Source organism: Trachinotus anak, unplaced genomic scaffold (assembly GCF_046630095.1).
Source record: "Trachinotus anak isolate AG129_WGS33_773 ecotype Australia unplaced genomic scaffold, CSIRO_AGI_Tana_v1 ptg000001l, whole genome shotgun sequence".
Classification (NCBI taxonomy): domain Eukaryota; kingdom Metazoa; phylum Chordata; class Actinopteri; order Carangiformes; family Carangidae; genus Trachinotus; species Trachinotus anak.
The window spans coordinates 21,784,078-21,928,256 of NW_027273852.1; the positions used below are offsets into that span (position 1 = coordinate 21,784,078).

The 144,179-nt window shown below is 41.6% G+C and overlaps 1 protein-coding gene across 1 annotated transcript; it reads right to left on the minus strand.

Annotated features, from left to right (window-relative positions):
• Window positions 1–16,229: 16,229 nt before the first annotated feature.
• On the minus strand, window positions 16,230–106,037 carry gli2a (GLI family zinc finger 2a). The gene is made up of 14 exons (XM_071484420.1): window positions 105,487–106,037; window positions 86,883–87,022; window positions 56,773–56,878; window positions 45,862–46,055; window positions 41,945–42,154; window positions 32,241–32,442; window positions 31,168–31,366; window positions 29,074–29,184; window positions 28,512–28,652; window positions 25,554–25,703; window positions 23,671–23,835; window positions 22,484–22,765; window positions 21,000–21,366; window positions 16,230–20,303 (listed from the first exon to the last, which is right to left on the minus strand). Exons 2-14 carry the CDS (start codon window positions 86,995–86,997, stop codon window positions 18,013–18,015), a joined length of 4,533 nt encoding a protein of 1,510 aa, XP_071340521.1. The 5' UTR covers window positions 86,998–87,022; window positions 105,487–106,037; the 3' UTR covers window positions 16,230–18,012.
• Window positions 106,038–144,179: the final 38,142 nt, after the last annotated feature.

Consider the following 144,179-nt stretch of genomic DNA (forward strand, 5'->3'; position numbering starts at 1 on the left):
CTAATTAAATCAAATAGCATTTTTTTTGCATTCCATGAAAAACAGAGATGAACACTGAGTGTTGCCATGCCATGGACTGAAAACAGCATTCTGTAAGCATGTACAGTTGAAAGCAGAAGTTTACATACACTATATAAAAAGGCACATAACCTTTTTTTTCTCACCATCTAACATTAAATCAGATTAAACCTTTCCTGTTTTTGGTCAATTACGATTACCAAAATATTTGCTAAATGCCAGAATAATGAGAAAAGGATTTTTTTAATACAATTTTTATTACTTTCTTCAAAGTCAGAAGTTTACATACACTAAGATTACTATGCCTTTAAACAATTTGGGAAAGCCCAGATGATGATGTCATGTCTTTGGAAGCCTCTGATAGGTTTATTGACAACATTTCAGTTAATTAGAGGCACACCTGTGGCTGTATTTTAAGGCACACCTGAAACACACTGCTTCTTTGTGTAACATCATGGAAAAATCAAAAGAAATCAGCCAAGATATCAGGAAGAGAATTGTGGACTTGCACAAGTCTGGTTCATCCTTGGGTGCAATATCCAGATGCCTGAAGGTGCCATGTTCATCTGTTCAAACAATTATACGTAAGTATAAACACCATGGGAATGTCCAGTGATCATACCGCTCAGGAAGGAGACGGGTTCTGTGTCCCAGAGATGAACGTGCTTTGGTCCGAAATGTGCATATCAAACCAAGAACAAAAGCAAAAGACCTTGTGAAGATGCTGGCTGAAGCTGGTAAGAGTGTGTCATTATCAACAGTGAAACGAGTCCTGTACCGACATGGGCTGAAAGGCCACTCTCCCAGGAAGAAGCCATTACTCCAAAAGACACATAAAAAAGCCAGATTACAGTTTGCAAATGCACACAGGGACAAAGACCTTAATTTTTGGAGACATGTCCTGTGGTCTAAAGAAACTAAAATTGAACTTTTTGGCCATAATGACCATCGTAACATTTGGAGGAAAAAGGGGAAAGCTTGCAAGCCTGAGAACACCATCCCAACTGTGAAATATGGGGGTGGCAGCATCATGTTGAGGGGTTGTTTTGCTGCAGGAGGGACTGGTGCACTTCACAAAATAGATGGCATCATGAGAAAAGAACATTATGTGGAAATACTGAAGCAACATCTCAAGACATCAACCAGGAAGTTAAAGATTGTCGCAAATGGGTTTTCCAAATGGACAATGACCCTAAGCATACTGCCAAACTGGTTACAAAGTGGCTTAAGGATAACAAAGTCAATGTTTTGGAATGGCCATCACAAAGCCCTGATCTCAATCCTATTGAAAATTTATGGGCAGAGCTGAAAAGGCATGTGCAAGCAAGGCGGCCTACAAACTTGGCTCAGTTACACCAGTTCTGTCAGGAGGAATGGCCTAAAATTCCTGCAAACTATTGTGAGAAGCTTGTGGAAGCATATCCAAAACGTTTGACCCAAGTCATACAGTTTAAAGGCAATGCTACCAAATACTAATGAAATGTATGTAAACTTCTGACTCTCAAGAAAGTAATAAAAAAACATCTCTCTCATTATTCTGGCATTTAGCAAATAGAAATAATTTTGGTAATCCTAATTGACCAAAAACAGGAAAAGTTTAATCGGATTTAATGTTAGACAGTGAGAAAAAAAAGGTTATGTGCCTTTTTATATAGTGTATGTAAACTTCTGCTTTCAACTGTATCTGAAATTGCACAAAGTTTTAACTATCCAGTCCAAAGTACTATGACTCCTACAATACTCCACCCGCCCACCAGGTGTCGCTAGATCATCTGTCTCATATCCATGTGCTCACCTGTTTCGCATATTCATTAACCATGGCACTATCCTCAAAAATCACTATCCAAAGCGCTATGTACTGAGTTTATTCATTTTGAGGTACTACACATAATATACACATATATGGAATAAGTGCATTACCTCATTGTGTCATCTATCACACACAAGAGGGCGCCACAAGTTCAGAAATAATATAACCCTTGGGTCATTTGTTCAACAGAGTCTGTGACTGCCTGTAATTCAACTTCAGAAATACAATATCTGGTTGTGTTTTGTCGTCCGGTGTCCAGGACTCACCAACAAGATAATAATGAAAATGGTTACATTTCAGAAAAATCATGTTAAAGCAAACCTGAATTCATGTCAGAAACCCATCCACCAATCATACAAAATGAAACCCTTCATCAAAAGTGCATAAAATAGGAAAAATTGAGTTTATATATATTTAAATATATGTCACATAATTGTTCTATGAGTATTATAGGTTCATTTCCTGAAAATCAAAATGTATGTCCACACCTAAGGTTGAAATGTTAAAATACATTCATAGGTTGCTAATACATTTTAAAATCTCTTCATTTAAGGTGCATAAGTGCAAAAGACAGATGGCTGTTAGAGAACCTGAGGGTGATGGTGCCTCCCTGTGGCAGGAAATAAACAGTCACTGGGTCACTACACAGAAAAACTCCGGTCAACATGGTTGGCCAAACCCCTGTAGAGGTGCTTGCAGATACTGTTATTGAATATAAAAGCTACTTCTTGGTTCCTGTGATAGCAGATTCTCATCCTCAGGAGACAGGCCTAGTCTGTGAAAGTCATGATGTGTCCTCTGTGAGGTCCCCACTACATCTTACTTTGATAGGTTCATAAAATGCCAAAAACAATTAGCATGCAGTGTTTCTGTCCTTCTGCCTTGTCAGTCAAGATGGGCTGAGTCAGATGTTAGCCTTAAGTATATGTGGCAGTGCAACATATGGCTGAAAGCAATCTTCAGGAGGTTGTCTTTAGATGGTCAAAAGGTCATTCTGGTGGTAAGTGTGTCCTTACTATAGCATATTGCAGTGAAAGGGAGATGTGTCAACCAAACATAGGTGTCAAATCAGTAGAAGACATGTCCCTTTCACTACTCAATTGTTACTTTAAATTACTGTTATACATTTATTGTCCTTGGTCAGTGAGGAATGAAACAGAGGTAAATTATGATGACTGTGAACTGTGTGACTGTGATTTGCTCCCACCCACACAAAAGTGAAACCTGTTCCAAAGACGTCAACAAGGTCCAAGTGACTGAGTGAGACATTTTGCGCCTGCTTATCCCTGTCAGAGATATGTGTACGGTACTGTGTGTTTCTGTGTCAACCTGCTGCATTCCTCCAAAAGGTTCATTTCATTGGAAAATATGTGAAAGAAAAAAAGTTAAAGGTGCAGTTAAAATCCAGTCAATTTGGAAATTACACTGGAGTCATAAAATGATACATTTTTCAATGTAATTCACTAGTGATAATTTAAGAAATTAGGCTGGTGATAATCTGTATTTTCTCATTGTGAACAAATGAGAAAAATAATTTAAAAAGAATATAGACTATACAATAAAATAAATGACAAACAAGTGATCCAAGGCCTGATATATCTTATTCCTGTGTCATAGAAAGTCCAAAAACATGCTATCTTTATTTATTTATTTTTATTTTAAATGAATCCCACACACACACACCGAGTGCCTGCTAGTACTAGTGCATGTATGTGTGTGTTAATCCACAGCTGAAAATAGTCCCCAGCAAATGCATCGTTGCACCAGCTAAAAGGTATTGAGAAACAGACTAAAACATTTTGGTTATTTAATGGGATTTGTTGACAATAACTAAAGTATTGTTAGCTTTATATTTACATGAAACAATGGTCACATAGTCAGCAATTATAATATAATGTAGCCATTTTTATGTAAAAGTTTTAATCATAAAACAGTACTCTTCCCTCTTTGGGGTCATTTATTCCATCTTTAAAACAGTTGACAAACCAGACAGTGCTGTCTAATTTTTATTATGATATGGTGAATGTATTTTTAGAAACAGATTTGACATTTAACTATAGAACTAGAGACTTAATTAATTATTAATTTAATTTCTTATACATTTGCATTGTACAAACTTTGGTCTGTGTGTTATTGTGACACTACCTTCCTCCCCTGCAGAGAGCGTATGAGAGCTGTGTGACACTGATGCCAGCTCAGTCCATTCTCACTAAACCCTTTGTTGAGGTTAAAAAAAAAATCATTATTCTATCTTTCTTTGGAAGCCTGATGAAGTTATTATTTCTGATGAAGTGAAAAGCACATGTGTTCCTTCAGTGGTCAGTAGGGATGAAAATGATCCTGATCATCTTGCGCCATTCTACCATAAAGTGCAGCTGTCCATCCGACACGAACACATCTGTGAAAAACTGAGCCGGCTGAAAATTGGAAGAAAAACTCACACTCAGCTGTGCCATCGGAGATTTTGCCTTTACAAAAGCTACTCCCACTGCAATAATGCATCCCATTCATGATACATTAGTGCAGTGATCATAAACTGGATTTAGCAGATTGGCACAAACTGTTTTTGTGACTCATTTTTTTGCGAGCCAAATGACAGCACTTGGTTTTATGAATAATATCAAGTGTTTTCAGCTAAATCATAGATCCCAATATATAGATCTATGGGACAGGTTCCCACAACCCCCGAGCAGCAGTTCTCATTGAGCCTAAAATACACGACCCTGCTGACTTTCCACCCAAACCAATCTCCCATCTCTGTATGCACACTTTGAATTATTACCTTTGCACACTGATGGGAGCACAATGTTACGATTGTGATTGTATTTTAATTCTGATGGCAGAGTGAAAAAAGATAGCTTCCTCTGAGAATGGGCTAGATTTATGGGCCCTGTCCTGGCCCCCGGCCCCACATCCTCTCTGATCTGCTTTTACTCCGACGACCCCTCAACCCTCAGGGGTCATTAGAGAGCCCCCGAATGGTGCGGCTGGCCACCAGCCCATCTCACATGCTTGTTTTCCAATCAAATCACTATATTTAACGGGGACACGAGCCCAGGGCCAAGTCCAAACAGACATCTGTTTGAAATTGTTCCTCGCAATTATTTCACACAGAAGTTCTCCCTCTGCACCCCCTTCCGCATTCCTCGCCCCACTTTGGTCTTTTGTTTGTTGTTATTTGTTTTCAGAAAAGCCTCCCCCTCTGGATTGCTAATGGACAGAAATGAGAGGGGGGAAGTGTTTTTTTTTGTTTTGTTTTTTTTTTCAATTGGGAAGTGCAGTGGCGGCGAGGGTCTGGCTCCTGGAACTGCTGTCACAAAGATACATAGCCAGAGGAGAATAGGACAATCAGCGAGGGCTTTTTGATTGAGCTCAAAGCAGAGTGTTCACTGAGCACAGTGAACAGCTTTTACACTCAGGGGCCCTGCACCGCTGCCAGCTCATATGACGTCTCCATCAAGACTGTCAGTCAGTGGCTTTCATGTCGTGGTGATGGATTTATAAACAAGGCTGATATGACCAAGGAAAATTCACTTATTATTGTTCTGATTACTGGTTAGATTTGTTTTACTTTTTGGTTAAGAATAAGGTAAAGGAAAATAATGCAAGCTCTAAATGTTTTTATTTTGTAGTTTGATCAGTAATTGCAGGGAATGAAGATCCTTGGTGCACTGTATACATCAGATCACATCAGATCTGCTGGTCTTCCACTCAAAACACTGCTGTATGGCTGTGGAACAAGATGCGGCCACACTCAGTTTTGAGGAGGAGTCTACAGCCAAGCTACTGGCTCTGAGGCTGTGCTGAGCACTGGCAGCACCTGGTTAAGGCTGAGGAAAGATTGTTGTTTGATTTAATAGAGTGACCTCAGACACAGCAGGTTCATTAAAGTGATAGTTGGGGTAATTTGACATGGGGTTGTGTGAGGCACTTGCACAGAGTCAGTGTGTTACCTGCAGTAGATTCAGATCAAGTCCCAGTTTAGAGAAGCAGCAGGAAGCTGAGTGATGAGCTGCTGTGGACGGGGACATCCACAAAAACATGTTTTAGCCACATTTTTAAAAAGGCCCATAGAAAAAAGTTAATATGAGTGGAAGTGTAGAATGTATTTTGGATATTTTCACCAAGAATTTTCACACTTAACAGCCCTTTCATTTGGAACTACAGTTTGTGAACCATTGAACTACAGTATTCCTATTCACTCCACAGCTCAGCTGTTTGAGTCAAACAGAGCTAAGCAAAAGTGCATTTGTGCATAGTAGTACAGTAGTAACAGTTGAAAAAATGTAGTAAATATTCAAAATAAAGTGTACACTTAAACTGAGAGTTTTTTTTTGCTGTGGGCATTTGTTGGCTTAAACATGATTTAGCGTCCACAGCTATATCACTGGTGCTCCCTGCTGTTTCACTAAACCGAGAGCATGCTGATTTGAATCTACTGCAGGTGATACACTGACTATAGATAAGAACCTCACACAACCCCACGTGAAATAACCCCAACTCTCACTTTAATAATTTACTGAAACCACAATCGTTCCCTAACCTTAACATAATCCAGCCTGCAATTACCTTTGTCACCACAACCTAATGGGGAAAACAGTTTAGTGTTCAGACACTGTGTTTCCTCTGAGGACCATGACTGTCTGTGCAAAAGTTCTCAGTGATCCATTCAATAGTTGGGATATTTTAGTTATTTCAGCCCGGACCAAAGTGGTGGACTGACTACTTGTCTGACAGACCAGCATTGCCGTCCATAGCTTGAAAGGGCAATCAATTCAGCTTAAAATGGAAACTGTGGCTTCTTAAAGTAGTCTGCTGCCATCTTCTGAAGTTTCATTCATTCATAGCCTGACTCTGTATTTTTAACAAAAGCTTCTTCCTGCCTGGCAAGATGTGAACAGCCTCATACAGTCAGTGTTCACATAACCAGCAGAAAGAAGTTGGTGAGGCCAGCGGAGGAAAATGTGTCAGTCAAAAGAGGTTGAATAGGCCGTCACATTTCTGACACAGAGATTGTTGGTCTACAGAAATGCAATAGTTAAGAGGTCAGAGTGGCAAAAATATAGAGTGTAGTACAGTGTTCCAGACACCTTATACTTCAAGAACTACAGTATTTTGTTCATACATCAGAGTAGTGTCTGGAACCGTGATTACAACAGATTGATATGACTTTGTTTAGTCCATGTCTAACATCCTCAAAAGTCTAGAGAGTCAGGAGGAGCCTGTTTCAAGACCAAAATTGCTTCCAGGGACCTAGATTGTTGCAAAATATTATGGCTGGTTTCCTGGATATACAGGAAAATGATTATACATAAGTGCAGGATGATAACAATGGATTTAGTATGATTGGACAACAAAATTCCTTTGCATTTGATGTTTGGATCCGTGTTCTCTGACACACATTCAAATCTGATGAATGATGGTTGGCTCAGACTGGCTGTGCAGCTGTGAGGTGTATGTTGGATATATGAGCATTTAGCAGGAGTGTCCTGCTCTCAGTCAAAACAATGCTCTTAGTCACCCTTACCCATGTAGCCAGCGATTAGATGTGTGATAATGCTTTGTCACCTAAAATGGGATGTTTTGACACTTCGGAGTGCTAAAAGCCCAGATATCAGTGAGGACTTTAGCACTGTACCTAAGTTACACTAAAAGCCAAGTAGAGAGTGTGTTTTCTTTGGTCTTTTTGTAAAGATGCTACTATGAGCAAAATATATGTTTGGTAGTCATCTGTGAAGGGGTAGAATATTTGATTTAATGAACAGAAACATAGAAACAACTGTGTTCAATGCTGTTTCTTAATTTAGGCTTGGTTCACACCAGAATGTTGGGTTTCCATGTGGCATCATAGGTCAAAATATACATGAATTTTAAAATTTATCAGCACCTAGAATTTAAGAGTGTTTATCAACAAACTGTACAACTCCTAATACCATAACTAGTATTACATAAGGTGGTAACTTATTTAGTGGCCACAACCCTAACCCTAACCCAAGGAGTAAACTAAGAACGCTTGTGGTGATTATTAAAAGAGGTATGTTCAAGGTGCAATATATATACAAGTGAAATGATGTTCCAACAGAGGACGTCCTCTCTAACCAGTCAACAAGTACAATACTGACATCCTGTTGGTCCATATGTCTTAGATTCAGTTCTCTACCACAAACTACTGTATTGGAGTATGGCATTAGAAAATAAATTTAATGTACAAACTACTTTTAAACGTATCACAAAAAAATATAATACAATAAAATACAATTTTATATAGGCATTTTTTCAGATTTGTGTTTACCTTTTTTTTTTTTGTTTGTTTGTTTTTAGGTTTTAGCTGGCAACTTGTGTTAACCAATTCAACAGTTAGCTTATTGCAGCCCTGAAGGAATGTTAAGCTAACGGCGAGGACTGGGGGGCACGGCAGTAGCAGGAAGGCGCCTCAGTCCTCAGCTTCCTCAGCTGTCTGGGCTGGACCCATGGCAGGACTATATTGGCGTGAAGTGGTCCAACCTGCTACTGCATTTCTTTCACCTACGACTGAATCCCACAATGGGCAATGGACTACTCTTCAAGTAAGTCAAGTGAGTGTTACAAGAACCAAAGAAGACAGCTATCACAACCAAGTTTAAAACCTCACTGACCTGACCCAAGTGAAAAAAAAAACAGTTGTCAGAAACAACTCCAAATGGATGATAATGTTGTCCTGTAACTACTGGATGTGTAAATACGCAAGTATTTGCTAACATGTTGACCATATCAATTTAATAAGGTGATACTACTGTGTGTCAATCTTGTGTTTACACTGTGTCACACTGCCCCTAACCGGCAAGATAATTAATTACTGCTGATTTAAAAACAAATAAAAAGGCCACAAATATATAATACATTTTTAAAAAATGCTCAGTGATTTCCCAAAAAAAGCTGGACACAGTAGTTTTCAGCAAATGTTATTCAAACAGCAGTAAATAGAGCATTTGTTGGGGACTATTTTCAGTCATGGATTAATACAAATCTGTTGTGGTAGAGAGTATTTATGGTGGTGGGACAGTGTATGTGAGAGTTCAACAGTGTGGCTCATTGATGTTTGTTTAATAGTTTTTGAAGCAGTGCAGCTATAGATGGACATTTGCATTCAACTGTATATCACCTAGGAAACTTGATCTGATGAAATGAAAAAATTAGGTGTTTTTGGCACTTGTTCATCCCTTTCATGTGCAACAGCATTTCATTGTTTTTACCAACCATGCAAAATTAGATCAGCCCAAACCATCTGCCAGGCAATAGTTTAAGACTTTAGACGGTGGACGCTTACAGACAGTGAAATGTCTTTGCATTTTTAGATGTAGTTTAACCAAATTACAGTGGTTTAAAATGACACAAGAAGATGGCAGAGAATGAAAGAGGGAAGCTACAGTTCCTCAAAATAGACAGCATCCCAGATGCAGGCATTATATCCAGGATGTATGCAACACTTGTTCCTCGCTTTGAAGAGCGCCACAGTGGTTTACCATTCTACACAGACCTGCTGTGTGTGCTAAGAGGAACTTTACTAGGCAAGTGGACTATTATGCATTGTATGGAAGGAAACAATCTGTGTTTTGTCTGGGCAGTTTTTTCTTTGCTACATTGCCCTGGAGAAAAGAAGGGGTGAATATATGATACTTGCGAGATGGCCAGGCCTCATGTTCACAAGCTGGGACTCAAAGGTAACTGACCCTGGAGTCGCATATAGTGCAGTTGGTTTTTCTAAAATGCCTCATGACACCATCATCCCCTTCGTTCCACTGATTTATGATGGTATGAAGGTTATCTCAGTGTTGAGCTCTTTTAAGGGATTCCTGACCTGTGTGATTATGGAAAACAAACACCCTAAAATATCTGTTTGCAAGGTTGTAGGAGTAAATTCACATTCTTACTCGACTTACTCGACTCTTACACACCCGAGGAAGGCCACAATGCTGCCCTTCATCACAGACATCCCCTAGGCACTGTGCGAGTTGATCGTAATTCTTGCACTTCCAGAGTTTAGTGGGGCACGTTCTGCCCTTGGGCTAGCAGCAGCAGGATGGGCCAAAGCTCTGTTGGAGTAGTAGGTAACCCTGACTCAGACGCGGGTCATGTCCCTCTGATCTCAGTAGGAACAGAGCTCAACGCAGGAAGCCTTTGATGAAAACCTGAGCCAAGCCAGGAGAGAGGGGCACAATAGCCCAAGCCAGTGAATCGTTTTATTATGATGACTTGCCCTCAAAGGTCAAAGAGCACACTGTGACACACTCCAATACTTTATTATTCAGTATACATTTCAAATGGGATTTTAGTCGCATTTAATTACAGTTTCACAAAAACAATGTAGATGCATTCATAGCAGCATCAATAAAGTATGATGAGCGATGGATACACAGTTTCAGGGTCAGTTATAGGGTCTGGTGACCTTAGTGTTGATTAACCTATTGTCACATATAGCACAAAATTACATCCTCTAAACTAGGTACTTTCCCATTTAGGGACCACTTCCCCATTCTTAGACTTTTGGGCCCTGCTGTATATTCAAAAAGAACATGAGTGCAGATACAAAAAGAGACAGATGAACTTTCTCTTTAAAGTGTCATAAAATAAAAAAATAAAATACAGTAAGTACTTGTGCAGTAGGCACCTGGAGTAATTGAAATAGTGCACAGTACCAGTGCATGAAAGCAGGGAATGTCATCACCTTACTTCAGTGATGGGACTGTCATTGCTTTTGTATATGTGTTTGTGTGAGTGTGTTTTTTTTAATGCCTCTGTGCCGGCAACAGCCAGAGCCAGAGGCATATTGTTTTTGCGTTGTTCGTCTGTCTGTCCCATTCTCGTGGACACGATATCTCAGTAACACCTTGACGGAACTTTTTCATATTTGGCACAAACATATACTTGGACTCAAGGTTGAACTGATTCAATTTTGGTGGTCAAAGGTCAAAGGCCAAGGTGACCTAACAAAACATTACTCAATTGACACAGCAATGATGAAAAATTTTCACACAAATAGCTAATATTTAATATCACTGGATAAACTGGGATGTAATCTGAAACTAGTCTGAGTTGCAGAGGCGTACAACTGTGAGGTGCTAATTCTAGTTTTAAAGCTACATTTAGTCAGAAACCAGAGCTGAAAGTTTGAGTGTCAACTTTGGTAATGGCGCTAAATGAAATCTCAACTCATCCTATGGTGAACACGAGTGCCTGGCCTAACAGTACTAACAGATTTCACCCTGAACTAAAAATGTCATAAAATATAAAAAATGTGTGTGTGTGTGTGCGTGTGTGTGTGTGTGTGTGTGTGTGTGTGTGTGTGTGTATATATATGTGTGTATATATACATATATATATATATATATATATATATATATATATATATATATATATATATATATATATATATATATATATATATATATATATATATAGTCAGGGGATCACAAAAGTAATAAACATTCATCATCTCGGAAACATAAACGTTTTAACAGAATTATGTGTCCATCCTTTTGGTACATGTCAAAACATCAGACTGGACAGGTGATACCTTTGACATGGTGATGGTGCTACTTGAAAAAGTAAGGGGATAACTGAAGTAATTAGGAGTCATCCTCTAGGAACCTTGAAAATCTCTATCAATTTTAGAGGAAAAGTCGGGTGCCAGCCAACATTACCATAGTGGCTTAATAGAGACAATAAGCTAGGTAATGAAAGAAGAGAACGAACTGTCACAAATGTGTACAATAATGAGGAGGTAATAGATTTCATGATACTGTAATACCTCTGCTTTCTCATGAATTTTCTTGCAGGACCACTAGAAATTTCAATTAAACAACTGCTGTGTCATTGTTTTCAGAGTAGTGCAGATTGTGTTGTGCTGTGGTCCCATGAAAATTATACAACTTACACTTGAAAGCTATGAGTGCTTTACTGTATATAAAAAGTTATTTTCAGACTTTCCACATTGCATTTGTTCCATGAGGGTCAGCTGAGGATAACAATCTTTCATCCACTTGACCCTCTGACCCTCTGCCCCTCTGATGTGTGTTATTTTGTCTGGTAGCGGCCATGGTGCAGGGTGCGAATGTCACCAACTGACAGCTGACTTCCTGCCAAAGCCTTCTACTTAACGGACACCGGCACTTCAGAGCCCCCAAGTGAAATATTGGCCAACCTAGGGACAGCTGAACTGAGAGGAAGTGAATTCCACAGACAGAGAGAGGATGCTTCTCCTTCCCCTCTGCTCCACATCTCTGACTTCTTGGATAACTATGCAACTTCCACGATTGTGCTGTTTTAAATGGGAAGTGCAACCAAAGGGACACTTGCATTTTACATTGTTTAAGGTTAGAACACACTGATAAGGGATGAGCCTAAAACAACAGAGTCGTGCCCTCTCTGTCTTTTGTTTTTTTCAATCTCTAGTAGAATTAATGAGGCCAGTTTATGGTCACCAATTATCAAAGATCAGACTGGGTGATTTATGTTTTTGCTCCTGATATTTTTGTTCAGTGTAGGTAACTTGTATGTATAAATCTTTGTAACAGATTACAGCTCGACCAGATAGCTGAATATATCTTTAAGGCTAAAATAATCACTATTTTCATCAGGTCAATTCACCATGCCAAATGTGAAAGATGACGCTCATGGGGAAAAACCCACAAAGAATAATCATCATACTCCACATTTTAGCTTCTTTTAGGCCATTGTTTTGGTTTTATGGCCTGTAACTTTTGGTTTGGTTCAGTTTTACTGCTCTCTTTACAAGGGAGCATTTTTCAGAGGAAAACCAATCTGCACTGTTTACTGCCTGACTTGCATGGTAGCTACTAGCAAGTAAACATAATTGAGCAGTTAGCTAAAAAAAATAACTGCTCAATTATGTTTAATGTATGTTAGTTTAAAAAAAAAAGACCTAAATGAGAGTGAATTGTGAGCAGGTTGCCAGAAACACAATTCTTCACAATAACTGTTACTCTGCTAGCAAACAGGCAATTGTTTGCTGACTTGTTTAGCCATCTCAACTTTGTAAGGATATTATTGCTAACATGTTAGCCATATCAACTTTGTGAGGACATATTATGTCAAATATGTGACTCAGGAAGAGCAGGCCTCAGCCTGTTCAAATCCTTATTTTAAAAATATTCTGTTGAGAATTGACAAGGAAACAAGTTGATCTCTTCACTTTTTCAACACATGGATGCACTGTACTGAATGTCGGTAAACTCATGTGCTTCAGGGCACACCATTTCTCCTCATTTGTGTGCTTTGTCTAACCATCAATTTCTGCCTCACTAACCTCTTGTTCTCCTCCCTGGTGAGACTCTTTACCCTGAGGCTATTTTTCTCCCACCCTCTCTCTAAGAGAATATGAAATTCCAGTGGCTAAAGCAATGAGTGGGCTTCACTTTTAACCAGACCCCATCTGAATTTGCCGTCAAATTAAAGGTGATTTGTTCTCTTTCTTTTAGCATTCTGCATATTTCATTTTATCTTTTAAAATTTTATCGTTACATATTTTCTTATAACCCCATCTCCTTGCCTTATAGTCTCGTACCTTCTTACGAACTTCATACCAGCTCTTTCTTTCTCTCTAGATTTTTCCTGTCCTCTCATTTTTCTTGCACTACTTTTTCATCTCTCTCATCTTTCCTGTTTTATGTTGCCCTCAGATGCATATCTTCTGGGCTGCCCTGCCACTGTGAATTTCTGCTAACACACCATCTAACTTTAGAAACTGCTTTGTATATGTTTTGTGTATGGCATATCCTTTTTCACCTGGGTTTTCATCTTTTTTTCTTCCTCTGCTCTGACATCTAACAGTGTAAAGAATCCTGGATAAAAAAGTTACTTCTGAACTACTGAAAGTTACACATTGTCTTTTTATTAGCAGAACATCAAAAAAGATACACTGATATATGCAGAAGAAAGATGGGGCTTCAAAGTAAAACAAGTGTCGCTCCTCTTTTATTAATGCATATGCAGTTGCAGCAATCTAAAGAAATCTGACTCTAAGAAAACAGAAAGGAGTATGCAAAAGGTAATAGGCATTTACAGGAATTATTTTTAACTCTTGCTTTCATTCATCCTCAAGTAACATGGTTTGAAAGAGAGGTTTGTTTGCAACCTTTATGCATAGCTTTTCAGCGCTGTTGCCTCACAGCAAGAAGGTTTTGGGTTCGAAACCCGGGCGTGAGGCTTTTCTGTGTCCGCGTGGGTTACCTCCGGGTACTCCGACTCCCTCCCACCGTCCAAAGACATGCACATTAGGTTTATTGGTGACTCTAAATTGCCCGTGGGTGTGAATGTGAGTGTGAGTGGCTGTGGTTTGAATAAGTGTTATAGATAATGGATGGATGAATGGATAATGATGTTGTCCTACTTTGCTCAGTTGAGGATGAGAATTAATATTGCAAATTTATTGTAAAACTTGTATGTTTTAAGGTCATTAAGGTCATATTTTATCAAATCTTTTCCATTTTCAGAGAGTGATAAAAAAGAAAGAATGTAAAGCCAGTCACATACAAAACCCCAAAAGGCTCCTAGGCCTGTGTCATCATAATATGGACAATAAAGTTATAAATGATGATTTTTTGAAAGATTACAATTTATTAAAATGTTTTTTTGTTGTAACTGTTCCACGTTTGCCATAGTCATTAACGTCTTTAAAGGAACGGTCTATAAACATTTTGGAAAATGAGCTTGATCGCATTCTTGTTGAGAGGAAGATCAATACCACTGTCAGACCTTTAAATATGAAGATAAAAGTGTAAAGTTGGCACGTCGTGATTTAATTAGGTGTATGTTTGAATGCACATTGTTCCACTGAGGAACACAGTTTGTTTTTGCACTTTGGTTTTTGTACAAATGAAACAAATGACAGACATGTTAATTAGTGCTAATATGCAGACTTCAGCTGTTTCCAGTCTCAATCCAGCTGGCTGTAGTTAAATTTATTCTACAGATATGAGAGTGGTATTGACCTTTTCATCAAACTTTGACAGAAAGCGAATAAACTTATTCTGAAAAGCTCAAAAAAACTTTTTTTTTTTTGTGAAAGTACTTCTATAGCAAAATAGTAGTAAGTATATGAAAACAATGTCACTGTTTTAAAGAGGTAACTCGTAATCATGAACCTGTGGTGGATTATCACCTGAATCTGCAGCTGTAGCTTCCCTCGGCTTTATGAAACTTTGCAGTGAGTTTCAGCTCACTGTTCAGTGGTCTGGTCTACAACTTGACTGTCACTTTCACTGCTCTCATAGTGTCAGTTTTTGCCACAGGAAGCAGCTATTTTCAGTGATAAAAACTCTAAAAGGCCACTGTGCACTGCCTGCGCAGAATCAAACAGCAGCATAGTTAGCGACCAGCTAGTGAGCACAGTTTAACAGCTCAAAAGTTAGATAACACTGTCAGTAGTTGGTCGAGAGCAAAAATGGAGCTAAAAATAACAATTTTGGAGTGACATTCATTAGGTGACCAGACACCACTCAACACAAATAACTGCTGGATGTGTAAATAAATGTTTGCCATATTAACTTAAAAGGTTATGGGCTCAGGGTATTGCTACTGATTTCCTGAATCAATTAAATTCTGATTCCCCCCTTGTGAATCTGATTTGTTTTGATTCAATATCAATTCTGTTAGAGATATTTCAATTATAATACCAATTTTGATATAAGATTCTCAGAGAACTATTTCTGTAAATTGTACCTCTAACCTGGTGCAATATTAAAAATATTACTATTTACATTACACATGCAACTGTAAATCTGCCTTTAGACCTGTTCCTCCAATGGAGCTGTGTCTGGCATGTTTTATCAGACGTTACCAGATCTTGTTGTGTGAGGAGGGCGGTCATGCGAGACTAACAGGGTTACAGCTACACACAGGACACTGTAAAAAGCATGTATTAAAAGTTTGATCTCAGGATTTTACAAATCAATATCAGATTATTCAATTGAAGATCAATTTAAATTTGAGAATTGATTTTTTTCAACCTAGCTCTATTGATCACACATGAAGAGGGTAGCTTACCAGTAACCAGTTTGGAAAGTGACATAATTTATTTGATGCCATCATTGGTAGTCTGTTTAAAACATGTTTAGGCACATTATTTTTACAATGTTAATTACCAATTAAAAAAAATAAGTTTAAATTAATACAAAACTGGTTCTTAGAATCATCTTTACTGTATGTGTATACAGTATGCACCCTTCATGTGTATGGCCACTGGAGTTACAGTGAGTATATTGGTGCTTGCCCTTAGTGCCATATTCTACAGCAACATGAGAACATGCCAAGCATGATTTCACTCATACAATACTAGTCTTACTTTAATGGGGCCTCTGGGGAACTAAGACCATGTGATTTCAAAGAAGACACAACGAAGGGATTTGAACAGAAAAAAAAGGAGATAGTTTATTTGAAATGTACAAAAGCTATATACACACTCATACAAACCCACACACACTGAGCATAGTAAAAGTGAATGGGAACATACACACAAACATTTGAAAGGCTATTTAGAAATTCAGCAAACATAATAAAACTGAGGAATTTTGAGGGCTAGTTCACCAATCCTGTCAGAAGCAGGATTTCATTATCAAAGTCGAAGTTCCTTCTTGGACTCTGCAGTTCATCCAGAACCCAGGGGAGGTATAGGGCGCAGGGAGGGGAGGTGGTATGAATGCGTTAATTGGGGTTGGATCTCTACTGACAACACACAGAGGTACTTGTATATTCTTTTAGAGAATGCTCTTCATCAGACACAGGGATTCATGTGCCCTGATAGACTAAGAGGCATATCCTTGTCCTTTCCAATTATTTACCCTTGTGAGATGGGACCACGGAGAGTTAATGCCTCTGATCCAGAGGGCAAAGAAGGAAATCTGTTCAGCGTTCATCAGTGCCATCCCCAAGAGCTCAGGCCATGATCAAGAAGCACTTAATATCTGTGGACTATAATTTTGTACAACCATGTGTTTAAACTAGGGCTGTCAAATGCTTTATTTAGTAAGTGTGTGTGTGTGTGTGTGTGTGTGTGTGTGTGTGTGTGTATACACATACATACATTCAGGTTATTAGAACATTTTTTTGCTTAGTTCTTATGTTGAAATATAGTTTAATTAAGTGCATACATACTGTAAACTGCAATGACAATTAAGGTTTTTCTTTTTTTTTAATAATAGGCATGTATATAGATTTCTACATGCATGGTTTGTTGTTTGTGCTTCAAATATGTTCATCAACCTCCATGCTTTAAGCACCAGCAGGATTGTGAAAAGCATACAAAACATTAATTTGCCTGCAAAAGCATTTACACTTCTACATCATGTGATATTTTTAAACCTGGTTCCAAACAAAAAGTTTATCTTTCTTATTTTTTTTTCATACCCTTTTTTTGATATTGTAGCACTGCAAGTTTCTTCACTTATCTCACATACTGAACTGTGCACACAGAAGGTACAGCAAACTGCAGCTTAGCCTTGTGAGAATATGTTTTACAATCTCAAGAAAAAAACCCCATAAATGTTATTGGTGTCATTTTAAAAAATATAATTTAAATTGTTCATTATCCTTTCTGAATGAATAGTAGGTGCTCATATGTTACTGTAACTTTGACAGCCCTAGTTCAAACATCAAAAGTCTATAGCATAACTTAAAGCAAGTACCATACATTAAAATCTATACACATAAACGTCTTCATGAGAAAATATTATCTGATATCTACATATCGAGTCCATTTCCTGGTAACTGTTGTCATGTCACACTCAGACGCTCAACCTTGATGTCCTCAGCAAGGCACTATGTGAACTGCTTTCAGTGCACCACTTTGTAAAGGGCTTTGACACCAGCAAATACTGAATGGCAGTTTTTTGAGATGCATTCATATACCCTGGGCTATCATATATTTGTAGCTAAAAAGTATGGCTTTTTAACAAATGATGATAGAAAATGGTCCTTAACCCTAGCTATACTTACTATTCAATTTTTAATGCAACATATTATAATCTGAAGCAAATATTACAAGATGAGCATATTACTATGGCCAATAAAGAAAAAAAAGTATGAAATTACCAGTTTTGCATTGTTCAATCAGTGCTTTCTCATGTAGTCCATATATTCCTGATGTAGAAATGGTAAGAATGGGTGGGTGATGAGGTGTTTGATTGCTCTCAGCTTATCATATTGAGGAATTTGCTTTCCTCAGCCAAAGCTGTGAGCATGGAGTTCATGTCACCAATGGCCATGTTGCCAATCCCTGCTGGTACAGACGCGAGGGTGACAGAGTTGCGAGGGGTGGTCAGTCGTGAGGAACTCTGGGAGAGACTCTGCAGGAGGCCAGGACTCAGGGTGCCTGACATTAGGCTGGAGTGGTCTCCATCATCTAGCATGGTATCAAAGTCAATCTGGGCATGCTCTGTGCCACCAGATCCACCAGTGGAAGAATCCACTGTACTGCTGGAGACCTGATTGACTCCTGGTGAGGCCATGTTAGCTGCTGCAGTGTTGCTGCTGGCAGGAGCCTGGGTGGCACAGGGGGACATGGGGGTATCAAAGCTGACAGAAGTTGGCTCAAACATATGAATCTGACCTGTGTAGAACACAGCAGAGTTTTGATTTCCAGAGTTGCTGTTGTGGGCCACCAACCCACTTGGCCTCTTTGGGCTTGCCTCTGAGGTGTCATTACCGTGACTGTGGCTCAAATCAGTTGGCTTGGGTATTCGGTTTGGTTGGATCATGCTAGACCCTGTGTGTTGTCTGGTAATAGACCTGGGCTCTGTGGGAGGCCGGGGTTGCAGCATTGCTCTGCCTCCATTATGGATGTTGTGCTGCTGCTGCTGCTGCTGCTGCTGGGAGACAACACTGTAATTTTGCTGCTGAGCCACTTGGTTCACATGAGAATACTCATCAGCTTGTGTCCTTGCTCTGTAACTTTGCAGTTCTGGATCTACCATACTGTTGCGGGTAGGTCTCACACTAGTGCTTCCAGCTATAGAGTTTGGGGTTGCCTCTTGGCCATACCCTTGCTGAGGACTCATGTGCTCACTAAAGTTCACACTGTTGCATTGCCTCTGTTGCTGATTTTGCTGGTGGGAAATGTTCATCAGCCTCTGGTTGTTGTGGTTTACGTACCCCTGCATAGACATATTCTGACTCATAGGCACTACCTCCTGGTTGCTGCCCAGGCTCTGACCTTGTGTCTGAAAGGATCCAAAATTGTGCCTCTGCTGAACAACAGCGAGGTTCCCCCTGAGAGGATGCTGCTGTTGTCTGGAGAGCTTGGTTGTGGTGTCCACAGTCCCTGAGCTCACCTCGTTCCACTGTACCGGCATGTTATTCTTGTTCATGTTGTCTGATGGTGCTGAGAAGGGCAGATCCTGACCAGACTGAGTCATGGTGGCATCCACCATGGCCATCCTCCTCTGCGCATAAAATGATGCTGCTGGGGCCATGCCTGTCTGGTACCCCTGAGTCTGATTGTTGGAATGATAATCCACTTGCCCCAAATTGTGACTAGAAGGGCCAGAATTCTGGGACCTGAGGTACTGGACCACATCATCTGGAAGCACCATATCATCCTCCCCACTTGCCCCCCCCCCATTCATCATCCCATCTACTGCCATGTTCTCCATGGCTACGTTCTCAGAGATGCTAGGTGGTCTGGGGGCAAATGGGTAGCGTTGCAGGCTACCATCAGAGCGAGTGTAGCCATGCGTAGCCAGAGCCTGGTGGTGTTCTGAAGCTGAATGACCATTCATGGGGTTCATGCTATTCATGCTGTTATAGCGCTGGACCCTTGGAAAGGAGACATGGTCAGTGGGACGCCGCACTGGGTCACTGGCACGGCGTGGAAGGTTGGTGGGTACCTCATGGGGCATCATGCTCTGGGTGCCATATCCAGTGTCACTGCAGCGCCGGGGTGCACAGGGTGGCTGATGGAATGGATGAGACGAGCCCTCCTGGGAGTCAGTGTACAAGGCCATGCGGGTCCTCAGGCTCATTCGATCCATATTGGGGAGGGGTGTAGGTGGAGCTCCACCAATGGCAGCAGCATACTTTGCCTTGAGCCGATAATGCTGAGCTGGTGTCAGACTGAGGAGACTCGGGAGACCTCCTGCACCGCCTCCATTGACACTACTGCCTCCACAATGGCTGGCCTCACTGGAGCGGCGAGACAGGTCAGTGGAGATCGGGTCATAGGAGTCAGCTGAACTGATGTTGTTGTGGCGGTTAGCACCGAAATGGGACGCCTCACTGGAGCGCCGACTGGAATAGCAGGGTGAAATACCGGAAGAGCGCCGACTCAAGGTATAAGCTGAGCTCATGGTGCTGGTGGTGCTGTCACGCCGCTCATTCAGCTGGTTCAACAGTGTTATTTCACATGAAGACAGGTCACCTGTGCGTTGGTTTGGGTGCAGGCCACTTAGGTTACTAATCGTGTTGGAGTTCTCCAGCAGGGAACCTGGAAGATACAAGGAACATTATTACACAATGACACCAACTAATGACATATTTACAATTATTTAAATTCATAGGGTGAACATTACTGTGTATGGCTGCTCTGTCTATTGGACTCATACTGATAAGACACAATGCCATTTAACCATCTTGCATCATTTCACATTAAAAGGTCCCAAATTTTACACTTTTCCTGTGTTTTATTTGAAGTGCTGATATCCATGAGAAGATATATTTGTGACTTTAAGTACACAAAACCCATCTCAACGTAGTTTTACATCTCCTCTCTCAGGCTTCTCTCTGGAGCTCTAGTAACAACAGGTCAGTCAGCCAATCAGACTCAATCAGCCTCTTTTCTGATTAGCTGACTGTTTTTTGAGTGATCAAATGATCAAATAAAAATCTAGCAGATTTCAGGTAAACACTCAGAGAAACCAAATCCTGCAAGGCTGGATGGTGGGTCCATCCTTTGTTGTGACATCACAAAGTTACAGAAGTCCTGATGGCTTGTTTTAAGGCTCAGTTTCTGAATACTTGATACTTTCACAGTATTAATATAGAACCTAGACCTGCGTTATACTCTAGAAAGACATGGACTTTCACTTTCTCTTTCACTTTCTCTCACTTAATACAATATTGGACCTTTTAGCACTTTGCCCTAAAAATAACACCACCTGTTTCCTCACCCTCCCACACTTACCGACTGCAGGTATGGGAGGAAGCTTCATGCTGCTGCGTTGGCCCTGTGGCAGCTGTGGTGCGGAGTTGACCCAGGGGCAGGAGTCCCTCACTGTCTTCAGCCTTTCCTTCTTGATGTTTTCCAGCTTGATGGTCACCGCTCCACCATGACCTGCAGCTTTCCTCAACTGAAGCCCCACCCCACCCTGCTGTCCCCCAGCGGGAACAGTGGAGTCAACCATGGGGCACTCATTGTGTGCGCTGAGGTCCCCGAAGCTGCCCCCGCTGTGCATGGCCATCTCTACCCCACTGTCGTTGTTGTTGGCACTGCTGAGAGGCGATGGCTCGCTGCTGCATGACGAGTGGCCGCCAGGACTGGACTGATACGTCTGGAGAAGGACAGCCGGAAGAAATTTGATGTAAGTGCAATGAATCAAACAATAGAAGCTTGATCATAATTGATAGTAAATAAATATTCTGCTGAACCTTGGTAACCCTGATAACAATGTGCTATCTGCATATACGATGTGATGAAACACGAAAAATGAAAAAAACTAAAGTGAAATTTAAAAATAGAAATGAATGAAATAATAATAATAGCTACACCAACATGCCAAGTTCAGAGAAGCCCATTATGTATTCTTCAATATTAAATAATCACCACAGTTAAAAATTCTGATTGTAATGGTGTTTTGTAATAACTAATGTAGGACTATAGTTCCATAATCTCATCAGTTATGGATGGGTTTGATTTATTCACAACATGAAAAACAAGTGGATAATAGATGAGTTCTGTGAGCAACAATCCAGTGGCAACAAATTCAAACTGGCCCAAAATGAACTAAAGTCTTGATCACAGCTTGACGCTGGCACTATTTGTTCAGCGCACACGCAAAAACAGTCCCAGCCTTTGAATATTAATGTAACAATGACTTTTATCATCGGCCGACAGCGGAGGCTACTGCCAATGATCTTGTGGACAGAAAAAAAATCCAGTTTAATGGCAGTGTGTCCACACATGCATGTGTGTCCTACATTCGAAGGAACTCATACACAAGTGAAAATGGATTATAATGCAAAAAGCCATTTTATATCATGCAAATATGCAACAGCGTAACATGAAACATGAGAACACATTTTCTCCCATGCTGACGAGACTGAGAGACAGTTTGAGTGCTCACCTCAGCGAAGTCTGTCCATTAGGAAGGTTATAAGGGAAAGAAAGAAGCAAGTTCAAGCAACAACCAGAGAGGTGAGTTAGGAAGGATGCAGGCGGTGCTGGCAGTAAACATTTAACCTCAGAGGAATGTTAGTAAAGTGGAACAGTGGGAAAATAAGTCTGTGCCTCTCTCTGTTGGTTCCTAAACATACAGAGCCATCAGTTAAACGATCATGTTACTTTAACAGGTGACATAGATTTGCTTTTAAGTGCTTTTTTCCCTCAAGGTGCAGTGAATCAAATCCCAAAGTGCAGCTTCAGTAACAATGATTTTCCTGCATACACACCATGGAGGCCTCCGTCTTGATAGATTTGATTTGTAGGCAGTCCTCCACTCCTCTAGAGGTGCTGTTGGCCTCCATCTTGCCATCTGTGCCTCTTGCACCGTGCTTGGAATTCGCCTCATTCTCGCCGTTGCCTTTGGGCGGCTGCTGTCGTGGCGGAGCATCACTGCGTTGTTTCTTGGTGACGTGGGCCTCTGGTCCGTGGACTGTCTTGACGTGCTTCCTGAGAGAGCTGGGGTCCGTGTAGCGCTTTGTGCACCCAGGGATCTTACACACATATGGTTTCTGCCAAGAGGGATTTAACACGGTTGATATTGCAGAAGGAGGGAAGGAATCGTGACTCAGTCTCAGATGTGGATGGAAAATATTAGCACGCAACACAAAAGCTCATCACAGAAAAGACACAACATATGAAGATTTGACTTTTCAAATTGCATCTTGGCACATGCCCCTCACTCACCCAGTTTTGCCCCCCTCACTATTATGGTTTCATGTCTGTAATGTACATTATCTTCTTACTGTCCTGCCACCATAGTCCAGGTAAGAGAAGATCTGAGTTGATAAAGATCTTGAGCAATGAGCTTAATGAGGAGAAGCAAACTTTTTGCCCTGGTTACCCCACTCAGACAACATACAGGCTGCCCTGCCTTATTAGTGAAGGCCGTAGGGGCTGGATGTAGCCTGAGAGGTATACCTGTGGGTGAGGGTGGAATAACGGTGTGGTACTGCTGCTACATTTTTAGGTTAATATTTTACTTACAGTCAATAAGACTTGACAGGAGAGCACAGGATGCTCATACAACATAATATCACAAAGTATCAGATACATTTTTGTTTGCACAAGAGTGAGCTGCTGCACTGTCACCATCTTGGCAGTGCCTGACTCAGCCTAACGCCCAGCTAAGAGGTGGGGCGAGTGTAGAGCCGAGACGATGCATGCCAGTTTGTGGCAAGCATATGCTCACCCACCTGTCACTCAGAGCGCCCACGCCCACAATTATTCTGAACTTTAAGCCTTAATAAAAGTTGTATAAAATTTCACCCCCTCGGTCAAATTAGCTATATTAACCAAAACCATTTTTGTACCAGGCTGTAAATATGTTTAATTCTTGGTCATTGAAGGAACTGCAGTTTTTAGCACTTGAGTGTTGGCTTTGTTTTTCAGAGGTTGCTGCCCGGTGTGAACATACCTCGTTTGAGTGTGTGCGGTTCTGGTGCTTGGCCCGGTCTGAGGCGTTGGAGAAGGCCTTGTTGCAGCCTTCATGTTCGCACACATACGGCTTCTCTCCGGTGTGGGACCTGAGGTGGGTCTTGAGGTTTTCCAGGCGAGAGTAAGCTTTGGAGCAGCCCTCAAACTGCAGAGAGACAGATGGACAGACAGACGGACAGATAGACAGTGAAGCTGAGTGCTGTAATTTTGTCTGCAGCTGGTTAGAGAAAAGAGCTGGGAAACAACAACAACAAAGCTCTGTGTGTTTCAGTTTTCAAATGTAGTCTCTCTTGGACTCTTGCCCACCTACTGTGGCGTGCCACACAAAAGCAAAGCTCTGCTACACTTTGGTAAAAAGGGCTATTATGTTAAATATCTAAACTAAGTGTGAGGTGTGGCAGAGCTCTTTGTCTGGTGCGCTTTACTGAGACAAAGAAAGGCCTGTGTTTTGCCTTTGTATTCACTTGTACTGTACAAACTATAATTAGGTATTCCTTCTGAGCAGTCATTGTGAATGTAATTGGCTTTGAAATTAAAAGAAAATCAAATTAGACTGGCCCAGGAATGGGATACAACAGTCAGAAGATTCCTGCTCAAAAGACTAGACTAAAGGGGTGTTAGAGTGTTATGAGAAGATGCACGTGGGATTCGTGCAGAGAATGTACAGCGTGGTCTTAATAAGGACTCTCGGCCCCCTGCTTGTCTGCAGATTTTAATTATACACCCACGCTGTCAATCAGCTTTCTGAACTCTCTCCTTTACGAGTCATCTGTTTTAATGCATTCACAAGAGCATGTGAGCGCGCTTTGAAGCCGAGCAAACAGGCCCGCAATTTGATCTTCACACAGTAAATGAAGGCTTCAGTAAAACCCCATTATTTATTGACCAGGAAATATCACTGGTTCCAAGCACAAAGAAAATCAGATGGATTTTTTTTTTTGTTTTTTTTTTATAATTTTTTTCCAGAGGCAAAGGGAACAGCTGTAAGATAGAGACTGTGGGGCTGCTAATGTGGCTAAATAACGTCTAAGATCCATTTTTAGTTAACCAGTTAACTAGTCAGTTTGACGGGCAGGGTAGGGAGGGTCAAACCCGCTAACACTCATAATATCAGGCTTTTGTCGACGATGGAAAAGGTAACAATCAGCATCCACACCCAGGTGAAATTACTCTTTACTACCCTTTTACACCAAAATTAGCAGGTATAAGCACATTTTTTAAACGCAGGTAAACCAGTTAAAAATGGTGACTGACTCCTTTTATGCTGCTGTGTACACAGAACTGCAGGGAGCAATCACGCACATGCACACAAACGCAAGGATAAAGAGTGAGCTGCGAGCTGCCATGCAAACTGGTTAAACAGATTCCCGGGTTGGTGCTCCTGTAAGTGTTGGGGCCTCCATGTGAGACACTTCAATCGGTGATTGTGTGTTTTCAAAAATAATTTTGAGGATTGCAGCTCACAGCACTGGTTTGTGCTGTGTTTGTGCTCTGAAAGATGGAAAAGAGGAGAAATTAGCTTGTTTAGGGTGTTCTGTCTGAGCTGATAAATACCCACATCCCCGTCTTTCAGAGCCCCCACCTACCTAGCACAGTGCTGTTAAACCTTGGTTACACTGCACTCGGAGATGCAAGAGTGCAGTGTAGCCCCAAAAAAAGTTTCAAAAACACACCGTCACCGATCAAAGCGTCTCACACAGAGGCTTGAACATTTACGAGCGTAGCAACCCAGGGATGCGACGTGACGGGGCTGTTTTACCAGTTAGCAGCTCACTCACCCCTATGTCTGTGCTCCGTTAGTTAACCAGCTTGTTACAAACAGCTCACCAACAGTGTGTCATAGTGAAGTGAGGCTGTTCTTACTGTGCATTTATGCGGCTTCTCCCCTGTGTGTCGCCTCATGTGGACCACCAGCATGTACTGAGCCTTGAAGGGCTTCTGTTCCCGCGAGCACTCATCCCAGCGACACACAAACTCCTTCTTCTCACCGTGGATGTGGTCGTTGTTGATGTGCTGAGGAGACAGCAAGTCCAACTTAATTCAAGATGGTTATCACAATATATCTTAACACACTTGTGTGATAAAAGGGTGTAGATGGCAAGTGTGTGAGTCTGTGTCTGAGCATGTGTGAGTGTTTGTTACTACAAATGAGTCAGCAAATTCTTGTCTTTTTCGCACCAGAAGATTGTCTCTCTTTCAGGTGCCAATGCATATGTGCATGCACAAAACACACACACACCCACATGTTGTGAGTGGCAGTGCCATCCATCATGGCTGACAGTTATTATGCATCTGTCAACAGGAGACAATTGCTTTACAAGCGCTGTCTGTTTTTTCAGGCTGTGTGTGTGTGGTAGTTTCTCAACGAAGAGGAACTTCCTCAGATCCCTGTAAAAGTGACCAGGAAGAGGATTTTGTGACCACCTTGTATTTATCTTCTGTTCTCCTCACTTTCAGCAGCAGCAGGGGACACAGAGTTTCCTGCGTGAAGCCTAAACCTACACTTAAATTTTGATTTAGCTGGTTGGGTAATTTATACGGTGGCCCTGAGAGCTCAACACACTTCAACAAAGAAAACATGCAAACAGACAAAACACAAACACATTCAGAAAACATCTTTTTCAATTTGACAACACAAGTGATGCAAATACTCAACAGAAATGTTTCCAAGTGGACACAGAAAAATACATGGATGTATTATAATTCATCCTGGTGCATTTGTTTTTCAACGTGTTTAGCTTAAAAAGTCACAAATCAGTGAACAATAACTGCGTCCCAGCCAGGTTCTTCACTTTTTGTGTCCCCTGCAAACACTTCTGTTATGTTGCGAGTATTTGCAGCACATTTGTGTATTTGGTTGTGCTGTATTTGCAGCACACATGTTGTCAAATTGATGATGTTTTCGGAATGTGTTTATGTTTTGTCTGTTTGCATGTGTTGAGCTCTCAGGTCCACTGCAAACTCCAGAGAAACAAACCTAAATGTGAAATCTCAGAGATTTCTCTTTGTCTCCACAGCTCAGTGATCCATTTTAGTCTAAATCCAGCATGTCCTCCACCTTTCATCATGTTGCTTGTCTTGTTGAAATGATTAATTTGTGTAGACATGCAAGATAGTGACACATTACCCACAGTTATCTTAATTATGCCCTCAGATACAACAGGCTTTATCAAACTCAAAAAACTTACTCTGCAGACAAACACATACTTACTGTAAACACATACACATATACACACACACACACCACACACACACACACACACAATGTTTCTGAACAGACACACACTTTGAAAACTCTCATACTGTGCACCACATGCAAATAATCCACACACCCAAAGGAACCACTTCATTTCCTCAGGACATCCAGGCCCACAGTGCTCCACTTATGTGGCCACTGCTTCACCAGTGAAAAAGCTCAGTGGTCGATGATTCTGCTGAGATCTATTTTGGGTGGAGGAGGAGTGGAAACAAGTGTGTGGCCCAAGCGTAGGCCTCTATTTTCAGGCTACACACTACTGTGAATCCATAATTTGGGGGCTCTTGAAACAGGATTACTTTGGTTAAGCAGAAGTCAGAAAAACCCACAGGTGTTTTTTTTTTTTTTTTGCTGATATTGTGAGAACCTTGTATGAAACCCTGGATGAGCTTAGGGAGATGCTGTCAGGAGTTTTTGAATAACGTTAATGGAAAGCACATTTAAGAATGTGTTGGCCTCATATTGTCCCTCCACATCCGAGGTCTAACCACTGACCCACACTGGAATCACTCAGCCTGGCAAGCTTTCACAGAGTTCGTAGCCGTGGGAGCTGAAGCTGGGGCAAAAGTTCTTAAAGGTAACTCTGGTCCTGACTTGTAGCAGCTCATAGTGACCTGTCCACCACCTCCCATCAGTCTCTGCGCCTGTGGACCTTACACATGCCCCCCTCCCGCCACTGCTCTGACATCCAGTGAGAGCAGAGGAAAGCAAGAGGAGAAGTTGGCCTGGAAAAGGGAGGAGCACAAGGTTCCATAACTCCAGAGCTGCTGGCATGACGATGGATTTATGGCCGGCCCTGTGGGCTTCAGGGGTTGGGGGGGTGTTGCTGGGAGTGAGAGGTTAGGGGTCAGGGGTCACGGGGCAGAGGAGTTGGTGGGGCACAGCTGCAGGGCTTGGGCTTGAATTTGGCGAGAGCCGGCAGGCTCATTAATGTTGCGCGTGTCAACCCAACAGGAAAGGATCAGTTTCTGGAGCTCCGTCTGACTGGACTCAATCAGCGAGGATTTAATGAGCAGCAGAGGAGCCGTTTGAACTTTTCACTTTTCACCAAACAAAATGCAGCAGCTCTGATCATGTTTACTTTCATTAAAGCAAAGGAAAATAATAATACTGACGACACGACTGATGTCCAGAGGAGCAAGATGAAACATTTTCAGTGGAATAAGGCTGTAACTAATTTTTATTTTTATTATTGATTAATCTGTTTTCAAATCTATTTTCTTGATTGATCAAAGCAACTGAAACCAGTGGATGTTTCTTATTTTTGGCTCAATAGCTGTTGACTAATAAACTAATCAACTAATTGTTGCAGCTATAGGTTTCAATTTCCAGCTCTGTGGTCTTCTGTTGGCCTGTGATAAAACAGTGTGACAGTCTTTGTCATTCAGTGAGTCTCTGCTTGCTCGTTGTGGGAACTGTTGGGTTTTTTTCTGTAACAAAGTAAGGTCTTGACCTTACCCTGTAAAGTGCCTTGAGATAATGTATATTATGATTTGGCACAATACAAATAAAATTGAATTGAATTTAATTACAGCAACCAGAATGACACCAAGGCTGATACTCACATGGACGAGTTGGTCCTGGGTGTCATACTCCTTGGTGCAGCCCTCCCAGTGGCAGTTGGTCTCATATATGGCCTCAGGCTCCTGCTTGCACTCGTCCTTATCCAGATCCTCACTCAAGTCCAAGATCCCTCCACCATGGTCCTGGAGAAAGGGGACGACAGATGCATGTGTGTCCATTAGTGCATACAAGTGATTAGAATATAAAAACATGCAAACACTGAGTCTGTGGTCAATATGCTACGGACACATTCTGTCTTATCTTATCTTATCTGGGTCTTAATCCTAAGGGTTGCTGCTTGATCTCAGTGTGTGACAGAACCTCTTGTCATTAATTAAAGCTGCATTTTTATTCATTATCTGCAATCAGTTAGAGCCAAAGTAGCAACCGTAGTTAAAGAGAGAGGACTGTTTCTACTGTAAGAAATTGAAGCTGCGATGGAAATAGATAAGTTGCATTAAAAAAAATCTATACAGTCGGGATTTTTGAAGGTGAATGAACCAAACAATTTCCATTTTTGTATTTTTCTACTAACTTTAGATCTACTTTCTCTGATTGTCTTACCTGAGAGCTTGGGGAGATGGGCAGCGGACCGTCTGCTTCCGTTTTGACCTTTGACCTCTTGGTGGTCAGCGGGTTGACAGTGCTGCTCACTGCTGGGTCTCCACCAGCATTCTGAAAGATAAGACAGGGTTGAGGAGACAGAGCAGATATGGTTTCCTGAAGGCAGGATAAGTAACATTCAGTGAATCACTCCATTAATCCTGACACTCACCAACATACCCACTCATCTGTCCATGCATTCATTAGTCCTCCCACTTAATTTTATCACTCAATCATTTCATATACTACTGCTTTCCACACAGTCATCGCAGAGAGCGGCCGAGGGGAATCAGATAACTACATCACAAAGATACAATGCAACTGTTTTTGGCTCAGCAATAGATGTGAGGAGTCGGGGTTGCGCCAGGCACTGCAGCCCATAAGTCAGACGGGGACCTGCCGCCGAGACTAAACAGTTTAGACTTCTTTATGATCGCCAAAAGCCACAAGAAAATATGAAAGAAGAGGAGTTATTACCCTCGGTACAGAGTGGGGAGGAGGCAGAGTCGGGGGTTGGGGAGGGAAGGGGCTTTGATCTGCCAACAGATTCTGAACAAGACAGAAAGACAAAGACTCAGAAGGCCTGTTGAAGCCTTAATGGAGACGAAAAGAAAGGAAAGATATAAATGAGAGAGAGTGTGTGTATATGTAGGCCCATTGGAGGAGGTCCAACATCGGAGGGGGGTCTCCTAATCCCACCCAGACGCTACAGTGCATTTGAGCACGACGATGATTCATTCAGTGGCTGGAAACCAAAAGGGAAATATGGTTCTGATCACTGTGGAAATGAAGCTGAATGTATGTTTGTGTATGTATATGGATGGGGAGGGTGTGTGTCTTTGTTTGTTATGTGTGTAAGTGTAGACAAAAAGGTCCAAATACAGACTCCTGGATACTTGGATACCGTCGGCATACACTGTGCTGCAACAGAGGTGGAGGCGGCTGACTTCAGTGTGAGCTGGAGCGACTCACTGAGGGGGAAGTTTACTTTACGAGTGGCTGTGGTGTAAACAGAGGACTGATAAAGAGAGACAGAGGAGACAGTAGGAAGTAAGACAGATGGAGCTGGGAGGGAGTCTTCTGCATATTTCTGACCTGAGACACAATTTAACAAAAAAAAAAACAAAAACAAAAACTTAATCCATGACAATTTATAAATGTAAACTACAGTTACCGCACAAGCCTTCACCCTCACCTCTGAGTAAGAGCCAAAACAATTAGTCGATTAACAGATGCACAAAAAAAAAAGATCAAATGAGGAGAAGAACATGAAATTAGGTCAGAGAGTTCATCATTTCTCCTATTGATGTGTATCAATAGAAAACTCAAACTTAGCCCAGACCTTCAAGATTACACCACCCACGCCTCATCATTTTACCAGTGATATGGATTTGCTCCCATTGATGACTGTGTCATGATAAACAAAAGATTGAGTCGATCTGAGCTTTGCAAGTGAAATTGAAGAATGAGGACATAATGTCTCTGTGCCAGACAATAAAGAAATAACCACAATAATGGACACAGCTGTACAGGTTGTTTTGAGCGGCCTCACAAAAATAACAACTCGTAAATCTGCATTATTAATCTATATCTAATCTAATCTATAATAAAAACAAAATAACCTCCTTAACAGTAAAATGTCAGTCTGAATGAAGAAGCTAAATAAAAAAGCAGCTCAGTCTGATTATAAGGAAACTGCATATGGCATATTACGGTTTTCTCTACATATTATCATATCAGTATATCACATGGCTGTTTCTTTCCTCGGGATCAAGTTTTTGGATGTTTTTATGGCTCTGATTAACATTTATACACCATACATCTATTCACACTGATCACAAGGCATCAGATCTATTGATCCATGATCTGTTTGGTAGCAGGAGTTATTTGAGGAAGCCTTGATCTACCCCACAGGTATGCATCCATATAAATAGGTTCTAAGGTTCAGGATTTGAGGACTGAAAGAGAAAGAGAAAGCCTATATGCACTGGAATCTGTGGACATTTTTAGTATACAAGTGACACAGCTGTGTGTGGAAATGCCCCCATTTCCTACCTGGTTTGCCTCAGAGTTTGAGCTGTTGTGGGAGGCAGACATAGGCGAAGCGGTGAGGGGGTGTTGTCGAGCAGAGAAGGAGGATGGCGACGGTTGGATGAGAGGAGGCGTGTGGCCGAAGGCGTTGAGACCCCTCTGCTGGGACAACAGCTGCTGGTACGCCACTGGATTGATGGGATGAGGGAAACTGAATGAGGGGCTGGGCGAGAGGGAAAAGGAAACAGTTATCTTGTGGAAATTATAAGTGAAGGTCTGTCTACTGGATGGTGTTCAACAAAAACCCACAGTAGAAACAGTTACATTTCTATTAACTCAGTTAAGATGTTGATTTAATGTGAACAATGTGATTCGAAAGTATGTGTCATTTATGCTTGTCCTACTTTTGACTGAAAACTGGGGGACAATGACAAACCCCAGAAACATTGACTTTACTAGTTGAACACACTGATTTTCAAAGTTGAGAACCTACAACTATAATTTTTTCAGGGGCTTGTTGTGTAATGGCATTTGTTTCTACAAACTAACTTGTGATTATATAATTCCCACTGTTGGTGGAGTCAGTATTTGTGCAAGATTGTGCAAATGTTCCCATCCCTATAGGCTTGGGCCAATATTCCATGATATTGAATATCGCCCATTCGGTAATATCAAATTTCACTATATTTCCTGCCATGTGAAATTATATCATTATTATATTGAAAAAGACAAGTAGAACATAACATACAACAACATAATTATATTATCAATCTAATATACAATATAATATATATATAATATACTATAATATCAATTCTTGATTATATTTGTCTGGACTGTAATGAGATATTGAACAAATAGAGTGTTACTTTAAAAAGTTGATCAGTGGCAATTCTACATTGTTAGATGTCCTTCAAAGACAGTTACTTACACACCCGAGGTGGTTGTACTTGATAATATTCAAAAATGCGACCTGAAGTTTGGTCACAAATATAATCTATACTGACGCTTTCTTGTATCTATGCAGAAGAGTGTAAATGTGTTTGTACCTGTGTGTCACCATCTGTTAAATATTTAGCAGGGCTCTGTCTACATACCTGATCCCTCCGACTGACAGGTGCCCGTAGGAGCTGCTGGCAGCTGAGCTGGAGCGGGAGTTGTTGATGTACGCCACTAGGGAGTTGGGTGAGGTGCGGATCATGGTCTGCAGGTCAATGCTGGCATCTGACAGCGGAGAAATGGACAGGGCCCTCTTCCTGCTCAGCCGGGGTGTCAGCCGTGGGCTGGAGAAACGTGACACTGGACACAAAGACAGAGCAGCAACAGCGTCACCTATTTTAGTATCACTAGCTCAATGGACAAATTGAAATCAGAAATCAGCTGCTTGCAAACAAATGTGTACATGTTTATTATCTTGCGGACAACGTTGTCATGCCTCACATGGACAAATACCGTCATATGCAAATTCCCTGTTCTTCCTTTAAACCTCCACATGGCCTCAATAGAAACCAGCATTTATCCTGGACCATGTAACAAGAAACATTTAGCCCCCAAGCATTCTAGTGGAGGTCAAAGCCATGCTAAGCTACACAATATCTCCTGCATCTCTCTCTCTCACACTCACACACACACACACACACACACACACACACACACACACACACACACACACACACACACACACACACACACACGACTCCCCTATTTAACATTCGCATCCTCTTATGCATAATGAATTGCCCCCAATCATTCTCAGTAATTACCGTGATAGCAATCTCTTTCAGACCGCTGTACTTGGGTGAGTTAAAAGGAGGCAATTTAAACAAATTGATCTCAGAATACCATTAAAAAAGAACAAGGCTGACTCACAAAGGTAGGGTTCATGGCCTCCTGCTAGACCTGGCTGTTGCACTATTTTATTATTCTTGTAGAAAACCATGGGGGAGGCTACTTTCCCATGAACTTCAAGAGAAAGCTATTTGTTTTTCCATACATTCTCATGTGTATTTCTTTTTTTTTTTAACAAATCTGAGACACGTAGCTCCTACAGAGACAGATCACTTGCTGGGACCAACAGGTGCTGCTTCGCTGTACGAGGGGACGGAGAGCAGCGCTGGGTTGTGTTTGTGCAAACGTGTAATTAGGTCTTAAAGCAGACATCATCAGAGGTGCGAGAGGCAGGAAACTCATAACAGGCCCATCACAACACACCTAAGCACATGCACAGTGACCTAACACACACACACACACACACACACACGTCAGCTTCACTGCTGCCAATATGCTGCCAATCCCAGAGTCTTTGCTGGTGAAACTCACAGCCCCTCAGGCCAAATGAATCCAGGCACCGCCATAATCACCACACCAGACCTCCAGCCATAAACCAGCGTCTTACTTCCAAAACTATTATGTTTGGAGGTGGCGAGTCATGTGCACTTAGTTAAAGGGCCCCCGGGAACTTCAGACAGCAGACGACAGTAGTTTGGAGCCTCGAAGAAAAGAAAAAAAAAAAAACTGGTGGAGTGATAGAGACGTGTATGAAAGAGCTGGCAAAACAACAAACGGTCCTCAGGAATGCGCCTCTTTAGGGCTAATAAATAAATGTGTCATCTTTCGTTCGCCACACAGAGGGTTGGGCGTGGAGCTGCTAGGATTTGCAGTGAGGCGAGCTCGCCGCCTTGGCAACGGTTTTAATGAGAGATAAGTGTATTAGTATCCCCCCGTTTGCAAAGCAGAAAACAGGCCTCACAACCTGGTGGCCTGATAGCCTGGCGCCTGCCTCACCCTTCTGGGAACTGTGCCCAAAACACCGCCCTCTACGCCCACTCGATCTATACATCTACCTCAGCTCAGAAGAATTCTCTTCGCCTCCAGCTACAAAGCTTTAGACGTCTGTGAAGTTCGGTCGGCTGATGCTGAACTGCGGACAAACCAGTTTGTTTAGCTCAGTCCTCTTCCGGTGGATGTCCTTGGTCAGCCCTAATTTTACCTGGAATAAATTTCACAGGCACACACAGGGACACACAACGCTCACCACTTGGTAAAGGAGTGTTTTATAGGTGGCGGTTATAATTGAAAGGGTGAGCAGGTTCCGGCAGGGAGTAAGAAAACAGATGTTGCACAGGCAGTGGTGGTGCAGCAGCGTGTGGTAATATGGCATGTGTGGGTACGTGTATGTGAGTGTGTGTCTGTTGTATGTGCTCTGTGGACTCTATCGTGGGACGGTTGTAATTGTGGGATCTGGATTTATATAGAGAGTCATAATTGCAGTGCACATTGATACAGTGAAAAAAAGAAATGAAAAAGTATGTGTGTGTGTGTGTGTGTGTGTGTGTGTGTGTGTGTGTGTGTGTGTGTGTGTGTGTGATTATTTAAGTATTTGCCTGTACTGTCTGAACTACTGAAATTGCTTTGTGGAAAATGAAAACACTTTAATTGGAGGGCTGTACTAATCCCCAAACAGATCTGGATCTGGCATGTAGTGGGTCACTATAGGACTCCATAAAGACCTGTTAGCCCCTGCAGCCTTTTCTCCACAACTGGGGCTGTGGGCTAACATTGCATTGTGAACAATAAAAAAAAAACAAAAAAAAAAAACTTATCATCACCTTAACTAGAATTACTGCCTTTTGCTTGTATGCCTCCACCAACTAGTCAAGTTGTAGTTTACATCCATACCTGCCCAGACTTATTAATATACAATGAGGGAGGGAACAGTGGCTTCCTGAATGGTTTAAAGAGCATGACATTTAGCTTTGTGCTTGGGCAATATCCAAAATTTAATCGCTTGATGGAGTCCAGCCCAAATACGACACTATTTCTAATATTTTTGCAGGGTGGGGAGTGGTGGTTTTGAATGGAATTGTATTATTGTATTTTATGTTTCAGGTGTTTTGTCACATGCCAAGGTACAGTGTACAGTAAGCAAAGCAGTGAAATGAAGGTTGGACTCTGCTCTTTATGGCAGCAAATATCGTGCTATTCGATCTTGGCCCAAGCCTAGTTGAGATGGGGCCTTTCTTGTTGTCTTCAGTTTGGAAATATTTCGATTTGAGTTCACAGATAAATTATGGAGAAACGTGTGGAGACAGTGTGTATAGTGTACTGTATAATTCTATACTTCCCAAGTTGACCCTTTCAAAACAGTGGGCTTCAAAGCCTCAGTGATTCAACAAGACTTCATCAACCCATCACTGATGAACTTCACAGTCTCCATGTCTCAGCCCAACTAAATATGGCTCTCCACCACAATCATCAAAACAGAGAATGAGAGAATATCTTTTGGAGGGATGTTGTTCATCCCTCCAGTAGAGTCAAGAGACTTGGAGAGTCAAGGCCAAGGAAACAGTGAAGATGTTTTGGAGGCTGAAGGTGGAACAAAACTTTACTGAGACACTTTATATTGGTTTTTCCATTAATTTGTCACTCATCTGCATGTAGTGAAGACTTTGAAGGAAAGCTATTAAAGTGTATTTGCAGAGCAGTATGAAGTTACAGCGAATCTGACCTTTGACCTTTTGTCATTTTTATCATATTAGACCTTTGTGTGAAATTTAGTCACAATCAGTGCATTAATTATTGAATTAATTAAAAAACTTGCTTACTTTGTGAGGGAACTGTAAAGTTGACCTCTGACCTTTGACCACCAAAATCCAATCAGTTCATCCTTGAGTCCAAGTGAACATTTGTGCCAAATTTGAAGAAATTTCCCTTTTGGCCTTCCTGAGATATCTTGTTCATGAGAATGGGACGGACAGATGGTCAACCCGTTGCCCGTGTGGATGCATAAAAAAAGCATTTTTTAGAGGTAAGACAATAAATTCTCAAATTTACAACTTCAAATTCAGATTTATATCATATCTGTGAGTGAAAGCAGTCGCAGTTTCCACTTTTCTGAGAATCCAGTGGCCTCTTCTTAAGTTCATGAAGACAGTGAAACTAACAAAGACAGTTGAGTTACGCCAACAACAGAATGATGAGCAGTCTGAGTTGGACTGCTGCTGAGCTGAATACAGAAACAGTGCCAGAAGTACAGCTCAGTGCCAAAAGAAATGCAAACCTTGTAATATCCTTGAATGTGTGAACAAAACAGCTCTTCCTGAGCCTGAAAACAGCGCCAGGCCAACAGGATGCATGAAATCTTGTTATTTAATGGGTTTATTAAGTTTTATTCTGATAGCTTGAGATGTTTACTGTGCAGTGACCTTATCCTCCTTTTCATGTTCTTGTAAAGGATTTAAGTTTGAATAGTTTAATGTTGTGTGGATGCATGTGTGCAACTTTGGAGGAGGATCTCTTGTAAACCTTTCTAAGCGTAGCCAATGGTGTGTTACCAGTGTCCATGATGCAGAAAAAGACTGCAGCCAATTATGATAGAATGACCCTGTCCAGACCTGGTATTACCAAGTTAGCATCATTGCTAATATATGGAGTCAAATCAGAGTGGTGTTACAGGTCATAATGTGTCACCAGCTTTAATAAAAGTAGATACTACAGTGGAGCTGAATACCAACAACTCTAATGCCTCATATATGTTTACTGTTTTTTTTTTTTTTTTTTAACTTTTAAAATCATCTTTGTTTATTTACTTAGGGAACAAATTCAGTCAGCACAAACCCCACGTCCTGAGCAGTTGGCCTCTGTGGATAATCTTTGGCATGTCCACCATGACCTTGTCTAAGGTGAAGCGGGAGCTGCTCTATGCTGGGCAACCCACCCAGCCACCCACCCCCCACCACAGCCTGAGTTTGTGCCAGCAGGGCCCCATGTCTCCACATCTTCAGCCAGCCTAGCCCCCCCACCCCCCCCACCCGTTGGAGAATATTTATTTTCCCTGCTATATCTCACTAATACTAACACTGTGAATTTTATTAGCGAGGGAGCTCGCACTGAATCCTCTTTGAGCCCCCAGTGTCCAGCCCAAAGCCGCCGCTGTGTTTGTCAGTGTGTTTATGCACACACTTCTACACATGTGCTCATGAACCAACATATAGTTAAGTGTTTGTATATGCTGTCTGAGGGGACCCAACCCCCTTCTCCCTGCCTCCTCTCTCCTCACCGCCACATCGGTACACAAATCTATCGGCCTCTCTCCTTGTGCTGCATCAACACTAAAATCTCTTTTTTCTCGGCATGGCAGACATTTATTTTGGCTGCTGCTTTTGTCGTGGGGGCTTCAGCGATTTCCCGTAAGCCGCTCTGATATTTCTCTGCCCACCCACCCCTTACATACCTGCTCGCTCATATACAAACAGTCCTGTGAATGCCTCCCAATGTGAAATAATGTTACTTTATTTACACTTAGAGCAATGGTGGTGTACCAATGCTAATGCCAACCACACTTAAATTACTTCTAATTAAGGAATTAGTGTTTCTCTGCCTTACTTCTATTGGGGTACAGAGACTGAGTCTAGCTTTGTGTAAAACATTTACACATGTACTTTACTGTACTTTGGTATTATGGTGGTGGTAAATATGGCCTAATGTAATTGGAAAGCCCTCTCTGTTACAAACAAATGGCATCTAATGGCTTGCTAACCTTTGAGCAAGCAGAGGTCTTTTAACACTGACTTGAACCTGAATTCTCTCCTTGAGTTGAAGTGGGTGGTTCATAAAATGAAGGATTTTAGTTATTGAATACTACTGAATGTAGCTTTCTTTGGTCAGAACTTTCCCATGTTGTGATTTGAAGAAGAGTCAGGGCTTCAGATTAGATGATATCAGCCTGATAATGGCCTGTTCCAACAGACATGGGGCATTGGGAATGTACACTACAATTGGACATGACAATTGCTTGTTTTATTCCTTGTAGTGTCTTAAATGATGCAGCACCACAGCTTCTCTAGCCTTCACAGCACTGCTCACTTGATGCCACTCAACAAATCATTGTTACTGGCGTTAGTCAGTGAGATACACATGATGAAACGAGATGTTGTCAAGCCTGAAAAAACCCACAGTGTAAGCAGACTTCTTGATTACTGTAAGTAAATGATTCTGTCCCAAACCTCCACTGTAAAAGGAAAGATTCAGTGGCATTCATGTACTTCTTCATGTTTTGCAAAGGATTTGACCTTAGCCATGTCATATTACAGCTGTACAGGGTTACTACCATACAGCTGTTAAAATCTTTTTTTCCACTGGTATCTGATACTCTGTACGCTCTGTATCGGCCTATACACAAGTTCAGGTATTGGAGCCGGTATCGGTAAGACAGAAATGGTATCAGAACACCTGTAGTCCTTTCTCTCAGCCAAGTCATCAATATTATGACTCTGTACTTTCATTTGTCAGATCCTTCATATGAAGATTTTCTGCAAATGACCAAGCCTGCACCAGAAGTTTGTAAGTTTTGAGGACAACAACTGTGTTTTCACACAGGCAACAGCTTTAGCAGCTTTAAAATAATACAAAAGCCATGTATTTCAGAGGCATCTTAAAACAAGTCTCATACATGAGGGATTTCAAGAAAACTTGAAATGACATTTTTTCTTTTAGACGGAAATGAAAGGATCCTTAAATACTTGAATGAATACAGTTTTATTCATTAAAGAAAGACAATACTTGATTTAATGACTTGTGGATATTTTTTTAAGAACATGTCTTTGGATGGAAATGTATTTTTGTTGTCCTCTCAGTCTCAATGTCACTTTCACCAGATAACAGACAGTGATTAATGTGTGGAAACACACCATAGACACCATCGGCTCTGCATTTCAACAAGGCCTTTGTAACTGCGGGTAACACCATTTAGTCTAGCAGTTCTGCCTGTCACACTGTCTTATGGCAGTGTGGGAGGAAAAATCCAGCAAACAACTAATGGATCTTATGAAAGAAAAATAATCCAACCATGATGTGGCTGGGTAGGTTTGTGTTTTAAGTGGCGGTCTGTGGTAGTCTGTAGTTGTGGCACTTAAAAACACATCACAACAGTGACAGTTTTTAAATCTCGTCTTCCTCATGTCTGGGGGATAAATTCTTACATTTTAAGTGTCTGGCTTGAGGTGTGCCCAACATCAAATCCCCAAATCCATAAGTGAACCTGTAAGTTGTGCAGCCTTGTCAAAAAAAACCTTTCCTGATGCATGTGTCCACAACTTTTCCACCAGCACACTTCTCACAGCAGTGCTCAGTGTTTTGTGGTTCAGCCGTGAGCTTTGCGATTCACTTATCCAGAGGGGAAAACAGTGAGCGAGAGGGGGGTGGGTGTGAAGCCATGCTACGGGTTCACTGAGGGCTCCCAGTTCTTGCGGTGGGTCTGCTGAGTACAAGTGCATAAATTGATTTTTATTATGGTTTTTATCTGCGCTGCCATCCAAAACTAACATGAAGGGATGAAACACATATTTGCCACCTAAGCCACTACTCCTCCTCCCATGCTCTGGCAGTAAATAAGGTCTTTGATTCCGGCCAAGGCTGCCCGCGATGACCATTAGTTGGCTGGCTTTGGTCAATATGGGCCCTGTGTTGGGGAGGCTGCAGTGGAAGGGCCTCCAGACTGGCAGAGTGGCCCAATCCTGACCACATCACTCCTGACATGGTAGAACACTAAATAAAAGCTGCTGGGATGGTGGCAGTGAGTGCGGAGGCATTGGAGCAGGAGGGGGGTTTGTGGCTATTTGAGCAAACAACTTCCCCAAACAAGTGTGGGCAAAGGCAGCACAGCGGCGGTCACTGAGCTGGCTGGAGGTAGAGAAGAAAAGGGGGGAGGATGGAGGGAGGAGATAGAGGTGGTCTACATTTTCTGCGAAGCCCCTAACCCCACCTCACCCTTCCCTCTCAGAGCCGCTGTGTTTAACTAAGTGATTGAGGTAATTAAAAAGATTAATTGCGAGCGATCCTGTATCTGATTCAGTTTTTTTTTCAGTCTCCCTGTTGTGTTTTCCTACCTGAGCATGAGGATGCCTGCATTGCTGTCAGGTAGTGACTTTGGGGAGCGTAACGCTGCAGCGGTGAAGGCAGTGAGGCAGTTTTGTTTTTTTTTTCTGGGTGGGTGGTTGGACGCAATGAAAGAAAGAGTGAGGGCTCCTGGAGTGGCACGGGTGTCAGTGCCAAGAGGAGTATTTGATTATCAGGCATCGAAAAGGCTGACTTTCACGGACAGTTTTCCACTCTGTGCGCTTTCTGTTCTCCATTCATGAGGGCTGAAAGTTTCTTGGATGCATTTTGCTGCTGAAATCAAATGTCTATTCTGGTGCCTGACTGTCATTTTGATAGAGGGCCGAGCTACTAACTGGCTTGAAAAAACAGGCTGGTCTCTGTGAGTGTGCGTGCAAACACATATAAAATGTTTTTCCTGAGCATGTGCCTGGCTGTTTTCAGTTTTGTGTGCCACTGTGTCTCAGTGTTGACCTGCCTCATCCCTGTCGACAGCTCACTCAGTCCGTGAGTTTAATCCCTGCCTTAACAGCTTAAGAGAGCAGAGACCAAGATCCCGAGGTTACACAACTCTCTCCATGCTGCGTTTTTACTGTTACTCTGGATTTATTTTGTAGGATGTTGCTCATAATAACAGAACAAACACCAACAGGAGAGACTCCAAGGTAATGTGTTTTTACGAGCTCCTGGCCCTGGGACTTTTCATGTTTACATACCCTCAACAAGCTGTGGCCCCCATGCTATGTTAAAGTCCAAAAGCTCCACTAGCTTTGATGTGGGGAACTCTTCCACGGAAAAGAAACATGAAGAAGAATAGGATGGTATCAACATGTCTGGTGCTGAGAACAAAGGGCAAGATAGCTCTTAAGTTTGGCTGTTACTCCTTTACTTGTACTTGCTGATGTCCAAAGCTAACAAATCTCTGTTTTTCTCCTTTTTGTTATTTTCACAGAGCGATCATTCAGGTGTAGCAGCCTTCTCACATTTTATGGGCGATGACTCTTGGTTTTGCCAGTTAAAATGACAAACATTAGCTGTAACTATTATAACAACATTAATGCCAGGAACTCGCTGAAAGGCTGAAAATAAAACTGGGCTCTACAGTGACTGGGCTGTGTATTTTTCATCAAGTTCATCCAGACCAACAGACCGATAAGTCTGCAAGTGTTAGTCAGTGTATTACCTGCAGTGGATTTGGATCGGCCGGCTCCCAGTTTGGGGAAGTAGATGAGCACTGGCACAGGAAACTATGTTCTGGGGCCATCCACAAAAATGTGTTTTTCTCTTTTTTAAAAAGTCCACAGAAAAAAGCCAAAAAAAGCTGCACCTATACTTAACTCTTTTTGATTTAAGCAGCTGATCTGCAGTGTAATACAGTGTGCACCGTGGATGTGCTTGTCTGTGGTTCAGTAGTTGAGAAAAATGTAGTTTCAAAGTAAAGAGCTTTTTTGCAGCTGTCTCCATCCACAGCCGCACGTCGCTCAGCTTCTGTGTGAGTGCTCTGGCTGCTTCTCTAAACTGAGAGGGCACCCATCCAAATCTACTCCAGATAATACGCTGACTGTGTACAGGTACCCCACACAACCTGATGTCAAATAACCAAACTATCACTTCAAGTCTAGTGAAACAATGTTGGTGATTTTTTTTTTGTTTCATGAGTGAGATTTTCCCAGTGAAACTCAAATATTCTGTGTTAAACTAGGACTAAAATGTTGAAAGCTAAAACAGATACCATAAAGGATCTCAACAGATTTGATAAAATGACATCAAAATCCCCCTAAAGTGTAATAATTTCATGTGCTGCTGATACATATATTTTAATTCTAATATCTAACTACATATATAACTGCACATGTAGTGTTACGCTGGAATCTAAATTCATAAATGATTCATGCATTCAGTGGTTCAGTAAAACATCTCTCCTCACCGTCCATGGGGCTGATGTAATCAGGTAGATGAGCTGCTGCGGCTGCGGCTGCGGCTGCGGCGGCGGCTGCACTGCTCTGCACCAGCAGGTCACCATAGGGGCTTCGTTGACTGGCGCTGGCCATCAGGTGGTAGTACTCTGTGGGATTGGCCCCCGGTGGAGGAGGGGGGAGGCTAAACAGGGCACGGTCCTTCAAGTGTTCATGGGTCACTGAGGCAGAAAAGAGGATATGAGGGAGAACAGGTTAGCTTTTTTTCCCCTCTCCTATAAAACAATATTACAGAATGAAAACTGTCATAATAACCCTGTGATGTGATGCTGAAGACATGTCAGAGAAGCAGAGCTAAATACATCCTGATTTTATTTTCCTGTAGTGAAGTAATACAGGATTCACAGACACCCTCTGACAGAATGACAAAAACAAAGACAAGAACAGAAAGGCTGCAGCAGAGCTGAATGGAGGAGGTGAATACCCTGCTTTTACAGATTTGAAGATTTGTGCTCGCGTGCATGCCCCGGGGCATGAGGTTCTTGATAAAAGATGTCTGATGTCTTTGAGGCTTGCTGGGTAATAGGAAAATATCTCTAGGGAGTAAAGGAAGCGGAGGCAGAGAAGGAGCAGGGCAGAGGGGGGCTGCAGAGCAAATTCCTGCACCTCTCTTGTGTTGTGTATACATTAAGCTTGACAGGCTGAAGTCATACGCAAAGTGCAGATGCACACAGATGCACACACACACAGGCACGCACACACACACACACACACACACACACACACACACACACACACACACACACACACACACACACACACACACTCATAATGCTGAGGAAACCTTAAATGCTGCATGTGTAAAGGTAATAGTGACGTAAAATGTGTTAACACCTGCACCCAGTAAAGCCACGTTTAAAAATGTCAGAAAGTGTAAGAGTGAGAGATGGATTGGTTTTCCTCTTTCCTACTTCTAACTGCGCCTGTGTCCCCCTTTCCCCCATTTCCTGCTCTCTCTCTACCGCCTTCCTCCCCCAGTGGGTGTGGGTGTGCAGAGGGAACAGGGGTGTGGACCGATGGTGGTTTAATATGCATGCTGGTGGAAACAGGGGAAGTGGGGGTTGGTATCATGGGGTGGGGGCCAAGTGGGATACTGGGGAAGTGAAACCACAGCCTGCCCCCACCCTCTGCACACACAGACCCATACATAAACGCACGTATAAACTAAAACTCTGGATCTATCAGAACCTATTAGGCCATAGCTGAGGTAACGGTGCACAGGCAGCTTGTTTGTGCTGCAGCAGCAGCGACCCAGGCATATTCCTTTGGTTTCTCCATGGCTGCCAGATCATGTTACCACCACCGCAGAGTAGCAGTTTGTGTCTGCGTGTGTGACCTCACTTACGACCACAGAGGGAAGAGATGTGAAGCAGCTACATTCCCACTGCTCCCAGTAAAACCTGACAAAAAGTTGTTTTCCAAACATAACTCTTAGTTTTATAAACTCATTGACTTGTTCACTCATTCTCCACTCTCCACATGTAAAATGTCAAAGGTTTACTCTAAAGGAGAAGGAAACTGATATTTTGGACACTAACTGATTGTTTTGTGGTGTCTGTATGTCATTCTCTACAAAATGCATTAAATTGTGATTTCTTATCAGAGAGTAGTGTACATGTTATTACTGACTGATTATGGGGATTTTGAGGACTCTGTATTGAGCATACATTTCATGCATCTCATACTAGCAGCTCAGTGATGCTTTGATAATATGCTAACAACAGTGACAAGACTAACATGCTGATATTTGACAGCTACAATGTTTCCCATATCCATTAACTTAATTGAGCATGCTAGTTGCACTAAAAACAAAAGTACATTTAAGGCTGACATAAAAGGGGATAGTTTTCCCTGCTGCTGAATGTGGTTTTCGTACCAGGAGCAGGTGTTGGTGATTGTCACTTTGCAATACAACATGTTATAATACCTGTGAGCAGTGCTACATCTTCAGGGCAGATTGCAGGCTACAGTGAGTCACTATTGGACAGTGATGAGGCGGGTCGTTTTCTTTCCACCTCTGGAGACAACTCTTGGTGAGTACAGGAATAAAGTTTGATGCTGAACTCGCAACCTTTCTTCTAAACTGGTAAGTAAACAGCTGTTCATGCTAACATTGGCTATGTAGCAATAGCAAACTAACAAATATCTCCTTTAATGATTTTTAGTTTTGCAGATGTTTGGTCAAAAACTAAAGTATAGAACAAATTAAAATTTACCTGATCATCACAATTCAGTGTGAGGAAAGCATGAATGTCCGTACCAAAGATCATGGTAATCCATCCAATATTTGTCAAGACATTTCAGCTAAAACCACAAATGTCACCCTCGTTGTTCAGCAGCATTGAGCCTCAGGGGACCATATTCAGTCCAGAGCACAAGTATTTGGACAGTTACACATTTTTTGTCCTTCAGGCCCTACTATGCTTTAGCTCGTTCCTACTGAATGGATACTGAATTTGTTTTGAACCCTTAAAATTTGGGCACTAGACTATGTGTTAAAAGAAATCACACAGTTCTTTCAATATTGATATCAAACCTACAGAAATTAAATCAGAGACTTGGCACTTTAATGTAGTATCAATTACGCACCAAAGTGGTTGACCAAGCACTAGTTTGGCTAAAGAGTGAATGCTACTGCTTTGTAACACCTGTGTAGTACCTGTGAACGTACTACACAGGTATTACAACGTGCTTCTTCCCTGTACAACAATATATTAACAGGCAACCTTGGACACATGCCTGGCACCCAGGTATCCCTATCAGAGATTTATACATGCTCCGCTGAGCTCTGTGCTTCCACAGACTTTATTTATGTTCCACAGAGCTGCAGAGTGCCCTCCACTTGGTGCCATGCTTCCCTGACACTTTATCAATGACAGCATCTCTTCTGCATTGCTTCTCTTGAAAGGCTGGGAGGTATGACTTGCCAGCAGTGTGTGCTTAGTGATTTATTGGTTCTAGGTGCAGACCAGTGGCTCCTCTCAACCCTGACCTGTTGTTTGACAGGTTCAGCCATCGAGTGAACTTAATAGTTCAGGGGCTCATTGTGTTTTTTTTGTCTGTACTAATTTCCATGGTTTCCAAAACATACGTACAAATGTGCAGGAAGGTTGTCTGTACCACAAAGCATATGCCTCACACACCCACAAATCAACAGCATGCACACACATGCAAAAACACCATAACATGCGTAATGAAAGGTGTGCCTCAGTATTTTATGTAGGGGAATGTGTAGAGTATTTTTTGTTTTTGTTTTTGCACTGGGCTCCAGCCAAGGACACAGACTTGGGTTATAGTGAACAGCTTACAGCATATAAATTGTAAGGCTTCGTCCACAATGAAACTTTTTTGTTTTAAAATGAAATGAGCCTCCATCCAGACGAGCGCTTTAGCTCACTAAAACCATTTCACAAACCCTGTGAGAAAACTTTCACCAAACTTTGTGTAACTCAAGTGACACACGTAAAGATTTGTTCTATTAAAACTGTTTCAAATAAGTTTCAAATAATTGAATAACATCTAACAAGTGTACTTTAGCAGGGAAATTTAGTAGCTGCTAGCTGGCTTGAATAGCTTCTATAGTTAGCTACAACAGACTATAGACATTTCCTTACAAATTTTTATTTCACAAAATGTTTGTTGTGTGTCTCTCTTCAATACATGTTCGAAATAACAATCATTAGTCTTCCTAATCTTGGTACACAACAGCACAATAAGACTGCTGTCCCACTTTTTGTATTTCAGAAGTTTTTCTTTTGCTGTGGTGTTCAACATCAAATCCGAGATTATTAAACTTCTATTATTCGACTTCGATTATTAAACAACATCTTGGTGGCTCTTCAAAGCTGGAGTGTGGGGTAAATCTCACCTTCAGCGGGGCTCAGCCCTCGGGCAGCTGAGATCATGGAGAGGGTGGGGCTGCGTAGGTAGTGCTCCATGTGGGGGCTGACGTATGGATGTGGTGGGCTGAACGGTGACTCACCCGTTCCAGCCGCCGCATGGGGCGATAGACGGATCAGGGAAATATCTGAGATGACTGGACTGCCCGTCAGCCCTGGAGGTCTGTGGAGAGGGAGTGAAAATGAGACAAATTTAAATAAATGATGTGAGGAGGAAGGTGGAGAGCTAAGGGATGCAGAGAGATTAACAAAGAAGGGCTGGGGTGGGATGGAGGATAAGGATCATAGATAAACAGAAAAACTGATGGTGGGAGATTTTTGGTTGGACACAGTTTGTCTTAATTTGATTACTTGTATTATTTGCATGATTATTATCATGAGTGGTGTTCGTTGGTATGTTTGCAGACAAGCCTTAACTTATGTTATGCCACTAAAGTGTGCATTCTCAGTCCACTTACACCCTTTCCCCTTCCCAGTCCCACAGCCAATACATAATAATCCCCTTTTGTTCACCTTGTTCTGTTAGCCCCCAGAGCTACAGACAAGTCAAGACCAAACTTCACGGCTACAAGAAAGCATACTCTCTCTCTCTGTTTGGCTGGGCAAAACTACAGGGTCTCGCCCATCAGGTATTACATGATCTTTGATAACAGAGTGAAACTTGATGCTCAAGACCTGAAGTGGGTGCCTGTAAGAAAGAAAAGTCTCGCCTGAAGTTCTACGACAGCCTGCTGGTCACTCCAGGCTATACAGTAAATTTGTCATCTCTGTGAGGTAATTACCAGCTCTGCTTGCAGAGTCGCAGACAAGTGGGTGTTGTAATTCTTGATAGGCCCGAGGCACTGAACTCTAGATAAAAACGTCTGCTGGCCGCTGGCAGTGGCACGACCCTTTGAAGGGGCACTGCTATTTATGTCGACCTGGTGTGCTTCAGCTCTGAGAAGCGGGCTGATGTTCCCTTTGTGTGTGGTAAGAACACCTGGTAGAAATATAGCCGTCAGAAAGGCTCTTAGGCAGGAGAAATGATGACTAACAGAGAAAAGGCTGAATGACAGAGTGAGGTCATATCCCTGTGTTAATACTAATAAATTGTCAGTCAAGATGAGAGATGTTCTCATACTATTATTTTCCTTCCTGATACTGATTCTGATTCTTGAGCTCGTGTATCAGCCAATACTGAGCACTGATATCAATGCACTGAAAAAGAAAAATAACATCTGTATACTACTAACTTCGTGTGGATGTGATATTAATTCTGTCATCATTGTATGCATCGTGCATCCCTTTCTTTTATTATATAATTTGTAAATTTGTAAATTGTAAATTGTAAATAAATAAATATAGGAATAAATAATGGTTCTTACACTAGTTGTCCTAACTCGCGTGCCCACCACCACTTTCCAGTGTAAGAAGATGCCAAAATGCTGATGTGTTATAAACCTTGAGAAAGCTATGAAAGCAAACGGGTCCTCCCTTTAGCAGAAATGACCAGAGTAATAACTCACTACGCTGCTGTCAGTAGGGCCGAGGCCTCCCTCCCACAGTGAGGCTGAGTAACACATGATGAAATGATGTCACAGTAAATATTAAATGATGTTAGACTGAAATCTGTCAAAGATTACACACTAGTTAGCAAACTCTGTATCATAATCTGTTTATTTTCTTCACTTCAATCTGTTTCAAAATTCTTTTACTGAAAAATATGACCACACTGACACTAACATACAACAATATAATGCAATGGAAAATAACAAAATAACAAAATAACTGTCTTTATGAGTCACTGAGAGCAAACACTGTTAAAGCTGCCACTTTAGCAGCTCGATGGCTGCTGTGAACAAATGAGTGTTTATATGTGTGGTTTTGATTCTTGGCAGCATTGACTGCATGCTGGGTACACAGTGTGTGCGTATGTGTGTGTGCGTAAGAAAAAGATCTATGGACTGGAATCAATGTGATACATGATACATTTAGTTACTCATTTACACTCAGACCAAGACCAGTACTGAAAATTTATGCATTAAGGTCAGTAATGTCATCATTCAGAAGAAGCTTAAATCTTGAACCTATTTTACTGTTTTAGTAAAGAAAAAGTGTTCATCATCATCAATCATTTGACTCTGATGAAATGAGTGTGACTGGTCCAGGTTGTAGTTAGCATGCCTCGCGAGCATGCTTGGCAGTACCTCTGCACTCCATCCGCCCTTCAGAGTTTCCTCGCTCAGTCTTTCTTTCACTGTCTCTGAGCGGACGCCAACCTGCACCCGGCCCGGCCCTGCCCAGGTCATGCCGAGCCAACCAACCCAGAGCCTTGACCCTCGCTCCATTTCCAGTAAGTGCCTGCAGACTGCTGGCCTTGTCTGAGAGCCAATTTTCTGCCGTCAGACCCACTCTTCCCCTACAAACAACCATAAAGAGCCCTCTGTTCTGGGCAGGAGGGGAGAAGTGAGAAGAAACAGACGCTCCATACACAAAAACACGCTTCCCTCCGTCTGCCTTTAAGCAGCATACAGAGATCTTGGCAGTGCCGCCTCAGATTAGTGCTTGGGTGCTTCACTGATGGACTACCTGGGTAAACTGGCACTGGTGCTGGCTCCCTCTTTCTTATCAGAGGCTGCGACTCAAAGCTCAGCTAAGTAATTGCACACTGGGATTCCCAGCATTTAGCTAAGTTATAAAACTAAAATACAATAATATAATATTAGAAACACCTGCCTAGTGTAATGCAGGAATCTGCTTTGCATGTTTCATCATGACCTCCATCTTGAATTAATACTGATTCAATTATGCATCAATGGGTACCAGATTTTATTCAGAAAATAGTTTAAGTTTCATGAATTAGTGTGTTGCTCTAATATTTTGTATAGTCAGAAAATGCTGTGTTTTGGAATTATTGTATAATTTTATTATTGTCAACAAATCCCACTAAAAGATCCAAAAGTGTTAGTCCATCTGTCAATACTTTCCCTACCCTGTTGGTGCCTCCTGAATCCCTAAAGCAATCAATCACTATAGTTTCCATATTTTAAAAAGGATATGTAAAGCTGGGTGCTGTAGGCTTTAACAAACATCACTCAAACAGGAGGAAATAGTGCATGATGACTATTTTCAGCTGTGGATTAATACACTTTTGGGCTACTCGTGAGTATTTCTGGTGGCAGGACAGTTTATGCAGGAATGACATTAAATAAACTACAGTGTGTGTTCATGGTAATGAAGGAACATGTAAAGCAGGACAACAGTGTGGTTAATCAATGTCCTCTTGGCAGCAGTGAAGCACAGTAGGATCCAGCCTTGGCTACAAAGGCAATACTTGTTAGTACAGTATAGTTAGTATACTTGTTAGGCTTTGGTATGAGGGAACAGGAAGTGTAAAAAATTAATTTCAATATTTTCAGACTCATTCCTGCCTCATCATCAGCCTTGTCCGTTAAAGCAAATCAAAAATAGCTTGTGAATTAGTATCATGATGTTTTGTAATGAGATAATATGAACCACACTATCTTGAACTTCCTCAATGTGCTTCACAGATGTTCCCTGAAAGAATAAAAATATAAACAGAACTTCAAGTATGAATTGGTTTTGATTATAAAGAGCATGCTCAACCTAACAAAACCATTTTCCCACATTTTACTTAAAACCTACATCCATCAACAATAGTCATTTGTTTCTCGGCTGATAGCAAACTAGCGTGTCGACATACACCACTCAAGCTGCAGTATATCACTCAAATGACCAACAGTGTATATGAGGCCTTGATAAAAGGCTGAAATTTACTGCTGCTGCCTGTCAGGAGATGGTAAATCATAGCCTTGTCTGGCAGTTAGCATTATTGAGGCCTTGTTGACCCACCCTTCTTCTGACAAGATGTTACTTGAAGTCGGTGTGTCCTCCAGAGGTTTCAGTTAGAGTTTGAATGGGAAGCCTCAGAGCCCTGGGAGAACCCTGTCTCTTAATAAGCAGCTGCCATTTCAACAAACTTCCATCATACCTGAACACTATGGGTGGCTGCCCTGTTGGAAAGAGACTAAGAAAGTGTCAGGAGCTTGTCCTGGTGAGGATAATACAGTAGTCAGAACAGAGAGAGGGATAAGAAGCCAATGTGAGTCAGTGGATGACATGCTTTCAACGAGGTAATTGCTATTTGTCTCTGTGTTCTGTACTGTGTGATTACATGCTCTCTGTTGTTCCACTGTTAAAACTCCTCTGTGAGAAAAAGTGATTTGGACATGGTACAGCTTGTTGAGAATATGAGTAACCCTGTGAGTAAGTGCATACCAGAGAGCATGTACATTAGACTGCTGGCAGGGGCAGATTACGGCATGGTGAGCAGTGAGGGAAAGAAAAATGTGATATAAAAATTCAGTCTTCTTTCTGAATTTTATCATGTGTAGTACCAACATCAACATTGAAAAACAGGTTGCAAAAACATTGCAAAAATGGTTAGAATTAGTCAAAAGTTGTTTTAAGGATAGCTGACCTTGTGTCCGAGCCTTTCTGAAGCTATGACCACACTCATCCATTTTCAACTTAAAATGAAAATGATCTATGTCCAGACGGTGTTTAGCTCCGAACCCGAAATAATCTACGTCCATATTAACACGCCTGAAAATGCATACATGTGTGATTATTCACGTGCACTGGGCATGCACTCTGCTTATTTTCAGAAAACTACAAACAAAGAACGGCAATGGAAAAAGTTAGAGCATAAGGCAGTCATGGAAAAGGGTCACGTGAACGTAATGGGAGTGTGACGAATCAATCAGGATACCGCGTGACTGATAAGGTCCAATCAGGGAGTGAATGTGGGTGTCTGTGCAATTGTTTCTAAAAGTTTCTGCCTATCCAGACTAAAAAGCTACCCCTGGAATTTTCAATCTAAAAGCCGTGGATCAGAGAGAGGTGCCTCTCACGGGGAAGTACTACAACTCTGCTTTATGGAAAATAGTTAAGGTTTGTCCCAAAAGTGACTAGATTTGTTGCTGAGTGCTTTATGAAAAAAAAGCCACTAAAGAGGTCTGAAGAGATGAAGAAGCAACGCTCCTATGTACCAGTCAAGGCAGAAGTAGCAGATCCATCCAATTACTATAACCAATTAGACTGAGGTAGCAACATCCACCTAATTAACATAGAGACACAGAAATATAGAAATAAATAAATATAGAAATAAATAAATGTAGAAATAAATAAATAAATGCAGAAATGAATAAATAAATGCAGAAATGATTAAATAAATGTAAAAATACAGAAATAGCATTTTTTCATTACCAACATTTTTAATTTGCATTTATTTCTGCATTAATTGATTCATTCATTGCCTTGTACTTATAATTTTTATTGTCCCTCATACAATGGGACCCCCTAAAAAACTATGGAGAAAACTGATTGTATTGGTGTGATAATTTTCGCTTGTATTTAATATACTGCGATATCACAAAGTTTAAGTGGGTCTTTCTGCAAACAATGACTTTGAAAATTATCCATTTCCACTGCCACAAGATGCTGCCCAAGAAACCTGTTTTCAAAGTAAGGTGATACAGCGACACTCCTACCTCCAGCTCCATTTCTGTCTGTCTGCCTGCCTCCCTGCCCTCCTCGCTAACCAAGAAGTTAGTATTTGCCTCTCTGGCATTTTCCCTACTGGCTCAGGGTGGGATGAATTATGATGTGACACACTCCCTTCTGTACTTCTGAGCAGCCAAGGTGATCAAGATAAATCACCATGCTACCCCACAGGGGACATGCTAAGATCCTGCCTTAGTTGTTTTTGGGGCCCTGATCAGGATGCTGAGGATTTGGACACAACTTGATACTTTACTCCCTGGGAAGCAAAGACTGTGTACAAGGGAGGGGCCCAGCAGAACTATGTCAGACGATGGGATAATATTCTTAAATGAGATGGGATTATACACAGGATAATTATCCATTATTCAGCTCCACTGCTGTCACATACCATTTGGTCTTTTTTGAGTGCAAGGAAATTATGTTGAGACCGTGCAATAAAGCGTGAAAATTTCAGGCTATTGACTTGCAACTTCACAGTCTTTTAATTAATAGGTCCCTTGTCTTTGGAGCAGCACATTTCTGGCTGTACTTCGGTGGAGCATCCAAATTCAAACATTAGCCATGACGATGAGCTGGGGTTGGAGCCAGCAAGCAACAATGCAGGATAACTACACGTCTGTCAAAACCACTGACAACCAGTCGTCGGATTTGAGCCCCCCCCCAGTCCAACTTCCCTCCCTCCACCCGTCTTCCCACCCTCCCCTTTTACATGTTAACCAAACCAAAACAATGAAAGGAAAAAACAACATCAACCAAAATGGCTGATCTGTAAACTTTATTTAATCAACACATTCCGAGCTGTGGGGCTGCGGGGCCCGAGCGGGCTGACTGCCTGGTGAGTGGGACCACATCTGTTTGTGTACAGGGGCGGTGTAGGCCGCAGCTCTGCAAGACAAAAACCTTGGGCATATTTCAACTTTTCAGTGCTGCAATTTGCCCCCCAACTGCCTCCCAAAAAGCATAAATACGGGCTGTGGAATGAGCGGGGGATCTGTTTTTCTCATCCGTTGCGTTGTCGTTGAGGTTCTGGGAGCGGAAGGTTGGATTTTGGATGCTAATTACCCGGTCAAACATGTTGGCACGGTGGCTGGCTTTCCTGGTTTGTGGGTTTGCACAGAAGATGCCTGACTCCACAATACTGCAGCAACAAACAGCGTATAAATGCTGTTTCTACATCTAAGTTCTTCTGTCATCCCACGAGAGACTCATCCTAATGTGTTCCAGAGACAGATATGGCACGTTTCTTCTCTCTGGTATGCTATTTTCGTGAAAAGCAGGGAGACCACAGCTGGTAGGTTGCTACTTTTGAATCCTGCATCAAGCGTTTACAAATGTGCTGAAAGATGGAAATGCAAAAATGCTCTGTCTTCTGACACTGCAGCCTTGGGTAATGCTGAAAACTATTGTCTGATGAGGAGGGAGGCGGAAAGTTCTCAGTATGTTCTTGTTGGATTGTTGAACCTTTATTGGATTGGCTGAAAACCCTTTCTGACACCACCCTCTTTATGCAGCAACTGTCCAGATAGCAAAGGTGAAAAAGCAGTCTCTCAAAAGAAGTCTCTCAAGTTCTCACTTTTCATTCCTCTCACCACTATTTCTGCCACTTATTGTGTACAACTGACTGTGTTTGAGAAAGTTTGTGTTGCATTCCTGTACAATTTATTGCACTGTGGCTACAAAGTTGTGCAAAAGACAGAATACCTGGAGAGAGATGGGGGACCCATTTTTGGGTGTGGCCCTTCCTAACAAGCACATCACCCTTCAGATATTGTCTTCTGGTACTTCACTCGTTTGAAGCAAACTGAGACATTTAGGGAAATAGCATTTACTGCATATTGCGGAGAACCACACAATTTCTTACTTCACAGTTCCTACAATGTGCAATAGGAATGGCATTTAATGGAAACCATTAGGGGACGACCTGGCAGTCTGACTGTAAGTCTCTCCCTGCATTTCTCCCTGTCTCCATTGCTGCTTTCTACAAAAAAACAAAAAAACATTTGGAACCTCACGCTGACTTCATTTTCTCATGTTAGTCAATGATTTCCCCAATGGTTACACTCAACTGTCCCCTTTAAAAAATACTACACTGTTTAGTCACGATGTGGCAGCTTATAAACAGAGACACATAAGTGCCACAGTGGCTTCCACAAAGCAGCTGTTGCTAACACCAGCATTCACAAATGCCACACAATATGCAAAGGATTCAAGAAGATGGAAATAAATAACTGGTGCCATTGCATGTTATATCACGAAGGACATGGCTCACATTGCTACTATGGAGCTTAGTGGGTTTCACATTGACAACAACATCTCATATTGATTGTTCATTAATTGTAAAAAGTTTGAAATAATCGTGATATTGATTTGAAGTCATAATTTGCAATGAGATGAATCACCTAACCCTAACCTGGCATTTTAATTTAATTTAAATGCCTTAAACAGTGAGAAACTGTAAAGACAGTCAGAAAATGACTTGTAACCAAGGTTACACTTAGATGCAATGCTACATATGAAGAATGAAAACTGGCTTATTCAATCCTATATCAGTCCTTACATGGTAAGTCAGGGAACATGGCAGTAATTACTGCAGAATCTGCGTCACGACAGCTATGACAGACTGGCCACCAGCCCTCATTATGTTACATACAGACTGTGAGGACGAAGCACCTCTCATCACTGTTTGTATGCATCTGTTTGTATTTTGTTAGCACAATCTTTCAGACAAAAAAGTGCTGCCACCAGGCGCCCTGCGCTGACGCCCTGCTCCATTTTGCTGCAGCGACACACAGTAATCAGGTGAATTTGGCGCAGGTTGTGGAAACGACAGCTAGATAGAGGCCTTGATGAATTAGTGGGAGCACTCTGTCAGTGTCACAAAACATTAATCAAAACAAACTGTGTGTACAGCCCCAAATTTTTTTTCCTCACTTCGCAGGTGATGAATAGCTCTGCCTGCACCGTGTATCACCTGATCTTGCTGAATTTAAATGTAACAGCACAGTTCTCACAAAACCTCTATTGATATTCCTCCTGGGTTCCCTTCCTGGATTTGAATATTTGAGATAAGCACAGGAAGGCCCGGCAATGTTAAGAAGGCCAGACTTGTATGCTAATACCACATTAATAGAGTCAGAAAATAAATTAGTGTTTCTTTTTTAGGTCAAGTAAGGACAGAAGTTGCAAGACCAAGCCCAACCAACCTACTTATGCAAACCAATATAAGTTATTGCTTCTAAAATGAAATGTTATTTTTAAGTAAAGTATATGTGTATATAAGTGTGTAAAATAAATTTGACATATTTCTACCCAAGACCCCATATTTTACATTTTCCCTGTGTTTTATTTGAAGTGTTGATATCCATATGAAGATATATTTGTGGTTTTAAGAACATCTCAGTGAAAAACCATCTCTGTAATAATAATTGTAATTTTACATCTCCTCTCTCAGGCTTCTTCTCTGGAGGTCTGGTAACAACAGGACAGTCAGCCAATCAGAAGAGAGGATCTGAACCTTTCTTGGCTGACTGTAATATATAAAAATATAGCAGATTTCAGGTAAACACTCAGAGAAACCAAATCCTACAAGGTTGGATGGTGGGTCCAGGGCATGGCTGAGAGAGGTGATGACTTTGACTTTGTTGTGACATCACAAAGTTCCAGAAGTCCTGACGGCTGGTTTTGAGGCTCAGTTTCTGAATGCAGGCTGTGTGCATTTCTCTGTGGATGAGGCTTTGATACTTTCAAAGTATTCATATAGAACCTAGATCTGTTTTATAATCAAAGAAGCCATGGACATCTACTTTTATACAATATGGGACCTTTAATGGGCAGTTAAGTGTTTCTCAGAAGGGTTTTACAATTAGATTTGCTGCCACCTTTACTTTAGTGAAGAATCTGTATTCTTCTTCGAACACTGTCTTTCACTAGGTTTTCTCTCAGCAGAGTTGTTCTACTAGACACAAAGTGTCTTGGCAGAGCACCTTGTTATTGGGTGATGCCAGCACAACAGAGCTCTCCAAGTCCCAAACCATGAAATGTTGGGAGAGGAAATGTTAACAGTGTGTTGTACTGGTGCAAACGTGGCTTGTCTCTACTCATTCCCTTCATATCTGTCTCGTTCTTGCTTTGTGTATCTTGTCTGGCTTTGATGTGTTTGAACGGGGCTCTCTCAGTGAAGCTCCAACACAGGAAGTGTTTTTCCAGTGCTGGTGCTGACAAATAGGATGGAGTACTTGCGAAAAGGAAAAACTGACCTTCATATGGTTCTGTTAGCACTGGGTGGTTTCTATTTTTTTTATTAATTTTTTTGCCAACATAAAAAAAAATGTAAATGTAATTCTAAAAGTAATTTTCAAAAAGAATCATGTCGTGGTTTCAGTGGACAAAGTGGTGTCTCAGCAAAGGAAATGGTCATCCCTGCATGTTAGAATGAGCTATGATAATGTGGGGAATTGTTTGCCATTATTATGGAGTGATAGTAGAGAGAGACTCTTTCTCTCTATGACTATTTTTTTTGTTTGTTCCTTATAAAGGACAATTTAATGAAAAAAGAAGTTGAAAGTATTTTTTTTTTGTTGTTGTTGTTGTTTTCAGTTTTCTCATTTTAGTTCCTCTTCATTGGCTTTAATGTTAGACAAATCATCTCCTTCCACACTGTATCATTTATATACAGTATATTTGTATTGTATCAGCTTTTTTCAGCTTGTCATTGAAGCTTTATGATGCAGCTTTCCATCAAATTAACTGGAAATGTTATTTATGTCTATTTATCTTGAGCATAATTTTATACACATTTCCTCATACATTTGGTGTATATATACATTTGGGGATCTCAACGAGAACTTAAAGGTCCCATATTGTATAAAAGTAGAATTCCATGTCTCTATATTAGTTCTATATTAATACTGTGAAAGTATCAAAGCCTCAGTCCACAGAGAAATGCACACAGCCTGCATGCAGACACTGAGCCTTAAAACCAGCCGTCAGGACTTCTTGAACTTTGTGATGTCACAACAATTCAGTCACCGCTCTCAGCCATGCCTCAAGCCCCACCCACCTGGACCCACCATCCAACCTCTTCTGATTGGCTCACTGACCTGTTGTTAATAGAGCTCCAGAGAGAAGCCTGAGAGAGGAGATGTAAAACTACACTGAGATGGTTTTTGGATCTTAAAACCATAAATATATCTTCATATGGAGTTCAACACTTCAAATGAAACACAGAAAAAATTAAATATGGGAGCTTTAAAATGAATTTCTGTGAATTTTAATAATATTTTTCAGAGTAACTATTTAAATCTAACAATACTTACCCATGCATTGCATGAAGTGGGTGTGGCTCGTAATGGTACCGCCCCTCATGGTGTCTCATGTCGATTGGGATGGGTGCATGAAACGTAGGGAAGAGGTGGTGGGCACCTGTGAGCACAAAGAAGAGAGAAAAAAAGTCAGACACTAAGAGCAACAAAATACAGAGAAACGAACACAGTGAATGATGACAGTGACACATTTCTTAAAGCTGGAAGAGGATTGAAATAATGCAGAACAAGACATTCAAATATTAAGGCTGAAATACAGTTCCTGACTAGCGCCGGCGACGCAGCATGAGATGCAACCATACCATTTTACAGTTCCTGTAATCCACCAGTAATTGAAACCTTCTACACTGTCTGTGGCTTTTGCTCCAAGAACAGTATGTTCATTAATGACTCGCTCTATCCAACAAGACCAGAGCAGGTTTTACACAACAATGAACGTGTTTTTATGTGTCAGACAAAGAATGCACGAATCCACCATTTCCTGCCATAAATGGTCTGGTGGCTTGAGGGAAGTCTCATTAGAACAACACAGCCGATCTTCATTAATTACTGTCATTACGATGACTGAGTAGGAGACATTATTATACTGATTGAAGAAGGATGGGCGCTGTAATCATAGACAAAATGCCGACTAATTTTCTCGAGTTTCATATGTTAAAGTTTCACATATTTGATGCAGGAAATAAACCAAAAACAGCAATGCAGAATCACTTTGGAAGCATTCTGAGTATGTGTGTGTGTGTGTGTGTGTGTGTGTGTGTGTGTGTGTGTGTGTGTGTGTCTGTCTCCACATTGTGGGGGAACAGAGACAGAACATCAAGCAATTCAGCTCCCCTGGGTTGATCCCTGGTTGCTATTAGGATTCTTTTGCTGTACATGGCTCAGGAAAGCTGCGATGACCTGGGAGCAGAGGCCACCAAGGTTAAATGTCAAATCTAAGTGAGAGCAGATCATTATCTCTATTTGATGAAATGACTGAGACTGCGTGAAAATAGATGCGTCTTTTCACACTAATGCGAGGCCATAATATGCCATGAACAAACATACTGAGGCTGTTGAAGTCCGATGTTCATTCAGCATACCCTACATCCCTATAGTACTAATTCAATCAGAACAACAACTCTCACTCACCACCCCTGTTTTTTCAAGTATTTTCAGAAATACTAGTTTCTTTCACAGTTAAATCTTTGAAAGGATGCTCCTTCACAGTATCTGTGTTTGTGGTGCTAAACTAAAGTCATACAGTATATTTCCAATGTTGAACACCCAGTTGTAAAAAGGTGGCACACACACAGAGCTACAGGACAAAGCTGACTAGTCTCAGTTTTACCACTTGATTCTGGCCATGTCAACAAACATGCTAACGTTTCAGCCAACCTGCCAACTCCTGTATATAAATGACATGACCTGCAGCCACTAAGTCGAAATGTTAGCATGTTTGTTGACATGGCTGGATTAAAGTGCTCCACTCCATCCTGGAGCTCTGTGCATGTGTTAGCCTACCTTAGGTTTTTCAATATCGGAAGTAGTTTTATTCACTCATTTTGAATTCAATTCTGCTTTGCAGTACTTTGCAATTTTTTTGACTGCTGTTAAGCTACTGTTAGTGAATCCCAACACTTCCTAATGATTTTTCACATTATGCTAAATTTATCTTGGAGTTTTAAGTTTATAGGACTGAAAAACAAAAGAAATGTGATATAAACACCTCTCTGTTCTTTGCCTGCCATTGAGGTAAGTGGTTTTTCCATCTGCATGAAAAAATCATTTATGGGAAAAGTTATATTGTTTTGCACTAAAGTGCAGTGTTTGCCATTGTAATCACAGCAATTATAATATCCTATTGCTTTTTTTTTCAAAGTTTGCATTTTTTAAACACCTTCCTGTTTGAGATGTGCCTTCAGGCTCCTGACTCGCTGTAACCAGCACTGTGAAAACAAGGTGTAACAGGACTCTGTGCCTGAAGGCTATGACAGACTGCTGGGTGTTGTTTTTAGGTGATGCCAGTTACAAAGACAGACATTACTGCTACTTAACCCTGATTGAGGCTTTTGTTATTGTGATTGAGGCGATTATCATAACGTTGTACCGTCTTGTTCTTAGTTAATTCACATGACTGGGGGAGGAGAGCTCCCCTGAAGGCAGCTCTGAACTGTTAACCATTTCACTGGTGTGCAATTTGTTTCAGCATCACAAGCCATTGATTATTTTCCTTTTGCAAACTCAGGCTGAATGGACCTGGCATCAGTGATGCACCGCCACAATGACATTTACTAAAGTACCGCAGATATAATTGATTGAGATAAGAATTTCACACAATTGGTTGATTTCTGTTTTGTTTTTTTTTGTGAAGCAGAACTTTATGTTTGTGCCATCACCTGGCCTGGTCATTCGGGGATTTAGTGAAGACCAATCAGAGAGTGCTGCTCCACACACACACTCAGAGAGTAAAGAAAATCCTCTGTTGAGCCAAAGTGAGCTGTAAACATCTGTCTAGTGCCCCACACTCCTTATCTCCTCTTGTCTTTGAGCTCACAAGGCCAAGGGCTTTGTGCTTCTATCAAGATCCATGCTGCTGGATCTCAGCCAGTGACCCTCCATCACTTTTGTGTGCGGGACAGGCGGCCAATTCCGAGTCAACTTGTGAGCGACAAAGCCAAAAGAGGCGCCGCAGTAAATGAGTGAGAGGGAGTGAGAGCTGGGAAAAGGAGTTTGAGCTTTGTTTCACAAGTGGAGCCAGAAGTTTGGGCTTTGTCTGAGAGGTGCCCTCTGCTTGTGCTGCCTGGCACATCTCCAGTGGAGTGCATTGAACAAGGAGGCTCGACTATGACAAAGACAGGTTGTGCTGCAAGTCAGGCCAGCACAGCAGCTTCTTTTAGTTGTATTGGAGAGTTGATCATTACATTGCCAGACAACAAGACCCTATTCTTTTTTTCTCAAATTCATTTTTTGTGCAATGTCCTAATTACTTTGCATTGTACTTGTGCAAAGTAGTGAGGATTTCCTTTTCATAAAGTTCAGCAAGTTTTCTTTTAACCTTTTATAAGCAGCTTCTATTAATTTATACCTCCTCTGTAGAGACACATGACTAATATCAAATATTTAGAGTTTCCATTTATCTACATATTTTCATTTAAGGTCCCACGCTTTACACTTCCCCTGGGTTTTATTGAAAGTGTTGATATCCATAAGAAAATGTATTTATGGTTTTAAGAACCACATCTCTATGTGTATACTCACAGAAACCAAATCCTGCAAGGTTGGATTGTAGGGCTAGGTCGGCTCGGCTTGGTGCATGGCTGAGAGCAGCGACTGCTTTATTGTGACATCACAAAGTTACAGAAGCTCTGATGGCTGGTTTTAAGGCTCAGTTTCTGAATACAGGCTGTGTGCATTTCTCTGTGGACTGAGGCTTTGATACTTTCACAGTATTAATATAGAACCTAGACCTGCTTTATAATCAAAAAAACACAAGGACAACACACAAAATAGTAAATAAATAATAATTTAAATAATTAATACCTTTAATTAATAAAATTCAGTAAAAGTTGAGACAAACATACTAAAACAAATAGCACCAAACACCAAGTTCCCAATAGGCTGGTTCCCAGGTTGGGGCTGCTGAATGTGGGGGTGATAAGGGCTAGACAGGCCCCTCCATCACCCAGACAGCTGCATTGTTTCCTGGGCTGCAGGGACAAATACCAACAGGTATGTGGCTGTGACGACTCACATGCCTCAGTTTCTTGATTTACCATCAGCATGTCCCCTTTGGGTGTGTTGGCACGCAGGGTTACTCCACCCCAGGGCCTCATATATCGAAAACAGTGTGGAGGACATAAGCTGACAATAGCACAACTTGTCTCAACTTTTACTACAAGAGAACGTGACACTGAGGAGGAGGATGAAATGGCCAGCGTGATAATCTTCCAAGAGTTGTGAAAATCCTGTCTCATGGTACTATGAACTTGTTGGCAGTGTCAGTGTTTTTTGGTCTGATAAGCCTTCAAAATAAAGTATCTATTACTCAAACTCTCACCTGTACCTGAAACAACATGCCCTCGCCAATAGGGGCTTGTTGTGTTGCTATTTCCAAACACCTTCTTAGCAACTGCAGTTACAAATTTACACAGGAAACGCTCGGTAAGGCAGATGTCTTACTTTCAGGTTTATCATAGATAACTGTTAAGATATGTGTATACACAGTATATCTTACCTACAGTGTATACAGTATACTAACGTTTGGGATGACTAGACACAAAATGTGTTATAGTCTGATGAGTAAGAGTCACTGGGCCTTATTACACAAGACTATGTTTTACTACAAGGATCTAATTTTGTCAACCGTGGCAAGGGCTCAAAATTCACTTAAGTGCACCATGCACAGTGCACTGAGGGGCTTTTGTGTTAGTGTAATCTTATATCATGAATCAAACCAGCCCACAGGAACTTTGACTGGTGGTCGTTTACAGGCTCTGTATCTGCTCTGATCTCTCATAACGTGTTTGTTTTAAGACTGAACATATCTTTGCCCCCTAGCCCCCATAATGAGGCTTGAGACCTGCCAAACATCCTGCCAAGCAGCAGGGACAGCCCCACATCTTCCTTTTTAGTTTGCATCTGAAAGCCCCAGTTTCATCTCCCACTAAAGACAATACCAGGTGTTCGATGTTAACAAAGGCCCCTCCGAGTCTCATGACTCAGAGAAAGAAGAAGGAAATGCACTCTCTCATTATGTCCAAATGAAGCCCCTGATCAGGACCACGCTGAAGTGGAGAGTGAAGTGGGCTCATGTCTTAGAGGAAGTACTCAGCGATAATAATAATGCCCTCAGAGGCCAAGCTGGGCCAGGAATAATTTTCAAAAAAAAAAAAAAAAAAAAGCCTTTGTCGTGCTGTGAGAGAAAAGGGCAGAGAGAGAGAGACAGAGGGGGAAGCACAGAGAAAAATAGAGAAGTGAAGAGCAGAGGAGTAGGAGAGGTGGGGGTGCTCGATTCAGACAGGAAATTCCAGCAGAAAAAGTTGGCCTGGGTCCTAACTACACAGCACCGTGCCAACGGCTATACACAAATGCTCATGTGCATGCATACACGCTCACACACACTCACAATTACACACACACACACACACACACACACACACACACAAACACTGATTTGTTCTGCAGTTTGCTCTCAGTTAGCAACTATCAAGAGTGACTGAGACGAACACAAACGTGTTACTTTGAGAACAGAAATGCCTTTCTTAAAAACACACACACACGCACACAACTGAGTTTTCTCTCAAGATGCTTGTGTGCAAAGTCACACTGCAGCAAGTGCCATGCCCAAGGTTAATAAAAAGTGTATGTTTAGCCTAATCCGGGAATCCTGCAGTACACACACAACATGAGATCTGCAGGTTTAGTTTGCAAGACGTCGCTTCCTCTAGGGCAGTACATGGGCGAGTGATGGCGACAGAGGGATTAGAGGCTTACAGGAGAGCACGAAAACCACTGCCATCTATGAAAGGAAGTCTTAACGGAGTGGCTCTTTACTTTTAACAGCCCTCAGGGAAGGTAAAATGATACCTTTTTTATTGATAGGGGGATTTTGGGAAGACGGTAAGTGGATTAGCCCAATGGTCTCCGTAATGACATGAGATTGTTTGAGCGGAAATTCATTAGTCTCTGTGAACTGCAAAGTCTGCATATGTTATGATGAACACACGAAACACTAGCTAACTCACAAGACTAACACAGTTGTTTTCCAGAGGTTTTGAGTCAGCACTGTAAGGAGGCCTGTAACTTATTTATAGTGCATAAGGGGATCAGATACTTTATGAATTTCAATGAATGAACAAAATATAAAATATATAATATATAAAATGTCTTTGAGTCAGTAGTTGTAGCTATGACTTGGCATGGGTATCAAACATGAATACTTTTATAACACAGACTGACCGTGTAGCATTCAGTAGCCTAGCCATTGTGACTGTAGGTGCCCAAAAATGGACATTTACTGCATGCTGAGATTTATATTCTTCTGAACTTGTGTTTTGATCACACACTTCTTGATTTCAACAAAACCTTTAGCTTAGCTTCTTGGGTTTAGATAAGCTGTAGCACCTTCCTTTTAGCTCTCCACCAGCTCTTGAGAAAAATAACTTTAGCTTGCTAGGCTACTTGCTCCACCACGTTCACCAGCTAGGCGCTAACTTGTCCCATTTGGTGCTGAAAATGTTGTGTAAAGTGGGCTTTTAAGGTTTTTATTTATTTATTTATTCACTTTATTGAAAACAGCTAGAAAAAAAGTTGAGAGTGGAGAAACTGAACCAAAACAGTAAAGTTTTGGGCCATTAAACCAAAACAATAAGCTAACAGAAGCTAAAATGCTGGGTAAACCTTAGGGGAACAGCAGAGAGTCATTCTGTGTCACATTACATTTAGTTATTTCACTAAGTATCAATATAAAAATATTGATTTGTGCAGCTTTAAATTTTTCAAACGATACCCAGGCTTTTGTGAAGTGAGGTGATGTGTTTTTGATGAGCAAGAGTGAGATTAAAATCTGATCCAGTGGGTTGCTATCAGGACCTCGGGCCTGTGTTTACATCTCGTTGTCATGACACCCTTATCCCTCTTACCCCACTACCCCACCCCCAGATGTGTTGTATCATCTTGCAGGGCTGTTGTGTAGCTGCCCGGGCCTCGGCTGCCTCCGTTCCTGTCCCGGCGTGTTTACAGAACCTGCTCAGACCCAGCTGGCTTCTATCCTCTGCAATTAGTCTCTGTCAGATGTGTACGCTTGCCTCAGACAGTCACTCCTTAGTCTCAGCATCAACCTCAGCGAACCCACCAGGAGTATGATCCATCACCTGGGCTACAAGGTGCTGCATTGCTTCTCCTAATTGTTCTAAAGACTGAGTGTTACCAGAACCTTATCTCACCTGGGCTGCCATTAGCCAGTGATACTAAAGTCCATTCAGTGCCAAGGGAAACAGGAAGGCTCAAGCAGACTACTGCTTTTGTCAGACACTCAAGCTCCAAAAAATGTCAATGACTTGGAGACTATAGCATTTTTAGAATTGTAGTTTTTTTTTGTTTTTACAAAAACCTTCTCTACTCTCCCTCTATGTTATCACCTCAGCATGCTGAGACCCATACCTGACTAAAAACACAAAAATCCAGTAACAAGGTTTTTACCCTGGGAGTGGTGAAATAATCCCTGGTGTCCAGCAGCAGCATCTAGGGATCAATGCCTAATGACCGCCATGCATCAGCCTTGCTGAGTGTTGGGTGTTTAGCGGGGGTGTAGGGGTACGGGTGTAGCCTGTGTGATGTTAGCGAACAGGTAGCTTGGATGAGTAAGCGTCTCCTTCTGGCAGGCAGTGGGCCTCCGTATGAAGACTGATGAGGTGTCAGGATAATCAGCTTCCCATACACACTTCTGATTTATTGTCTGGTCACTCTAGAAGCTGTAAGCTTGATCAAGTATTTAATAGACTTGGGCCAATATTTGATGATATCAAGTATCACAATATTTTCCGCCATATGCAATATTTTTCATTATATACATTTTTTTTTCTTTGCCATTTTGCAGTGTTACACCGTCTGTCCTGCAGCTGAGGCCAACCTTCATGTCACTGCTTTGTTCACTGGGTCTTGTACCTTAGAATGTGAAAAATAAAACTGCAGTTTATTGGCAGCATCGCTTTTACCCCAAACATAAAATCAGATAATATGATTATAAATTATAAACAAACCTGATAGATAAAATACAGAAATATATATAAATTGTATATAAACTGTATCATACAATTCCCACCACCACCATCACAGTAATATTACATGATGCAAAATTTGGGTTGGACTGTATCGAGACTTTACATTTTGGATATCATCCAAGCGTAGTAATTAATATTGTTAGGAATAAACTGGTGACCAATTTAGGAGGACACAACAAAATCACGCTGTAAATTCCTCATACTTGACATGTTGACTTGACACGATTTTGTGTTTTCTGCTATTACTTGAAACAACACATAAAAATGATAATAAAAATATTAGTTTAAACATAACTTCATCAGTCTGTTCTCTCAGCTCCAAACAGCATTTGCTTGCCAGTTTCTGGCAGAACTAAAGTCAAGTCACTTCAAACAGCGGGAACTCAGAGCTTTCCTCTGTCTTCTGTGAGCCCTTTAACCTCTCAGACACAGCTGATGGAGAAGCTGCCAGTTCACACAAAGAGCGTCCTCAGCGCCCTATGACGGCATCCTCAGCGCAAGCTCAGCATTCACCCTCCCTGACTCGTAAACAGGGCTTTTTGTCTTTAAAGGAAAGAAGGGAAAGGCAGAGGAAATACCCCAAAACAGCACACAATGTGTGGGAGAAGGAGGCAGTTCACATCAATCTAAAGCTGTCTGGTCCGGGGGGGTCACCCTGAGGTGAGGCGCCCCCCCGGGGAGACTGCTCTCCAGACTTGAGCAGGAGCCTGGGGAGTATCTCCTGGACGGACCTCGCCTGGTCTCCATCAAACAGCCATACTGGATCTGTTACTGGTCTGAAGCACATTTTTTCTTTTGAAGAGTAAAGAAACAGATGAAGGTAAATTCTTCGTCAGGGACCTTTCAAATAACTCACATTCAAAATAACTTAAATCTGTAAAAATGTTTATATCCATCAGCATGGAGGTTTTTTATTAAATAAACTAATGACATACATTAGTTTAAGGGTGACATTAATGGCAGCAAAGTTTACAACAACTGTACAACCATGTGGCCCATTTCAGATTTTACTAACATCCTTCAACTTTCTCTTTCTGATGTGTGTTTGCATTACAAAGCTGACTGATTCTTAGTATTTTAAAAGTCTGGTGACAGGTGAGGATTAACTGTCAACATATTGTTGCTTTAAGATGTGAATCAAGAGTGAGTGTATTTTATTTCACTTTCCTCTTCTCTGTATATGTGAACTATAGCATCTAAAATAAGGCTTATTTACACTTGCTTTTTCTCAGCACAGTTGAATCTCACTGAATGACTTTAAACATCTTCTGACTGTTATTGAAAGTCTGTCAAGGGCTGATCATTTTGAAGCAGACGTAGATTTGGAAGAAATCAAGCCCAACTCAGCTGACTGTTAGTGGCGTCTGTAACACAGGACAGAGCATCTTAAGTGCAGTTAGCTGCGCTCTCAGGTCATCCGCCCGGATAAGATAAAACTTTAAGACTACACTGTTATATAAATATATATATATATATATAACGCATATATATAAATACACACACACACACACACACAGCGGCAGGGTCTTATAAACCCCCCTCTTTTCTGGCCTCTTTCTCTGAGGCAGGATTCAGAATGGAAACCATCTCACTCTGGGAATTTGTTTTAAAGCACTAACAAGAAACAGCTGTGAAGCAGGTCAGGGGGCCTCTGACCAACTGGTTCGGCTCTCAGGTAATTTTTTTTCTCCCCCTTAGTCTGATAATGCTGTCCTGCTCTTTCTCTTTTTGTAACGTGACCCTCTGTAATGCCCCCCCCCCGTCCTGTAAATTTTGGCCAGTCTGCCCCCATTCTCGCTTCCTCACACCCCTGCATTTATATGGACCTTTGCAGACCTGCAAAACCTGCTGTTCTCCACCTGTCCACCAGATGCCCTTGCCTGTTTCGGTCACCTGGCTTCAACTTGCAGCAACCCCCGTTTTCTCGCCATTCCAGTCTCTTGGCTCCCCATATGCACCTGTTCACCCGTTTCCCCTTCCCTAAACAACCCACAGTGAACATATCAGCCTTCTCTCCTCAGTCAGTCGTCAAATGAAGTCATTTTACTGCACTGTAGCTGCCTGCTTGCATGTCTAGGTCCTCCCTCTGACAGCCTTAGTTCAGATCCAGGTTTTACAGGGATAAGATGCAGGTGACAGTGGCTGTTATTAGACATTTTGTTATGACTTACAATCCTTTGCTCCAATACATTTCTTTACTGACAAAAAATATCTCTATCATGTCCACTACTGCTTTAGCTTAGTTAGAGGGGATTTAACGCTTTCTGAGCTAGCTAACGGCCAGTTAGTCAACTATTTCACTTAACTTTGTTGCTAACTGGACAATGGTCTGTACAAACTCCTGTCTCATACTGGTCTGTAAACCACTGCAACTATGTGAAACAGTTTTTACTCCAACAGGAGGTTATATAAAAGTAACTGATACAAAACCAAAGCACTTATTCATAACCTTGTAAAAATGTTAAACACTCCCCTTGTAACTAACACAAAAAAGGCTCATCGTCATGGTTACAGTAATCATCACACAGAGTGTACTGGTGGCGGTGTACTGGACCTTCATTATGATGGTTACAATAATAAACATATAGTAACACTTATGCATGGGTCACATTTTGGTTTGGGTGTAAAAACAACCTGATTAGGTTTAGGGTTAAAATAAATTCATTCACTGGGCCTCCGTGGTCATCGTTACCACACGCAGTTAAGGTTTGCAAGCAGTCATGGTTAAAAGAAACAAACTATTGGTTTCATATGGAAACAGAATGAAATTCACTTTGTAGTATTTAGCCTTGTGTTGCTATAGTTTCAAACCCTGCATGGCCACTTGCATGGTAGAGAAGGTTGGAGTGACTGCGGGTGGAGGTGGAGGTTTGGTGAGGGCCAGTGGTGTGCATATGAACAGGCAGTTCTGCTGATTTTTGATGAATTTAAACTGCATCAGTTTTGCTTCCAGACTCTTTTCACTCAGACTGGAAAACAATAAAGAAAAACTCCATGGCTTCAGGCTGCAACGTGAGAAGAAGTAAGGAGAGTTGGTTGATGCAGAGATAAGCCAAGAGGAAAGGAAATAGGAAGAAGATGAGGGAACGGAGTCAGCAATGACATGAATTATTAGAGTTACAACCTCTCGGATCTGCCAGGTCACAGGACATGTGCTTTTAATGCTGCTCTGCCTTTGGGATGCCAATATTCCCCCAAGACCCGGAGGCAGAGATGCTTCTTTATACTCCAACACTATGACCTCAGTTAGATAAGAATAATGCTTTTTCTTACACACTTCTTTTGCACATCATCTCCTTTACAGGATCAAATCATTTACTTTTTTTCCAGGTGCAAACACTTACATTGTGCAGATGATATGTTTACTTTGCCCTAAATGCAAGTATGGAAGACAAATAAACAAGGAGCCTTATTAGTAACACATGTCACTTTCATTAGTTCATATGAAGGAGGGGGATTCGTGACACTGAAAGAGAAAAGGAGCTTGCTCTGTGTTAGTCTACATGTCTGTCTTCATTAGATTACATACAGGCAACAGAAAGGAAACTGGTTCAAGAGGACGGTAAACACAACACCTGAGTTTGTGTACAAATCAAAGAAAGTTTTTTTTCTCTTTTCTGCAGAACTTTACTTGAAATCCTGTGCATCTTCAATTGTATGTGCTTGGATGTGTACACACGCTGCAGTGTGAACGTGGCTCATGACGACTGACAGCGCAGCAGCTGAGGCTTCTGTCTGAGGGCTCCAGAGATGAGAGCCAGGAGTGGCCAGGACATTACTCAGCAACAACAAACAAAGCCCTCAAGATAAGGAATCATTTGTCACCCAAGCTGTACTGACAAACAGAATGCTTTGTGTGATAAAATTAGCCAATGTGCCGCTTCCCTTGTGCGACACTGAGAGAGTTGAGTCACCTCGGGGTAAGCCTGTAGGGGATCTCTTTGTATCTGACAAATACTTTCATAGATATGGTCAGGAAGGGCTCTCAATCATATGGAAGATGCTCAGAAATTTTGATTAAAGCTGGATAATAATGATCCTGTTTCAGTATAAAGTATATTATGATGAAATGAGGAAATAATGAATGACTGAAAATATTTAACAAATTGTTTGAATTTAATTAGTTTTGAACCTTGCAGTTCATTAGTATGAATGTCGGCCCTGTTTTTCACATATCCCAGTTCTCTGTTTATAGTTACACACATTCCCACTGGGAATCTGGCCAGTTTAACCACAGGCCTCTACTGATGACCACACAGAGAAACCCTACCAGACCAGTTGGACTTTAGTGAGTGCCTTGCTCAAAACCACTTCAGTAGTGGCTGTTGAGAGAGAAGTTGCTTTCCCACAGATTTCAGCAGAAGGCCTGCAGATTGAAACTAGCAACCTTTAAAACCACATTTATTAACTCTGTTTACCATGGCAACTCTTCCCACTTAAATTTCCCTTTCTTAAGAGAGATAAAAACTAACTTGATAATTGCTATTTCTACGATATCTAAAAATCACAGATAAAGCTGAAGTTTAAGGCAGGCAGCAGCATCCAAAGCCTGTAACTGCTAATAGGATTGCACACCGAGGGCCATGCTTGCCACGTTTGGAGTAAAGCCCGGGAGTCAATTGAGGCTGCTCTCCTAAGATTTGTTCACACAATCCTTGAAGAAATCTCAACAGCATAGTAAACACTGTCCGAGTGTGGAGGGAGGGCACACTGGCCTCCATGCCTCTCCTCCCTTAAATCACACTGCCATGGCAACAAGGGGTCATATTGGTTTAAGGCAGGACAAACACCTTACATGGGTCTAAGGTTATGTCCATCAACAGCACTATGATACCGATGTGTGCGTCCTGACGTACACAAATTTTTATAAAACTTTTATTTTGTTCAAATATTTAATAGACAGTGATGGAAACTAAAAGTACATTTACCGCAGTTATGCAGCCTACTTTTAATTAAATAATTTTGATGTATCTGACTACTTCTACTTTCTGGTGCTTTATACCTCTACTGTTGTCACTCCACTAGATTAGTTTGATAGCCATGTATATGACAGACCATATTCTACATATGATCTGCTTACAATATATGATGGATTTTTAATGATACTTGTGTTTGGTGCTGCAGCACAGGTGGAGGAAGTTGAGGTGGTGGCCCCAACCTCCTCCGGATGTGTTAAGCTTTTGGTGCTGTTGACCTTACAAGGATTCAGTGTTCACGAATGTGTTTGTTAGGAAGGAACTAGTTCTCCCTGCAGAATTCCTCTTTGCTGATTGGATTCTTCTCTCCTCAAAGAGCAGAGCATTTTCTGCCAACTGTATAGCCATTTGGTATAAATGGGTAATTCTTTGACATCTTTGATCTTTGACTGAATGGTGTTATATTAGGTCCCTTCATCACAGACTTTGAAGGCTGCAATTCAACTATGAAACTCAACACAAAAGAAACAAATTACCTTGATAATAAAAGCCCTAATTTATGGTATTTAGTAGATGCAGATGGACCATGGCTACATAAAGGTTCAGAAAATTAAACAAAGAATGTGGACTTTCCACAATTAACCTATGTTAGCCATAGTGCTCTCTACACTCTGTCAAAGTAGGCAAGGGCATTAGTGATTGCACGGTAGCTGCTTGTCGTACTTGAAAATTTAATTAGGCGATTAAACCATTAAAGAAAGGTAAAATTACTTCTCTGAAGGTGTCAATGACAACGTGAAGCGTAAGCGTTAGGTCTGCCTTCACAGCTTCCACTCATTGTATGGAACATGTGAGAAGGAAATTACTTCTACTTTATTCCACTGGATTCCCAATTGACTCATAGTGAACTTTCGCTTTGCATCTGGACTGCATTGTGTGTTGAGTGTTTGCTCTAAACTACACAGATATAACAGCGTTTCAGCAAATGTGTCCAAACCTGCAAATGTTACAATAAAAGAATGTATAGCAAATAATACATAAAAAAAAAAACCCAATGCAAATATAAAAGACAGTCAATCAGGATACAATGAAGCAGCTGAACATGATCAGTCAGTCAGTCAGTCAATCAATTAATCAATCAGTCAGTAGATCAATTTTTTTCTTCCCCGCTCTTACACAGAAATATCAGTTTCATAGTCACGATGGGAACTGCTCATCCTGGGTTGGATTATGTCTTTTGTGGATCTGAAGAAACATCGATAAGTGTGGAAACTTAGGCCTGATGATGTCATAATGATGTCATCAGGGTCATCTTGACTTGGGCTTGGATATGACAAATCTATGACAGAAAGCCCGAATTACAAACTGCAGGATGTGCCAGAGAGTTTCCATCAACGTCAACATGAAACATTTGAGGAACAAATTGAAGAGACTAAGTATAAGTATCAGATTACAACAGTAATGATAACAGTGGTATATCATCAAGCCTTGACGTTTTGAAGAGCTAAAATAGGACACCCTAATGTAGGAGAGAGGTCCATGTGCTATCTCGGTCTTAGTGACGGCAAAATTGAGTGGCGACATAGTGAAACAATTACAGTGTGGACTCATGCCAACCCCTAGGCTCCAGACCAAATCCAGGCAGAAGTCTTATATGCTTATCTTGACTCCATCCAAAAAGGAAGGAGAAAAAAAAACCTCTCTTACCAGTCTGTCCCAAAAGCTGAATTCCATTTATTAAAGCTAGAAAATGTTGATTTATGCCCCTAAAAGAATCCCCAAATGGAGCTCTGGTTCAGCGTATGTACAAAACAAATAATTACAGACTGACTTATTATCTAATTCTTTCACTATTTAGTTTGGGTTTCCCTTTAATAGAAACAAACAAACAAAAACCATCTGGCTCCTTAGGTTGGAGATGATCTTTCTGGAGTTTGGGCATTGTGGCTTTTGTTTTTGCAAGGCCTTGATTAGAAAGCATTTTCCCTTTGCCCTTCTTCAAAGCTCCAATCTAAGAGTACATTGATGTTTTAACAATTCCTGCCTGGCTCCTGATAATGATCCATATGTGGCCCAGTTGTGATATTCATCAGCCAGCTCTCGTTGGGAAAGGGTGCCACATGCTGCCACTGTATTATTCTTAATCTTCTCTTTAAATGCACCACATTAAGAGCTCGCAACGAACACCATGTGGAGTTCCACTGTATGCTGTGGTTTTAAAGAGGGGGAATGAATCATGACTCCATCAAAGGCTGTAAAGGCAGTTGGGATCTTGTCAGCTTCAGCTCTCCAGAATTAGTGAAATTTTTCCAGAAGACAGAATGAATTACAAGTACGAACCCACTGGTTCCCACCCATGAAACCCACTGGCACCTCAATACTGTTATTCACCCTCCGTTTCTCAGGTAGCCCATGGTCTTTTCTGTGATCTGCTCCACAACTGTAGTAGCAAAGTAAAGTTTGTGGTTCTCAGATGAATACCCATGCTGTGCATGAAAAAAAAAACAAAAGCCACATCATACAGAACCTACATTACCCACAATGCAGCTCAACTGCCATGATATCAGCTTATCAGATTTTGCACAGCTAACTCTGCAATGGATACAACAACAAAAGGCTTTACAGAGCTTTTTCCACACATGCAGTCGTACTCCACAACACCTGTAACAGAGAAATGTTTGTTTTGTTTGAAATTGTAAAAACTTTTCTCCTGATTTAATTGAAAGATTTAGTTAAATTCAAAGGAACCACATGAATTCCAGCAACAAGCTCGTGTAGGTCCGGAATGATGGAGAGACCAGGGACCAGAGACCATGAGTCGAGTGTTTCTTCTGTACAAAGTCTCTATTTAAAGCAAACCACACTGCCATACAGCCTGTAGAAACAGAGCTCTGTTTCTATAGCAATAGGCCAGCCCAAGCCATCTGATCTCCCCCTGTCAGACCACCACTTGTCAGCTTCTATTAGAGCCGGCGGTTGCCTCTACTTACATGTGGTACCTATCTACCCAGACCCTGAGGTAGTGACCCTGTTTGGCTGCCGCAGCGCCTCGCCCCCAGGGAAGCTTGATTCACTCAGTCCTGGGATCACCTCTGGTTATATGTGCCGTGTTATGACAGCTTAATGGTGCTAGTAACTGTGTGGCAGTGGAGTGAGGGAGGGGAGGAGGAGGAGGAGGAGGAGAGAAAGAGACAGAGGTGAATGTGCAAACAAATGCTTGTCTTTCACAAAGATCAGAGTTGTTATATTCAGCATAGGAGGGGTGGTGTCGCATGGGCAGCTTTTAAAGAAACAATAAACTATTAACATTAAATGCTATGATCGAAGAATAACTTCAAAATGCTGTTATGATTGGACAACACAGGTTAAATCAGACTGTAAAAGTTGTGGTGAAAATGGTGAAATTAACTGGGAGGCTGAGATGTTCGTCTGCAATGGTTTTATGAAGGAAAATATATCTCAGGATGTTCTTTGCTGCACTTGAGTCTACAGAACCCCCTCTGTTCCCACTCCCAGCGCACACTTGAGGGTTGCATGGGTAACACAAATTGCCAGTGTGTAAAAAGTAATGAGATACCAGTGTGTAACAAAGGCATCAGTTAAGCTGAAACACAAACATACTATTTTATGAACTCTTCACCATAAAAAAAACATTAAAAACATACTGAATAAATATTCATAACTAGGCTAAACTGCCTTGGTATGAGGAGAGGTGCAGTCACTCCAAATGAAAACCTTGTCTCATTGTTGTTGCTCCATCTGCCCCACAGCCAAGGTCTGGGGCAATTACAGTCTCTACAGCTATGACAAGCTGCTGGAGCTAAACACTAACCAAACAGTCAGGATAACACACACACACACACACACACACACACACACACATATGCACAAGGCCAATTGCACAGAATCACAAGCAGCCTAGTGTTCAGTTAAGTTAATGCACACCTGTGAAAATATCTCAATTGCAGCTTCATTTGCATATATTTGTCAGTAAATTCAAACAATACCTTACATTAAATCTTTCACAAAAACTTGCAACAAAATGTCCATGTTATGAATGACCTGATTCAGTACATTTGGGATTGACTTAAAAGTTAAACTGAATTGAAAAGAGGTGAAACCCCAAACCCCCGATGCACCTATTCAGACTGAATACACAACTTACTGACTTGATGACTTGTGATGGATCCATATCCATATATTTTACCACATGTTCTTCTTGGACCATTTATAACTTGGGTCAGTATTTGCCATGTCATTATGGCTTACTGTGCAATTACCCAGTTTGTTAATTGTCATGGGATGGTTTTTACAATATTCCAAAACTAGGCATGCTTTTATGAAGTGACGGCAAGTCCTTAAAGCTTCTACATGCAAGTTTTCCTATTACTATATATCCATTACCATTAACAATGTTTTACTAACCAGTGTAGATGAAATGCTGTGAGTTCAGCATCCAACTTCAACTTTTACTTGCTTCTATTTTTAGCACTTTCCTTAGCATGCTAACCAGCTAGCCCCAGTGTCCAGAGCCCTGAAGAAGTAGCACTGTTCAGAGGACATACCTCTTGTCTAGAACCTCTTGTCTTGAAGACACAACGATGTCTAAAGCTCTTGTCAAGACTGTTAGGTAAAAAGCTATGAGTGCTAATGTTGGCTATGTAGCAATAGCAAAATTTATAGATGACTAACCCTTTAATGGTTAAGGGTCCTTATGGTTTTGGCAGCTTTGCCAATCCCCAACCCCCTTGAACCCACATCCTTCGGGCCCAGACGCCTCTAAGTCTCCACCAGTAGAGCTGGTCTGGCCTCACAGAAAGAAATATTACCTAGAGCGGAGCGCTAATTGGCAAGCACCCAGACATCCCACAAGTGCTAATGAACAGGCAAAGTGGCCACAGCAGAGTAAGAGTGAGAAACCCAGATTCCAAGTGAGGCAGAAAGAAGAGGGGGTCCAAAACTCACTGAGGCTCTCAGTGAGCCCTCACCCTCTGTCCGGGGCTTAGGGCTACTTCCTCCTCTATAATTAAGGGGTTATCCCCCTGCACAATGGAGAAATTAAACTGTAAAACCATGCAAGGCAAATTACTGCTTTTCCTGGGAGTTAGAGGAAGCGTCTTGATATGTAAACAATACCCCCTCTTCAGCTGAGAACCCTCTCCCTCTCCCTTTCTCTCTCTCTCTCTCTCTCTCCCTCTAACTTCTCCACCTCCCTCTTTGTTCCGTGGGAATTTCAGATGGGCCAGATACTCTTTAAGACTACAACGCTGCTGAATATAGAGGATTTACAGTACCTTTATCGCTTAAGCATCTCAAACCTGTTTTGCCAAAGCTAACAGTCAGAGAATTTGCACTGCACTCACACAAAGACAACAAACAGATACACACACACACACGTTCTTGCTATTGCATGTGTTTATAAATTTGTGATTTCAGATGAGCCACTAGACTTCGCTTGTATTTTTAATGAAATCAGTTTGGTGACTTAAAAGTATGATTACAAAAAGGTTTGATAAAGTACTTCAGGGTGGTGTTTATTGACTGCTCTGATATGCTGCACTTGCTGGCTGAAGGAGCACCATGCCAGACATTACAATCTGTTACCATAAGAGTTGATGCCAACCTCATGATCTCTGATAAGACAACAATCTGGAGACCAGCTAGATTAAAGTGACAGGGTCAAGCGGCGATTGTGAGACTATACATCCACACAAAGCTGGCTAATTTGAAAATTCTGTCCACTCTGGGATTTTCAGCTCATTTTCTTAAGCTCTCTGTCCACACTGAAAGTCCACAACAATGGGATGATGGTTAAATATCTTTCTTTTCCCTTTTTCGGTCAGCAAATAAAATATATCACATTTAACCCACTTAAACTGGGCTGATAGTTGTGTGCTAAGTGGTTACAGCATAGCTACAGGGTAGAGAGTTATTGTGGAAATACAGCGGACCCTCCCACTGTTGCTTGTATCACAAAGTGAATGAAACACTGCCAGAGGCAGCAAGTTACCAGTTACCCACAGACAGTCTTGAAGGTGCAGCCACTGGCCACTGATGGAGGCGGAGACGACACAGAAACAACAACCCAACTGGAATGTCTTCCTGCTTCTCTGAAGTGACCAATGTGGAAATTTTTCATTTATATATTATAAAGAAATATACAAGTATTTTATGTTCCTCATGAGTTATGTCAACAACGAATGTGTAATTGAAAAGGAAACCACAATTTGCATGCAGGTACCATATATGCCACCTCAACTATAGCAGGACATCTTCACAAGAAATAGATTTTGATGGGGAAAACAACTGTTCCATCCATATTTAGAGCCAAACTTCCACAAAATTCAACATGCACTAAAGAAATAGTGCTATAAGTGAGTTTGTGGCATCAGACATGTGACCATATTAGTTAACAAAAAAACAAAAAAAAAGTCAAATCAAATCATGACCTTGAAATAGAAAGTCAAACTGAATCTTGGATTTCGCAACTCATGACACCCCTCATAAATAAGCAAGTGCTGCAAATCCGAAACTGAAAATTACCAATGCAATTTCCCAGAGCCAGACTGATGACCTCACGTTGCTCGTTTTGTTGGACTCACAATCTAAAAACACAAAGTAGACACAAAGTTCAGTTTACAATGAAACGAAAATTACATTGACAAAACACTGGGAAAGAAGCCAGCTCTCTTTGAGTGCATTCGTTTGTGGAACAATGGTTTTCATTACTGTGCTGAGACAGTTCTTCACTGTATCTCTGAAACAACTGCTACACACCGTTGGACAAACTTAAAATATACGATGGTGCACACGGTGTGCACGCGTCAGAGCCATGTCTGCCATGGACATGTCTGTATTTGCTGCTGTCAGGGGGTGACCCCGCTGCTCTTTGAAGCCTGAGCCAGGAATTCTCAGGCTTAGCTAACACCGTCGGGGAAATCACCTGGCAAACAAAACACAACAGGCTTACACGCTACACTAACACGTACAGGCTTTCATTCAACAAACCCATTTCATTCGTAGACTGTTTATCAGAGGGCTGCCTCCTTCCACTTAATAAACATAATGAAGCTGAAGCAGAGCGATGAGCCTTGTTGCAGTAATCCCAAAATGAGGAGTGCAGTTCTATTTTCATAGATGAAAACCTGAATGCAACTGTTAGGAAGGTTTATTTGACAGAGGTTTTGTGGGTTTTTTCATTGGTGGTAACTATGAATGAATGGATGAATGACTTTGAACATAGGCTTGAGAGTCAAACATGTCTAATCTCTGTTCATCTACAACTGGACCAAAATATCACATGTTGCCTTGTCTTCTTCCTGCCTTTCATTGCCCTTGATTACAGGTCGTGTAAACTCTGTCTCTGGTTCTGTTTTCTGAAGGAATCTTTTACTTTATCACTCATCTTCAACTTCTCTGAGTTTTGGCAAAGCAATATAATTTCACGAGTCTTCCCTCTTTACATGCCCTTATTGGTTTAATGTGTCATCATAAAAACAATAAAATCATAATGACACTTTATTCATCCGTGTTTTCCTATATTGCATGACCTACTGTGCAAATCCATCATGGATTTGTATTGTTCTGAGGCCATTCGAGGTAAAAACAGCTCTGTAAGTCATGGGACAGATGTAATGTTTGGGTTTAGTTAAAATGAGGAGAATTTAAGATTAAAATCTCAGACATCCTGTCTCTAGAAACAAAGTGGATTCTTTCATTCCAAAAATCTACCCCTTCCACCCCAGCCAGAGATACCACTCCATCATCTGTTGCTGCCCAGCTGAGGGAACGTCTTTATCCCCGCAGCTGTATGATGAATGACTTTATAAATCAGCTTTCCATATGGCAGCATTTTTTTTTAAATAGGGACCATGACAACCACACAGGGGCCTTATGAAAGGCTTTGCTGTGATTACAGAGCAGTGAAACTAATAGTAGCACAGTCCCAAAGGACTTTCTCACAAAGAATATGACACTGTGGCAAAGGGATGCTTATGACTGGCAGAGGGTCTTTCCAAATTATGACTTTCTTATCTTGAAGTAAACATGCAGGAAATCTGTCTGACAAAATTCATCCATCTCAAGGTCCTTTCACTTTTTTGAGCTTTCAACCACATCACATGGTCTTTGTCAGGAATAATGAGTGTCAGTGTCAGATGATAATTAGTGGACACCAAACAACGTACTCCCTGAGCTCCATTTGCTGGAGAAGACCATTAGATGTGGTTGAAAGCCCTGTCAAGGCTAGAAAGTGGAAATTTGAGTTGATTTTATTTTGTCACTCATACATAAAATAATACCTTGTTCAAGTATTATTTTATTCTAGTCTTATCTCAACAAAATGTCCATTTACAAGCTCTTTTAGAAATTTCAGCTCATCTCATGGTCTTCATCATGTGTCCTTGATAAAAAGTGATCAGGGTGGTTTTCTTCTGTTTTTTTTTTCTTCAAGATATTTTTTGGGCATTTTTTTTCTTTATTTAATAGGACAATAGAGAGTGACAGGAAAGTGGCAGAGAGAAGGGGAATGACATGCAACTGGAGCATTTGTGCTCATGTGGTGCACCGTACCCACTCAGCTATTGTGTCACGCCCGTAGGGTTTTACTTTCCTTCATTTATGTAGATGTATTTTGGATCTTTGACCAGAGCTAGGCTAGCTGTTTCCATGGTTTCCAGTTTTCATGCTAAGCTAAAAGCTAATAAAGGCTAATCACTTCCTGGTTCTAGCTCTGTACTTAACCCTCAGACTTGAGACTGATATCAATCTTCTCGTTTCACTCTTGGAAAGACAGTGAATAAGCAGATTTCCCATTTGTTTAATGGAGCCAGCTCCATTAGCTGAAAAAGATTCTGCTGAACTGTGCTGACTCCTTGAAATTCGATAAGTTTGTCAGACACACTGTTCCTAATCTTTTACAATAGACTTTAAATGTAGTAAAATGTGTGCAATTCTTAAAAATAAATGATATAAGAAATCCTGACTTCAGGAAGCAAAAATTGACAAATGTGACATTTGAATATTTGTTTGTGAGGCCTGTACATCTCTCTGATCCAAGAGCCTGTGAAGTTGCAGGCAGTCACTGCTTTTGTTTGTTATACCTGTAACCACTTTATTTACCAAGGCAAGCTCATCTGCTTATTTTGCTGGTTGCATGGTTTATCCCTGGGTTGAGGCCAGTAGCTGTTACGTCTGGAGACAGATTCTCCCTCCTGGAGATGTGACCATAAAATTATATTGCACAAGTTTATTTTGTCAGAAATGTTTATGGAATCCCTCCACCTCTGCTGCAGACCCACTCACTGACTGGGTTGGATGGTTTGCTTTTGTTTCTGTGCCATGACCATTTTATTTAAAAATCTGAATCTGGCACCTCATTTCACTTAGTTCCCACACAGGCTGGCAGGTGACATGTATGGACAAGTCTGGCTCATACAGCTTGGCTCAAGTCTGCCCCACAGCTCTCAGTGATTAGGCTAATTGCTAAATGCTAACGGAGGCTGGAGAGCGCTGCCAGTGAAACCCTAGATCTGTAATTACAAAAAGCAGCATTTCCCTCAGGAAGAATTTCACTGATGGCGAAAATCAATTTCCTCCTCTTTCTTTCTGGGGTTGAAACAACACAATTACACCAGGCATTAATGGTAAAGACACCTATTGTTCACTGGCTTTCTCAGGCTGAGACACAACTTAAGTGTCGGAGGGGGGGTCTTTAGAGAAGCAGACATTTAAAGGTTCCATATTTTACAGTTTCTGGTGTTTTATCTTAAGTGTTGATATCCAAAAGAAGATATATTTGTGGTTTTAAGAACCAAAAACCATCTCAGTGTAGTTTTACATCTCCTCAGTCTATCTGTGTGTCTAGGGTCTATTAATATAGACCCTAGACCTGCTGTATAATCAAAAATGACATGGAGATCTCACTTTCTACAATATAGGACCTTTAATAAAATGCCCACGTTTTCCCTGGAGAGGAATATGGCGATGCTGTGTTTTCAATGTGTGTATTGTTTTATTTTTCCTCGAATGATGCCTGAGTAACTGCAGACATGCACATCTCATCATGGGTGAGTGGGCTGCCTCGCTCCGTGCAGCGGTCTGACTGATTATTTTCCTTCATGCAGCAGCATTTTTTTGAGGGCGGACAACAGCTGTGTCTGCAGGCGAGTGTGGTGGTGGGGGGATGGTGGGGTGAGGGGGGAGCATGAACCGGAAGAGCCTGACCACAAACTGTCTGCCTTTAGACCAACTCAACCATAGGAACCAGGCGTGTTTACATAAGCGCCTCCCGCCCGTGTTTACAGCTAGCACACATTTTTGTTTTACCATGTCTAAACTCCTCAGATGTTTATTTTGCTTCACTTGAACTGTGAGTGTTAGAGCTACATTAGTGGATGAAAGCAGCTGAGGCTGGCAGACTGGTGGCTCAAGCCTAATGGATGCCGAGGGTTACACTGGGTCAGGGAGATGGTGAGTTCACAGCACAGAAATGCACAGGCACAGACTTTCAACAAGTTCTCTAACAACACACAGTGTCTTCCTGTCCAAAGAAAGCGGTTGCCTGAGGCGACATCTTAGAGAAGAGCAGAGAACCCGGCACCTTATTGGGGCTTGATTCCCATCAGCCTAACAAACAAAACAGGCAGGAAGTGTCTTAGAGGCAGGGGCATGGATTACACTCATGCATGCTGGGAAAGAGCCTTCTGTTTAAGAGAGGATGAAGCACAAAAAGAAAAAAAAGGAAGTACAAGCCAGGGAGAAGGGAGAGACTCGAGGGATAGGGAGAAAGCTGGGCTGACGGAGTGTTGGTTAATCCCCTAAAGCATCCATATATTGCCTCCACCTCCTCTCCCACTGCTTGTAAACGGCAAGGAATGTAACGTGTTGTCTTTGAGCCCTGCGTGTGCAGACGCCTCTGGTACAGAGAGATTTATATTCGCAGACATTGCCCAAAGCATACCATGTTGCTTTTTTTTTCCCTTTAACTCTAGAGGCTTTGAAGCTGAGGCAGAGCGTTCCAAAGAAACAACCAATATCAGAAATGTCCTCTCATTTGAGCCTGATTTATATTTCAGAACCACATTAGAGACCTGCCAAAGGCTGTCAGTTCTCCATTGAGTCAACATACTGTACTATAGGCATTTGCTCAAAAACTACAATGGGAGGACTAGACTGCTTAATATGGGCCTTTAAGACTACTTCCAAGCATTCACTAAAATAAACATTTGTCTTGTGATATTCTTTTTCAAAACCAGAAAGACACGTCTCTATGGTGCTTTCAACTTCTTAAGAATTCCTCTGAACTCTGTAGTTGGATTCAGCTGGGGTTTGCTTATGTACTTCAAGTAAACATAAAAAAAGAAGCCAGGGAACAAATTCATAATTCACATTCGAATAATGTGAAAAAAGTTATAACTACTGTATATTAAGCTGCAAAACCATTGTGACCAATTGCTACTAATCTCCGACTGCAGTTCTTTTCTTTCAGTGCGAGGACCAGCATTTCTGTGATGATGAGAACGCTCTGTGATGACTGATGATAAAGGCAGCAACTTCAGCGACTACTCAAGGCTCAAAAACCTATGTTTTTGGCTTTTACAGAGTAATCAGCAAGGCCAAAAAAAAAAAAAAAAAACCTAAATAAAATGAAAAAACAAGATGTCCTCCTTGTGCTTTCACTTAGCATATCTAATCTTTAAATCCTGTCTTGGCCAGCTGGTGCCCCAAAGTGAAACTCTAGATAAGACAGAGAGAGAGAGATGTGAGGATGGAAGCTGGAGTGGGCGTTGAAGGGTGACTTGGAAAGCAACCAAGTTAAATGTTTATAACAAGTCCTCCAAACTGAACAATCATATGGGTCAAGTCAAGTCAATTTTTATTTATAGAATGCCAAATCACAACCAAAGTCATCTCCAGGCACCTTTCAAATACAGCAGGTCTAGACTGTAATCTTTAATATTTGTAATATTATTTACAACAATATCACTCGCGCCCCCACAGTGGCAGGCATACCAGACTTTGGTTGTCACGACTGCACCGACAGCCACTTACCTAACTTTGTCGCCATGGTTACTAAAATAACAGCCATGGCTTGGTCAGGTTTAGGAAAATATGGTGATTTGTGTTAAAAATAAGAACTTCCTCAACAGTAGATGATATTAGTTTTCATGGTTACAAAAAACAAACTTTGTTGAACAGTCATGAATAATAGAAACAACATAAACTGCTACTGTCACATGGGAATCAAACACCGCTCTCCTGGGTCATATTCATCCATCCACCCCAACCTCCTTCTGATGTGGACTTTGTCGTTCTATAAACTACGTCACCGCACTTTTCCCTTTGCTCCTGTCATCATTACTACAACCACCAGATGTTGCCTAGCAACAAAACCTAACTATGGATCCTAATAACCTGCTGACAGACGACCTGTGGGCTCGTTTTTAACACGATGACACACTCAATTTAAAAAATGTAACTTCAATGATGTAAGCACCAACCTCTGTAACCCAGATAGTCAAGTGTTTTAGCAAAACTGTGAATATGTCAAAATGAATGTAATACTGCATTACATCTGTCCAATCCCCACTTGCTGAATATATCTGGCACAAAATCCAGGTGTAAACCGACTCTGCTGACAATGAAACTATAAGTTTGCAAATAAAGGCTATAAACTGAATGTCATTCCGGAACAGAAACAATATCGGCCGCTCTTTAAGTCATTCTTGGAGGACAGCGGTGGGTTCCTGATAGTGTGCAGCTATAGACTCTGACAGGAAAATAAACAACATCGGACTTGGTCAATAGGCCTTCCTGTAAGCTTGTTGCTTGCAGGTCTTCTCAAGTATCAGGAAAGACATTATTGATAATTGTAACAAAATGTTACAGTAGATGACACTTGATAGAGCTGATTCTCCTCTCTCTCAACACTGGGGACACAAATATGTACTTTGGGCTGTTAAAAATGAAACCCCTGACATGTTTGGTGGCTTTAGGAGCCAGGGGAGGTGTTTCTTGTATGTGCAGCCATGTAATACAATCCACAGCATTTCTTTACATAGGAACGATACTCACAGTTGCTTTGTACTACCCACTTAACCTACAAGTCCCCCCCCCCCCCCCCCCCCCCCCCCCCTCCATAAACCTTGCCACTGAGCACCCCCCCCCAAAAACACTGCCCTCCACCTCTCACCCAGTGGAACCACAGCAGCGTAAGAGCCTCATTTAGGGACACAGAAAGAAAGGCAGAAATCTCTTTCTCAGGAAGATTAGTGGCTGTCCTCCCTTTGGAGTAGGCCTGTGGATGGAGAGGGAGATCGGGGTTAGGGGTAAGAGGGGGGTAGGGGGATGTCTATTTTTCTCTGGGACATTTTTCTCCGCCGAAGGGCTGGGAGGGGGCTGACCCGCTCCAGAGAGAGGCCCTGTGGCCACTGCAGAAACCCTGGTTGAGACCCCTTCAGACTCAAACTCCATCTGAGACTTAGGCTACGTCCACCCAACTCCTTAAACGGAGAGTTTTGGAAACTCTGTTTTAGTTTGAAAAAACCTTTGGGAACAATGACGTTGACACCCACAGTCACTCCCGGATGTGTCTTATCAGCCTCGACTACAGTGGTGAAAACAACATGGATAATGAATTACAAGTATTACTGGCCTTGTTGTCTGCATATGATATTGCAAGCAACTGTTTTTCAGTTACTTGTGCATACCCAGTGTATGGAGATAGTTTCTGATAACTGCTTAAACAGTCACCTGGATGGAGATCATTTTCATTTTAAAGTGCTATTTTAAAATGAAAACATATTAGCGTGGATGTAACCATGATTTACACCCAGAACCTAATCACAAAGCCACACTCTGCTCCCAGCAAGGTTTTTTACTTTACTACATCACAGTGACAGCTCCGAGTCAGACTTGCAGTTGATCCATACACAAGAGGAGGGGGTGATTTCATGCCGTATTCTTATTCAGAGACAGCAAGTGTTGACAAAGGTTAGGATTATTTTTTGTAGCGCCTCTCATTGGCACCCCTCTTACATCAAAGCTGTGAATAATTATCCATAGACAATGTGTTTTATATGCTGAAGAACATCAGTCTTTGGCGGGAGTTCGCAAACACACTGGTTAGGTAGAAATAACAAGAGTGTGTCTGCTGCACTGGCCTCATACAGTCAACACCAAAGTGAGGGATGATGGAAAAATGCTCTCTGGCAAACTTTCTCAGCATATAACAAGGGCCGTAAAACAAGTTGGCAGATCTATGTTTGAAACCGCCGCTCCCTCTCAGATGAGGCCGGTGGAAGGTGACGAAATGCAGCACATCTGAGCATCTATACCCTCAGACTGTATGCAGCAGGGAGGAGGGGGAGGAGGGGCATCAATCACAGGTATTCCTTTGAAACCGTGAGATGTTTTACAGTTCTGGAAGCGGGCACCTAATCTGAACACATGTTACTCTGACATGGTGAGGCGCAAGCCGACACAGACTCATAAATCCTGGGGCCTGGGAGTCGGGTTGCAAGGGCCGAGCCTGTGGAAGCATGCCCTGTAGCTGTGAGACAGATGCAGGCTGTCACACAAAATGTGGGTGCCCATTTAAAACCATTAACAAGGTCCTGATTTCTATCATACGGGCTGAACCACACCTGCACTTCTGTGCAAGCATCCCTAGCCACTCTCCTATACATGCTCTACTTCCCCTTGGACCCTGACACACACTTCGCTTTAGGAGCCAGACACGCTGCCATTATATCTTAACACCTGGAGTCACAGGGCGAGGCGTATCTCCATGAAACACAAGCGCAGTGAGCTCTCATGAAACGAGTCATGAGATTCGTGGCCAGCTGACGTGAGATGAACGAGATGTTCTCAGGATGTTTCTACTTAAGTTACACGATTTTATTGTGTCATTTTAATATCAAGCTTAAACACACAGTATGTAACTTCTGCCGCTTGGGGTCTCTCAGTCAAAAGAACAAAAGACGCTGTTGGGTGGTGTCATGAAATAGCATTGGGATCATGGGTGTTGCTGTCTTCACCACCATTGCCAAATTATCCACAGAGGTCTTGTTGTCTCCAAAACAGACAGACCACATGATTATAACCAGTAAAAACACTGAATAAAGCAGTTTTAAAGTCACTGTTTCAGCGACGCTGCACCGCAGATACCAGGCGTCCGGGAAGGGCTGGAAGCTGAGACTGCTGCTAACCTTTGTTTCGATTGTTTCTCTGATAACTTATGAAGCAGTCATTCTTTAACTTTTTTACCTGGAGCTGAGTTATCTACAGAGGTCACCTCTTCTCCAAAACAAATGGACCAGGGCATTAAAACTGGTAGAAACAACGGTTGAAGCAATTTCACCTTAAAAATCAATGGTTCACAGACACTTTTCAGTAGATGCAGGATGTCAGAGAGAGGCTGGGAGCTGTGCTGTCTCACATTTGCTTGGATTTTTTCTCTGATAATTTAAAATTCAGATGAAAATCCTTCATCTGGTTAAAATACATAGTTGAAAATGCCCGAGGTGTAAGAAGTGTATCTAAAAAATTGTGACTTATAACAGGATAAAAGTCAATTTTGAGCTTCTGGCAGGAAACAACAAGAGGATATGACAGGCAACCAAATGACATGATCATTACCATGATTAAAATCACAGATTTCTCTGGTTTGAGAACTGATGAAACATTTGGGTAATGTAAGATCACACAAAAAATATAACAGAGGTGTAGTAATTTTTAGACATTTTAATGTGGAAAAGTTACATATCATATCTTAAAAAAATCAGAATGTAGTTCACATGGTTTGGAATGCTTTGAAATTCCAATTCAAATACAAGTAAGTTGAATAAACAAAGACCTTTAAGAAAGCATGAATATATCCAAGCTACTTGATTTATTCACACTCGTCCCATTTTTTTTTTTTCTCTTAAGGATGCAAAATAATTTGAGAAGCAGTTCAAATAAAAAGAAGGAATCATCAATTGAAAACAAAAGCAGAGCTTTAAAACTATCTAATCACACACTTATGCCCTACTTCTACTGTTCCCTTGTGCGACAAAGTGGGCTTTGTGATGGCAGGCCACCAGGCCCTTCATTAAACAGTAAAACAACTTGAGTGATATGCTTCTGCAGTGGCCCCTCAGATGATGGCAGTGTGTCTTCCTGAGGGCTTTCAGTGTCCACCAGCAGGCGTTAGTAATTTATAACAGTGGTACCTCAGAGGCCCGAACAAGGTCCTCCAACCTCGTTATGAGGAGTTTATATCACATATTCACTGATGAAAACATGAGCTCTCATCTTTTAATTATGACCCCATTATAGGAGGGAATCTTGCACACCCTGCACCCTCTGTGTAACCTCACAAGCACAAACAACCCCTGATGGGTGAAGACTACTTTGCTCACAGTGGTGCAAGGTTATGAAAATTCAACCCCCAACTGCCGACATCACACACAATGGTCATAACTGTGTAAATGGCTGAATAATTCATGTCATGGCAAGCACAATATTTTCTTCTTTGCTGGTTTTGAAAAACTTGTGGCCTCTTTGTGGAGGTGCCAGGGAGAGTGCACTGGAACGTCCTAGTTTCTCACCCCTCATCCCTAAACAATTAATGCTCATGGCTCATCTCGTGGCAGGCCACCAAGACCATCATTAAGCATAAATATTGCCACAATGTCATATGACATCTTGTTAGCATTTCAAAGGCCCTTCCCTCCTCCCGGCCTTTATCCGAGGCCTCTGATACACCATGTCGTCCACTGCTATGCCAGCCTTTTTTAGTTATTCATGAAATTTACACTCGGGAGGTGAGAACAAGGTCTTTCAACCTCATTATAAAATTTTTTCATCACCCATTCTTTGACATCTCGGAAACATGCAGCCCCCGTCTCTGGGTCTAACCCTTTTCATGTGCCACCCAGCAACTTCTGTGATAGGCCATAACACTTCAGTTGACTGCACTGCAGAGGACGTGATGCTACAGGAAGACACCCGCATACAAAAGTGCTCCATTATACTGAACAGAGCTGAAGCACTCCAAATTTATCACCAAATTACTAAATGACCCTGTTTACCATTACAGTGGATTTATTATGTGTACCTACTGTGCACTCAGCTGGCAGTTTATTAGGTACACCTAGCTAAAATTGATGCAGTCTGATACAAGTGTCCTGCAATAAATCCTCCTCCATGAAGGTTATATAGTTGAGTTTTTGACTTTATGGTCATTTTAGAGGCTGCAGTTTCTGGTGCTATTGAATTGTCTTGTGTTATCGGACCAGGTGTTATAACCGTCATGAGGGAGGATATATTGTAGGACTCTTGCATGAGACTGCATTAGGTTTAGCTAGGTGTTCCTAATAAACTATGTCAAAAAGCTAGTGTAAATGGTAAGTGAGAAAACAGCACTGGAAAGCTGCAGTACCTCTGGTCAGGGTGGTGGGTGAGGGCTTTTTAGGGAGTTCTGAGAAGCTGCTTCCATCCAGACCTGAGGCCTTACACTCCTTCTTCTCAGTGGCCGTTGGAGCTGAGGTCTCCATGCTGCTCTTCAGGGTCCTTCACAACCTGGAGAGGCAGGACAAACACTAATGTTAGGTAAACTACCTGATGTTAGGCATTTTTACATGACATTTTCACTTAAAATAACATAAAAATGATGATGATGTGATTTTTGTTGGGGCTTGTACCTAACAAGGATATTCCCTTACATCTGGAGAATATGATTTATAGGCCTGAGCATCTTTCTAGCACTGCAATGCTTCATTTATGGTCTGTTGTGACTCATTTTACTGTTATCAAAAAATCTGCACCTCCTGCTATTTGGGTATTGCACTTAACCATATTGCGATTTCGATAACATTATGTGTAATTGTTCAGGCCTAATGAAACAACATCTATAGTAAACAGCAAAAGTATTTCTGTCTAAAAAAGGTAATTTATGATGACATTTGTAATAATACATATTACTGATAAAAAGCTTGGAACATAGCCTTGTGCGGTCTGCTTGCTATTACTACTCTAGATTAAATTACAATATCATGTTTTTTATTTCAAATTGCAGTTTGAGTCTAGTGGCTTTAAGTTAAACATTATGTTTTTTGACAGCAGCAAGAACAGCTAAGAAATGGAAAAATAACATTATTGTTTGTTGATATCATGGATATGCAATAAACCAAGTTACAATAACATAAGAGCACACACTGACACACTAGTAAAAGTTCATGGGAGCTGCACTTTTTGTTGGTACACCGGCAAATTAATAGTTTAACCTTGTTTACTTAAAATTACAATTACATAATTACATATTTGTTTATTTTAGGTGATGGAAAAAAATCATTTTATTTTTTTAGTTTTTAGATGGAAAATCCTCAAAAAAGTAGGTATTTAAAGGAAAGATTATTCCCTTACTCCTGATATGAACTGTGGCATGAGAGCATTCTGTATCTTCATGCATTTCTCTCCTTTTCATTCAGAACATTTACAGGTTTTTGTCAAATAACAAATCATCTCTGAGGCAAGAGAGTGAAACTCTTTTTTCAGTGTAGTAACAAAAACTGAACCATATTACAATATTTGCACTGCAGTGTTTCTACGTGTGTGTTTGCATTTCTTCTGTCAGTGTAACTGTCAGGTCAGGCCCTGAACACACATACAGTTTTGTCAGTTGGATGTAAGTGTGGGTTCACAGTGGCCCCTCTCTTCCAATTGTAAACATGAGTGGCCCTTAGCGCTGAGATTTTAGCCGTGCTAACACTGTGTTAATACCTCCTCATGTCTGTGTGAATGGCTCGATAACCAAAGAGCCACTTTGTTTGACTTTGTTGGGACCGTCCATGGCCAAGAACAAACAAGACGCAGTCTCCTGGCCTGGGAGGGAAAGGTCATTCCACTTTAGCTAGTTGTGCTCATCGCTTTTCCACCTGCTTTCAGACAGAATGCTGAGACGAAGGCAAGACACAGCAACTGGATGTAATCTGAGGGGATGACTTCATATCTCACAAGTGTAAGAAGAAGGAGATTTTTCCATGTGAGGTCAGCAGTTTTAGAAAACTCAACATTAATTTACCACAGCATCTGAACGCTTTGAGGCATCCAAATGAAGCACCTGTTAGCATCTCGGGAAAGTCGGTTCATTAAAACTTGACACAGACATACCCCAGAAATAATTTAGCAGTCTCACGTCTTTGAAAATAAATGTGTTTATGACTTGGCTTCTGCCCAAAAGACACAAACAACACCCTGAAGTTCATCTTCAAAATACTTTTAAACTTGTTAACATGTCCATTTGTTGTTTTTTATATAATACAAGACATTTCATGAGCAAAATAAGCAGTCAGTGCCATGACTGAGAATTTCCACCTTGGAGCTGCAGTGAACCAATGACAGCCTCATGGGGGCCTTGTCAGTACAGGGGGCCGGAGTTTGCTTTAGCACCACCACTAATACCATGTCAGCCACTGCCAGTTACAAGCTAACAAACAACATAAACAAATAAAAGATGCTAACTACGCTAACTGTTCTGATCCGTCTGCTAGCCTCTGATTCTGGTCTCAACAGACTCCTCATCTGAGTCTGGGTCTGACTGAGGCTCCAACATGAGGCTGAGTCTCTCTGATGTTTCCTCCTCTAACCATCTTCATCCTCTCTGCTCTTTCACCTGGACACCTGGAGCAAGCAGGTGGTGGGCGGGGCCAAGGCCTGATCCAGATTCCTCAATGAGGAAGTCAGAAGAGATGAGCTTAAGCCCCAGTTTAATTTTTTTTTTTCCTTTATGTGGGAAAACCATGTTAAACAAAATATTGAACATAGTACAGTATTGTACAGAGTTTTAAATATGACTAGAGAGGAACTTGAAAAACACACCCTTTAAGATACCGGATGACAATATGTGGATGCAAATACATAGTTATGAGCATTAAAAGGTGAGTGTAATTGCTCAGTGATCTGGTTATCGCTAGCCGAATGTGTGAAGTGCTGTTTTTGGTTTCATGTGGATATCCAACATGTCATCCTTTATTGTGAGGTGTGTGCACGAGCAGCCATGTCTGCGACCCTTTGGAGGTGCCAGTCGCCTGTCACCGAGCCAGTGTAAGCCGATTAGAGGTGGGCGACTAACAGGTTTAGGCTGCATCTGTTTCTTTTTTTTTCTGGTGCCAAAAAGTCCTCCAGCTCAGCCAAGGAGCCGTCTTGTCTTGGAGGACTCCGTCACTCTGACATCACCTTAGTGATAGAATTTAATGTGCTCTTTCATGGGCCTTTATCGTCAGCTCAGAGCTGGCCAGAGTTGTAGGCTCTCTTTTTTGGTAGTAAACCCCTCTTGGCTCAGATAAGATGTGCACATGAACATGCCCGCGCTCTCAGCAACAGCGTTTGCCTTTCAAGCTGCCTGCCCCTTAAAAATAACTGTGAATCCTCCCCTTAACATCACCGTCTGATGAACATCTGGCACCACATTAATAGCTGTTTCCATGCTTTTACAGCATGCCAACTATTTGCTTTCCAGTCGTGTCTGAACCTTGAGCCAATATTTTGATGAAGAGGGGTTTGGGGTACAAGCACCTGCATTTACCTAAATATTAAAAAAATAATAATAATCAGCAGGTGCAGTTTAGATGACTGTTTAATCTAAACCAGTTTGAGTTCATTTCTCAAAAAAATGGCCCCAATTTCACCCTGTCAAGTCCCTCCCACACCCACCCACCTCTTTCCTTAATTCTCTGGAGTTGCTACATTTGCCCCTCTTCTTGGTGTCTCCCTACAGGCCAGACCCCGTGTTACCCCCGATGACAGGGAAGCCCGGCTCTGACGAGCTGGTACAGGTGTCAGGAACCAGTCGGACAGATGGCAGGGGCCAAAGGCGAACAAACAACAAGGGTGCACTTCTTGTCTCATCTTCTGGTTGGCTGGGCAGTCCGTTGTGGCACGAACAGGATAAGGAACCCTCCCCTCTCCTCCCCACCCTTTCTTTACCCCACTCTCTGCTGCCATGTGACCACAAGGCTGGGGACTTAAAGAGAGTGGGGGCAGGATTATCACCCTGTACAGAACACACACAAACACACGCACACACACACGCACACACACACACACACACACACACACACACACACACACACAGTCACCTCACTCTCAGGAAATCAAATGCTGATTTATCATGATACAAATAAATGTTACATGAATAAATCTTTCATTTCATGTTTCTATATGTCACCTCTTTAACCTCGAGCCACGTCATGAAACTTTTATCTGGTGTCTTAAAGAACGAGATGTGATGCTGAGCCTCTAAACAGAGGACACATGTCCCCAGTATCAACTTCACTGTGATTTCTGGGAAGCGCAGAGCAAAAACTCCAGAGCAATGCTGGCTAGCATCAAAATAAAAGCATAAGAATGTTTCATATTACTGCTTTAAATGATTTATTTAGTCTGTTTCAATGCAAAGCTACTTTTTTGTGGGTAAGGCTAGAGAAACCGTATCCAAAACCCTAAGTTTTACAGTGAGGCTGCTTTGTTCTTGTTCCTTCCTGCTGCACAACCACAAAACTGGATGGCTTTTGTTTTTTTTCCATTGAAAAATGCCTTATGCACAGACACAGATTCTTCTCTAAACCTCACTTTGAATGTTTGTATGTTTGTTTTTTTCCAGCTGAGACTGCTGGTTTAGTAGTGATGACAGATACCAAGAAATATGTCCCGTATTTAATAAATTATATCAAATATAGTCCACCTACAACAGGAAGACTATTAATATGTCCAGGATGAATGTACAATTTTCATATCTAAAGGTCCCAGATTGTATAAAGGTAGATGTCCATGTGTTTGTGATTATAAAGCAGGTCTAGGTTCTATATTAATACTGTGACAGTTTCAAAGCCTCAGTCCACAGAGAAATGCACACAGCCTGTATTCAGACACTGAGCCTTAAAACCAGCTGTCAGGACTTCTGGAACTTTGTGATGTCACAAGACTGATTATCTGCCAATCAGAGGAGAGGCTCTGAGTCTCTCCTCTGATTGGCTAACTGACCTGTTGTTACTAGAGCTCCAGAGAGAAGCCTGACTTAGGAGATGTAAAACGACACTGAGATGGTTTTTGGTTCTTAAAACCACAAATATACCTTCTGATGGATATTAACACTTCAGATAAAACACTGTAAAAGAGTGAAACATGGGACCTTTAATGATTCATTACTAAAATAGGCAACAGAAAAAGAATTTAGTGCACAGGATAGAGAGGGTATGGTTTATGGCAGAGACTGTACGCATTGATTTTCCTCAACCAGACTCTGATGGACCATCCAGACGTGCTACTTAACCACACAAGGCACAGGAAAAAGACTAAGGTAATGGGGAAAGTCACTGTTCTGTTTTCTTCTGCTAAGGTCAGACTTCAAATCATAAGAGGGTCAGCTAATTCCACTTGTTTCCAACACAGAATCAATTGTTATGTTTTGTTTTTTCTGGGAAATGCAGAAATCTTGAAACGAAGAAAGTCAGCATAATCACTTGACTAATGAATCTACAGTTCAGCTCAGTCATTATCTTGCACCATTCGCAGAGCTCCACTCATTTAAAGAGATCGGTCTCTCTGCCTCATCTTTTCTTCTCTTCCTCTCACTGTTAATTCACCTTCTACCCCCTCCCTCTCAGACATGCAGGACTTTTGTTATGAGACCTGGTGTGTGTTTTTCTTAGCGCCTCGTTCAGTTTCAAGTGTTCCTCTCCTCCACTACCGTTCAACAGCTCCCCTTTCACCAACACTGAAAGGAATGCAAACACACATCAAAAGAGGCCCTCTCGTTTTGAAGATTTCCAGGCTTTGCTCTTCTTACTTTCTTCCTTCCTATCTTTCAGTCAATGCAATCCGTATGCTGGTAGGCTCTCTTTCCTGGCAGCAGCAGCAGCAGCACACACACACACACACACACGCAATGACACCAACTGCTGTCCCACACTCTGCTCAGTTGGCAAACACAAGAGAGATGGGTAGGTGAGGTCTCCTGGCCCCTATGCCACCTGCAGACCTCTGGTCTCATGTTTCTGACGGTGATACACATGCAGGTTCACATAACAACCACAAGCCAAAATATACCATTGTTTTACATATTTCTGTCTCTTCATCACAGATGTGATAATGACATGTTGTTTTTGAGAAGTGGTTGAGATTAAATCGTGCTACTGAGAAGTGTTTTCATTTTGCATGTGAGACAGACATTTACTCACTTACTGTAAGTACAATTCCAATTAGAGGTACTTGAACCTTACCTGAGTATTTCTATTAAAGTCAATATTCCAATACATTTCAGATGAAAATATTTTTACACTAGTTTTAGTTTGCAGGTATTGCAGGTTAAGATAAGATCATGTTGATTTTGAAATTTTAACATGGGGAGAACTTTAACTTTAGAGACATTTTCCTGCTAATTACTTAGGTTTGAATACAAGACTTTTACTTATAATGGAGCACATGCTACTTTTGTAAGAAATGATCTCAGTACTTCATCCAGCACTGTGGCTGATGCCCACATTAACTATATGAAGGTAATATATAGTATCAGGTAACGGGAAGCAATGTAGTGAATGGGTATGATACTACATTGCTTCCCGGTACCAACACCCAAGCAGGACAGGGGCAATAATTAATAAGTCTGCCAATAGGACAGACTAGCAAAGCTCCGAAGTGTCTTTTTAAGCTGTGATTCATGCAGAAAACCATCCAGTTGATGCACTGCTTTGCTTTTAACCCTTCCTCCAGTTGCACCCATGCGGGCAAAAGACGGAACACAATGACACATTGAGGAGGAATGCTGGAACCGTCAGATCTTATTTACAGGTGGACAGGTGTAGAAGTCAGGGGAGGCGGTGGTGAAGGAGTCCACGCAAGCTTCTTTTTTCACTCTGCTTCAGTTGTACAGTGCCTTCACTATATCAGGATCCAGAGAGCTCCTTGCATAATTCAGACAGGGTAACGCTGTTTTTCCCCCTCACATGGCCAGCCCTAACCACCTTGGCTGGACTTTCTCTGCAACAGTTTCATGAGAAACCTTTAATTTAACTTACCAAATGTTTTCTCCATGAGAGCTCAAATACTTCCTTCTTTAGACAATGCAGCTCATTTTTTGTCCTGACTGCTGCAGTACCTAACAGTCAAATGGTACTAGTTTTTAAACCACTTTCTGAAACTTTCACCTTTGGTTTACCACATAAGTATCCCTGCCAGCTTCCACGATTCAACTGTTTAACTATTTGCATTTTTTGGGATCTAACAGGCCCCTTTGGTCATGGTGAGGTGAAAGAAAACTCAAGCAAGCTATTTAAGGACTTCTACCATTGTAATTTTAATTTTTAAATTTGCTTTAGTTTACCTGACATAAACTATAGTTTGATACAAAGTAATAAACTTTTAAAGTAGATCTAATCTACATTTTCATATATACAAATTGATCAAATGAATTAACTGACTGAAATGACTGAGAATTTGTGCCTACGACAGCATCTTTGAGCATTTTACACCGCATCTGCTTTTTTTATTAACAAATTAAAATCATTTCTACAAATATACAAACTTGAATTTATCATACATATTTATTTTACAGGTTTACAAAGGTTTATTACAAACATTGGAATTATTTGTGAACATCACAAATCTTTTGGACCCTAATTTGAGCACATGGACTTGCCTGTGGTAACAAACACACAGAGAATTACCACCCAACTCTGCAGTTCCCTTTATATCTACAGAGCTTTTTGGCATCTTTCAGCTCATTGTTTTGGTTTTGCAGCCTATAACTTTACTCTTTTCACTAACTCTCACCGTTCCCCTAGCATCGCATGGTTTTCAGGCACAGCAGACAGCTGTTTGCTGTTACTGAAGAAGCTGGAAAACCCAGAGCACTCTGCCTGCCCAGCGCCTACAGCAGCAGACCAAGTTAGTGACTAGCCCCTGAACATGGTGCAGCATTTCAGAGTTAAAGAGCCAGATGTTTCCCCAGGAGACGGTGGAGACCAAAATGGAGCCAATAGGAGAGTCAGTATTTGACTCAGAATCAGTAGTTGGCCAGAAACATGAACCCGAATGTGTGTTAGTGTTGCTGCTGGATGTGCATCTGCCCTCAAGTGGTCAAAAGTTAATTATTCCAAGTTTAGAGCATGAGAGAAAAATACTAAACCCTTACCGAGCAGAGAACCTCCATCCAAGGGAAGATGGATACATCAACAATATTGGACTTTCTGCTAAAAACAAAGAAAAAGCGTCTATATCATTATGTCCAAATTGACATTATCTCATTTGAAGAACTTGCTTGGCTTTGATGTGTTTCCACAAAATTTGTACAATATCAACACAAAGCAACCAATATCAGAGCAGGAATGTTTTTGTTGACAGACTGAGACCTCTGGGAGAAGACAAGTTTAGACTAGGACAGGGCACATTCTCTGTGGGTGAATCATTCGTCTTTGGAGAAATGCGTCCCTGTAAGGATTTGAAGCCTGGGTCTGAAAGGTCATGAAACAGATTGTGAGAGGTCTGACAGCAACACATCAGTCATTAGTCTGATTCAGAGGCTGAAACAACATCACTACAGGCTGTCAAACATGTACAGATTTCAGGTCACTCAAGAAGGAAGGAGAATGTTGTCACAATCCACCTTCTAAAAGCAAGATGTAGATTTTCCAATTCCAATTCAAAATGATTGTCGACATGTTTTTAATCATGTAGTCATTTAAATTAGGGTCTTTTACGAATAATTTCTTCACCACATTCCAGTTTATGGTTAATCTCCGGTCTGTTCTAAACATTTACAATCTGCAGACTGCACATGGGGACTCAAATCCCTTACCAAAACCCCACCATCCAGTGGATTGCAGAAGATACAGAGTAATAAGCACCTAACAACTGATGTAATATAAAAGGCATCTAAAACAGCAGACAAAACCCTTGTGGATGAGTTCTTACCCCACCCCTGAACCCGACCTTTCCTGCTAGTAAAGGCAATATCCTGTGGTTGATCTTTTTGTCTCCCTCAACCAACAGAAAACAGATGTGGAGCTCAAAGCCTACACACAGTCCCTCGGCAGGGAGGAATCTACATGGATGGAGTTTGGGTTTTTGTCTTTGTCTTTGGAGAGAATCAAGTAACTAAGTCAATGAGCAGACACTCATGCAAGAATACATCAACTGATACATTATAGAGTGGTCCACAAAATTTAGCATGGCACTCCTGCTACACTGTCAGAGTGTCGATCTAGCCTCAAGCAGAGGTAGGGGGGTGGGCTACTTCTTTCTAACTCCCTGCCACTGCCAGTTACACGCTAACAAACAACAGAACTGTTCTGACACACCTGCTTAACTGAGTCTGGGTTTGACTGAGGCTCAAACATGTGGCTGAGTCTCTGTGATGTTTCCGTTGGTGGGCGGGGCACAAGGCCTGATCCAGAGCTCTTGATGAGGAAGTGAACGTGTAATCTTTCAGCCATAGTTTTCTTTTTTTCAGAAAACCATGTTCAACAAAATGTTAATCATAGCAGGAGATTTTTATGTAGTTTAAAAGACATCTGGAGAGCAACAGTACAAACAGGGAGATATCATTACAAGACCTAATGATGCGTGACGTGCTGTTATTCAGTAGGCTTCATCTTGTAGGGACCATATATGTCTGTATGTATTTCATTCAATCCAACAAATAGTTATTGAGATATTTTAGTCGGGACCAAATTGCTGCATCTTTAGTGAGAATCAGAAACTAAAACTGAAAGACAAGCAATTTTATGTGTTTATTTTAATGTGTTACTGGGGCTCTGGAAAACTGTGATGTTCATTCTTCTGCACTATTTTTTTTAACAATTAAAGTAAAATAAATAAATAAATAACTGTTAGATTAATTGATAGCAAAAATAATCTTGACTTAATGTACTGACACGTCACAGCTGAGTGAAACTCACCCTGTGTCCCTGTGATGTGTGTCTGTGTGTAAAAGTCACAGCTGTCACCTGTGCCACATTGCACACTGCTGAGTCGAGTCGGCTTCCTCTCTGAAGCATTTGGCTGGGGTCATTCATCCTAACTGTGTTGTTAACACTCACTCTCGACTGCTTCAGCTGTCAATAACTCCGGCAACTACTTAAGCAAAACTTGGGTGTGTGTGTGGTAGTGGTGGTGGGGGGGCTTGTTTTACTGTATTTGTGGGGTCCAGAAACAGAGAGACCACTATACTTATGGGGTCTAACAGCTTTGTGAGGACCTGAATTCTAAACCTCTTATATTTAAAAAGCAGTTTGAGGGTTGATACTTGGTTTAGAGTAAAGGTTAATCATCAGTTGTGATAGTTAAGGTTAAGGCAAGTGTTTAGGGAATGCATTATGTCAATGATGGGTCCCCACACATGTAGAAAAAACAGTGTGTGTGTGTGTGTGTGTGTGTGTGTGTGTGTGTGTGTGTGTGCGCAGAACCATGGCAGATATGCCTGTAAAGATTTGGCCAAATCAAAGTTGAATTTGCTGCACTCAGGTTTCACTGTGGTGCCACTTCCACATTGTTGTGGTGAATCCAGTTGAAGTGCTTGTGATAGCTGACAGTCTGTAGCTGCTGGCCCGTACAACCACACAGCTGCTGCTGCTCCACAGTCAGATCTCAGGCCTCTGGTAATGGGGGAGGGGGGCTCCCCTTGGATTTCGGGGGATGTCAGTGCGTGTGTGTGTTTGCGTTGGCTGGGGACCCATCAGTAGCAGCTGTCAAAGCATGTCACCTGGGGAAAACTTATGGTGTTAATTGTAACTATTACTAACTGCTAGTTAGTACAATTATAAAATACAGTTTTTTTCTCTAGGTTTGATCCCTCTGTTCAAAATACACCTCTGTATTTTTAACTAACAAAACTAACAAACAGCTTTTGGAAATCAGCCCCCACAGTGGATCAGTCTGAAAGCACCTGGCTCATGTTTTACTCTGAACTGGGGAAATTAGGTTTTGGAAAACTGCAACTTAAGCCTGCTCAAACAGGTCAAGAGCTATGAGGCAGTAAAGTCAGGAAGGTAACTTTCTGTTGCCTCCAACCCACTCTGTGATCAGTTATTTCAAATGTCAGCACTGTTTCACCAATCACACTAGACAGGTGACATCATCCACCTGTGTTCCCGTGTAGCAGACACAATTTGATCTTAAAGTCTTCGTGCAGGAGCATAAAAAACACAGTTAACCTGGTTATTCAGTTGTAAATAAGAGACATAGAAAAACACTTGATAGTTGATTATGAAAAGCAAGAATGGAAAGAGTAGGCCTAACCAGCTGAGTCTCAGGAGAGTAACCGGGCCGGTGTTGAGACATGAATCAACAGGATCATTTTCACACATTAAAGGAGCCATCCAACAATTTACTCTGCAGTATAGTTGTCACATTTTCAAGAGACTGAAGGAATGGTCAGGTCCAAAAAAGCAGAGACTAAGGCATATTCATGTTTAGTACAGAGTATGAGAAAAACGGAATCCTACATTTCCCATGATTCAACACATTCTCACTGACTTGTAAATATCAATATCTTTGAAATCCCAAAAACCCAAATTTGTAAACAAGGATTTCTGTAAAAACGTTGTAGGCTGTACGCTCAAGGTGAGATAACCCTGATGACATCATCAGGGTCATTGTCTCAGGCTGTGTCTACACTAATATGTTTTCATTTTAAAATGACCTCTATCCAGACGACCGTTTCAGTTCTGTATCAGAAATAATCTGTGTCCACTCTGTCACACCTGAAATTCATGTACACTGGGCAGGAAGCAGATTCTCTACTCTGCAGTTGGTTAGTTGCAGAAAACACTAAGAACGAGGAACAGCAAAGACAGTTGTGGAGTTAATATGCGGAATTTAACTGCACAACAGCTGCTAGCAAAGACAACAAGGCCGGTAACATTTGTAATTCATTATCCATGTTGCTTTCACCACTGGTAGCCGAGGCTGATAAGACCCAATCACGGAGCGAGCGTGGGCGTCTATGTCATCATCTCTGTTTCTACAACACAACTCTGGAGTTTTCAAACTAAGAATCAGAAGTTTTCCCAAAAGTCTGTGTTTTACGGGCTCAAAAACTCCAGGATAGTGTGAACACCAGACATAAACAGAGCAAAAGTAAACATATTGGCGTGGATGGAGCCACAGACTTCAGTCATGTTCAACTGTTTTCACAGGCTTACTCCCAACAACAAGTAAGTTGACTGTCGTGTGTGAAATCACTGGAGTGTCCCTTTAACTGTGTGTTGTGATTCAGCAGGTTGAGTGTGGACTTTGATGAATCAGTGTCTAAAAGTAATACATATGTGGCTGAAGGCAACATAAATGAAACCACTTCCAAACACAAGGTAACAGTTAATATAACCACTTTAATTCTCTTGCCTTTAACGTGCACCATGACTTCCTCTCTGTTTCAGGAGCAGTAATGTGCACTTTACTGCACGCAGCTTCCCACACTAAGCATGTAGATTTGCTGCCGTCTTCACCAACTCTTTTTCCTGGAATGCTTCGCTACAATACGGCCGACTGTCGTCACCGCTGAGTTCACCCCAAGAGCAGCCTGACACTGTGAAGTCTCGCATGTGAAACGACCGAGTGCAAACACAGCCCTGCACGTAACCACCGCGGTTTTCATCCCACTTTCTCTCTAATGAGCTGATTACAAAACATGAGCAAACCTCAGTTTGGCACAGAGCCAGAATTAGGGAGAAAGAGAGAGAGAGAGACAGAGAGAGAGAGAGAGCAAGAGAGAGATGATGATAGCAGCAGCAGACGTGTGAGGGTGGGGGGAGAGGTTACAGAGCTGGTTACTAAAGACAACCACATGTCTCTATATCCAAGCTCAGCTCGGCCTCTCTATCTCTTGTCTCCGGCTCCTATCTGCGAGGAGACTGTGGCCTGGCACTGAGTCAGCGCGATTCGGAATCTAATACCTCCCATCATATGGAAACGTAAGGAAAGCAAGCCAGCCACCCCCCGCCCTTGAGGCTGCGTCGTCTTTGTAGTTATGGGAGGGCCTGGTGTAAATCATAACTTACTAACTCCTCGCCCTCTCCCCTCCCAAACACAAACCCCAGAGTTAGCAGCACAAACACACCCCGCTCCGGTAGCCTCGGTGGAGACCCCGATCCCTGCCTCTGCATCAGATTAGGGCCTGTGGCAAACATCACAGACAATACACCATTGTGTGCGAGCCTATGTCAGTCTATCTCAGCAGCTCACAGTCACACAGAAAAGCCTGTTTAGTGTTTGATGAGGAAGTGATAATGATACAGTGAAGGGAAATCATGAGCTTTTCCCTTCTTGCAGTTGTATCCCTAATGACGGTGAGAGGTTATCACCTTTTCACACCAGCCAGTGAGAGGTTAATTCACCACAGGATGGAGTTTGGAAAGCATGAAAAGAGCCACCACACAGGCCTCTGTAGTTATTTAGAATATAAAACAAAAAATGAATTCCTGTCGTTCAGCAGGTTGAGTGTGGACTTCTGTCCAAGCAGTGGCCTGATAACAGTCTGATAACAGTGGATGACCTGGAACCTGGGAGTTTGGAAACAGGTAAGAATGTGGAGAGTATGAACTCAACTTAGAGACATTTAAAGTGGACACTGCTACATCAGATGGTGTAAATGTCTCTTAGACTGAATTTAACACAAACCATTAAAATCAAAGATCAAAAGCACTGTAGCTGAGCACCGCTCCAGATGGTGAGAGAAGAGAAATCTTTGATGCTTCGACATGGCTTGTATTTTCTTTATTCAAGCACACTTAAACCACATTCAGTCTTTCTGACTTTTCCCCTACTTAACATCTCTTAGAAGACTGCCTACCATCCAGCAAGTTTCTATTTTCAACATTCTTTCCATAATGAATTGTATGGGTACTTGAAAAAAAAACCAAGCTCCTGAGTGACTGAGATATCCAGGTTCTCTGAGATCAAATGATGATGGTCTAAGATCATCAACAATATTCTAATTACACCTAAAAAAAGAAAGAAAAGCAATCAAATTACCACACTTTAGACTCTATAATCAGCAAATATTTGCTCTGCTTAAGTACTCTTTAGAGTACTTCAACAGTACACACCTATAACAATGACATGACTCACAAATAGACAGTTAAAAAAAAAACATCTGAGTAGATGCAGCAGAACCAGTGCCTTTATCTGCTTTATTCATTATTTTCATTAATATTTTCATTGAAAACCTGGTGCCTCTACCCACAATGCAACTCAACCACCAGTAGCCTCAAACAGAGAAGAGCAGTGGGCCTAGGAGGTCTAGTAAGCTTTACTCTTTCTGACTCCACATCCCCAGATTGTTTTTCATTTTCTAACTTGAAGTCTTCAGCCCCCAAAAATATCAAAAATTTTAATGTTCATTTTATGTTCATTCAATAATTCAATTCAATTAACTATTTTTTTAAATCACCAGTTAGTTAAGGTCTGTTGCTCTCTCTTTTCCCATAACCCACCTTTCTTTCTTTCTTCCTGTCTGGATACGGGGGGGTATCGGAGTAAAATGATTAATTTGACTAAATGCATTCGATGACGTCTGATAACTAATAGCAGTGACCGATAAAGCTCCTTGTTAACATTGGTTTAGTGTAGAAATGGCCTCAAATCTTTTTCTTCGTAGTCTAGAGAATCACTCATGAAGTCCCATATGCTCTCATATTTACTGGGAAATTTAAAAAATACAAGTGTGATGTGATATCAAGGAGGCGGAGCTCAGCTGCGCACTTTGACCCCGGTCATACAAGCAAGAGCATCAGAGTCAAGCCATTTAATCCAAAGAGGAAAATGTGAATCAGCGTCTCTCTGTTTGGTGTAAATCTTAACATTTTCAGACCGTTTTATTGACAATGTGATGTAAAATTAAAACAACAGTGCGTTCAGCCTCACATTGAGACGAAACAGGCTGTAAAATGTGCAAATAAAAAAAAAACACAACAACCTGTCACTTTCCATTGTCGAGAGAGTTTATCTTGTGTGGAGATAATGAAATCAGTCTCACCATCCCCCTCCCACTAGTTAACTGACCTCCTGTGACCTGGGCAGGACTACCCCCAGTAGACCGCAGCTACAACCACCATTGTTCTGTTGTAGGCCGACAGACAATGATGATGTTAAAATGCTTTTGGGAAACTCGGTTTCCGATGACTCAGTGTGAGAGCTGAGGAGTGTGTGAGGAGCTCGGCCAGGACATGATGGGAAAATCTCTGCACCGTGCTGGTGATGACACATCATGCATCACACGGGGGTTGACTGTATACAAGACTGAATCTGTTCAAGCTTCCCTCCCTTTTTGGAGATAATGGAGCTGTCTTTGGTCTCATGTTTCTTCTTCTTCTGCAGTTTGAGACTTACGGCACAGAGGCGCAGGAACAGGGTTACTGGTCCTGGTTGCATGACTTGCAAATACAGCTAACCTGCGTGAACACGTTTCCACTGCAACTGTGCATCCTTGCTTTAGATGAAGGGGAGCTACTCCAGTGACTGACAAGGTCAATCGGCTATAATGAGCTTGTCAGTTATTTTACCGAGCAGCTCTTAAAGCAGCTTGTTAAACACACATCAGCCTCCGCTCTGTTTCCCACCGACGTGTGTTCTTAGAGGCCATACGACATGAACGTGAACACTACAATCCACCGTGACCTCAGGTTTTGTGCTGCGATTCGAGTGTCCGCTCATAGCTCATATGCTAACTCCCCCGCTGCCCCCTCCAACCCAGACATGATGTGAGTCTATTTAACATCACACTCTTGAGGGAGAATGAACGAGACACAGTTGAGAGACAACAGGTGTTAAAACAAGCAGAGACTGTCCAGTGAAGGGCTCTATACATGAACGGAAGTGACCGTCTCTCACTCTTCTGTGGTGGCATCACTCAGCACATAGCCGTCTTTTACAGCCCCTGAAATGGCCATGAACGTCTCACCAGCTTAACCCTGCACATGAATAAGTTTCAAGCCACAACACATCCCAACCTCTGGGGCCTCAAAGTCCTCCACTCACTGATGCTAAAATCACATTCACTACCATTAACTGTTAACAGCTGCTTTCAGTTACATTTGATTTGATTTGATTGGAATATGTTCGAGCAGAGAACTGTCTGACAAGTGAGCAGATTTAAAACATCACTTTAGGTCATTTAGCAACAAAAATGGAAACATTCTCAGATTCTCAAATGTGAAGATTACATAGCGTCAGATAACTCTGTACTGTTGATCAGACCAAACAAGCAGTGTGTAGACATCACGTTGGGTTCAGGGACACTGTGATTTGTCACTATTTTATGATATGGAATAATAAATCTGATTTTTTTACAAACCTAACACTTAATAAAATGAAATAATTATTTAACGTTTCAATAATTTTTTTGTTACAGCTCTTTTTGTAACTGCAAAAATGCAAATAAATAAATAAATAGATAAATAAATTAAGTAAAAATATTACATATCATGGAAAATATCATGATATGCAATATTATCACATATGGGCCTATTACTTGCACTACATTATCAATAGACTCAACAGGAGAACTACACTGACACATGAAATTAAAAACATCCTGCTCTGTAACAAGTGATTACACTTTAACTCCATTGCAACGAGCCAAGAGAAAAAACTCTTCAAGACAGTTTACTCTTTCCTGACAGTGATGTCACAGTTTCCTGTTTCCTGTGCCTAAAATTTAAAAAAAAAGAAAAAGGAGAAATCCACAATTTTATCTGTTTAAAAACATTAATGGATGATGCCAGGCTGGGTGTCAGTCCCTCAGGATCAAAGATTTTTAACCGATATTATGTTCACATGCAGTGCGTTCAGTAGACCAGAATGCACTGCAGCAACAAGCCGTTTAGCAGCTTTCCTTCAGGTTTTTGTTTCAGATTGAAAAACCTCTTACTGTAACTTTGTTACTCCGCTGCCTGCAGCCAAACACCCACACTCTGGGGTATAAAGTATGAAGTGAGTGGCTCAGGTTGATTCGGTCAGATATTGTGTTAAACTATAGTGTGTTCATCAGCAGGTCAGAGGTTTACACAGCGCAGCAGCAACTCTTCATCCACAGCCTCAAAATTCTAGTGCAAACTTTTTCCAACCAAACCACCGAGGCCCCAAAAGAAGCCTCCCTCCACCTCCACCTCCACCCACACCTAACCTATCCCCGCCATGAGGTGACGGCTGCTGAACGGCTTCGCTGGTTCGGTGCAGAGTGGGATGAGTTTGGGGTTGATGCCGTTCTCTGTGTTTTTTTTTTTTTCTTTTCCTTCTCCAACTTTTGAGTTTACTCAGCAGGAGTGGGTGGTTGTGGTGGAGGAAGAGGAGGAGGGTGGTGGTGGTAGTGGAGTGCTCCTCCCCCTCCTCAGAGTCACTCAGACTTCACCCTCCTCACCCTCTCCTTCTTACTCCAACCCTCCTCTCTGTCCCAGTACGCTAGACTTCATCGGTATTTGCTTTAAAAAAAAAAATCAACCCCCTTTTGCTCCCACCTTCTCCTCCTCCTCCTCGGCCTATTCCCTCCAACACACACACACACACACAGTCACTCCTTTTCCAGTATTTGATTCATTAATTTTTCTGTGGATTTCCAGAAAAGAGGCAAAAAAAAAGGAGCTAGATCAATAAAAGTGGGGCCTGTGCACGGAGAAAATGTGTGAAAACGGGGGCTACAGCAGCAGCAGCAGACACACAACAGCACACACAGGGGCTGGGGTTGTGGAGATGAAAGTGACATGGCCACTATGGGTCTCTGAACGCTGCAGAGCAGAGCGGAGCCCCCGAACTGAGGCTGAATGAGCTGAATAGGCTCATCCATTCTTTACTCCTTTCACTCTCCGTAGGCCCTAACTGTTGGAACTCTTCATTCCTCACAATGGGCAAATGCACTAAACTTTTTCTTTTTTTTTCTCATGCAAATCACCTCGGCCCTGCCTGGGTTTGTCATCATGTGAAGCGGAAAACACACATGCATGTATTCTTACTCTTACTAAAAAAAAAAAGACCACAAATATTATATTTGAAACTGATTTTTTATTTTGATTTATTTACTTGAATTATTCCTAAAGCTTCTCTACGATTTTCCAACTTTTCTAGGTTGTCTCATCAGAATGCCAAAAAAAAGGACCCATTTAATTTTCAAATGTGACTTACATAAAAAAAAAATGCTTCACAAAAACCAAACACAAAGTTTCTTTTCCACTAAGATGTAGGCCAAAACAACTTACTAAAAAAAAAAGTGGGACTTGTAAGTCCACACATGAGTTTGGAGATCATTAGCAGAGCCTGTTAGATAGGGGTAAAAGCCAACAGCAAATATAGCTGGTTAAGGGCCCCACAAAGGCGTCAAGTGTTTGTTGACTGCTCAGCCTGGAGAGCAAATAGTACACTTTGAATCTTTCATCAAGAGGTACACACATCTCCCACAGGCCTGTCAAAGGCAGTAACGCGTCCACGCTGCTGCTGCTGCTGCTGCATTCCTGACCCTCTGCCTGATGGTTTGTTTCGGTGCTTTGTTGTATTAAGAGATTAAAAAGTAAAGTGAGAGGAGTGTGAGGGTGGCTGCATTAGTGCAGCGCAGTTTTTCATTCTAAGGACGCAAACATGAAACAGTGAGGAAAAGCAAAGAAAAGTGTTTTTCTTCATGTTGGAGAAAATGTATTTTAAGGCTTGTTGGATTTTTCTTTTCTTTTTTTGCAACAGTTTCTGTAAAACTATTAAAAGCTGTTGGCGCCGGGCTTCCTGATCACATCTCTTCCCATATGGATCAAGTTGCGGGACGAAACATTTTTTGGATTCCTGTGTCAGATAAGTTCAAAGTGCAAATGAGATGTGAAGCTGCCCTGAGCCTCCTCTGCTGCTGACACGGGAGGCGGCAGAGGAAACAGGAGAGGAGGTGAAACTCACGAGTAGAACGCCTTTTTCACCGTGGAAATAAAACACACACACACACACACAACACAAAGGCATTACCACAACAACTTCTCCCAAACTCCGCCGCTGTCAGCATCAGCGCGAAGCCTCCTTACCTCCACTTCTCCTTCCCTCGTCGAAACCCGCAGCAGCTCTTCCCCTCTCAGTGTTTTTGTCCGAGGGAAAACTTTGCCTGGAGTCGGATTCCCGTCAACTGGGACTAAGCTGGCAGCACCATTGAAAGCGAAACGCGCAAACAAGCCTCTCCAGACTTGACGCGAAACTCCATGAACCGAGTTAGGAAAAGTTTTGGAGCAAGTAAAGTCTGCTGCTCGGCATTACCTGCTCTCCTGCCCCCGGAGAGAGAGAGAGAGAGAGAGAGAGAGAGAGAGAGAGAGAGAGAGAGAGAGACTCAGTGCGGAGCAGAAGTCGCGTCGAACTTTCTCTTACAATCCATCTTCTCCTGGAGACGCGCTTTCTGCGTGCGTCTTCAGCAAACTAACATGATGCGTAAAAAAGCTGCTTTTTTTTTTTTTTTTTTTTTTTTTTTTTTACTCATAAAAAGTTTGGGGCTCAAAGCGGTTTGGCTTCACTCGGCAGTTGTTGCAGAGACATGCGGTGGTGTTGAGATCTTCAAGCTGCTGATCTGTTTTCAATCCCCCCTCCTCCCCTCCGTCTCTCTCTCTCTCTGTCTCTCTCTCTCTCTCTCGCCCCCCCCCCCTTCACCATCTCCTCCTCTCTCACTCCCCTCGCTCCCTGGTGAGTTGGGCCATTTGCCGCACCAGATGGGCCGGGCTAACTCAATCCAGCAGTTGTACTCGAGAGGAAAGTTGGATAAAGTCTCATTTATTGCTCGATTTTTCACGTTTTGTACTTAAGGAAGTTTGGAGCCAGTTTGCGCGGGTTTTACAGCTGAGTTTAAACACACACATGTAAATCAGCTACAAGAGCGGTGCTGCACAAATCAGAGCCTTTGTTGACTGTCACCTACAGCAGCAGTTGGAAAAAGCTCTGGCTGCATTTAGGAGCAGTGGTTCTGTGAGTGGCTCGACGGAGAATTAAGGCTCTCTGTGATCTCACACAGAACAAACTCAAACTTTGCAACACATGCACCCAGACCCTATAGTTAAAGCTACAGCTTGTTGATTTTAAAAACATAGACAGCAAACAAACATAATTCATGCTTTGTTTATCCCCATCCAGGCTTTTTCATCTCTGCTTGAACCTTTTTATTCAGCAGTGATTTGCAGCGGACAAACAGCATTTATGATGTAGCTTTCACCTAAAGTCACCCTCTCCAGGGCATTTAAATGCTTATTTAGTTTTGTAAATGACTGTTAATTTTAAGAGAAGAAAGGAAACTGTTAAAGTGTTGAATTCAGATCTTTTCTTAAAGTAAAAATAGCAACACCAAAGAATAAAACTACTCCATTACTCTATTAACTACTCCATAAGTTAAAGGTCCCATCCAGTCTAAAGGTAGATGTCCATGTGTTTGTGATTATAAAGCAGGTCTAGGTTCTATATTAATACTGTGAAAGTATCAAAGCCTCAGTCCACAGAGAAATGCACACAGCCTGTATTCAGACACTGAGCCTTAAAACCAGCCGTCAGGACTTCTGGAACTTTGTGATGTCACAACAAAGCAGTCACCTCTCTCAGCCACACCCCAAGCCCCACCCACCTGGACCCACCATCCAACATGGGACCTTTAAAGTCCTGAATTCACAATCCCACATCAGTAACAGTAGAGTCGGATTACCAGCAAAATGTATCGAATGTAAAATTTCTCATTATGCAGAAAAGAAAATCCCAATCAGTGTTATAGTTGATTATGTTGACTATTATTGCTGATTCATTTCTGTACAAGCAGGACGTTACTGTTGCAGCAGGTCCTGGTGCAACAGTGTAAGATACTGTAAACATGTTTTCTAATATAGCTGCTGTAGCTGACTATTGACCTAAAACTGATCATCCCTCATGTTAGTCAGGGATGTCCTGTCCCCTGTGACTCTGGTCTCCCAGGGTGGAGCAGAGGTGCTGCAGTCTGTCTCTTTGCCTCTGGAGTCACCTTCCAGATGAGGTCAGATCATTTGATTCTCTTGACAGCTTCAAATGAACACTTAAAACACTTTTTGTGAAGCTTTAATGTTGTTATGTAATTTGTTGCTTTGAGAACTATTTATTTTTTCAGATGTGGGCTTTTGATTTTTTTTTCTCACGTCTTATTATTGTATTTTATAACTTTTACAGCACTTTGAGTTCCACTTGCTGTGTGACCTGTGTTATACAAATAAACATATTATTATAAGACTATCAGATTGTAGGCACTGAGTTCACTGTCATCCAGTACCTGTTTACACTGTGGTGTCCAGGTAGTGTTGTGTAATTTAGTCATGTGTGATATGAGCCATAATCACAAAGCTTTTGGGGCCTCTGGTGGTCAGGGGTCTGTTGTGTACTTTGCCAAAGACAGCAAAACATGTTTTAGTGTGTTTTCTTCATGTCAGCATTGTTCAAAAATAAGTTTTTCTGTTTTACAGACCTCTTTTTTTAAATAATGATATAAAGGACAATATTTAATGTTCCATTATATTTTACTCAAATTGGTGACAAAGCCTGTCAAATATAAGTACAAGCCTATTTCAGGTGTGTCTTGTTAGTATAGGTTTCATAAAATAACTTTGCATCCACAGGTAAGCAGCATTTTACTGTTGCAGGTGATTCCAAGTGGAACATATTTCAAATGCTTTTCTATCCTTCTATCCTATCTAGCCTTCATAACAAGGCATCACATTTTACAAACTTTATTTCTATTATTATAAACAATATCCCTGAAATGTTGTCAAAATCAGTATAAAGTAAAACACACGCACGCACACACACACACACACACACACTCAAAGACAGTTTACCGTCACAGAGTGACTGATGACTACATCTGACTGATGTAGAAGAAACTGACTCAGAAAGGAAAATAAAAAAGTCTTTGGTCTCTGGTTCTTTAGTGCCTCCCCTGCTTCTGTTCTGCTCCACAGACATGAGACAAAAAGAGGTGGATAAGATGAAGAGGATGAAAACACATTGAGTCACAGAGGGATTTTCAGGCCTGGTTGTTCTTTAGGGCTCAAGGTGCTGCCACCTATTGTCTCTCTCTGCGGCTGCATCATGCCTGAGTGCCCACTCTCAACACCAGCCTGTGCACATGAGCGGCCCCTGTGGTCCCCTGTCCCTCTGAGCCTGTGCAAGGCCCCAAAAGGAGGGTGAATGCCAGTGTTGGGCTCACTGGCCTTCTCTCCTGTGCTACTATGGTCTTGCAAGCAGGAATTTTAATGAGCCGCTCGGCCTTTTCTGATTGGAATGGAGGAATGTAACCAGAAAGTAGTGACAGTGAAGCTGCTGGATCGAGAATCATAGAGGGAAAAGAGGAGGAGAGAGAATAAAGACGAGGAGAAGCGAGGAGAGGAGATGCCATTATGTGAAGTTTGAGAGGATAATAAGATTATGGTTTGATGATATTACCTGATGCATTCTTTTGTGATAACATCTGCAGTCTGTGATGGTGCAGCTCATTATCTACCCAGATGTTTTCAATTCAAACAGGATCAATTATAGTTAATAATGATCATTATTTTATATATTATCCTGAGTCATGATGATTGCACCTGTGCATATGTAATCAATTGTGCATTTAATCATTTAATTCTTCAGAAATTTAAACAATATTTATCCATTAATTCATTCAGAATTCTTTATCTTAAATCCAGTGTTTGGGTTTCAGTGTGTAAGGATCTAAATGTTTCTTCTGAGGATTTTCCAGCCTAAATACAAAATAGTTTTAAGGTCCATATTTTACACTTTTCCTGTGCTTTATCTGAAGTGTTGATCTCCATCAGAAGATATATTTGTGGTTTTAAGAACCAAAAACCATCTCACTGTAGTTTTACATCTCCTCTCTCAGGCTTCCCTCTGGAGCTCTAGTAACAATACTGTTTTCTGGTTGAGCAGATAAAAATATAGCAGATTTCAGGTAAACACTCTGAGAAACCAAATCCTGCAAGGTTGGATGGTGGGTCAAAGCCTAATATCTTACTCAGGTCAATGATTGAAATGTTGCTTTTTATTACATTTTTTTGACATGCACAGTTTTAACATGTCTTTCCAGCCTAAAAATGAAAAATATCTGCACACACTGAATGGGTGAAAATTTTCTACATAAAACTGAAAAGTCAAACTAACTTTGAGGTATATCATGAAAAGCAAATTTGTTGTATTGTCTTCCACTATTTCTGCAATGTACAAAACTTAAAACCTGTCATGATTATTTTGTTATATTCTGTATGTTTTATACACAAGACAAACTTTTCACTGTGGTAAAAAATAGGTTTTCAGTCAAGTGACCTTTGATTGATTGATTTTTTTAGCCTCAGATCACATATTTGCCTCAGAGGGTTTTACAATCAGTGTAACATACAGCAGCCTCTGTCCTCAGCCCCTCGTCAGATTGACTTCACTCACGCCGCGTAGAGTGGGTGAGGTAAGTGAGGTAAGTGAGGCAGCCCTCTGCTGGACCACAGTAGAGACTTTGTCCTCTTATCTGCCCATCTCTGAGCTCCTGACAGTCCATTCAACCACACTCTCTGTGCCCTTTACAGCCCTGCAGTGTTTTCTCAGGGCTCAGCTTCACCTGTGTCTCACACTGAAAAGGTTCAGGTTCAGAACATATGTGTAGATGAGAGCTGAAACACAGGTTTTTAGAGAGGAAATAAGGAGCAGAATGATGGGATTTTAATCTTAAATGATTTAATAAGTGATGTGATAATATGAGCAATCTAAAATAGTAATTGAGTCATATAAAATGTAACAATTTCCTTGAGTGAAATGTCTGTTATTACACTCCTATATTTTACAAGTTGATAATACCATGCAGTGTTAGAGTATAGCATGGTGTACTATACTGACCCTCATGACCCTTTAGGTCATGTCTAGTTATGACCCCTCATCACAGGTTGTGGGCTTCATGTGGACATGAGCTGTGATTTTTACTCCTCAGGTTGTTTTATTTAAAAGATTTAGAAGAGTATTTGAAAGAGTCAAACACAAAAAGCGAAAATTTGAGTTTGAAAAAAGGGAACAAGTGCCACAGAAGCGTGTTGTGTGTTTTGTGACCCCTCTGTTTTTGTGACCCCTTAAGTAATCCCACTTATACTGTATCATAGTGCTATGGGTTTCTATTTTGAACACCTTACACCTTCAGTTGATAAGGAATCCATTCATTCAGTTGCACTCAGTTATTTTAAAGGAAGGTTTCTTAGAAAATGCTTCCCTCTAATGGTCATTCGATATACTGCAGCGTGGTTGACATTAAAGGCTGAATCAATACATTTTTACCATCTTTAAAGATTTTCTCAGACACTAAGTATTTGAAGAGTTTTACTTTTAGATAAAAAAACTGTGTTTCCCAACTAATCCTAACTGAAATAAACTCATATTTACCACCATGTTTACAAACCTATAACAGCATCTTAGAATTTAATAGTGATAGTAAATTCTATTAAATGTGAAGATGAGACCACCATTTGGTACCAGATCATTTCTACTGCATGTTCATCCTATGCTATAGCGTAATGTACTCGTTGCACAATCCTGCATGCATATTGCTGTCACATGTAATTCAAAGCAGACTGCATGTACACGGTACAGATACACACAGATACATATAAATCGTTTATGTACAGTGCATTCAGAAAGTGTTCAGACCTTCTCACTTTTCTCAAAAAAAAGAAAAAATACATTTACCCACATCAGTCTACTCAATACCCCAACAAGTTAAAGCAGAATTTTAGAAATGTTGGCACAAAGGGAAAAACAGAAATATCACATTGACATAAGTATTGAGATGCTTTGATATGATGCTTGACATTTAGCTCAGGTTCATCCCATTTCTCTTGATCATCTTTGAGATGCTTCTGCACCTCGACTGCCGTTCACCTGTGGTAAATTCAGCTGGTTGGACAAGGTGTGGAAAGGCACACGCCTATATACAGTCTATATAAGGTCACAGCTGACAATACATATCAGAGCAAAGACCAGGAACTGCCTGCAGAGCTCAGAGACAGGATTGTTTTGAGGCTCAGATCTGAGCAAGGCTATAAAAACGTTTCTGCTGCATTGAATGTTCAAGAGCAGTGGCCTCCATCATTCTTACATGGAAGAAGTTTGGAACAAGCAACCAAACCTGCAAATGCTCAGTTTGTGCGCAAGAAGTGACCAAGAACCTGAGTTACATACCTCTGAGCAGGAACAGGTTCTTTCTTGCCTTGACACAAAGAAACACCTGTGTGACATGTCTGTATTACACAGTTACAGAAATCAAACTTTAGTTTTAGCTTCCTATCCATCAAACGATGCCACCAGGGAGCCGTCTGATCAGTTGCTAATTCTTTCTGTAGCCAGACAGTAACCTCAAACATACAGCCAGAGTCATAAAGAACTATCTTCAGAGAGAAGAAGACCAAGGAGACATGCAACAGAAGGACTGGTCCCCACCAAACACTGGGGCCGGTTCCACAAAGATATTTCAGACTGGTCTGTGGTGTTAGGTCAGTCTTAGTTTAGCTCATAGACCAGTGTAATGCAAATAAGACTGTTTCACAAAAACAAAGACTGACTCATTTTAAGCCAATAAAATTAGACACCTTAACCCCTGGTGAACTCAGACCAATGTTACCATGGTAACAATACATGACACCTGTGATGACCAGTAGCACCCAACAACAAAAAACAGGAAAACATGGCTCATTTGTCATTTGCTAACATTGTTATAGAGAGAGCAAAGAAGAAACTGGTGTTGTTTTAAAGACAAGAGGGGGTCACAGCAAACAGCAGTTAAATTCAATTTTAAAATCATTGCACACATTATCTCAAGGCACTTTACAGAGTAAGGTCAACCCTTTACAATACAATAGAGAGAAACTCAACATTTCCCACTTGACAACTGTGGAGAGGAAGTGGGTGGCTGTCTGCTTCAGCTGGTGGGGTTGAGAGGAGAGAAACTGGGGAGAGAGGAGAAAGAAAGACCAGGAACAGCTGTGATATTGTTAATAATCACAGCAGCAATGAGAGCAGCACCAAATAATAATGATAATAATAATTATTAATAATAATGAAAGATTTCTGATTTATGGGATTGGAATAAAATGTGTATCCTTAAACTGGGTAGTGGGTAAATCAGCTCCAACTTAACAATTATGACCATATTACTGAACCGTTATCAGTTTGTAGTCTTGGAGCTGTAGCACACGTGATGAGTCAATCAGCCACTAATAACAGTGGCATTTGCTCTTGACCACAGCAGTGAGAGTGTGAGTTTTTCTTGTGACAAAATTGTCCTGAGCTTGTAAGCCTCAGTTAGGCGCCTGGCCAGACATTTGTTCTGCAGGCTCCACTTTGGGAATCCTCATTACCAGCATTCTCAAAGTGACCATCACAAAGGAGCATCCGTCCGGAGGTACGAAAGTTGCAAAATAGCCCTATAAACTGAATAGAACTGTCTTAGTGGCCATTTCCTTGCCTTTGGGTGGTAAATCACAGCGTTTGTTGCAGGGAGGTTTATGTTGTTTGTGCACAATCTGCCACCACTTCAAAGCTGTGGGAGGGGACCGAGGAGAGGGGGGAGGGAGGGTGTTGTCCCCCTTCAGTGACTCACGGTCAACCTCAAAGGACCCAGTCTATAACATCCGGTCCAGGCATTTTGTTGGCTTCACAGGGAGATGTGGTCAAGATCTTGTCAGCGTTGAGGTTTTTGAGAATTCAACAGGTGGGATCAAGTCATTTCTGAGTTTTAAGACTTCACATCCAGAACGAAACCGTTTCTATCCATAACTTCCCTCTCCACAGGAAGAATTACACGGCTGCTTGTCTCTGCCATGACTTTGTCTTGGGCTTTCCTTCATTTCTCCCTCTGATGACCATGAGAACGTCGCTCTGGTCACTTGAGGCCCAGACTTGGTGACCGCAGATTGCAGCAGATACAGCAGACGTCTGCAGCCAAAACCTCACTGCAACAGTCACAGCTTTCTGCGTGAGCTTGCAGTAAAGCAAACCACAAGTGCCCCTGTCTGTTTCTGACTCACGGCCCAGTCTGGCTCCCCAAGTCACGGCAGCGTGCGACAACAGAGCCCATGGAAGAGCATCAGACGTCAACACACCCGGACCACTAATCACATGCTAACAGTCTCTCTCAGGGGAGGAATCAGTGAGGGAGTTCTGTGATGTCTCCAAATGATCCAGTAAAAAAGTTTCCCCTGCTGTTACGGTAACAAAATCACACATTAGAGAAAGGTTTACAGCTGGAGCCAGTGTTTTATTTTATAGAAGTAATAAATGTGCTTTTACTGTGTGCTCACTCTGATTTGTGTGCAATTGTCATGTGCATTACCTGAAATGAACACTAGGAGGTATCAGTGATCTATTTTTTGCCAGTAGCCACAGCAACTTTTCAAATCCATGAATTGAGAATCTTTTCTGTTTCTCTGTGCATTGTTTTGGTATTCTAGTGATTTTTTTTTTCAGTATCGCTAAAGACATCCTGTATTCTCTTTGTTTTTGCCCAGTGGCAGCGTAAAGCACAGATGTTGGACTGAATGAGTGAAGAAGCCACATTCCACCAGAGAGAGAGAGAGAAAGGGGGATGACATGCAACTAAAATCCCAGTTTGGATTCGAAGGGGACTGTTGGTGTTATATCACACACATATTAGACCCATAGGCCACGTGTTATGTATCCTGTAGGAGGTAAATTTGAACTGTAAAAACTGTCTTTGCTTATGAAAGGTGTGTGAATCACCAGGGTTGGGCTAACCAGCGAGGAGATCCTGGGCTAAAATGAGCAATGAAAGCTATAACATGAGTTGTGTTCGCACCCTGTCGCACAGAGCAGGCTACACTCATTATCTTTTGCCTTAAGACTGAGCAAACAACTAGTGCTCATGTGCTGGAATACTACTGTTTGCCCAAGTTTGTTGTGTATCAGACAACAACTGCCTTAAAGTAGGGTTCAACACAAATACTTGTCAGATAGTGGTATCAGAAAACCCTTCTGCCACAACAGCTAAAGAGATAGAGACAACCACAAAGACACTCAAAAAACCCACAAACAGAGGCAAAATGACTAAAAGTGCATTAAAAAAAATACTGAGACACAAAATGACTGACAAAATGGAGACGTGACAAAAAATAAGTGCAAAACAAATAACCACAAAGAGAGGCAAAACGACAACAAAAAGACACTAAATGAATAAAAAATAAACAAAAAGAGACACAGGATGACTAAAATTAGATGTAACATAAACTCAAAGAAAGGCAAATGACTACAAACAGACACAAAACAACCACAAAGAAACACAAAACAAACACAGAGGTGCAAAACTACCACAAAGAGACACAAAACAACCAAAAAGAGACGCAAAACAACCACAGAGAGACACAAAACAACGACAAAGAGACACAAAACAACCACAGAGAGACACAAAACAACGACAAAGAGACACAAAACAACCACAGAGAGACACAAAACGACGACAAAGAGACACAAAACAACAACAAAGAGACACAAAACAACCAAAAAGAGACGCAAAACAACCACAGAGAGACACAAAACAACCACAGAGAGACACAAAACAACAACAAAGAGACACAAAACAACCACAGAGACACAAAACAACCACAAAGAGACACAAAACAACCACAGAGAGACACAAAACCAATGACAAAGAGACACAAAACAACAACAAAGAGACACAAAACAACCAAAAAGAGATGCAAAACAACCACAAATACACATAAAACAGCAACAAGGAGAGACAAAACAACCACAGAACAGAAATGTGACATTTGTAGTCACTTTATGTCTCTAAGTAAGTGGGGTTTGACATGTCTGCGCCCATGGGCCCATTGTCTCATGACATTGTCTTATCCTCTATCCTTGGCTTTAGTGAAGCACATAACCAACCAGGTGTGCTATTAATTAATTACCACAATCAACAGGCATGCAGTAAACCTGGGGCCCTTGGCAGCCTGGGGCCTCTGGGGAATCTATCCAGCTTTGTGCATTACAAGCTCAGAGATACAAACATACAGTACATGTGTCTACATTCATTTGGGATCACAGGACATGTGCACAAAGACTTCCCAACATATCTCTATAACTACGCCACACTCCTTTAAGATTGCTGAAACATCTCGGGATGGAGATAAATTGTTACCGAACTCAGCTGCAGATGAGGATGTCAATCAAACACAATCATTGCAAGTGGCCGCGGATCTGAGAGACCTCCCAAGCAATCTCCAGTGATCTGTGTAGCTGATATGACCGAGGAAAAGAAAGACGCACATCTTCACCTTCGGCCATTTCAGCGACATCCGCTCAGTTCTTCAGTTGTGAGTTCTGCTCTGGGTGTTTGCCAGTTTTGCTGACAGTAATGCAGGAAAGCATCCTGGTTGGTCTAAATTACAACATCCTGTTGCTCTTCGACTCAAACAATCTGTTTGAAATTAGACCGACCACTTTGGCACATTAACATAATTAACTTATCAGTCAACTGCTCTTCAAGGCTTTCTGCAAGACTTAGAGAGGTTCAACAGACATACACCTTCAATGCATCTCCTCTGGTGACACCGGGCTGGGTTTTGCCATTGTGTGCTACTTCACTGTCTCAATAATCAGCTGGTCGTTGGCTTATAAAGCACCTTTCATGGCCCGTATTGCATCTGGGGCCGCCGCTGCAGAAACGTGAGATGACGGGCATGCGATGAAGCTGTGCTCCCAGCTGCTGATGTCGAGATAAAACTCAGTGACTGTGTGCGTCACTCTCTTGTCATGGTACTTTGAATACTATCAGCTCTCTTTCAAGCTTGCCCAAACACAGAGGGCCAGTTTGAGGAACCCCTGGGAGGGATCGGGCCAAAATATGCAGGCCAGATCTAGATACACATCGCTGGTCTGTGCCTCGGAGAATAAAAGGACAGCAGATGATGGGAAAGGAATAAACTGTCCCTCATCTCTCCATCTCTCGCCCATGTTGCCCGCTCTCAGCGCTCCTCTCTGTAACTCTTTCAGTTTTCTGTTTACACTGTGCCTTTACTGCCTCTTCAACTGCCATCACTGTCTCATCCTAAAACTAATAATTATTTTTGTCACTCAATAATAAAATAGTTGCCAATTAATCAGTTAATCAGTTAACCTAGTGGGTTTACGGACATAGACTATGTAGGGTGACCATTTCTATAACACCAAAAAGGAGGACATTATGTGGCATATCAATAAATTACTATGGTGTACATAGGACTCTGGTATACTCTCATTTATAGTACAATTGTGAGTGGTTTAAAGATGATGTTTGTGTAGCTGAATAGGCTACACAAACATACAGTGGCCGGACAGTTAGCATTAGCAGCTGTTTACTTCCCAGTCTAGAAGAAAAGTTGTGAGTTCAGCATCAGACTTCTTTCCTGTATTCACCAGCAGCTGTCTCCAGTGCTGGAAAACAATGCCAGTGTTAACTCATGTCTCTATCACGTCTTTTCTTCTACTGAAGTTAGCATGCTAACCAGCTAGGCCCAGCCCGACTTGCCACCTTCTGATAGTGACTCACTGTAGCCTTCAATCTGTCCTGAAGATGTAGCGCTGCTCACAGGACATATTATAACCTCTTGTATTGTAAAGACAGCAATGGCCAAAGCTCTTGTGAAGTAACAATCACCACCATCGGCTCTCAGCAAGAAACCACATTCGGCAGCAGAGAAAACTTACACATAGCCCCTTTAATAAAGGCAGAAATGCACAGAAAGTGGTGAAAAATTCCCAGAGCCCAAGATTTTGTCGTCACAATGATTGTTTGGTTAAAACTTCATTCCAAAAAACAAATAGATTCAATTTGAAATGATTAAAATACAAAGAAAAGCATAAAATTCCAACATCTGAGAAGATTAAACTGAAAAAAAAAAATTTGCTCAATTAATGGACTGTTTTTTCAAGCTATTACTTTGATCCTTTACATCAGTAAAAGTAAAATGCCACAATTTAAAAAAAAACTATCTCCATCCAGACTGTTTTAGCTCTGGGATCGGAAACGATCTCAGTCAATACTAACACACATGACCACTCAGGTACACTGGGAATGTGTGAGCCGGTGTAAACAGGAAGCAGATTGTGCTTGCAAAGACAACAAGGTCAGTAACACTTTGTTATCCATGTCGCTTTCACCACTGGCAGTCGAGGGTGATAAGACCCAATCAGGGAGCAAATGTAGGTGTCTACGTCATTGCTTTCAAAGGTCTCCATCCAGACGACAACACAACCCTGGAGTTTTCAAACTAAAACATAGTCAGCAGTGTTTCCAAAATTCTCCATATGAGGGGCTTGAAAACTCTGGAGTATTGTGGACGTGTAACCATAGCAAAAGACATGTGTTTTAAAATAAAAACGTAGCAGTGTGCACGTAGCCTTAGTAACTTTGCACCTCTGGTTCCAGCTCTACTTTATTACACGATCTGGAGTTTAGCAGTAAAACACTGCTTCATCTTTCAGACACCTATCCAGACTTTGCCACCTAAACACTACGCAGACGCATGAGATCAAGGTCATTCTTTTCTGACATGCCTTCCTCCCTCTGTTTTCATTATAGTCAGCCTGTGATATATTACGCAGTAACCTCCATGACAGGCCAGCTTGATGCTTCCTCTCATGTGAAGGACCTGGCTGGTTTTTCCAACATGACCAAACCGTCTGAGAACCTCAAATGCTGAGACAGATGAGGAAATTCAGCTTCCTGCTTTTCTCTGAAATCTGTGTTTTGTGGTCCCCAGAGGATCCACTTGTTCTCTCTCACATATGATTCAGTTGCTATAACTGACCCCACCTTGGTTCTAGGAATGGCTAGAACTTCTGAAACTAGTGGGGGCTGGGGATTGAAATCAGGGGCTCGTGTGTGCCACATCTGAGAACTTTGATTATTCATGTGAAGGGGAAAAAGGTCAAAAGTTGGGGAGTTTCCCCGTTGTTTCTTCTTTTGTTGTCGTCTCTCGCTGCAGCTTCAGTGAGTCAGTGAAGGTGCTTTGATGTACCGTCAGATGAGCTTGCAAGTGACAGGGTAAATGGGTTGGGGGTGGGTAGTTGGTACAGTATGTTTCTCAGACAGGTGAGTGATGATGAAAGACAACAGCCTTTACATTGTCAACAGTCTCAGACCTACTGTAAAAACATCTTTTGGTATCTGAAGGAGAAACAAAGGGGATTAGCTTCAAGAGTGCACTTAAAACCTCCTGAAGTCCCAGCTGACCATGTTGGATGTCACTCAGTGTCTTATGTATCAAGTGTTTCTGTCTGTATGGATATGTTACTTAACTTATGTTGTTTGGGAAACTTATACATTTGAAGTATGTAGGTGGAAAAACATCTGTGATTGATGGCTGAGAGAGATCAGCCTGCAGTGACTGAAGCAGTCCCTATTGGTATCTGATACATAGCCATACAGCAAACACAGGCCTCCTATCACATTACCTAATCCCACATACAGTGTGTTGTGTGTCACTAGGTATTTTAAGGACAAAAACTGAGGACAAAAGCTCTTTTATAGTCCTGAAGCAGTTTGCTTTGGAAAGCAAAGGCATATTATTCCCCTTAAAACATGAAGCCGAAGTGTAGGAGCAGCTATGGAAACTGAGTAAACAGGTCTCACACCATAACATGACATGTAGGCCATAGACTTGTCTAAGGTGAGCCCAGCCAGACTGGGGCACTGTCTGGGACTTCATGTTATTCCCTAAGTGACCGTCTCGATTATCTTAACCCTGTTTACCTTGTCTCGGCAGTGGCAGACAGCTGTCCTGTGAGAGTGCAGGAGGGACACGGGAAGCTGGATCACCCTCGTTTAAGAGTCTTAACACCTTCTCTTGGCAGGATTCTCTGTAAGTCACTCACCTGAGTGTCGTGTGTGTGTAAGTGGCTTCATGCCTACCTTATCTCAGATTTTCTTTAGGCCTTGAGGTGATAGTTGCGGTTATTTGACATGGGGTTGTGTGAAGTACTTGCACATAGTCTGTGTATTACTTGTATTACTTGAGTCTGATCAGCTCATTACCAGTTTGGAGAAACAGCCAGGAAGCCGAGTGATGTGCTGTGGATGGGGCCAGCTGGGACAATGTCTTTTAGCTACTTAAAAAAAAAATGCACAGAGGAAAAAGCCAATATCAGTTGAAGTGTACACTTTATTTTAAATATTTTCACCGCTTTGTCTTGTCATCAAACAGCAGTTTCCTTTGGTGCTACATTTTCTTTACCATATTCCCACTCACAAGCACACCTATGACACATACTGAGTTATGCCTCACATTAGCTGTTTGAGTCAGACCGAGCTAAACTTCATTCAGGGAAGATTTCAAAGATGGTGTGTGTTTGTATTCAGAATTCATTGAGGATTCAGTAAGGCAAGTTCTGGTGAGGTTGGTGCTGCAGACTGGATGTGATGTGAAGTGCTGGCATCCTCTGATTCAGAAAGGTCCTGCAGTTGTGTTGTAATCAAGTCCCATTAGCTGTCCGGGTCCATGGGCAAGGGCTTACACTTCACACATCTGCACCAGCAGGCATCTTGGGCTCCACCTTGGCCTCCAGCTTCCACAGAAGTTTCCCTTCTCTTTGTTTCAGCCCGTTCTTCTTCTGTGTACTCTGGCTCCTATAGTATCTGGTTTATTTGTTGTCTCTTCCACAAACCACCCAGCAGCTTGTGGAGTGGTGAAAATATTCAAATCAAAGCGTACATTTAAAAGGATATTAGCTTTTTTCTGTGGGCTTTTTTAAAAAAGTGGCTTCAACACGTTTTTGCGGCTGGACCCGTCCAGTGTATTCAGTTTAGCATGAACATCTTTTCTCCAGAGTCATGTTACTGATGAATGGCGCTTCACTGTGTTTCCATCTTATTTTACTTTAAATCCAAAATGTTTATCTGTAATGTGATTAAATAAGGAAGCAATAGCACAACTAGAGATGAGTAAAAAAGTCAGCAAATGAATCAGTAATGTTTGTTGCACTGTCATGGTTGTTTGCTAATATTAGCCTCTGATAATACCAGACCAGATAAAGCTGTAACAACAGAACTTCTTAGTCTGTTGAAATGACCAAACCTGCGTTTTATTGCTCATGAATTCAACTTTTCATTTATTGGAGGGAAAACCCAATTTATTTTCTTTTAAAATTCACTTGACCTTTTAATTCCATGAGCACAGTTTCACAATGGGAACAACATCAGTTCTATTCAACTCCATTGTGTAGGTTCAGGAGAAGAAAGGTCAGACACAAATATCTCAAAACCCAGACAGAATAATATCCAAACTGTCGGCATGGTCACATACCACAGAGGTTAGTTGGACTGACGTCTTCTTCGGGGACTTGGATTGACATTGACTCATCAGTCCAAAAGATAAACAACTGTATCCTTCTTTGATTAAAAAGTCGAAGGTTCAAGACTGTGGACATAAAAGCTTCTGGGGAGAAATTAACTAAAACTCTCAAGGCATATTCATATAGGAAACATTCAACCACAAGCTTCAAGCTTTAAGTGTGTTACCTGTGCTACTATAACTCAGATGGAAGCTAAAGAGAAAACTGAACAGCTCATTTGTAAATTCTGGGTCAATTTTGGACGAATTCAGGAACTATGACACGATAGTTTTATCGCTGGCCAAAACGTGAACCTACTATACAGTATGTGATTGTTAGGTTATTCAGGAGCGTCTCATATTTCTATGTTGAAGATTATTGTTAAAAAAATGAAATGGTAATACTGAATAAGGGCAATTCCACATACTGTATTGGTAACACTGGGTGTCAGAAGATGCCTTGCTCAATAGAGTGCTGCAGGAATTAGTCCTAAAACCCATAAATTAGTTAGCATTTTAGCACTTCCAGTACTTCCTCATCCTGAAGTCTGTGGGTTTTTTGAATGGGTCTTTGGTTAGATGTCTGAAATAAGGACACAAGCTCAAGATGTTTTCACATTTTATTCTATAACATATAATATGTCAGTAAATACCCCAGTCCTGATTTCTCTAAGTTTTTACAATTGTTAAAACTAGTGGCTAAATGGCTAAAGTAAAGACTACAGAGGTTGTCGGGGACGTTAAACATCACCAGTCCGAACATGAAAACTGATCTACTCACCAGTCCACATTTACAGCCTTGTTGTGTTTCTACTCGTGCTCTTACAAACTATCACTGACTCTGTAAGAGGAAAGGCTTTAGTAGAAGAGGTCAGAGCTAAATCAAACTACAAGTAAGAAGTTTAGTGATGGTGACATTGAAATCATGTGACCGTGGTATAGTTGGTTTCTAGCCTAACATGAGATTTATATTTAGGCTTCAAACATCATGTGGTGTCCATTTGTGAAGATTAACATGCTGAACAAAACTTGTCAGTATCATAAACTATCATAAAATAATAAAAGTTTATTTCATCATCCCTGCAGCACGGTACACCACACCAACAATAGTTATGGAATTTATGATGTGAAGTCATCATTTCTCATAAAGAGTAGAACATGCAGAATCCTCCCTGTATGTAGGATGCTTCTGAGCCATTGAAGAATTTAAACTGGCACATTAGTGAATGAAACCGAGGCCTTCTGGCTACCAGAGAGCTGCCCTGTATTACAACTACAAGTGTAATCACAGTAATCTGACTGAATCTCATTATAGCACTACCCGAGTCTAGACAGCATGATCTCTTGTTCTGAAATCTCTACTCATAATGACAACAGTCAGTATTATACCATTACATTTTCCCACACATACAAACAGAAGCCCAGAAGTTGCCTTCACACACACACAGTCAACCTCAGTCAACCCCCATCCAATAATCCACCTAAATCAAACTACAGCATGACCCTACACGATGTCAAACAGAGTGAACAGAGGATTTGTGATCTTTCTAAAAATATAACATAAGAGATGAATGAGTGGAATCTCTCTCACTAAGCTCTCTGTCTTGTATATGCTTTGCATTCATTTACTGACTCTGTTTTGTTTTTCAACTTTCACCCTCCTCCTATCAGTATGCCCTCTGGTTTCTCAGCAAAGTAGATTGATTGTGCTTAATAGTCTGCTTTATGAGGCAGGACATGTTCCAGACGAGCACGTGGATTAGAGAGCACAGGGACACATTGTAACCCGAGCACAGATGAAAATGTTTTTTTTCTGGATTTTGTCTGCCAAGCTGAAGTTGCCCCCATGAAGAGGAGTTCACATGTCCCTGTGTGTTTTCATTAATGACGATGGTGATGCTGCTGCTGTCCTTAAATGGAGGGCATGAAAAACGTTGGACAAGTGGAAACAATAACAACGATGGTGTCCTCAGAAGGAAGGTCAAATATCTGATGTGAAGCATCAATCCAGTCAGGGCTCAGGGCCCGGTTGTACAAAACACCTTAAGTTTTTTACTTAGGTATGACACTTAAGGTTTAATTTCTCCTTAGCTGAGGGAGTTACTTAAGGGTGTTGCATAGAGGTTGCCTAGAGGCAAAATTCCACTGCTTCCATGGAGACTGTTAATTGTTACTTTCAGCATACCTGCAGTGATACCTGTTATCACCTTTGGGAAGCTGCTAACATTAAAGAAATGTGCTGCTATCACATCCCCCTGTTGTTCTGACAGTCGGACAAATCATAAACTGACTGCTGGTGAAATCTGTAATGTAGTATAAGTTCCTCATCATTAAGGGTCGTCCATGGGGTTCTCCTGGTTGTCGAACACTCGTGGACATGTTGTGGTTAAGACACCGGTGCTGTTAGTGTTTTTTCCTTGCTTTGGTTGCTAAGGTCTTTTGTGCAATGGTTTAACTGACTTTAAGTGATTCCTTAAGTGTATGAGTAAGATAAGGTGAAGTCCTTAGATACTTATGTGAACAACCTTAAAGAGAAGATGTTTTATGTAACTATTTTCATTTTAAGGAAACCTTAACTCAGACTTTAAGGAAAATCTTGTCTTTAGATGTTTTGTGCAACCGGCCCTAGTTACTTGTTTGGAAAGTGGATATGATACTGCTGGTGGAGGGGCATAAGGATTGTAATGTTTGTAGGTTGATGTGTGTTGGTCAGTCCCTTTTGTCTATTGTGTTCATATGTCCACAGAGAAGGATCAAGTCAAAGTTTTCAATTGACAAACACTTCGGTCCCTGGTGTTTTGAAAACCTTTGGTCTGGATCCAGCAAATTTAAAATGATGACCTCCATGGCCTGACATCTATGACAAAGGTCAAGGGAGGTCAAAACTCCACAACTCAACATTTGCAGTATAAGAATAACTTTCTTTGACTGCCACGTTTTGGCTTGCGGCCTTCATCAGGGTCATCACAAAACATAAATAACCATAGATACATTTTCTTGAAGGGGGGAGCAAAGTCATAGCTCTTGGCACTCACTGTATCTCAAAGACCCCCTCCAATGAAAATCAAGTTTTTACCCATCAGAGACCAAGAGCCACATTTTTTACTGTGTTACCACAAAGAGCCACATCATACACATGGGCACACATGAACATCACCCCATCCCTTCCTCACACACACACATACCTTTGCTCAGCCAGATTTATTGTAAATGTCACACACCAACATGATAATGACAGAAGTTGACTCCTACAGTACTAAGACCACAGCCCAGTCTTTTCAACAATGAACATTGTGTGCATCGTCTCACACAGACAAACTCCCAGTTCAACGAAGTCCACAAACATAAATATAATAATTTACAATAGCGTTTTTCTTTTACTATGCATGTTACTTAGTGGGACTTCTAGCATTCCTTGCCTTTAACAATCCTCTTCAAATCTGGCTTGTATTCCATTGTTGCCACTTGAAGCAATTCTTTCACATGGGTGTCAGTCAGAACAGATCGATGCTTTGATTTCACGTGTTTCAGGGTAGAAAACACAGACTCTCAGACGTATGTTGACCCAAACATTGACAGTATCTTAAGCGCAGCCCGTTTGACATTGGGGTATTTTTCCATTGGCACACTTTTCCAGAACTCAATGGTCCCTTCCCTTAAAGCAGGTTTCAGTTGGTCCTCCTCACAAAGATCGATCATCTCCAACTCAGCCGCAGCCTAATCTGTGACTAGCGGGGCTTTCAAACAGTCCGTCTCAGCATTAAATGGGTCGACGAGGAACATAATCTGTGGCGTTTTCAGTTGTAGATCACGGAACCGGGCCACAAAGGTTTCTTGCAGGTTTTCAACCAGTCTTGCATATCTGGCTCTTTGCTTATTCAGGGCGGCGCTGGTGACTTGCCCGCTGGCATTTAGCAGAGTGGGAAAATGCGTTAAATCTCCCTTTTGAGTATGCACCTTAAACAGCTTCAGTTTGTTGACAAACGCAAACACACTTTGCACCAGGTCAGGCAGCATTTTTAACTTACCCTGCAAGGTCAGGTTCAGTCTGTCCAAGTGACACAGCATGTCGACCAAAAAGGCCAGATCCATAATCCACTCAAAGTCCAAGAGCTCGGGATAGTCCTTGTCCTTCTCTTCCATGAACAGTTTCACGGCATCCAAAAGCTGAAAGAAGCGAGAGAGTACCTGGCCTTTTGACAGCCACCTCGCAGTGCAGTGCAGCGGCAGGTCACCTGGAAGCCCTTGGTCCGGTTCAGCGATGAGATTCTTGAATTGCTGGTGGTTAAGCGAATGTGTGCGGATGTAGTTGACGATTTCCATCACAGGCTTCATGACGTTGTCCAAATTCAATGATTTAGACACGAGTTCCCTGTGGATGACGCAGTGGAAATTCCAAAACTTGGGAAATGTTTGGTCAGCTTTGCACAGCCCCACAAGCCTGTTCACAGATCCGATCATGGCTGGCACTCCATCCGTGGCTATTGCAGTTAGTTTTGGTATGGGCAGATTTGCTTTTGCAAATGCAGCCATCATTGTTTCTTTCACATCTATGCCACGGGTTCTGTCTTTTAATGGCACAATATCAAGGAGTTCTTCTTTGATCGAACAATCGTTTGACACAGACCGTGCAAATATTGCTAACTGAGGCTTGTCTTGTATGTCACAACTCTCATCTAATGCAACACTAAAATACTGACATGCTTGAAGGTCAGAGTGCAACTGTGATTCAATAGCCTTGTTAATGTCCGATATTCTGTGTTCAACAGTGTGGCGGGACAGTTGGACGTCTGATACCATTCGTTTTAGTTTGTCGTTTTCAGGAGACAAGATTTCAACAACGTCACAGAGGCATTTTTTAACAAACTCCCCTTCATTGTATGGCTTTTTTGCCCGTGCAATGTTCCAAGCTAGTTGATACGATGCAAGCGTTACAGTCTCTGAGTGCTTCGTAAATTTTTGGAAAAACTGTATCTGCTTTTCTGCCTGACTTTTCAAAGTGACCAACTTGTGCTTGCGAAGTTCAGTCCCTTTCGGAAATTCTTGGTCGATGTTAGCATGGAGTGAGCTGAAGTGGCGCTGAAGATTTGAAGCTTTGAAATGCGCTAATGATGCCTGACATATAAGGCAGAATGGCTTGCCATTACATTCAACAAAAAAATATAAACTCTCCCACTCTGATAAAAACGTCCTGTGTTCATCTTCATATTTTCGTTTTGCTGTGCATTTTTCCCCTGCCATTTTGAGAGCGAACTTGACACAAATTGTTTACTCAAATGATCTTGCTCCTACTGGGAAACTGATGTATTTTCATCCCACGCACATGTGCATTTGACGAAAATACCGTATTGAACTCAAGCGAAGCGAACACGCACATTAAAAAAACACAAACACAAACTTCGATATGAATGTAAGAGCCGCATGAAACCGGGCAAAGAGCCGCATGCGGCTCGGGAGCCGCGGGTTGGCCAGGTCTGGTCTACGCCATGATGGATTATTTCCATCTTGAACTGCAGTGAACCAGTGACAATCTCATAAAAACAGATTCAGACAGCCAGGGATTCATACATAATTTGACCAAAGGAACCAATCCTGTTAAGTTGAGAGGTGAGGAAAGATAAACCTGAAACCTTATCAGTACAGAGAACAAGTTTGCATTAGTGCCACCACTATCACTGTGTCAGCCACTGCCAGTTACAGCCTAAAAAAACACCACAAACAAATACAAGATGTTAACTATGCTAACCATTCACATACAACTTCTAGTGGGCGATTTAGGTCACAATAAACTGGGTCTGACTGAAGCTTAAATGTGGCTGAATCTCTCCAGTGTTTATCCTCTCCCTCCAAACCATCATCATGATATTCGATGTAGCGCAAGCAGCGGTGGTGGGCCGGGAACAAGACCTGATCCTGAATTTTGCAATGAGGGAAACGCATGTGAAACAAAATATTAATCATAGCAGAGTATTTTTACATAGTTAAAAACCTGTCTGGAGAGGAACATTAAAAAGCCCTTTTACAAGCACCTATGAGTGTTACTCTAATGAAGCCTGCAACTTAGACATCTTGGCTGCACTTCTGTGACCCAAAATAACATACTTTAGTCCTCCATTTTAACTGCTATAATCATTTGCTGCTACTGCCGCTGCTGTTGATATAGCATGCCATTAGCTACACATAATACACATAATAAACTGTTCCACATGAGGCGGCTGAACAAGACCTAGATGATGGGCCTACACAGCCCTCTCCACATGCACATGTTGCACAGCAGTGAAGTACCACTTGATTTGAAGAGCTAAGCAGGTCTGGAGGCCTGCCAAAGGGGAGCTCCAATTGCGGTGTTGACATTGCTCTTTCTCATCCCTCACCTGCTATCTATTAGCTCTGTGCTGGTGATACTCGGGCAATACAGCATTGTTTTTCCACCAGAGTTATTTTTGCCTTAGGCTAGTTTCACTTTTTGGACCCTATGAGGTTTAGTTGAAAATTTGCATGGGGCCCTGTGGTATCACTGGTGTCATGGAAAAAACCCACATGTTACAACTCTGGTTACTTAAGGAGATTTCAGGTGACAGGCCCGGATAAAATAAAAATATATTTGCCATTCAATATAAAAATATTATTTTTATTTTTCAAATGTTTTATAGAGTACAGAGTTTTTTTTCATTAGCTGTCTTTGTTCCAATTGTGTGAGAGGCCAGAAAGGTCTCTGTCGTGAAACAGTGCCCATCTTATTGCTCCTATAATGTGATTATTTGGCTTCTTGTTCCTTTGTGTCCCTCTGTAGTATCAATGACATGTGAATTATAAAGACATTGTTCTGTGTTTTGGTCATGATGCGACACATATTTCAGATTTCAATATACAGCAACTCCTCAGAGGGATGTGTGATAGTAGTGTGTATTACCCCCCTGAGGAAAGGCAGGTATAAGTTTACACACACAAACACACACACACACACACAGAAACTCTTGCCTGCACACTTTCATTGTAGACACATGTACACACCTACATGTATGCACTAGTATATGCATGAGCGTGCACACACACACACACACACACACACACACGCAGGCACGCACGCACACACACACACACACACACACACACACACACACACACACACACACACACATACACATGTACATGCACGCACACACACACATGCACACGCACTCACATACACACACACGTACACTTGTGTCGCAATGACAGTGGCCTGTCTGGTAATGAGACACATTATGTCAACTGGGTTACTGAGAAATAAAAAGAGACGCAGCGATGTGTGTTTCCAGGAATACTGTCCTAGTCACTACTTTCTACTGAAGAAATAGTTCCTATGAAAACACTTATATAATAATATATTATTGCCAATATATTGTCATTATATTTCAGGTTTAAGTTATGCTACCCAGGGGTGGCCCGGTAGTCGAGTGGTTCGGGCGCGTACCATGTTGAGCGCAAGACGCTCTTAGCAGGCAGTCACCGGTTCGACTCCCGACCGGTCTGACTCTTTCCTGCATGTCATTCCCCTCTCTCTACCCCCTTTCCTGTCAGTCTCCACTTGTTCATAATAAAGGCATAAAAGGCCCCAAAAAAAAAGTTATGCTACTCAGTTGAAAGTGTAATTAGTCACATGCCAAGTAAGCAAAGCAGTAAAATGAGAGTTGGACTTGGCAGCAGGGCAGACTGTGCAAAACTGAAAAACTGAGAAAAAAAATTCAAATCCTGATATGAAAAATATTTCATATGGTGAGAAATGTTGTGATATTAAGTTTTATTGGTCGACACAAGCCCATTGTGAAGAACATGAGCCAGGACGACGCTGAGTTACTTCCAGAGAAACCTCCACTGTCTGTGCCTTAATGCTTATTATGTGGTCCCTGCAAGTGTTCATCTCCTCCATCTCCTAGCACACACACACACACACACACACACACACACATCACATGTGCTGTTCACATTAAAGTGTCTGCATTTTATAACTTTTGTTGATGAACACTGAATGGTGTGTGATAAAAAAAAGCAAGTGTCATGCAAACAGCAAATACTATATAATACTTACAAACCTGTAATATCACAGACATATGTGACTGAAGACAAATTAGTGCACAAATACTCCTGCACATAGAACACAACTTGCTTATTCACATACTAATGATTCTGCACAAAATAATTGTGAGATTTCAAAGGTATTTCATATTTAAAGTAAAATGCACTTTCTGAAGGAATTTAATTTAATATAAACTCTTTCTAAACTTGCTCATTGTGCATTGTTCTGATGTCCAGGTGGTTCAAGAGTAATCCAGCCTTGTGAGGAGAGAGAGTGTGAGCGTCGTATGGCGTCTGGACAGCATCCTTGTGACTGGCGGCTCTGCTCTGCAGATCCAGACAGACCTAGAGAGGGGATTTGGTCACGCAGGAGTGGGAAACTGGGGCACACTGGGATCTGTGGTTCTCAGAGTTGGAGTCCTGGGTTTTATAGAATGAGTTGGGGCCGACCCAGCGATGATCGCTGTTACGTCCCATTGGTCCAGCTGCAACTGGCTGCGTGCAGATATTGGGTATCAGTTGTTGTTCTGGCAGCTGTCAGTCACCACCTGCCTTTATGCTGGATTGTCTTCTTGACTGGCTGCGCTGCAGGTCTATGGACCGTGTGTGTGTGTGTGTGTGTGTGTGTGTGTGTGTGTGTGTGTGTGTCTATGCCTTCAGGTTTTATACACATGACCTGAACTCCAGATTTCACAAGGATGATTTTTTATGTGTTTTTCAACTTCCATGGATCAGGAGGAGCTCCAGCATGCACATGTCCAACACAGTCTGTGGTGAGTGGAATTCATTTGCCAACAACATGTCCAGTCTGTGAAGAGTTTGTTTATAATAGACAAAAATAGTGCAATCCAAAACCCCCTAGGTTATAATGTGAAAATATTCCAGTAAATTGCCCTTTAACAGTCTAAAAGTCTCATGTATTTTCTATGATTTGCCAAAGACTTGCTTGCGTGAGTTGTTTCTGCTGCTGTGGCGCTAAATGTAAGTCAGATTTTTCATCCTCAGTGTGTTTGTATGAGCATGTTTCATGTAGCTTCTGCCTGTGTACTGCATGAATGAGAGGCCAAGTAATGACATTATATGAGATATAAGCTGGTTACTGTTGCGCTCTAAGACCTTCCTGACCTCTTACCACTGGGTCGCACAGAATGAGATGCTGAACTGTGTGAAAGAGACTAAAAACTAACTTTTCTTCATACTAACAGACAATAAAACACATTATAAATACCCTCTTGGCTTGTCAGTGGCACAGCAGGTGCTGTATATACGCCTTTATTACCTAGGCTTGGTTGATTGCTTGTAATGCCTGAGTGCATAAGGCTGAAGGCGTGCGCTGGTGTCAGTGGGAATGCCCTCTTAATGGGGGCAGCAATCAGGCAGTCGTCACCACTGAGCCAAATGAAAACACACTGGAAACATGCAGCATGTCAGAGGCTCATTAAGGAGCGGAGCCGCGTTTATAACACTGCTGAGAGGAACAGTAAATCACTGTGCTCCCCTAGAGCGCTGAGTGGAGGGAGTAATGCCCTCTTAAATGCACTGGCCACCATTCTGTGCACACACACATCTTCCTCTGTGTATGTGTGTGTGTGTGTGTTTAATAATACTGGTAGCAGAGGCACTATTCTTACTGGTTTTCAGATGTTATGGTGAATGTGACCCATATAATGATGCAAGTAGTGTAAAGTAAAAGTGTGTGTGTGTGTGTGTGTGTGTGTGAATTTGACATATGTGTGTGAATGTTTTGCCCCAGATGGATGAGTACACTTCCGTTGAAGTCATTTCAGTTTTTGATTGTTTTACTCAATTTTCCAAACCTAAAAAAAGCACTTCCTTACACCCAGTCTATGTAATAATATAGAAGTAGAAATAGCAACAAAGCAATTTGTAAAACCACAACTTGTGGTCAGTTTTGCTTGTACCTTCTTCAGGTTTCCTCAGCAAATTAGAAGAGTGTTCACAGGTGTGATAAATACAACATGGGTCACATGACCAATTATCAATGTCTTCATATCAAGTTGTTTTTTTTCCAAAAAACAAAAATATAACAATGATATTAAATCATGTCATTGTTAATATTTTATAGAGTAACTAAAGTTACATGTTTTACAACATATGAACAAAAATAAGGAAACTACTATATTCACAACTAACTGCACGAGAAAGAAATTTTAAATTTGACCTGTTTCATGTAGTCAGTTGTGTATATACTAGTTAGTTTAGTTACATAGTTGGTGCTTCATCCTAAAATATTTTAATCCCATTATGTTGTTTTAATGTGATGAAGTTAGATACAAAAAACTACTTAACATCTGGTATTTTACAAAAAGGTAAAAAAACCCCCAAAACATTAAAACCACACTTTCACTAAAGCTTTTATTGTAATTTGATGCTGCAGAAGGTTTGTTTAATACATTCAAATTTTAATATCATTACTTTCCTTTTTAGGTGTAATATGTGTTAATGTGGAGCAGAAAAATAAAATAGACAAACAAACAAACAAAAAAACAAATTCAGTAAGAAAACATTAAAAAATGATCCTTCTGACCTGAACCATCACCTCCTATTTTCCAGCCTCCATCAAATCTTTTATATGAAGCAGAGGAAACACAGTCTAAACCAAAAAACATGAACACATCAGTTCATGGCATTAGCTTCTGATTAACTCTTATAATCAGATAGCCATCAGCAGGACCGGGGCCCTGATACAAACCAAATGGGATAGCAGACACACAGGCAGAGTGAATTGTGTCATTGTAAGACTGATAATGGCTGCCTTCTTACACACATTAAATGCAAGTCAAGGGGGGGGCTTGAGGCCCCTGGTGGCCTGTTTTTGCACAAGGTAAAAAGCCTTCCATTCAATAGGGCATGAGCAGCAGCGCTGAACATTTATGGAGGTTGTTTAAACAGCCGTTAACTGCAGATTAAATGAGATCTGTGCTCCTGGCCTCAAAGAATCTGCCGTTCATATCCTGCACACACACACACACACACACACACACACAAATACAAGCATGCAAGTGCATGGGAACAAGGACACGCACCCTCACACATGCACACATGAAAACACGAGGCAGCAGGAGCACACACACATACATGAATGGAACAAGCACATGCTGACAGAGACATACACATGATTGTGTTTGCACATGGCATGGACACACATAATCACACACACTGATGTCTGAAGAACAAGCTGCTACGTGTGCATGGACACAAACACGCAGATCATTGATGCCCTGTGTTCCTCCTGCTGGAGCTCAGGCTTGCTCCGTCATGTGTAATTCTAATGGCTCCCTGATGTACTGTTAATGTATCTGGCAGTGAAGGAACCTCATGGACAGAAGTATGATCTTGCTCCTCATCTCAAAAAAAAAAAAAAAAAAAAATTCAGAGAAATTACATCGTTACTGTTTTTCAAAGAGGACAGAGGAGGAGCAGCAATTGTTTTCATACTTTTTCTCAGCTCCTTTTACACAGAGGAGCCCTGCTGAACTACATTTTCTAACATGGAGCTGACCTGAGCTTTTACACCAAACTCATGATTTCAACAGGGAGACTGAAAATGTAGCTGACAGTGTTAAATAAAACACAGACTGGGAACAAATAGCAAGTGTATTAAAAATAGGTTATACACCCCAAATGAAGGGTTTTAGTTTTTACTTTGTCTAATGAGGAGTCAGACCTGATGTACGGTGGCTCATGTGACTGTGCAGCCTTCACATTTCACATGTAATCACCATGTTTAATTACAACTTGGTAATAATAAATAAGAAACATTCATTCACTAGAATAGTTTTGTGTTGTGCTTGTTGACAGTTAGAGAAACATGTGCTGCCAAGGATTTAGAATAGAGGAACATAATGTCAGAGCTACCTAGTTAGCCTGCTAGCTACCTCGCTACATTCATAGAAAATAGTAAGAGAAAATGGTGACAAGCCTGAATGAGATTAATGCAACTGTAGAGGCTGAGTTACTGAAATACCATCTCTTAATTCAACATAATCATTTGATCATTATGAAAACTGCAAACTACTCTGACCAACTGTTCTGTGTTGACTGAAAATGACAATGGTGGGACAGATCTGTCCCTTGCTACTGATTTTGCAAAGCACAGTGTTAGTAGTAGTAGATAGTAAAGAATAAGATATCAAGACACAAGAATAACTAGAATTATCACCTTGTGGTTGTTTCCTCCTCCATGTTGCAGACACAGTCTCCTCTTCCTGAGTTACAGTGTTGAATAAGTGTTTTTGCAGAACATAATGATGTCACAGTGAAGTTGACCTTTGACCATTTGGATGTAAAATGTCATCACTTCATTTTTATCTTATCGACTTTTGAGTTATTGTGTCATAATTAATGTATGAATTCATGAGGTACGGCGAAAAATGTGTTTTGTGAGGTCACAGTGACCTTGAACTTTGACCTTTGGCCACCCAGTTCTAATCAGTTCATCCTTCAATCTAAATGAGTGGTTGTGCAAAATTTGAAGAAATTCCCTCAAGGCATTATTGAGATATCATGTTCACAAGAATGGGACGTACAGACCCATGGACAACCTGAAAACATAATGTCAGGCTAAATGAATGAAGTAAAACAAAACAGCATTTCCGCCATCATGCTCAGTACCCAGCAGGCACACAGCTGGCTGCCATCATTGTTAGATATCAATATTTGGTTGTCAGGACATCGTCTAATACCAATGTCAAGTTGACACAGAACACTGACGACAGCTGATGTTGATATTTTGTAAAATAAATCCAAAATCTTCTAAATACCTCGTACCCACGTCATACTGGCGCAGAATACAGACAATGCAGTCATAAGGTCTGTGACCAAAACCAAACATCTGCTAAATGTTACAATGTCAAAATTTAACGTCTGTCCAGCAAGAGAGTTTTCTCACGGGATATTGATGTCCGGTGTCAGCTGGGTACGGACAGGAGTAGAGTTGAGGTTCAATCCTGCAAAAGTTCATTGATCCCAATCCAATATAAAATTATCTGATCTCAATGCTTTCAAATCCCTTATTAAATACTATTAGATTTAGGTTTGTGACGGTGTCTTCAGATGTGAGAGGGTGAGTCTGACCATGATCTTAAGGTTTTGCATATTCCTGTACGTTGGTCAACTGTTTTATATCCAACTTTTAGAGTTTATGTACAAATATAAAAAAAGAATAAATGAGCATTGTTTGTGATTGTGAGAAAAACTGGTTTTCAGGCAGTATTTCAACTGTCCTACTGCCCTGATAGTGAAGGGCCAGTCTGTTTCCATGTCCTGTTTTTCACTTGCCCTTTCCTGGCTAATCTGGCCTTGAAACCTCTGTCTGAGTGGACCAGACCTGGCTCCGTGGAAAGGATGCAGCGCTGACTGAGATTAACTTTTCCCCACTGTCTCGCTCTCGTCCCAGACAGAGATGTGACGTAAGACTGAAGTTGTGCCTGAAGCTGAGCGTTGGACACTTGCCCTGTCTAATATGGCGTTAGCCTCCTTTTGCCACTCTGTAATTAGCCGTGGAGATGTAAGGCTGAGAGACGGACTGTAACATGGGGAGGAAACACCACATGAGGTCATGGGGCTGGTGCTGGGTCAGAGACTTGTTAATGAGGCAGGGATGCCTTGACTGTACTGAGTGGTGAGATGTGGACTCAACACAGGGGAGAAAAAAAAAAATCACAGCTCAGCGCTGTTAAAAAAAAATCCACCAACGTATCTGCTTTAAATGAACAATAACCTTTCATCATTTTAAACATTTCCTAACCTCTTGGTCAGTGAAAACAGATTTTGTAATAGCTGTTTTATTTCCATTATCTGTGCCGGTGTTTGAGATATGGTAATAAGCCAGCTCGTGGTTTAATTGGCACTGCAAACAGTTGGCTCGTTGTTGTTTTGGTGTTTTGTGTGGACCGGGGCCAAGGTGCCTGCCATGGCGCTGGTGTGGACAGCTGGCCCGTCTGATCCCTCTAGTCTGCTCTTAAATTGGTTTTAGCAGCAGCACTAATAAAGCTGATTATCTGTGTGGCTCAAGGCCCCACTAACCCTGTGACACTCCTGGCAGCTGGTGGGACCGGGAGCTCGCAAGCTGTGTGGGCTGCAAAGAAAAAGGTATTTTAGAAAATAAGTTCATCACAAAACAGCTACATTTTTTTTTTTTTTTTTAATTCTCAAAACAAGCAGGAAAAAAGTAAAACACTGACACTTATTGTGCATTCACGAGCCATTGTTTCCATTCAACAGCACTTGTTTTCTCAAAAAAAAAAAAAAAGCTAAGACTTCTAAACTTTTAACATGATGCGAAGTGAATCATTTTTTGGAGAGCACCTTCACCTCCTCCTCATCCTCCTCCTTCTCTTTATTTCTCCGCCTCCGCATCCCTCTCTGGGCAGCTGCTGCTAAACCCTCTCTGCTGCTTTGCCCTGCCCCCACCAAAACCACGACCCATGACCACCCCCCACCCTCCTGCGTCACCCACACCCTTGCTGCTTGTTTCCACTCTTCACATTTCCCGTTTGATGCACGGACTCAAGTTCAACTTCAGACTGGAGTTGTGTGCTGTGTGTGTGTCTTCTGGCATGCGCAGTGCAGGTCGTGTGTTTCTTTTCACATGTGCATGGTTATGTCCAGAACAATGTCACTCCTTTGTCCTCCTCTGTGTGCACAATGACATATGTGTAGTCCCATTGTTGAACGGGGGGGGGGGGGGGCATGCCCTTTTCAGAGCCTAATTGTTTAATGTGCTAAATGTGTACAAATGACTCACACAGCCTGTGTGAGGTGCAGGCCACTGGGAGCTGGGTATGGGGCTTTTTTCCCACTGCACGCAGAGAAAACCACACACAGATTACAGCGTCGTAATATTCATATTAATTACTGTGTGGTGTTGTTTTGGCAGGGCAGCAGGGGACAAGCAGCGGATGGCTGGGTTATTCCAGTCAAACATGAGTCATATAATACTTGAAAGCAACAGTCACACAGAACATTCAAACTTATTATCCAGATGATGGTAACAGTTAGATTAAGGCTTTTATGTGATTTGCAGAAACCCCAACATCATGACGCACAGATGCAGGAAATAAGACTGTAATGAGAAAACTGACCTCAAAAGCACCTTAATACGGGGTTCAGAAATGTAATATATAAGGGGATATATTCCTGAGTTCGGGGGGTGGGGGGTGTACACCCTGGACAGGTTGCCAGTCTATCACAGGGCTGACATATAGAGACAAATAACCATTCACGTTCACATTCACAACTACAGGCAATTTAGAGTCACCAATTAACCTAATGTGCATGTCTTTGGATTGTGGGAGGAGGCCGGAGGGAACCACAGAGACATGGGGAGAACATGCAAACTGAACCCAGATCCTTCTTGCTGTCAGTGTAGAGCGTGCTTATTTTCATAGCAGTAGAAGCAAGCGGCACAAGTGGTGCTCTGACAGTCTGGTAATTTCCTGATTGTAAAACTGGCTTTGCCCATCTGTGTGGTAGTTTGGTGTCCAGTGCAGAGCACACAGTGCACAGGTGGGAGGCTCATTCAAAAGAGGCAGTGCAAACTAATGCATGGAGCAAATGTGCAGCAAAGATGGAATGAGGCTTAAAATGTAAATTCAGGAACTTTCTATAAATTTGTATGAGTAATTATTACAGTATCTGTTGTCCACAGCTGCTTTGTATAAAAAGTTTCTCCTTCAGCTCATTAAATCCCTGCAGCTGTCTGAAGGCAGCTGGACATATGTTTACCTTTATTAAATCACATGCAAATGATGCCAGGCTGCTCCATACAACACTGCACACTTCAGACCGGCCCCGTTATGACTTGGTATTCTTTAAGTGTGGGATGTTGCTTTAAAGTGCCTCATCAGTCCAGTGTGTCACTGCCTCCTTTCCAATAGGACTTCATCTTTTATTTTTGAAATGCTTTATGGTGCAAATGCCATTGTGTCACCTTCTAGTCTAAGATAAGACCATTTATGACAAGAGAAGGAGTAGAAATAAAACTGAGATAACAACGGTTTGATGCAGTCAAGACACCCATCATCTGCCTTGTTTCACTGTAGATTTGTGGTGCTGTGTGTTCATGTTGTGAACAACATGAACAACATGGTGCTGTGTGTTCATGTTGTGAACACCTTCCACACAACAGTGTAATTGCCTGGAGAAGTTTCAATTTATTGAACTGCTGTTATCAAGCATCTCTGTGACTGGCTGTGATTGGCTGAGCTGTTTGAGGGGGATGACATCAGTGATGTGATCGGCCAAGAGAGAAATTTATTGTCACCACACCCTCCGTTGCATTCTACGTAAGGCAGCCTTCGGCTTTTTTCTACTGCTGCTCCTACATGGACCAAAACAGCAGGTACGCTTGGAGATGTCCAACAATCTTTAGACCCAAGACCTACACCCATGCACTTGTCATTGCATGTGTGAGATTAAAGTTGTGGGAATAATAATAACAGGATGTATTATCATCACAAATATAGGGAAATATGAAGAAATGTTTATAACATGAAATACCCATGGTAAAATGTACATGTAGATGAAAAAATATCTATGATGATTTTTTTTTTGTCATTGGACATGTTGCAACTGTATTTGTTAACAATATATATATGCAAATTTATTAAAACAACACACACACACATGTATATATATAATATAAACTAAGCCCAAAAAGTTAGAAAATTTGTGTTATTTCTTTGTTGTAACAATGCTTCTTGGCAATAAATCTTATACCGTTGGAAGGCCTGTTTATTTCCCTTTTAAATGGTGACACATTTGTAAGGAACATGCATTTATGGGATGAGCAGCAGAGCTGAGTATGTGGGCTGCGCCCATGAAAGACTTGCCAAATCTTCTCTGCCAATGCCAAATAGCTTTTTTTTTGCTGTTGACTCTTCTTTGGTGTTTTTGGTGGATTGGATGTTTGAAGTCTGAAGAAACAAGACATATTGGCAATTTAACAATTTATTCATTTAACAAACAGGAGCCTCAGTAGCATGTGGAAGAACCATACACAGCCACAACAGCCTGGCACCTACTCCTCATGCTGGTCACCAGCCTGGTCACACACTGCTTTGGGAGGGCATCCCATTCTTCAACCAGCATTTGTAGCAAGAAAGCCAACATGGTTGTGTTGGTCACTCTGGCATGAAGAGCACACCCAAGCTGATCCCACAAGTGTTCATTTGGGTTGAGGTCAGGACTGCTGGCAGGCCATTCCATCCTCTCCACTCCCAAATTCTGGAGGTAGTCTCTGATAAACGCCACTCTGTGGGGGTCCCAGACTATGGAGATAAGGGATGCCACTGGTTGCAGAATTTCATCTCGATATCTCTCTGTATTGAGATTGCCTCCAATGATGACAAGCCTCGTTTTTCCAGTGAGGGAGATGCCGCCCCACACCATCACACTGCCTCCACCAAAAGATGTTACCCTATCGGTGCAGCAATCACCAAAGCGCTCTCCGCATCTTCTCCACACTTTGACCCTACGATCCAAGATCCCAACGTTCCTCCACATGTTCAGGTTCCAGTGCACGTGTTGCCGACACCAGTGCAAACGGGCCTGATGGTGAAGGGCAGTCATGGCAGGCCTCCTGGCAGCCCTATGAGAACGGAGATTGGCTGGGCAGAGAACCGTTGGGCATATCGTCCTGCAAACCTTGACTGCAAATCTGTAGAAGGCTGCCTATGGTTCCTCAGTGCTGACAAAAAGAGGAAACTTCTTGGGGTGCCGTCTTCTTGGGAAGCCCACTTCACGGCCTGTCTCTGACATTCCCTGTTATATGGAACTTGGCCTTCAGTTTGCAGATGATACTAGGGCTCACTCCAAATAATGCAGCAACTTGGTTTTGCAGAACACCAGCTTGAAGTTGCCCTATCACACAGGCCCTATCCAGATCAGTCAAACGTGGCATGCCGATTCTTGGAACAGACGCCAACTGACCACTGTAGCAGGGCCCATGCTCACAGGTGCTGATTGGGAGTTAAAAGGGAAATAAACAGGCTTTCCAATGCTATAAGATTTATTACCAAGAATCATTGTTACAACAAAGAAATAATCTACCAAACACAAATTTCCTTACTATTTGTGCTTAGTTTATAAAATAATTCCAATTCTAGGTTTTTCCACTGTTGCCTCACAGCAAGAAGGTTCTGGGTTTAATCCTGGGGCCTTTCTGTGTGGAGTTTGCATGTTCTCCCCATGTCTGTGTGGTTCCCTCCGGGTACTCCGGCTTCCTCTCACAGTAGAGTGTGAGCATGCCTAGTTGTTTGTCTCGATGTGTCAGCCCTGTGATAGATTGACGCCCTGTCCAGGGTGTACCCCACCCTCGCCCAGTGTCAGCTGGGATTGGCTCCAGTTGACCCAATAAGGACAAGTGGTATAGATAATGGAATGATGGGCGCTTTTTATTTTATATGTACATATAGGCTATTTCACATATGGACATTCAATATACTATCATATATAGATAGTTTTTGATATATGTACATATACAAATTTTACTATGCATATTTCATACATATACTATAAACTTATTATCTTCATAAGGATGTATATATGTGATATAGGTGACATATATGGCAACATCACTCTTGATATAAGGACATATATGTCGTGTTACATTTCTGTATGGGGTGAACCAGAGAGATTATACTCTTTCTAAGCATATTTTCTTTTTTTACTGAGCTTGCTAAAATGATTACTTAAAATGATGGATTAATAAGTCCATTTAGGTAACAACAGAGCAAGTGTGATCCTTGTATAGTCCCGCTTGTATGGCTTACACCCCTGGGAGGAGTGTTGGGCTGCTGAATAGGTGTCTTTGAATCATTATCCCTGCTCCCATGAGCATTGCCATTTCTCTGGTTTCACTTGCTGGGAGCAGCTTGCTTGAATTGGCCAGGGGCCCGGGGCTTCCTATAGACCCTAAACTCAACAAAGCTTTTATGACACAGGGAGTTTCAGTTGCTCCCCAGATAAAGACGGTGAATTATCTTGGCAGAGAACATTTCCTGCTGCAGAGATATGTAAAAAGACAAAAGATTTTTTTTGTCTTTGTTTAAATATGAAAAATTTATTTTCTTTATCACTTACTGTGGCAGTCATCTACAACAACATTATCTTCTTTCTGAGTGTAGTGATTTCAAAGGCATCTTATAACATTTTACCATATTCACATTTTATATTGGACACATCTGGAGGAGACCCTGGGGCAGACCCAGAACAAACTAGTTGGATTGTATATCCCATCTGGGCTGGGAATGCCTCTGGATATCCTTGGGTGAGAGGTGGCTTGAAAGAGACATCTGGGCTTCCATACTTAGGCTGATACCAGCAGTACCTGTTGGAGTAAGTTGGAGAAAATGGATTTGGCTGCTTTTTGTCAATGATGTCGCTCTCATGACCTCATTGGATCATCATCTCCAGCACGGTCCCTCCTTCCGTCTGTTCCAAGTGAAGGATTGCAAGTATCTTGTTAACAAAAAAGTGTAAAGTGCATGACATACATGAAACAGATTACAGATTACAGCAAAGCAGACAGTGGAGTTAGTGTTCTGTATGTGCTGTGTTGTATATATCAATCCCTGGAATGTCCAAATGGGACACCAAAGCAGACCCCAAACATGCAAAGGGGATTACCTATTCTGCCTGGCCTGGGAATACCTTGTTACTACCCAGAAGGAGCTGGAGAAGGTGGCTGGGGAGAAGGACATTGAGGCTTCCCTACCTGAGCCTGCTGACATTGTGACCCACAAACAGAACTGAAAGGAAAATACATTTAATCCATAATCCCAGTTCTTGCATGGCGTGCTTAGTCATGTTACCCACTGAGCATGTCTGGATCTGCACATATGACAACATATTTCACTTCCTGCCGATATCCAGCACCTTCACACAGCCACTGAAGAGGAGCGGGCCACAATCAACAACCTGATCAACTCAGTTGTATGTACCAGTCAGTTGTATGCACTGCAGACACTGCAGATACTGACTAATTTTCTGATAAACACCTTTCGCCCAAGTCACACAGTTCTAGCCCAAAGCACACCTGTATGATAATGATGCAGTATAATCAGCATCTTGATTTCCACACTTGTCAGGTGGATGGATGATCTTGGCAAAGGAGAAACACTCACTAGTATGGATATAAACACAACTCTGTGTGTGTGTGTGTGTGTGTGTGTGTGTGTGTGTGTGTGTGTGTGTGTGTGTGTGTGTGTGTGTGTGTGTGTTATGATTTATTAACCTAGATTGTGATATAATAAAATCAACCTTTGTTAACTTGGCACACAGCCAGTATATGTGACCATAGTGCGATTCCTGCACCGGTTGGGACTGAGCTGATAATGTGGCTCACAGCTGGACTTGCACACATCGCACACAGCTAGTTTCTTCCCTCAGAGAAAAGAGGAGCCTCCTAAAACAAGGAAGTGACTTCAAAAGGCTCTCAGGCTTCTGAATGTTTGGGAAGTAAAGACAAATGTGACGCAGGTGGCCACACTGTAATTGCATGGTTCCTTTTACCGTTGCCTGGACTGTGAGCTGGAATGTGCAGTGGAGAAGAACCATGTTGACACAAAGCTGGGTCTGAATCTACATGGCACCGTACTAATGTTCTCCAGAGACTTTGGTTGGTTAGATTATCTAATAGATTAAGTGATTGGTTGATTGCTTGACTTTGCTGTTTCGTTAAAGCAGTGGTTTTCATAACCTCTTCACATCAAGGACCCCTGAACTGACACAAATTAGACCACGGGCCCCCACGTGATTTGTCCCAAGGTCCCCATTCTGACACGATTTTTGCTTTTTGGTGTTTTATTACTGAAAATGTTTGAAACCCAGGATCAAAATAGTCATACATTATGTCATTGTGTTACTTATGGATGCAATTATAGTGAAAATAAAGTATTCCCCTTTTTGTTGGGTGCCCCCAGAAAACCCCACTATAAGAACCACTGGGTTAAAGGGTTGAATATTATTACTTGCTTTCACATAGAGTATGTCTTGTGACCAAAGTGTGGAGATTTTCAGAAAAACAGATTTTATATTTAAGTAATAAATTGACAAATATGTGCTTGTAACCAAAGTCTACAGTAATATTTAAACAGCAATACTCCATAACTGTTCAATACTCTGATTTTAGTTTGAAACTGTAGTGCTGTAAGAATGAAAGTAAAATCAAATGCAGCAATACTTCACTGGTACTAGTACAAATATATATCACTAATGATCATATTAATAAGTTTATTTATCGAGCACCTTTAAAACTTTAAAAGTTTAGAAAGTGCTTTAAGGCAAAAATAACAATATAACAACAGAAAGATGGACAGTAAGGCCAAACATAAACTGGAAAGAGGTAAGACAAACAATATACTTCAATAAAAACAATTGGAAACAGTAAAAAAGCAGATTTAATGGTTTGAAGGTCCTATATTGTATGAAGTTAAATTTCTTTTTTCTTTTTTTTTATATAAAGCAGATCTAGGTTCTAGATTAATACTGTGAAAGCATCAAAGTTTCTCTGTGGACTGAGGCCACAGAGAAATGCACAAAGCTTCAGAAACCTGAGAGAGGAGATGTAAAACTACAGTGAGACGATATTTGGTCCTTAAAACCAGAAATATATCTTCTTATGGATATCTACGCTTCAAGTAAAACCCTGGAGAAGGGAAAAATATGAGACCTTTAAGAAGTGATTTTAAAGAGGTCACTGACTCTAAGTCACTGACTTGTCTCGACTTTGGAACAGTGAGAAGGGCCTAGACTGAGGATCTAAAGCTGTGAGCTGGCTCATACAGGGTTAACATTTCTGTTATGTAGCTCTGGGCTATCTTCAAATCAATGCTAAAACAGACAGGGAGCCAGTGAAGAGAAGCCAGGATGGGGGTGATGTGATGTTGTCTATTAAACCCGTAAGAAGGCGAGCACTGCATTCTGAACTAGTTGAAGGTGGGATTGTGACTTCTGGTTCATGCCAGAGAGGAGGGAGCTACAGTAGTTGGGTCTTCAGAAGATAAATGCATGAATTGCTTTTTCCAGATCAGGGTGAGAGAGTATTGGTTTGATTCTGGGGATTGTTCGTATTAAGGGAAGCAGGACTTTTGTGATGTGGTGTTTAAATCAGTAGGGATCCAGGACTTGCCTACCTGGAAGTGTGTGGGGGGGGGTATTAAGTTTTTTGTGAGGTCACAGTGACCTTGACTGTTGACCTCTGACCACCAAAATGTAATCAGTTCGTCCTTGAGTCCCACTGAATGTTTGTCCCAAATTTGATCCCTCAAGGTGTTTTAGAGTTACTGTGTTCAAAAGGCCAAAACCATGTTTTGTGAGGTCACCACGACCCTGACCTTTGACCTTTGATCACCAACATCTAACCAGATCATCCTTGAGTCCCAGTGAATGCCAAATTTGAAGAAGTTAGGCTGTTACTGAGATATTACATTCACAGACAGATGGACAACCTGAGAAGGTAATGCCTCTGGCCCTGGCTGTCGCATCAGTAGCTTGTTTGGTAGTTCAGTAGCCATGAGTACATCATTGACCCACCAGGGTTCTGTTCACAGTCACGTGTGAATGTGAAGCCAGCAACTCATGAGACACATTTAAAAGTCGCAGGTTAGTTATTTTGCAGAAAGGACCAGGACGAATTTATTACCCTGACTGTTCATCCAGCACAGTTTCCAGACTGAGCTCCTGGTTCAGCTCTGACCTGCTGTATTTCAGGTCCACTAACATGCACTAACATAACTGTTTGCTTGTATTAAAATGGCTGATTGTGTTTCTTGCCAAGCAAATCTTTGTTTCAGTGTCGTTGCCATATTCCCAGATTTGAGCAGTTACTTTGGCAAGTTCACTGTTTTCATAACTGATGTCCAGAGCCACAGGAAAGTTGTAATGAACCAGGATTTTCCTTGAATGAATATGACCACTAGATTCTTGTACTGTGCTCACTGCTTATTACATTTCAGACAGATTTCTTTTCCAGGGATTGCTGAGGTTGTACAGAAAGTAACTTCTCCCACTGAGTAATTAGTAAATATAAAATGTATTCAATTAATAATTGAGTGGAGAGTCAGAGAGTGAGGGCCAGAGGAAGATGTGTGAGTCCGCACATGAGATCACAGCTCAGGTCTCCCATTTCACCAATGCCTGCATAACAGTCTGTTAAATATTTATACACTCTATTTAGAAAAGACATAATACTGGAAATGAAACATGAAACATGAAGCATACCACAGGGATTTTATTTGTCAAGCAGCAGCATCATAAAACTTCAGTTGCTACTGAAAGAAACGTGGCACGCA

Excerpts from the sequence above, each read along its gene's own strand:
- gli2a (XM_071484420.1), bottom strand. The coding sequence starts at position 86,997 with ATGGAGACCTCAGCTCCAACGGCCACTGAGAAGAAGGAGTGTAAGGCC. Across the intron at positions 56,879-86,882 it reads ACCCACCACCCTGACCAGAG|GTGCCCACCACCTCTTCCCT; the intron begins GTACTGCAGCTT and ends TTGTGCTCACAG. Across the intron at positions 22,766-23,670 it reads ACCGCACACACTCAAACGAG|AAACCATATGTGTGTAAGAT; the intron begins GTATGTTCACAC and ends CCCTCTTGGCAG.